The sequence below is a fragment of the Lithobates pipiens genome, unplaced genomic scaffold (genome assembly GCF_037356315.1).
Source record: "Lithobates pipiens isolate NorthernLeopardFrog02 unplaced genomic scaffold, aLitPip1_a1.2 Scaffold_3, whole genome shotgun sequence".
Lineage (NCBI taxonomy): Eukaryota > Metazoa > Chordata > Amphibia > Anura > Ranidae > Lithobates > Lithobates pipiens.
In genome coordinates this window covers 172,297,443-172,441,621 of record NW_027507790.1, presented here as the reverse complement: position 1 = coordinate 172,441,621, position 144,179 = coordinate 172,297,443, and the positions used below count along the sequence as shown (strand labels likewise).

At 44.3% G+C, this 144,179-nt stretch overlaps 1 protein-coding gene across 3 annotated transcripts; it reads right to left on the bottom strand.

Moving 5' to 3' along the window:
* Positions 1–52,560: 52,560 nt before the first annotated feature.
* Positions 52,561–102,712, bottom strand: TMEM171 (transmembrane protein 171). 3 transcript variants are annotated; one of them, XM_077462504.1, is made up of 4 exons: positions 102,549–102,712; positions 91,575–92,251; positions 69,277–69,409; positions 52,561–52,881 (listed from the first exon to the last, which is right to left on the bottom strand). In XM_077462504.1, exons 2-4 carry the CDS (start codon positions 92,200–92,202, stop codon positions 52,650–52,652), a joined length of 993 nt encoding a protein of 330 aa, XP_077318630.1. In that variant the 5' UTR covers positions 92,203–92,251; positions 102,549–102,712; the 3' UTR covers positions 52,561–52,649. The 3 variants fall into 3 exon arrangements, with proteins under 3 accessions (XP_077318630.1, XP_077318632.1, XP_077318631.1); XM_077462506.1 differs by having other exon boundaries at positions 102,630–102,690; XM_077462505.1 differs by lacking the exon at positions 102,549–102,712 and adding an exon at positions 102,438–102,547.
* Between the last annotated feature and the right edge of the window lie 41,467 nt (positions 102,713–144,179).

Below are 144,179 nucleotides of genomic sequence, written 5' to 3'. Positions count from 1 at the left end.
TGGTGCGTCTACCATCTGACCCATAAAATTGTCCTGCAAGACATTTAGGAACTGGCGAGCCTTAGATGAATGCACAGTTCCCTCCGCCCAGTCTATGTCTGGATAATTAAAATCCCCCATTATGATAACACTTCCCATCCTTGCTATTAATCCAAATTGTGATAGGAGAACTGTCTCCCCTTTCTCCCTCAGGTTAGGGGGCCTATAGCATACTCCCAGTATTATTTTGCCCTTAGTTTCATCCCTTTGGAGCTCTACCCATAAGTATTCCACCTCCTCCCTAGCTCCCTTAGTGATGTCATCTCTCACATTCACTTGTACATTCTTCTTGATATATAGGCATACCCCTCCCCCTTTTTTACCCTCTATATCCTTGCAATAAAGGGTATACCCTTGAATGTTTGCCAGCCAATCATGAGAGCTGTTGAACCAGGTCTCTGAACTTCCCAAAAAATCCAAATCTTCCTCGTACAATAGTATCGCTAGTTCACCCATCTTGTCCGCTAGGCTCCGGGCATTGGTTAACATGCCACGTAGTTTAGACCGGTCGCATATTAGCCTCTTATTGGGTGTTTCGAGATTGCAACTAGGACTTGCTACTATACTTACCTTGGGTTTCTATGCTTTGGTCAACCTACCACTAATGCTCTCAATACTACCCTCTGGAATATGTTCCGCGCTGACTATCTCTACCTCTGGACCCTCCCTCCCATCGCCTAGTTTAAAAACCCATCTAACTTTTCAGCCATCTTCATTCCCAGCTGATCTGCATCCTCCTCATTTAGGTGCAGTCTGTCCCTTATATAGTAACGATTATCGACTGAGAAGTTGTCCCAGTCCTCCAGGAACCCAAACCCCTCCTTACTACACCAGCTTTTCAGCCACTTGTTTACTTCCCTAATCTCAATCTGCCTTTCTGGTTTGGCTCGATGTACCAATAGTATTCCTGAGAATACTACCTTGGAGGTCCTTTTTCTCAATTTAGCTCCTAAGTCCCTAAAATTGTTCTTTAGGACACTCCATCTGCCTCTGACTTTGTCATTGGTGCCAACATGCACCATGACAGCTGGGTCTTCCCCAGCCCCTCCCAGTAATCTGTCCACCAGATCCGTGATGTACCGAACCCAAGAGCCCTGTAGACAACATACTGTTCGGTGCTTCAGGTCTTTGTTACAGATTGGCCTCTCTGTCCTTCTAACAATTGCGTACCCTACCACCAGGATCTGTCTTTCCTTTCCATTCGCTTCCCCCCCCCCCACTCTCACTGGAGGAGTTCTTCCCCCAGAAGCTAGGAGAGTCACTCAGCTCCAGCAGTGCTGGTCCCTGACTGGTTTCACCAATGTCACTCAATGGAGCATACTTATTCAGCCCTGGATCGGCCTCCCTGGCACTTCCCCCTCTACCCTTCCTGACTGTCACCCATCTACTCTTTGCTAGTGCCTGCACCTCTTTGTCTCCACCTGCTTCTGTGCTGGACCCTGCTGGCACCTGCAGTGTACGTTCCTGGCTCTTTAGTATGGAGGGACGTCTCAATGCTGACAGTTGCTTCCCTAGATTCAGAACCTGGGCTTCCAGGGAAACAATGTGCTTACATTTTGCACAGCAGTATTCACCCTCAATCGGATGGTCAAGGAACGCATACATGCTGCAAGATGTACAACAAGTTGCCTCTCCACACCCGCCGGGCATCGTACCTATTAAATTGAATGAGGATTGGGGATTATACCCTGTCCACATTACCTAACAACTAGCTTCCTGACACTAATACTCAAGACAATACACAGGTACTCAACACAATACACAGGTACACAGGTACTGACAATCTACAGGCTTTTAAATCAGCAGCGATAATGCTAGTAGCCACACCCCCCTGCAACATTGTCTCAATCCACAACAAGCAGACACAGGAGAATGGCAAATTTTATTTAGGGAGATTAAACGTGGATGGGCAAAGGGTGATTATAGAATGCCCACTTGATGAGCAAAGAAATCTTCAGGGACACAAACTATATACATCCAGTATATACACACTTCTCCACATCTACCTCCAGCACAATATTGCTTGTAGAACTACAACTCCCAGGACCAGCTAGCACTGACAGTTTGATCCAACACAGTCTCAATCAGATCCAAGCAAATGCCCTTTGCAGGCAGGGACCGCGGGCCCCTTTGGTAGTGTAGCAAAAAGAGAGGTCTTTGATGCTAGCTGTCCTATTCCTGTGGCTACTGCTCCCTGTACCACCTCTCCATGGACTGCTAGCCCACCTGGCTACTTCCCCACAGTCCTCCCAGACTAACTCTGCATCCATCCCAGACTGCTTGCCCACAGTCCCTTTAGGCGAGCCTCTCTGTCCTCTGACTGTAACACTCACCAGCCCTCTTGTCCTGGGAGTGTCCTCTCATTGCTCCCGTGCTTCTTGGTCAGGATCCCTCTGTGTGTCGTGAGAAGGGGTCCCTACCGCACCCGAGCTCAGGCCTGTGTTCACCCCCACAGACTGGGGGGCTACTCTCGAAGGCCTCCAACAACCTAACACTCATCTCCATCTTCCACCTGAACTCCACTGCCCCACTGTTTGGGATTGGTCAGAGCCCTCAGAACACTCCAGACAGCCCCTCCTAGGCTCCTCCCAGCTGCCAGGCAAGCCTAAATTTACCTACACTGACAACAAAAATCCTATGATTAGCACTCTAGCCACGCTAGGGGGTGCTACACATCTAATGCAGCTGACACACGATCACAGGCAGCTGCATTAGGTGGGCTTTACTGGCAGGATCCACAGCTATATGCAGGGTGGCTAAGATAAATCTGTAAGTGTCTTGCACTTATAAGTGCTTCAGCACATAATTATTTAAAGCGGAAGTCACTTTTTTTTTTTAAAGTCAGCAGCTACAAATACTGCAGCTGCTGACTTTTAAAATAAGGACACTTACCTATCCAGGGCGCCCACAATGTCGGCACCCGAGGCCGAACCATCCCACGGTCCTCGATGCTGCCGGCGACATCTTCGGTAAGGGAATCAGGAAATGAAGCCTTGCGGCTTCACTCCACGGTTCCCTACTGCGCATGCATGTGTGTGCCAGCAGACAGCGCGGTGGGACGGGAAGAGGCGTAGACTCTTGTGGTAGTCTATGCCTGGAAGTGGGTGCAGATACCTGTCTTAGCCCTTGTACACACGGTCGGACATTCCGACGGAAAATGTCCAATCGGACCGTGTTGTCATGTAATCCGACCGTGTGTGGGCTCCATCGGACTGTTTCCGTCGGAATATCCGACCGACAAAGTTTTAGAGTTGGGCTATAAAATTTTCCGACAACATGATCCGATCAGACTTTGTCCGATCGTTAGTAGAGAATTCCGATCGGACAAAGTGCCACGCATGCTCAGATCAAATTACAAGACCAAAGCTATTGGCTACTAGCCTGAACGTAGTCCCATCGTAAGGAAATAATGTCATCACATTCTGAACGATCTGATTTTCCGACAACTTTGTCCGACCGTGTGTATGCAACACCGGTTTCAGACAAAATCCGTTTTGTTGTCGGAATGTCAGACCGTGTGTACAAGGGCTTAGACAAGTATCTGCACCCCCCTCCCCCTGAAAGGTGCCAAATGTGACACCGGAGTGGGGGAGGGTTCCGAAAAGCGGAGGTTCAATTTTTGTGTGAACTTCCGCTTTAATGGAAGGTCATAGTCCCTCCATTCTAAGGTAAGTTTTTCTTTTTTCTCTACGTAGTCTCAACTCCACTTTCTGATACTGCTTAACTGTGCCTAAACTCTAAAGTGCCTAATCATATATCCTTCACTGGTAGTGTATGAAATATCTAACTGTTTAAACAGTGTAAGCCTGTAAGGCATACCCACTGTAAGCTGATTTTTCAGGGATGATTAATATGTAACAAAGCATTACGCATACTTCTACAAAGTGTGCTTCAACGAGCTTTACATCACGTGTTATGGGATGCACACGCAGGAATGGGTTCTCAAGGATACCCGAAATTATAAGAAGCAAAGAGGCTGTCCAACCTCTCCTAAAAATGCCAGTTGCTTGGCTATTAATGCTTATACTGTAGCTTTTAAATACTGGCTGAGTCAAGTACATAGATAAAGATTCCTAACTTACACTATATTGTCAAAAGTACAGGCATGCTTTACACGCACATGAACTTTAATGGCATCCCAGTCTTAGTCTGCAGGGTTCAATATTGAGTTGGTCCACCCTTTCCAGCTCTTTTGGAAAGGCTGTCCACAAGGTTTAGGAGTGTATCTATGGGAATATTTGACCATTCTTCCAGAAGCACATTTGAGAGGTCAGGTACTGATGTTGGACAAGAAGGCCTGGCTCACATTTTTCACTGTGATTCATCCCGAAGGTATTCTGTTGCGTTGAGGTCAGGCCACACTATTTCTCTCTCTTAGCCCCTCTCTCATGCTTTCTCTCTCCCCTCCCTCTCTTACCCCCCTCTCCCTCCTATTTCTATATCTCCTCCCTCTCCCCTTCTGTCTACAAAAAGAAGCTGGGAACTATTATTCAGGCTATACTGCAGTAAATATTTAAATGCCCCCTCTATGCAGCTGAGCTGTAATATGTAGGTGGGGCTTCCTCTTGGCTGTTATTACAAGCAGCGGGAGGGGATGTCCCACCCTTCCCACCTCCTTCCGCTGCTCCGCCCGGGTCTTCCGTCTCACCGGGAGACCCGAGCCACCAGCCGGCACGTCCACTGGCTGGCCGGAGAACTTAAATAAGCCAAAATCATCTTTGATCTGATCTCCAATGTAGTAACCTGGAAGCGATGTGACTTCAAAAGTGCCGTTCTTGGCGTTTTGAATACTTTCAAAACTTTTAAAACCCCAGATCCCTCCATAAAGAAGACCTGTCACTGCCTATTACTGTCACAAGGGATGGTTACATTCCTTGTGATGGCAACAAAAGGGATCAGATTTTTTTTTTTTAAAGGGACAGTGTAAAACATTTTTTTTTCTTTTAAAGTGCCCCATTGCTGTGTGCTTGCATGCCAAAGCAAACGCATACGTAAGTCACACCCGCAAATGTAAACAGTGTTCAAACCCCACATGTGAGGTATCACTGCGATCGTTAGAGCGAGAGCAATAATTCTAGTGCAATTCTAAACAAGTAACTATTACAAAATGTTAAAACTACGCCTATTCAGGTTTATAAGTACCGTAGGCTGTCGCTATTCCCCTAATGTGCGCAATTTTAACCACTTAAAGACCAGCCACCGCAGGTGTGCTGCAGCAGGTTAGCTCTATTACACGAATCACTATCATTATAAGTCACTTTGTGTAATAGATATAGCAGGTGCGCACGCACCACCGGAGCCTGTGCATGTGGTCAGTGGGTGTGATGTCTGTCAGCCACCCGCGATTGCTCCCCACAGAGGCAGAACGGGGATCTGCCTGTGTGAACAGGGGAGCTGAGAGCGATCGTCTGTTCCTAGTGATTAGTAACAGCGATCTCTCTCCTCCTCCAGTTAGCCCAGCCCCTATAGAGTTAGAAACACCTCCCAGGGAACACATTTAACCCTCTGATCGCTCCCTAGTTTTAACCCCTTCCCTGCCAGTGACATTTATACAGTAATCAGTGCATTTTATAGCACTGTTCGCTGTATAAATGTCACTGGTCCCAAAAAAGTGTCAAAAGTGTCCAATCAGTCCGCCGCAATGCTAAAAATCACAGATCGCCACCATTAATAGTAAAATAAAATAAAAAAAATAAATTGCCATAAATGTAACCCCTATTTTGTAGACACTAACTTTTGCGCAAGCCAATCAATAATATTTATTCTAGAAAAAAGCAAAAAATATTGTTTTTTTTTTCAAAATTGGTTATAGTGCAAAAAATAAAAACCGCACAGGTAATCAAATACCACCAAAAGAAAGCTCTATTTGTGGGGAAAAAAGGATGTCAGTTTTTGGGTACAGCGTCGCACGAACACACAATTGTCAGTTAAAGCGATGCAGTGATGTATCGCAAAAATGGCCTGGTTGTTAAGGGGGTAAATCCTTCTCGTCCTTAAGTGGTTAAAGTATGGCATGTTAGGTATCTATTAACTCGGCATAACATCATCTTTCACATTATACAAACAAATTTGGCTAACTTTACTGTTTCGTCTTTTATTAAATTAATTGGGGTGTACTTTTTCCCCCAAAAATTGTGCAAATACAATGTGACTTAAAATATTGCAATAAGCACCATTTTATTCTCTAGGGTCTCTGCTAAAAATCTAGATATAATGTTTGGGCATTCTAAGTGATTCTTTTAACAAAAAATACTGATTTTAACTTGTAAGCAACAAATCTCAGAAATAGGCCTGGTCTTGAAGTGGTTAAGCTTTGACAATAAAATTCTGAAGCTGACTGGTTGCTATACACAGCTGCACCAGATTTTGCACTCTCCTGCTGTAGTAACTCAACCCCAATGTGTTTCTGGGATTATATTCTATGCTGCAGTGCTAGACATGTGGGGTTCGTTTCGTACGAATTAAAAATTCCTACGTTTGGAAGCATCCGAAATACAAATTTCTATGCTTCCCAATTGTATACGAAATACGAAATTTCGTTGATGAATTTTGGATCCAAATTCCGTTACAACGAAAACGTGACTGGTGTTTTGTTGACCAATCAGGTTTTCTTCTGTTGCTGCGTGAGGGTTGGGAAAATTACCTTTTTTAATATGGGAGTGGGAGACTGGTACTGGTGGTCGATGGGAAATTCAGTTATAAATTCAGTTAAAATAAGAATGTTCGTCAATATCGTTTTATTATTGTCATAATAATTACAATTATTCGTTATGATGAAGTTAAAAACTCAGGAAGTCAGCACAGTACAGGGATGGTGGGAGCCCCTCATAATGAGCACAGCAGGGCTACAGCCCCAGGAGGAAGTCAGCACAGTGCAAGGATGGTGGGAGCCCCTCATAATGAGCACAGCAGGGGTACAAACCCAGGAAGTCAGCACAGGGATGGTGGGAGACCCTCATAATGAGCACAGCGGGGGTACAAACCCAGGAAGTCAGCACAGCACAGGGATGGTGGGAGCCCCTCATAATGAGCATAATGAGTCGATGACTGCCATATTGAGAAAGGTATTTTTTGCTTTTTTAAATTCATCATAACAAACGTTCATTCATCATAATAAATGTGTCTATGCTGCACACGATGCATCTATAATCCTGATGTGGTGTGTGCAGTGTGATTCAGTGTAGCACATTTGTAACAAAAAAGACATCAATGATGCGGCACTATAAACATGTTAAAAGCACCTTGCTAATCATCCCATTTGTGGTTCAGCGAAGAGCTTTAAGGCCTGGTTCACACCTATGCATTTTTTTGTGCATTTTCAGTTTTGCAGAAACACACTACAGTCCATTTAACATGGTTTTCTATGGATGTAGTTCATATCTGTACATTTTATGGAGGGGGTTGGGGACTTTTTTCTGGTTTTTGGTCCCATAGGCTTCAATGGATCAAAAGCGTGTATTGAAAAATGAAAAAAATGCACCTGCAATATGCAAACTGCAACCTGCATAGGTGTGAATCAGGCCTTATTAAACAAATAGTGGGTGGACAATGATGACGGGAGTGGAGAAACTCTACTGTAGCACATATACAGACTGAATATTATTCATAATTCAGTTTACAAGGATCATCATACACTTCAAAGGATAATGGATTTTATAGAAGACGTCAATGTCTGCCTGCAGAACAAACATCTGTCATACATGAAAGGCTGCTACAATCTACAAACATAATTGATTTCTGATTCTGATTGATAAATTGTAGTGTACAGCTGCAATTAACTGGGTACATTACACAATTCTGAAACCAAACACATTATATAAAGGTTACCTTGGCAAGCACCCTGTAGGTTGCCCTGTAAGTTGCATTATTTTAGCTTCAGCAAAAGTACAACAGGATACTGTACACATAAGAATGCTTGGACTAGTAAAATGGACCTAACATCTGTTATATTTATTAATGTTAAGTGCATTTACGCTAAGTGATTTGTAAGTATAACATTTACAGGCCTGTACAATGTTTGACTTCTACCACAGATTACAGTACTACCCCTCATCTGCTGTTCTCTCTTGAAGGTAAAGAATATGTGCATCCTCACAGGGTGGCACTGTGGGTGCAAGTATAATTAGCAAAGCGGCACGTCCTAAAATTTTTGGCAAAATTTGTTAGTGACCCCTTATGGACTTTAAAGGCACCAAAGTACACAATTGTATTAAAAGAGTATATACAGTTGTCATGTTTCACATGCCTTGTGATATGCCTTTAAATGTTATATGTATTATTCTGTCCCTGGTCCCTCCCTCTCCCGTATATCTCAGTTTATTCTGTATAGTTAGCCCCATCCTTTGTCCATTCTCCCAGTAATGCATTTCAGCACACATGTGGACTGGATCACATTATGATTTTTTCACCTATCCGATGTTCATTGTTGTAAGATCCTCACAGTTTATGGATTAAACTTCACAAGATCAACAAGGTGTCGTCTGGATCGAGTCACTGTCTGTTTAAGATTGGGGTTATCGACATCTCAACACAACTAACTGTAAGTTACAGAGATCACACTTTCAATGCTTAGATTGGAGAGACAGAACAACAGTATTTTATTACAAAACTTCTAAAACATAATAATATGAGTTCAAATTCTCACGGTAACATACTACCCAAACTAGAGCACGAACATCAACAAAACCACCAAAAAGGCCCCATCGTAATCCATAATCAGTGCACCAATAGATTGAGGCTGTCAATGTCTGGGCAGGCTTGGAGTAAGTTGCTGTAGCACATTCAAGCTCTACATCGTGCAATCACTTTGTGCCATTGTGCTTCTTCAGGAGCTTAGGGTAAGTATTCTAAGTGCATGAAAATATATATACACATAATAGCATTACACAATCAACAATGCTTCATACAATATAAGTCAGTATTTCCCCGGCTGGTGCAGGAACCCAGGGCCATCAGAATATAGGGGTATGTTACAGTGAGAATTTTAACTTGTATTATTATGTTTTAAAGGCAAAATATATACGGTACTCTTTTAATACAATTGTGTTCTTTGGTGCCTATAAAGTCCACAAGAGTTCACTAACAAATTTCTCTCTTGAAGGTAGGTACCATCTGGGCCGTTTTTAACGCAGGGCAAAAGGGACAGCTGCCCTGGGCCCTGTCATTGCTGTGGGGCCCAAAGCAGCTGCCTCTTAAGCCCCGCTCTGCCCTGGAGGAGCGGATGCAGCCGATTTCTACCCCTCCCCCGCTCTCCCACGCGGCAGGCACATTAATTATACAGGCGAGTGGGACAGCTGCGGGTTTCATGTGTTTGAGTCCGCTCCTCCCGCTTCTTCCTCTGTCAGGAGCTGTGGACCAGAGTTAATGACAGAGCGAGAGCAGCACTCCGTGTTCCTCCTGCCCCCATCCCCGCCTGACAGACCTGTCTAGCTCATAGCCGAGTGAAGTTTTCTGGCTGTGTGCTGGGTCTGATAGGCGGAGACTGTGTTACACTGTGATCAGGTAAGAAAGAACAACGTGGGGAGAAGGGGATTCAAAAGCAGTCAGGTGAGGGTCGGCTGGTCTCTAGAGATGAACACATGGAGACAGGTAAGCAGACAAACTCTATTGCATAACCATGATAGTACCCCCCCTCTTACCAGGCCTCCCCCTTCCCCACCTGGGACCAGGTTTAGAGGGGAACTTCAAATGAAACTTCCTCAACAGACGAGGTGCAAAGACCTTGGAAGCCGAAATCCACGACCTCTCCTCAGGACCAAACCCTTTCCAGTGCACGAGGTACTGGAGAATGCCTCTAAGAGTCAGGAATCCAAAATTTGGCTAACCTCATACTCCTGATAATCCTCAGAGACCGGTGCTACGGTAGAGAGAGGACGAGAGAACTTTGTGAGGACTAAAGGCTTCAGAAGGGCAACATGGATTTTGAGGCTTTTGGGAATCTGGAGCTTGAAACAAACCGGATTCAGTTTAGAAGTTATGGTGTACGGACCAATGAATCTTGGGGCAAATTTGAGAGAAGGAACCCGGAGTTTGATGTTCCTGGTGGAGACTTTGTCTCCTGGCTGAAGAGAAGTCGGCTTACGCCTGCGACGGTCAGCAAAACTCTTGAATTTGTTGGCAGCTTTCTGGAGGGAATCATGAACGTCAGCCCACATGGAATTGAATGATTTCTGAACAGTAGCCAAAGCTGGAATTTCAGAAGAACAAGCCATAGGAAGATGGAGTTGAGGGTGTCTTCCATAAACAGTGACAAAGGGTGTTTTCTGAGAACTGACTCCAACTCCTGATTAACCCTCTCAGTCTGGCCACTGGATTGGGGATGGAAGAACAGGTAAAATCCAAGGTAATGTCGAGGGATTAGCAAAAGGCTCTCCAAAAATGAGAAGTGAACTGCACACCCCATGTCCGAAATGACATGGGAAGGAACACCATGAGGGAGGAAAATCTCTCATGCAAAAATGGGAACCAAGGCAGGTGCAGAAGGGACACCAAGAAGGGGAACAAAATGAGCCATCTTGGAGAACCGATCGATTACCACCCAAATGGCCGTATTATTCTCCGACAGTGGAAGATCAGTGATAAAATCCATGGCGATATGAGACCAGGGCTCCTTAGGAATGGGCAAGGGCATGAGAAGACCAGCAGACGTGACAAGCCTTAACGTAGTCTTTAACATCTGAGCGGAGATTACCCAGCATGACCTGCCACCTTGGAATCATGTCCCCAACGAAGGATCTTAGCTCTTAGCTCCGTGGGAACAAAGGTCTTGCCAGGAATAATTTTTAATTCCAGGGTGGTAGAATGGGCAACAATGCATGAGGTAGGAATGATCGGCTCAGGATCAGGGGTGGACTCCTCGTCCAAAGTGTCAAATGACCTAGAGAGTTCATCAGCTCGACCATTGCAGGAACCAGGTTTGTACGTAATCGTGAATTTAAAACGGGAAAAGAAGAGACTCCACCTGGCCTGTCTGGGGTTCAGGCGTTTAGCATTCTGTAGGTAGTATAGATTCTTGTGATCAGTAAAGATCGTTATGGAGTAAGGGGAACCTTCCAAGATATGATGCCACTCCTCCAATGCCAATTTAATTTGCGAGAAGTTCCCGATCACCAATAGCATACTTTCTCTCTGCCTGAGAATTTTTTTTGAAGAAGAACGCACATGGTTGACGTTTCTTCTCAAAGAACTGAAGAAGTACAGCTCCCACCCCCATCGAAGAAGTGTCTACTTCAATAAAAAATGGATCCCCAGGATTTGGTCTCCTCAAGAGAGGTCCAGAGACAAAGGCCTGTTTCAGATGGTGAAACGCAGAGACAGCCTCGGGAGGCCAGCCTTTGGCATTCGCACCCTTCTTGGTCAAAGCGATAATAGGCGCGGCAATGGAAGAGTAATTCCTTATGAACTGCCTATAATAATTTGTGAAGCCAAGAAAGCGATGTGTGGCCTTGAGGCTAGCGGGAAGGGGCCAGTTGGTAATGGCTGAGACCTTTCCGGGATCCATGCGAAGACCCGAACTAGAAACAAAACATCCCTTAAACAGGACCTCAGAACATTCAAAGGAACATTTCTCCAACTTGGCATAGAGATTGTTCTTTCTAAGGCGCTGAAGTACGGTGCGGACATGGTTTCTGTGAGCAGGCAGATTTTCGGAAAAGATGAGAATATCATCCAGATAGATGACAACAAACTGGTACAGTAGATCCATGAATATTTCATTGACAAAGTTCTGGAACACAGCTGGAGCATTACACAAACCAAAAGGCATAACCAGGTATTTGTAATGCCCGTCCCTAGTGTTAAACGCAGTCTTCCATTCGTCACCTTCCCGTATTCAAATGAGATTGTATGCACCTCTGAGATCCAACTTAGTGAAAATGGAAGCCCCCTTAAACCTGTTGAATAGCTCAGATATTAGAGGTAAGGGGTATCGGGTTTTAATAGTCACTGCTTTAAATCCCTATAGTCAATGCAGGGTCTGTGGGTACCATCCTTTTTGGCAACGAAAAAGAACCCTGCTCCTGTAGGCGATGAGGATTTCTGAATGAAACCTCTCTCCAGATTCTCGGCGACATACTCAGACATGGCCTGGGTCTCTGGAATGGACAGAGGCTAGGTACGACCCCTGGGCAGGGTTGCTCCAGGGACAAGGTCAATAGCACAGTCAAAAGATCTGTGGGGAGGAAGCACCTCAGCAGACTTCTTACAGAACACATCCCGGTAATCGCTGTATGCCGCGGGAAGATCAGACGATACGGATGTGGTAGCAATGGGAAGGTTCACCTTGAGAAGACAGGACGAGAAACACGAAGGACCCCAAGCCAGGATCTGCCCACAGATCCAGTCCACATGTGGAGAGTGGAGCTGTAGCCAAGGAAGGCCCAATACAATGAGGGTAGAGGCCTTGGGTAGGATGAGGAAGGAGATCCACTCCTGGTGGAGTATCCCTACCGACATCCTAATAGGTAGCATCTGGAAACGGATAGGGCCCCCTGGGAGCACAGTGCCATCAATTGCCGAGACTACCAGTGGTGTAGCGAGGGGAGAAAGGGTAAGCTTCATAGAAGAAGCAGTTCTCCAGTCCATAAAATTGCCAGCAGCCCCGGAGTCCAGATATGCTAGGACCAATTGGGGAGAAGTGCCTACATAGAGAAACACCGGAAGAAGAAGACGAGAAGGTGATGTTTCTGGCTCCAATACTCCACCTTCCAAATGTATTAGACCCGAGCGTTTCCTGGACGAAGCGAGCAGGGCGACGGGGAAAGAGTTCAGGCTGACTAGGACCTAGGGGGTGCTGGTGTCTTTTTTCTAAGGACCTTTCCTGGAAACGAATGACAATCTGATTACATAAGGAAATTACATCGTCCAGACCGGCGGGGATAGCTCTTCCTGCTAATTCGTCCTTCACTCGGTCAGAGAGGCCATGTAAAAAGGTTGCAACCAGGGCCTCATTGTTCCAGCTCAATTCAGCTGTGAGGATACAGAACTGAAGTGCATATTGTCCCACTGAACAAGATTCCTAGCGAAGGCGTAAAAGGTCACGAGCCGCAGAAGAAACCCGAGCTGGCTCCTCGAAGATATTACGAAAGAGCTTCAAGAAGTCGGACATGCTGGAAACCACCGGATAATTTTTCTCCCACAAGGGAGCAGCCCAGGCTAAAGCTTCACCGGAGAGGAGGGAAAAGATATAGGTTACCTTTGCCTGATCAGACAGAAAGTTTTGAGGCTGGAGCTCAAAATGAATGGTGCATTGGCTGAGGAAGCCCCTGTAGGCCTTGGAGTCCCCAGAGAAACGAGACAGAGCTGGCAGTGATAATGAATGCTTGAGGCTGCAGGTTCGGGATTCCCAAGGAAGCCTGTAGCTGCTCGAAGCAGGAAGCCAGATCTTGAAGGAATTGCATCACCTGAGTCTGATTAGATTCCTGGGTCTCGAGTCTCCGAACTATGCCCTGCAAAGGATCGATTCCATAGCTGATCAAACTGTCAGGTCACCTTGAGGCCAGGTGACAGATGCACACCGTAGGGATCAGGAGTGCACCGCAAGGTTGTGGACCCTACGGCTGACTGCTGCGGATGGGAGTCAAGGTGATAAGGAAGGGAGGGCCACCGGAACACCAAGACGGATCCCACCAGGGACACGATTCCCTGGGGCGCGGAGTCTAAGGCCGCGTACACACGCGGGGACTGTTCGCTGAAACTGTCCGCTGAAACCAAGTTTCAGCGGACAGTCCGCTCGTGTGTGGGCTTTCAGCGGACAGTTTCAGCGAACAGTCCGCTGAACAAGGTTTTTCGGAAATTCCGAAAAACTGTCCGCTGAAACCTTGTTTCAGCGGAAAGTCCCCGCGTGTGTAGGCTTGTTCGTCAAACAAAGTTGCGCGCATGCTCAGAAAGGATTTTCACGCCGAAAGTTATAATGCAGTGTATAGGACGTCGTATTTTTCGTCCCGTCGTACGTGCCGTTCACGTCATCGCGCACGGTTTCAGCAAACTGTTCGTCCGTCGTGTGTGGCCATGTCCGTCCATGCTAATTTTGAGCGGACTGTTTGCCGAAACTGTTTGACGGACAAAGTTGGGCGAACAGTCCCCGTGTGTGTACGCGGCCTTAGAGCCAGCAGGTGTTCACCAGAGCCTCTAGTGGTGAGGATGGACTGGGATGCAACTGGCTCCAGGTCGCAACTTTCAGGGTCCCCCAGCTCACACCCACAGTAGGCAACAGGAGGATAGGGATAGTGAGGGATAAAGCCAAGGTCAGGGCCACAAGCAGGCAGGGATAGTCAGGGACATGCCAAAAGGTCAGGATCACAGGCAAACAGCACGAGCACACGGCAGGTAACAGGAAGGCAAACACACAAAGGTTGATCAGCAGGGTTGGCCTGCAGTGCACAGGTTAATATAGAGTTCTCTGATAGGAGCTAGGGTGGAGCCATGCCAGAGGATGGATTACAAAAGCAGTCAGGTGAGGGTCGGCTGGTCTCTAGAGATGAACACATGGAGACAGGTAAGCAGACAAGCTCTATTGCATAACCTTGACAATGCCCCTCTCAATTCAAGCTTCGTGAAAACCGGTGTTCCCTTGAGGCGGTCAAATAACTCTGTAATCAATAGAATCGGGTAGGCATTCTTAATCGTGACACGATTGAGACCCCTATAATCTATACAAGGTCTCAGTTCACCGCTCTTCTTTTTCACAAAGAAGAAACCAGCACCAGCAGGAGACGAGGATTTGCGGATGAAACCTCGTGATAGTGCGTCAGCAACATACTCCTCCATGGCCTTATCCTCCAAGACCGACAAAGGGTAAACCCGGCCTCGAGGAGGTATGGCACCAGGTTGAAGGTCAATTGCGCAATCATAAGACTGGTGTGGAGGCATACTACCGGCTTGAACTTTATCAAAGACATCGCTAAAATGACGGTACTCCTCCGGCAGGGAGGGGAGTGAAGAGGTGCACAGGACCTTGGATACCTTCAGGAAGCATGTCTCACTGCATTGTGGTGTCCAGGAGAGAACCTCAGCACGGAGCCAATCAAAAGAGGGGTTGTGCCTCTGTAATCAAGGATAACCAATAACCAGCGGAAACCTGGGTGAGGAAATAACTTGGAATTGGATTATCTCATGGTGAAGAGCCCCTATGGCCATGGACAATGGAACCGTCTCATGAATCACATGGGCAGGCTGTAACGGTCTCCCGTCAAGAGCCTCAATGGCAAATGGAGTGGCACGCAGCTGCAGCGGAATCGAGTGCTGCAAAACAAATGCAGCATCAATGAACAGGCCTGCAGCCCCAGAGTCGATTAGAGCCTGTATCTCGATGGACGACTCAGCCCAAGAAAGGGTGACCAAAACCAGGGGCTTATCCTTCTGGATAACTGGGGACGAAACAACGCCACCTAAGGTCTGTCCATGACAGAACCTCAAGGTTTGGACGTTCCCTGGACGGGTAGGACAAGACTTCAAAAAGTGATCTGCCTGGCCACAATAAAGGTACAATCTCTCCCTCCTCCTGAAGGCTCTCTCATCCGCAGAGAGATGCGTGAAGCCCAGGTGCATGGGTTCATCTTCACTGACCAACTTGGTACCAGGAGGCATGGGAGGTGAGGGAGGCATGGGTGGGACTACAAAGCTCGGAGGCAAACGTACAGGAGGCTTTCACAAGCGCTCCTTAAGAGAAAGCCTTTCTCTGAGTCTGGAGTCAATGAGGATGGCAAAAGAGATCAAGCTCTCCAGCTCAGTGGGTATATCTCGGGCTGCTATCTCACCCTTGATAGAATCCGAGAGACCATGAGAAAAAGCAGCCACGAGGGTCTAATTGTTCCAAGCAACCTCTGCTGCCAGGGTATGGAATTCAATGGCGTAGTCGGCAACAGTTCTCGTACTCTGTTTGATGGACATGAGGCACTTGGCAGTAGAATCGGAGCGTGTGGGAACGTCAAATACCCTTTTAAAGGAGGCCACAAACTGAGGGTAACTCAAGACAACAGGTTTTTGCGTCTCCCATAGAGGGTTAGCCCAGGCCAAGGCTCTCTCAGAAAGCAAAGATATCACAAAACCTACTTTGCTTCTGTCCGTGGGAAACGCCTGGGGCAGCATCTCGAAGTATATCTCAACCTGATTGAGAAACCCTTTGCATGGAACTGGATTGCCCCCAAATCGCTGGGGAAGCAGAGCAGAACCAGACATACCTCTTATCGAGGTAATACTTGAGGTGGGTGCCTGCATAGAGACTGGCGCAGCAGCAGGGACGGCCTGTGAATCAGGTTGTCCCGGAGCAGCCACCGTGGGGGATTCCAGGTGAGCTGTGCGATTCAGGAGCGTTTGTAACGCTATGGCAAACTGATCTATGCGGTGATCTTGCTCATCCAATCTGGAAAAAATATTACCAACAAGTGGATTGACTGTATCTTCAGAATTCATGGCCTTCGCCTACTGTCAGAAACCATGAATCAGACCGAGACAGAAGTACAATTAAATCACACTTGTTTATTAATAAAAATAAAAAGGTAAATAGAAAAAGCGTAGTCAAGCATAGCCAGAGTCCAATAACCAGATCGGGTAGTCAGCCAGGCCAGAAGTCAGGGATCCAAGTAGAGCAACAGCAAGCAGGATAAGGAGCCAGAAGGGATGTCAGCAAGCCAGTCTTTAAACAAACAGCAGGAGATGGTTTCTAGTGATGTGACCAAGGCGAAGGCAGAGCTGAAGTGAGCTGGAAGGCTTTAAGTAGCCAGGTCAGACGAGCATCATCAGGAACAGCTGGTAATTGTGGAGAGAGAAGAGAGCTGGCAATTAGCCAACAGTTGAGCGGCCAGCCCAGAGAAGGAAGGGCTAAGCCAACCCTGACAGTTACAGGAGCATCTCCGTGGTCTTCGTTCCACTTGGGTACAAGTCCAGGAGGCTTTGCGTCTTGCTAATGATAGGTACAGACTCCATGCTGACTGCAGACGCCTGCCTGCCCCTTCCTACCAGGTTGGGGACAGGGTCTGGCTTTCATCTCGCAACCTCCGGCTTAGTTTTCCCTCACTGAAGTTTGCACCTCGGTTTATTGGGCCTTTCCGTATCCTTCGCAGGATTAACCCAGTAGCTTACGTGTTGGACCTTCCTCCTAGTATGCACATCTCAAATGTGTTTCATGTCTCCTTATTGAAACAGTTGGTCTGTAACCGATTTACCACCCCGTGCCACGTCCTCACCCTATTCTGGTTGAGAACCATGAGGAGTATGAGGTACAATCCATTGTTGACCCCCATAGGTTCCGTGGGCACATACAGTACCTGGGGCATTGGAAGGGGTACGGTCCGGAGGAACGCTCCTGGGTTTTGTCCTCGGACGTACATGCCCCTGTCCTCCTCCGCGAGTTCCATAGACGTTTTCCCCTCAAGCCCGGTGGTCCTCTGAGGAAGAGGGGTCATTGAGGAGGGGGTACTGTCAGGGCTGGCTTAGCCCTTCCTTCTCTGGGCTGGCTGCTCAGCTGTCGGCTAATTGCCAACTCTCATCTCGCTGTTCCTTATCCAGCTCATCTGACCTGCCTACTTAAATCTGTCCAGCTCACTTCATATCTGCCTTCGCCTTGGTCACATCACAAGAAACCATCTCCTGCGGTTCTGTGAAAGACTGACAGGCTGTTAATCCTTTCTGGCTCCTTATCCTGCTTGCTGTTGCTTCACTTGGATCCCTGACTTCTGGCCTGGCTGATTACCCGATCTGGTTATTGAACTCTGGACTGGCTGACTACTCCATACGGTTGCTGGACTCTGGCTTTGCTTGAATACGCTTACTCTATTTATTTACCAGTTTATTTTTATTAATAGACAAGTGTGATTTAATTGTACTTTTGTCTCGGTAGGATTCATGGTTTCTGACAGGAATGTAGATTGTCTAGAGGTGGTTTTCTAACCCTCGATGTCTGTTAAAGTGTGATTTCCAATCCCCACAGGCCTGTGAGATTAGCCCATTGAGACAAGGACACAAAACAACAAAGTCTCTCCAAGCAAATCTAATCTTTATTCTTTGGTGTGAATATTTAAAGGGGGCTTTCAGAAAGTACCGCCCTTTGAATGTGTCATACAGATTATCCAATCATATACAAGTACAGCCTATGACAAAAGTGAAACTGGTGATTTCTCAAAATCATGTGCTTTCCAAGAAACGAAACAACTAGAAGAAGAAGAAGATAACAGTAACATGAGAAACGAAACTAGATTAGCAAAATTTGAGCATATCTATTCGTGAAGTGGAGGTTAGAGAGACACAAAATGGAAACCGATTTTCTTAAAGATTGAAAGCGGTTAAGCTAAATATTCCTTCAGTCTGTAACCCAAATTTGGTCGCCAAGTACTGTTCCATCATTTTGTTCTTGTTCAAGATTGGGTGTGGTAGTTGAAGGATAGAACTCTTCAGCAGAAACTCTTAATGGGGTTTTCTGTACGTTTTGAGAGTTTTGTTGAGATACAACACGATCATGACTTTCTGTAGTCTCTGGTATATAAGGATAATACAATCTTTCTTCATCTGAACATTCCTCCTCCTGGTCCAGATCCATTCTGGTCTCATTTCTGTTATTTGATTGTCTTTGTTTCATTGGTACTCTTGGAATGTGTCCTTCAATTGGTAGGTCATTTACTGGTAGAAAGAGATTTCTGTGCAGTACTCGAATAGTCTCTTTACCACTTTCAGGCTGAATTTTGTACATGGGCCCATCTTTGATTCTTTCCACCACTTTGTGTACTGAATCTTCCCAGTATGAATGAAGTTTACCAGGTTCTCCTCTTTCAGAGAGATTTCGTACTAAGACCCGATCACCCGGTTGAAGAAGTGCTCCTTTTATTTTCTTGTCATAGTACTTCTTCCCTGTAGCAGATGATTTTTGTCTATTCTCGGATGCAATTTATTAAGCTTCTTGCATTCTGGATGCCCATTTCTGAGTAAATGTTGGTTGACTTTCTGATTCCTTTCCCAAATTTAGGTTGAGCATTAGGTCAATTGGCAAATGAGATCTCCTGTACAATAGAAAGAATGGCGAGTATCCAGTGGCTTCATGCCTGGTGCAATTGTATGCATGAACCATATGCGGAAGATGTTCTTTCCAATCTGACTTTTTCTCTTCCTCTAAGGTGCAAAGCATCTGTAACAAAGTACGGTTCAGTCTCTCCACTGGATTACCCTGTGGATGGTATGGAGTAGTTCTTGAATGAGAAATCCCTGCCAATCATTACAATGTCTGAAACAAGTCATTTTCAAATTCTCTTCCTTAGGCGGAGAGGAGGTTGGTGCCATTGTCGCAAACCACCATTTTAGTGGCTTAAGCTGGGGTGGCGTCAACCACCTCTCGGCCTGCCCCTGCAGAGCTGACAAAATATCTGCCCCAGTGTGGCTCCTGTCCCCCAAACAAACCAGTGCAAGCATGGCATGGCATCTTTTTGCCTGCGTACTTGTGTAGCCCCTTGAATGCCTATGGAGCACCGCTGGTTCCGAGGACAGAGCACTGGAAGAGGCCATGGAGGAAGAAGAAGAGGAGGGGGTAGAGGAGAGAGGTGTGTCACAACCAGTAGTAGCATTTTGGAGGCGTGGTGGCGGAACAACCTCCAATACTACTGCACCTTGTCCTGCATCCTTCCCAGCTGCCAGAAGAGAGATTAGATGCTAGTACCCTGAGCCTGGGTGAGAGAGGATGAGGAGGATGAAGAGGGCTTGGTCATCCCCTCTACCAAGTCCAAGTCTTCGGCATGATGCGACTCAACATGTCCAGCTGCCGAAAATAAGGACAAGCGTGTCCCATGTCCACGTGCTGATGACGACGCACCACGTCCATGACCAGCACTGTTGTCTCTAGTCACAGAGCCTGCTTGCCCTCTTTTATTGGCTCGTGACTGTCTGCCTCTCCTTGTTGGCCTTCCAGACATAGTAATGGCCTGCAGGGAGATGGGAAAACCAGCAATTGGGTAGTGTATATTGTGCTGGAGGCACACAACACCCACTAACTCCTGCAGATGCCTGTATGAGAGAACAACAGCAATAAAGGGCAGATACAGGTGTATACTGTGCTGTGCTGGAGGCACACAACACCCACTAACTATTGCAGCTGCCTGTATGAGAGAACACCAGCAATAAAGGGTAGATACAGGTGTATACTATGCTGTGCTGTAGGCACACAACACCCACTAACTACTGCAGATGCCTGTATGAGAGAACACCAGCAATAAAGGGTATATACAGGTGTATACTGTGCTGTGCTGGAGGCACACAACACCCACTAACTACTGCAGATGCCTGTATGAGAGAACACCAGCAATAAAGGGTAGATACAGGTGTATACTGAGCTGGAGGCACACAACACCCACTAACTCCTGCAGATGCCTGAGAAAAGAATACACTGTCCCTGCCTATCTAGCTCTTTCCCTGCATGCCGGAACACACTACACAAGGCCACCTCGTTGGCGGCCTTATATAGTGTGGGGCATGTACTAAACCCCCCTGAGCTATAATTGGCCATAGGCATCTTGCCTGTGGCCAATTATTGTTCTCTTTGCTGCCAGCACTGTGATTGGCCAAGCATGTGGGGTCACAGTACATGCTTGGCCAATCATGAGCCAGCAAGGCACTGCGATGGCGCAGTGCATTGTGGGCCGTGAGCGCCACACGAATTTGGCTCGAACGGCCCATAATGTTCGTTATTCGCCGAATGTGCGAACAGCCAATGTTCGAGTCGAACATAAGTTTGACTCAAACACAAAGCTCATCCCTAGTTAGCATGTCCATCAGCCTGGAATACTACAGCTTGATATTTGGGTGTCCATTGTATCAGTGTTTTAGATGGCACTTGTGCTTTGTACCTGTTTTTCTTTGTAGGTTCCCCTCAATTCTTTTTGGTGATAGATGTAGCAGATTCTTTCTCAGTGTTCTGCAAAAGTCCATATAATGGTTTAGCAAGTTGAGAGAAATCTTGAATGAAGGACCTGTAGTAGCATAGGAATCCTAACAAAGATCTGACTCCTCTCACTGTTTTTGGTTCTTTCCTTTTCAAACGTAATACTGCTTTAAGATCTTTTATGTCAATTTTTATCCCTTCTTGTGACACCATTCGTCAAAGAGTTCACACTTCTTCGGTCTAAGTTTGATACCACGCATTTGACTAAGCACTTGCCTAATATCATTGACATGCTCCTGAAAAGTTTTGGAGTAGCAAAGTACGTCATCCAGGTATGGAGTACAACATTTGTTTCTGATGCCCTCTAGTACATTCTCCATGCACCTCTAAAAAGCTGCTGGGGCATTAGTTAATCCGAATGGAATACGATTCCACTCCAAGAGTCCCCTGGGGGTGCTGAAAGCCATCAGATGTCTGGAGTCTTCATACACAAAGCCTTGATGATATGCACTACCCCTGGTGTCAGGATTGAGAACCATGTAAATCCTCCTAAGCTATCCAGCAGATCTTGTATTCTAGGTAGTAGGCGTCTATCTGGGATAGTCTTTCGGTTTAACTCCCTAAAGTCAACATATAGTCGTAGGCTACTGTCCTTCTTTTGAACACAGACAACTAGTGATCAGTATGCGGAAGAAGATTTCATTACCCAACCTCAGTCAAGAAGGTTTTGGATATACTCTTTCACTTCCTTGTATAGGGGTATCGAATTGTAGAGTTTCTGGACAGGAGTTTCATCTTTCAGATTTATCCTCAGTTTCAGGTTAGGAATGTATCCTATGTCTCCCTCATCTCGAGCAAAGACATCTGATTCGTCATATAACATTTGTCTCACTATCTCCTGTTCTTCTTCTGAGAGATCTTCCAAATTCACAGGTGGGTGCCACTTAACAGATTTGTTAGTGGGTAGCTGATTTCCAATGTCTACTTGATTCAACTGGTTTACATGAAATACCCTTTTCTTCTGGTCAATTCCCTTTCCATCGTCTTTGTTTGGAGAAAACAGTAGAATCTCAGCTGCTGGACAAATGGTACCCAATAATGTTCGTTCTGGGCGGAAGGTAGATATCATGTTGAGCACGGTTCAGTATAGGTATTTTCACCAGTTTAGAGAACCCGTTTGGCACATCTACCACTGAAGGAAATAGTTATAGTCCTTCTTCAACTGGATATTCTGGAAGTGGTTCAAATTGCATGATTCCTCCTTTTGGCCACACTCTAACTCTGTATTTGACTTCACAGATCTTGCCTCCTTTAATCTGGAGTCCCTTCTTCCCCACTTTGACCACACGACTATCGGATATTTCTCCTGGATCAGTTGCTTGACTGACAACATTGACAATGTTATTCGCTACACTCTGTCTTACTTTCATAGCTTCACTCAGCAAGATAGTCAGGTTTTGGGTGCTGTTTGGTCGTCACGGTTTTCTCTGAGCAATTCTTCGATAACATTAAACCCAAGAATTGGATTGTCATTACAGCAGTCACTCACCAGCATTGGCACATAGATGGCTGAGTTTCCATGTCCACTACTTTTGAATTCCAGGTGGACTTCAATCCATCCAATGAATGGAATGATATAACCATTTGCAGCTGTAATGGAGAAGTTGTCGCCACAAAGTAAACCTTGTATGTGCCTAATGGAGACACTGGGTAGAAACTTTTCTAACCATGCCTTCCCGACAATGCTGACCTGAGCTCCTATGTCCATCAACATGTCAAACCGGAACACCATTCATCCGACATGACAGTAGGCATTTTCCTCCAATTAATTGTGCTATGAGTTGTTTGAAGAATCCATTCTCTTTTAGGAGTGTTCTAGTTGACCGGTGGGTGAATACCCTGTTTATCTTTGCATGGGACAGATCATTTGAGGTGGTCACTGGTTGTCCCTTTCCCAGTGACCGTCTGTCGTTTTCCGACTGCCTTCTTTTCTTCAAGAATGTGTCCTGTCTAACCACAGTAGAAACAATGGTTGTAGTTCTGACTCTCTGTGCAGTGAGCTGTATCTCGAACTTGAACATTGGTTAGTGGCTTAGTCATGTGGTTTCCCACAACAGGAGTTTGCTTCATCATCTTTTCCAGGTTCTTTGTGAGAGCAGAAACCTGTGGTGTTAGTTCCGTTAATGCAGTGTGATTTGCTCTAGCATCTCCCTCAACTCTCTTTTGCCATGTGTCTTTTTTCACTATTCCCTGGTGTCTGTGATGAATGAACAGTAATAGATTTATGTTTAGGTGCACTGTTTAAGCATCTCAGCCTTTGTGTTTCCTCATCAACTGATCTGGTTACCTGCTCTATGATAAAGTCTTCCATTACTGTCGAATCAGACACGTAAGGCTTGATATCTCATCTAACTTTACAATTTTTCTTGTTTAGATCCTGATACAGTGTATGAAGGAATACGCCTTGCACCAGTTTTTTGTCATATTTAAGCTCTCACCTATCATGTTGTGATGTAGACAGAACTTTTTGTTTTAACCCCACTAGCCTGTAAACAAATTGTTGTGCTGTTTCTCTTTCTTGCTGGGTAGCATTGCTAAGGTCTTGAAATAACTCATTACCACTTTGTTCTCTCATATGTAACTTCAAAAACCTTTTAAATTCAGCAACAGTAAGATCATCTTTGTCAGTCAACATATCTTTAAAATGACAAGGTTTGATTATTCTCAACACTGTGCGTATAAATTCAGATTCAGGGCAGTTTTCTGTTAGACCCTCGTCAATTTGTCTGCACGCGCTACTGTAACTCATGTCCAAACCATGATCTGAAATTACATCACAATGCATTTTGAATTCTCTACATGGCAATAAAGCAACAACATCAGTTAATCTCACCACCACCAATACCTGTTCAGTCCCCTGCAGTCCCACTACTTATTTTTTTAGCAGTAGTTGTAATGTCCACAGTTGGTGTACTTTCCTTGTTAAGTTTTAGTTCATTGGTCTTGTCTTGGATGATGAGTAGGTAAGACATACCTTGATCTTCTAACTTTTCCCACTGATCACTTCTCAAGTAAGAAAAAAAAAAAAGAAGGTGCGCCAAACTAAGTGCAGTAACTAAAATCACTATTAAATGAGAATTTTTTTTTTTTAAAAGCCAAATGGCTACTCACAAACGCAGAGTGAATACAGGCGTGTAGAGCATAATTCAAGTGGCAGGTACTTCAGCGTTCCGGGTTGCTATCCAGTGCTGAGAACTGGTTAGATGTAGTACACCAGGTTCTCCTGTAGGATGGCTGGTGGTGTGGCTGTGGAACCTCTGAGTTAATCCGGAATGCCCGGTGGTACAACATACGAGCACCCTGCACGTCATATGGAAACTGGAAACCGGAACCAGAAGTGCATTCCAGCCTGGGACACAAACATCGAGGACTGGAAGTCAGGTGATACGGGTAGTCAATAGGATGACACGTTTCACAACTCCGCTGTTTCTTCAGATCTGAAGAATGGATTATTCAGATTTGAAGATTGGATTTATTTGATATATTTTTTTATGCATTTTTTTTATCCCTCTTGTGCCTTTTTTAATTCACATTGGACACTCAGTGGATTTTTGTGCCATCATCCCCTCCTTTACTTGCATTCCCTTCTCAAGTAGTCTTCAATAAATTCAACGAGTTCCATTTCGTTGGTACCAGTCACTGACGGAACGTCCACGTCTCTTTCATCTTCCAGCTTAATAGCGAGGCTATGCAGCTATTCTTTACTAAGCAGATGAATTTGTTTCCGGATATCCTACATCAGCGCACAACGAGGAGACGCCATATCTGTTGCACTCTGAAGACTTGCACTCACAAGGCAGATGACACTCACGACTCTCCTTGTAGCTCTGCAGTAGGCTCACGCTTGTCTCTCTCACCGGTAACATGAATCCCGCCAAACGAGCCCCCAAAATGTTACCGGCCTCAAAATATAAATTAAGAGAGCCGATGATTGTATACGTAATGAGGTAATGGGATCAGCTCGGCGAGACTGCAAAGAATTATACAAACAGTATCAAATATGACCACTCATCTTTATGACTTGAAGTAGTTTCATTTTTACATAACAATACATATATTACATTTTTATAGTCACATGTTCATAACCGTTACATAATATAGTACAGATTTTGACTGAAATACTTTAAAACATAGTTACAACAATGAACATTATTATATTTTAATAAACATAGATTTTCCTTTTATTCAGTATTATAGATAATTATCTTTATCTCTCTGCTACACTTTAGCTGTGCAATAATAATACTTACATTGTATTGCTTTAATACAGATGTTATTCTTTCAGTAGTTCTCTTTTTTGACCACTAGATGGTACACATTGCATGTCTGTGTGAAGAAATGCATAAGCTTTCCAGTACAATAGGTTTTTTACCCATTTAATATTGTTTTTCAACATGTGCTTACCAGGTTTAAATATACCGATGTTTAACAGTTTAGTGCTTACAATAAACATTTGTTCTGACTAATACAGTATTTTTATGCTTTTGTGCCCTTTTCACTGTTCCTCACACATGCTGTTCTGAACTTCTAATTACAGCAAAACTATTGCATAAAATCTGCTGAAACTTTTCCTGCATCTGCTCAAGATGTTTAGGAATCTTTCTATCACTGTTTAACACAGATTAGAAATGATTTAATGTACATACCTGCAAAAAATTACACAAACAGTATCAAATATGACCAGTCACCTTTATGGCTTGAAGTAGTTTCACTTCAGTCACATGGTGTGTGGTCTTATATAGACTCTGCTTGTGTACCTTCTCTGCCTACCAATGGTTGTTATTAGAATAGCAGGATGGTATTTCTTTGCTTAGAAATAAATAAAAAAAAGAATTATGTACTTTGCGGTGTCTGTTTTGTCTTTTATGTGACCATATAAACCCCAGTCTGTCACATCTGCAGAAGAATTTTGGGGTGCGACAATCCAAGGATCAACTGAGGAAACGTTGATTAGACCTGAAACTGAGGGAGCACGATCAGTACAGAAAGATCAAGCGAGTTCTTTTAAAAAGTAAGTAGTTGTCGTGTGTTCATATTATTATTATTGCTTGCATACTGCTCCATGTGCTTTTCTTTAGTGTTGTACAGTTTTAAATGGGCACGTTCATGTTGATGAGTTCAATCGTTCGTAGTAATCATCGTTCGTTCGCCCACTTCAAATACAATGTTTTGGAAAGTTGCAGTTAACTACATTTGTTCATGCCTATTTCTAGTCAAAGGAAGTTTGTTGTGTAGATGTGTTTGTAACCAGAATGAAATGCAAACTTGCTTCAGTGTAAAGGAGAGGACACTTAGCAGTTGTTTACACATCTGGACTCATGAGCACTAGTGTGGGACACCAGAACACCCTTTTTATTAGGGTGTCCCATACATGTTCTCCAGTGGATACTATAGGGATGTCTTCATCTGTGAAACTTGCACAAATCAGGTAAGTATTCCAGCTTTAGAAAGTCTCAAAAATAATGTTTTCAGCTTTGAACTCTGCAAAAAAGACAATTGTATGACACTTCCAAGCAATGTTTCATATTCCTATTTCTGCCCTCAAATATCTGTGTGCTAAGTATTCCTTTTTTACATTCTCATAGGGGAGAGAAGACTTGGACGTCTGAGGACACAGGGGACCCCACACCTCCCAAAGAAGGGATAAACCAGAAGCCGAGGAGGAGGAGGGAGATGTTGTTGAAATTGGCAAAATTGTCACCACAACAGCTGAGTGTCTGAGACCACACCTTCAGGTAATAGATGTATGCCTGCATTTTTATAACACATGGTGTGGCTTTTGGTTTATTTTTAGGTGATGTGGATGTGTGGTAGAAGAATCGCATTTTACCAGTGAAAGTGCCAAGATCCTCATTGGGGAGATAATGGGGTGCAATCGCGATTTAGATAATCTCAAGAAAAACATCAATGAGGTTCAACAAAAAATGAAGAACATCACTGATGTTTTAGGAAGATTCTGAAAGACACAAAATTAGCTATCATCGATTTTATCTTTTATATTTTGACAAAAGCCAAATTTGGATGATGCACACAGTGCATCAATATATGCTATCTTCCATCATGGGGGATCAATGTACGTGTTTTGTGGGTGCAACCCCTTCCTCACTACTAAAGTGGCTGAGATGAAATATAAAAAATACGTACAACTTTTTGTAAAAAAAAAAATTGTCATTATTCAATCACTTGGGACAAAAAAATTAAATATTCAATGGACTCAACATGCCTCTCAGCAATTTCCTTAGGATGTCTACTTTCCAAAATGGGGTCATGGGGGGGGGGGGGGGGTTGTACTGCCCTGCCATTTTATCGCTTCAAGAAATGAGATAGGCAGTCATAAACTAAAAGCTGTGTAAATTCCCGAAAATGTACCCTAGTTTGTAGACGCTATAACTTTTGCGCAAACCAATAAATATACGCTTATTGACATTTTTTTACCAAAGACATGTGGCTGAATACATTTTGGTGTAAATGTATGACTAAAATTTAGTTTATTGGATTTTTTAATAACAAAAAGTAGAAAATATATTTTTTTCAAAATTTTCGGTCTTTTTCCATTTATATCACAAAAAATAAAAATCACAGAGGCAATCAAATACCATCAAAAGAAAGCTTTATTTGTGGGGAAAAAAAGGACACAATTTTTGTTAGGGTACAGCATTGCATGACCACGCAATTAGCAGTTAAAGTAACACACTGCCAAATTGTAAAAAGTGCTCTGGTCAGGAAGGGGGTAAAACCTTCTGGGGCTGAAGTGGTTAGAAAAAAAAAAGAAGGAAAATGCAGCGGCCGCTCAGTGGCTTTTGTAACCCTCCCCACCATGCTCACTCTGGGTTCAAGGGTACCTGTAGTCCACCGCTCGCGTGGGAAAATCCGTCTTTTTGAAAACAGGGGTGGAGCCATAGGTGACACAGGGGGGCAGGGCTAACGGTGTTGGCATTCTCCGATGCCAGGTGCATGTTGAGGCAAGCTTTTAAAAGCACACTGTTTGCTGCTGATATCTGTGGAGGGACAGAAGAGCAAAGGTGCCATTTTTCAGGTTTGGTGACAGGTATTTTCCCTTTTGACACATTGTTACTGCTTCAGGCTGGGCATTAATAGCAATTTTTTGCTCGACTATAGCCCTAGCAGTGTATGCATTGCTTCTGGTAGTGCCTCTGCTTTGTGCATCAGGCTATGAGTGGAAGGGGGATAAGGTACTCTTCAAAGGGTTCTAAGAGATCCATTGTTTTACAACAACCTAAATCCATGTCCAAGAAAATGTCATCCTCCTCTGAGAGTGATGCGACTGGTCAGAGTGAGCCGCTAGGGGGGACTGGTGTTGTAGCAGCACTGGACACTTCAGCCCCTATATATATATATATATATATATCAACCAAAAGGTTTTTTCTTCTACCATTTCAAGTTTGGAACAGAAGATCTTCCTAAATATCAGGAAGACGCTGATATCTCCTCTTCCGAGGATCCTGATATAGAGGGTGTAGTCTTACAAGAAAGTTTGTTGGTACACTCCCTTACTAAGTTGCGCTCAACTTTTTTGCTGCCTGTAGCACAATCTATTGATGAGCCCACCTATGGTTTGGGATCACTAAAGCCTCCCCCATCTGGGGATGCCTTTCCTATTCATTCATGGCTAAAAAACCTGATGTATTCTGAATGGGAACACCCGGATAATTTTTTTCTTCCAAAAAAGTTTTTTACACTTTATCCTATTGAGGAGGAATTATATAAGAAATGGGGGGTTCCAGTAATCAATGCTGCAATCTCCTCTGTAAATAAAAATCTCACTTGTCTCGTAGACAATGCACAAATTTTGAAGGATTCCAAGTTGGAATTTCTTTTTAAGAACAACATTTCTCTGGCAAGTTCAGTGGTTCAGCCGACTCTTACGACAATTGGAATGTCTCAGTCCATAAAAGACCAGTTTGTAGAGATACTTAAGATTGTTCCTGATCAGCAGGCCCAGCAATGGGCTGGCGTATCAGAAACACTATATTTTACGGTGGATGCTAGGAAGGATTCTATTAGTCAAGCCTCACGGCTTACGCTAGGACTGGTAAATACATGCAGAGTCCTATGGTTTAAAAATTGGTCAGCCGAAGTGCCGTGTAAGAAGCTCTTGGCCAGTTTCCCATTTCATGGTGACCAGTTATTTGGAGACGATTAAGATAAATATATCCAAAGGATTTCTAATGGGAAAAGTTCTCTTTTACCAGTAAAGAATAAGTTTAAGCATAAGTCCCAGGGCCAAAAGAGGACTTGGGGCAGAAAGCCTGCAAAGCAAAATACTAAAGCCCCCTTATGAAGGCGCGCCCCCGCTCGCTCGGGTGGGGGGAAGGCTTGTGCAATTTTCAAAGATCTAGCAGGAACAATGTCAAGACAGATGGGTGGCTTCCTCAATTTCTCTAGGTTACAAACTAGAATTCCAAGAATTCCTGTCTCCTCATTTTCTAAGATCAAACGTTCCCAGAGATCCAAGAAAAAGGAAGTCTCTCTTTCTAGCTCTGGATCATCTCTTATCCCAGAAGGTGATATCAGAGGTTCCCACAGAGGAGCAGGGTTCAGGGTTTTAGTCAAACCTTTTCACGGTTCCAAATTTTTTTGGCATCAATCGATATCAAGGATGCAAATCTCCATGTGCCGATATTTCCCGCTCATCAGAAGTTTCTACACTTCGAGGTAGAAAACTGTCATTTTCAGTTTGTGGCTCTGCCGTTTGGTCTAGCCACCACACCACATGTTTTCACAAAGGGTATAACTATCCTAGGCTATCTAGACAATCTGCTTTTAGTAGATCAGTCACCGGTCTAAACCAAAGTTTAATCTCAGCTGTAAGCTACCTGGAATTCCTAGGCTTGATTCTCAATCTAGAATTGTCCTCCTTAAAACCATCAAGGAGATAACAGTACTTGGGGCTGATCATAGATACAGTTCAAAAGAAGGTATTCTTACCAGGCAAGAGTCAGCTACATAAAGGAACTGATTCAACTCGTCAAAACAAAGAGAAATCCTTCCATTCGGCTGTGCATGAAATTGTTAGGAAAGATGGTGGCCTCTTACGAGGCCGTTCCTTATGCGCAGTTTTATTCAAGACTGCTACAAAACATCATTCTGTTGGCCTGGAACAAGGAGGTCCAGGCTTTGGACTTTCCAATGCACTTATCCCCCAAGGTGCGTCAGAGCCTCAATTGGTGGTTGATCCCAGCAACCTCCAATAGGGGAAATCCTTTTTACCAGTATCCTGGAAAGTGGTAAAAAAGGATGCCAGCATTCTAGGCTGGGGAGGAGTCCTGGAAGAAGCATCTGTCGAGGAAGTGGTCCAAGTCAGAAAGGACCTTGCCCATCAATATTCTAGAAATTTGGGCAGTACGCCTGGCCCTAGAGGCCTGGACGCTCAGACTACAGAATTGTCCTGTCGGGATTCAATCCGACAATGCCACGGTTGTGGCCTACATCAATCACCAAGGGGGCATGAGAAGTCGTGCAGCCCAAAAAGAAGTGAATCATGTTCTAGCTTGGGCAGAAAGCAACATTACTTGCCTATCTGCAATTTTCATTCCAGGGATAGAAAATTGGCAGGCGGACTACTTGAGTCGCCAACAATTGTTTCCGGGAGAATTGTCCCTTCACCCCAACATTTTTCTGTCTGTGTCAAAAATGGGGTGTTCCGGACATGCATGTGTTTGCGTCCAGATTCAACAACAAAGTCGACAACTTTGTGTCAAGAACGAGGGATCCACTAGCGTGCGGAACAGATGCCTTGGTCTTTCCATGGGATCAGTTTTCACTGATCTATGTGTTTTCCTCCGGTTCTGCTGCTTCTGCGCCTTCTCCGCAGGGTCAAGCAGGAATGGAAAGAGGTGACTCTGGTGGCCTCGGCGTGGCCCAGAAGATCTTGGTTGGCCAAGATCATAAAGATGGCGGTAGGGGACCCTTGGACCCTGCCGCTGTGGCCAGACCTTCTCGCAAAAGTCTGGTAATCCATCCTACCTTACAAACGCTAAATTTAACGCTTTGGCTTTGGCTATTGGCTATTGAAACCCATGGGTTATCTCCTTCAGTAGTGTCTACTTTGGTTAATGATGGCAAGCCAGCCTCCAGAGTCATTTAATATAGAGTCTGGAAGGCATATGTCTCCTGGTGTGGATCCAGGGGTTGGCACCCCAGGAAGTATGTCATAGGTAGGATCCTTGAATTCCTGCAAATGAGACTGGAAATAAAGCTGGCCTTGAGTGCTATCAAGGGCCAGGTCTCAGCCTCATCAGTATTCTTTCAACGGCCTCTTGCTTCTCACTCTCTGGTACGTAGTTTTATTCAGGGGGTAACGTGGATCAATCAATTTGAATTCAGTCTTGTCGGCTTTACAGAAACAGCCTTTTGAGTCTATACGGGAAATTCCCTTGGTTCTTTTGAGGAGAAAAATAATCTTTTTGGTTTACATATCCTCTGCCAGAAGGGTATCGGAATTGGTGGCTCTGTATTGTAAAGAGCCATATTTGATTATGCATAAGGATAAGGTGGTATTGCGGCCTCATCCTGAATTCCTACCGCCCTCAATAAATTTGTTTTGTTTTATTTTGTTCCGTTTCATATTAGCCGTTAACTTAGCCGTTAACTTTTCGTAACAGTTATGAACGTTCATTATGATGAATTTAAAAAGCAAAAAATACCTTTCTCAATATGGCAGTCATCGACTCATTATGCTCATTATGTGGGGCTCCCACCATCCCTGTGCTGTGCTAACTTCCTCCTGGGGCTGTACCCCTGCTGTGCTCATTATAAGGAGCTCCCACCATCCCTGTGCTGTGCTGACTTCCTGTGTTTGTTTCTCTGCTGTGCTCTTATGAGGGGCTCCCACCATCCCTGTGCTGTGCTGACTTCCTGGGTTTGTACCCCTGCTGTGCTCATTGTGAGGGGCTCCCACAATCCCTGTGCTGTGCTGACTTCCTCCTGGGGCTGTACCCCTGCTGTGCTCATTATGAGGGGCTCCTACCATCCCTTTACTGTGCTCATTATGAGGGGCTCCCACCATCTTTGTGCTGTGCTGACTTCCTCCTGGGGCTGTACCCCTGCTGTGCTCATTATGAGGGACTCCCACTATCCCTGTGCTGTGCTGACTTCCTGGGTGTTTTAACTTCATCATACTGAATAATCGTAATTATTATGACAATAATAAAACAATATTAACGCACATTCTTATTTTGTCCGATTCTGAATCTCCCATCGACTACCAGTACCAGTCTCCCACTCCCATATTAAAAAATTAAATTTTTCACAACCCTCACTCAGCAGCAGAAGAAAACCTCGGGTTAACAAGACACCAGTCACATTTCCGTTGTAACGGAATTTGGATCCGAAATACGTCAACGAAATTTCGTATACAATTCGGAAGCATAGAAATTCATATTTTGGATGTTTCCGAATGTCCGAATTTTCAGAAATTCGTACAAATTTTCAACTCATACGAAACGCTCATGTCTAGTCACTACATTCCCTTGATGTAGTGAGAGCGGTCAAGGTCTATTTAAAAGAGACCGCTCAGATTCGCAAAACAAATGTTTTGTTTGTACTGCCAGAAGGTCTTAAAAGAGGACAGGGAGCATCAAAATCTATTTCCAAATGGCTTCATCAAGTGATTGTTCAAAGCTTATGGTCTAAAATAGAAAATTCCTCCTTTTCATGTTAAAACACACTCCACCAAGGCTGTTAGTGCCTCTTGAGTGGTGTATCACCAAGCCTCTATGGCTCAGATCTGCAAGGCCGCAACTTGGTCTTCAGTCCATACATTTACCAGATTCTATCAGATGTTAAAGATCATGAGGATATCGCCTTTGGGCGTAGTGTACTGCAGGCTACAGTATAAGTCCTCTAGCCTCTTATTGACCTACCTTTTTTGTTGTGCCTCCCTCCCTTCAGTTGCCATTGCTATGAGACCTCCCACATAGTAACTACTATAGTAACTACTATGGCTCTGTGTCCCGTAATGTATGAAAAGAAAACAGGATTTTTAAAACAGCTTACCTGTAAAATTCTGTTCTTTGAAGTACATCAGGGGACACAAAGGTCTCCCTTCTTTGGTATACATGTATATTGCTTGGCTACAAAACTGGGCTTCCAGTGGTGTGAAGGGTTATATAGGGAGTGGACTTCTGGTCTTAGGGTGTGCCAGTGTCCATTACCTGAAGATGGCCTATAACCCACATAGTAACTACTATGGCTCTGTGTCCTGTGATGTACTTCAAAGAAAAGGATTTTACAAGTAAGCTGTTTTAAAAATCCTGTTTTTATCCCCCCAAAAAATTCTATGTATTTTAACCACTTTAGCCCATGACCATTTGGCTGGCCAAAGACCAGAGCACTTTTTGCGATTCAGCACTGCGTCGATTTAACTGACAATTGCGCGGTCGTGCAACGTGGCTCCCAAACAAAATTGATGTCCTATTTTCCCCACAAATAGAGCTTTTTTTTGGTGGTAATTGATTACATCTGGGTTTTTATTTTTTGCACTATAAACAAAAAAGAGCTTCAATTTTGAAAAAAAGCTCAATATTTTTTCCTTTTTGCTATAATATCCGCCAAAAAATATATAAAAAAACATTTTTTCTCCCTCAGTTTAGGCCGATATGTATTCTTCTACATATTTTTGGTACATTTTTTTTGTCCACAGAGGTGCACACAGGTGGATGGGGGTACAAAGGTGGACATGGAGATGTACAGAGGTGGACGGGGTGTACAAAGGTTGATGGAAGGATATAGAGGTGAACGTGGATGGGGGGTATAGAGGTGGATACAGAAGTGAGCTGTGGATGGGTGGGGTACAGAGGTGGACATTGGGGGGAAAGAGGTGGACGAGGGGAACAGAGGTGGAGGGAGGGTACACAGGTGCACATAGGGTGTACAGAGGTGAACATGGGGGGATATAGAGGTGGAAGGGGGTTACAGAGATGAACACAGAGGTGGATGGGGGTACAAAGGTGGACATGGGGATGTACAGAGGGGGATGGGGGGGTACAGAGGTGGACGTAAGGATATAGAGATGAACGTGGATGGGGGGGGTACAGAGGTGGATGGGGGATACAGAAGTGAGCCGTGGATGGGGAGATGCAGAGGTGAACATGGATAGGGGGTACAAAGGTAGACATGGGGGGGTACAGAGGTGGACGGAAAGATATAGAGGTGAACGTGGATGAGGGGTACAGAGGTGGAGATGGGGGTACAGAGGTGAACACAGAGGTGGATGGGGGGTACAAAGGTGGACGGAAAAATATAGAGGTAGACATGGTGGGGTGGGTACAGAGGTGGATGAAGGATACAGAAGTGAGCTGTGGATAGGGGTGGGGGGGCAGAGGTAGACAGGGAATACAGAAGTGAGCTGTGGATGGGGGGGGGAGGTAGACAGGGAATACAGAGGTGAGCTGTGGATGAGGGAGCAGAGGTAAGCAAAGTGATGTGCAGAGGTGACCAATAGACATGTGCACACTGGAATATTTTGTTTCGGAATTTCGTTTTCGTCCGAAAAATACATTTATTTAGTTACTCCCGAAATTAGTTTTTATTTATTTTGTCTTTCGTTAAAAATTGCATTCGTCCAAAAATCCAAATTTATTAAGGTTGAATCTGTCATTGAAGGCTTATGGTGTCTGTCGAATGTTCAATTCGATTCAATTCAATTCTAGCAGCAATCTTTTCTCTCTGTCGAATCTTTTCTCTCTATGTAGAATAATCTTGGACTAATAGAATTAAGGTTAGGCACATTCAACCACAGGTTCGATAGACACAGATTGTTATTGTCGGCGTCATGTGAAATCTCAGATCTATATCGAACTGTTGTCACAACGAAAATGAAAATAAAGCATTTGTTTATGTCGGATCTTTCGTTTTTTAGATTCTGGACTTTCGTTATCGTTTGCTAAAACGATAACAAAAATACTTGAAATTTGGATGAAAATGCATTCGGACGAAAACTAATGCACATGTCTAGTGACCAATAGATGGTTACTTTGGGGAGGGGGGAGGATATGCAAGTACTGTCCCTTGTGCTGATTTTTTTCTGTGCCCTGTATGACACAAACACCTGAAAGTACACACCCCCAATCCCTGTTTGTCATCCTGAACTCCTATCTCCCCCCTTCCCCCCATCATCTTGAACTCCCCATCTCCCCCCCAATCATCCTGGACTCCCCTATCCCCCCATCATCGAGGACTCCGCTATCTCCCCCCCCCCCCCACACCCCCACCCATCATCCTGGACTTCTCTATCTCTTCCCCCCATCATATAGCGCCAACAGTTTGTGCAGTGTTTTACAACATGAAGACAGACAGTACAGTTACAATACAATGCAATACATAAGTTTACGTGTGTGTTTTGTTTTGACCTGGCTACTAGGTGATATAAGGATCTATTGTTGAGGGGGGACCTATTATTGCTGGGTAGATCTATTGTTGCTGATGGGATATCAATGGTTGATTGGGGGTCAATTATTGTTGGGAAATATCTACTGTTGAGGGAGGGGGTCTAGTGTTTCTGGCTACTGGAGTCTATTGATACTGGCTGCTGGGAGATTTATTGTTGCAGGTGGGGGTCTACTGTTGCTGGGGAGGTCTATCGTTGCTGACGGGGGGATCTGCTATTGCTGAGCGGTCAGTTGTGGCTGGGAGGGATCTACTCTTGAGGAATGGGTCATTTGTTGCAGGCTACTTGGGAGTCTGTCGATGTTGGCTGCTGGGAGATCTATTGTTGCTCATGGGATCTTTATTGCTGGGGGTATTTTTTTACAGGGGATCCTTTGTGACTAGGGGTCTGTTGTTGCTGGCTGAGGAGGATCTATTGTACTGCTTTCCTTGTTATCAACAAATTTCATACAAATGATTTAGCTTACTTGGTTCTGTATGCCTTAAAAGGGGCAGTACTGAAAGGTGGGTAGAAGGAACCAAGGAATGGTGTTTGGAGGTGGGCAGGGGACAGAGGCAAGGGGTGACTTGGAAGGGGGGAAGACCTGCACCTATTCTTTGAGAATAAAAGCCCTGGGTACCATCTTAATTCAGGCATCATCCAGGGCCATCATACACTTACAGGACTAAGATTCTGGCTCAGGGATAACACAATCATGTAAATCCTGGTGCCTGTTTAGTTAGTTATTGTCTGTGTTCATTCATGTCTGACACAGATCGGCCCCTGCTGCATTGTCAAATCACCCCCTGAGGAAGATACAAATTAAACCCTTGTATCGACACGCGTTGGGGAAGGGGACAGGACGGAACGCTAGTTAGTACATCCACTAAGGACGATAAACATACCACCCCGATATCAGCCGCTACAGCTCGGTTTTATGCTATTTTAGAGTGGTGTCCTGTAGCGCCATGCAAATGCGAGTACCCTGTAAGGGATCTTTACTGTGTTCATAATAAAAGTTTTAATATACTACACTATAAAGTCCTCCTTTTTCTATTGATATCACTGAGGCACAAAAGGGGACTCCATTACCATATTGAAGCACAGAGAGAGGCTACCACAGGAATCCGGATTTACCACTGATCCATTTACAGGTTCCAATGCGTGCATTGACCAAACCTAATCAGCAAGCTCACACGCTCTAAGGTGAGCGGCCATTACCTGGGGGGAACACCTGAGTGCACACCTTAATATTGGATTGATATCACAGCAACCACTGAATCGCATTGGATTACATTGGAGCACTTTTGAACTTTTTTTGATTGCACAGTACATTGAAGCACATTTTCTCACATATATATATATATATATATATATATTAAACAAAAATCTGCGAGGTGAATGGATAAATCAATTCACCCGTAGAAAAAACAGCGCGTAATACTCAATAGAAAAAAAGAAATTATATGTGATTTGTGCTAGTGCGAACTATTGTTCTATGGAAAAAACATGTAAATCTTCCCAAATGTAGTCATACAAACTAGGTATTGTCCATGAACACTGTCCATATATCCAAATTATACTGAGTAATTAGGATAGTTTCAGGAAAAAAAGTTGAAACGGGATATCTATTTCAGTCCATCAACAGAAAACAAAATTAAAAGGCAAAACTGAAACAAAGTGTCCTGGTGCAAATCATAAGGAGTGTACGATGCAATCCTTCCTTAACATGATTAGACTTCCAACAGTAAAATACAGTGATCCCGAATTTGCTGGGGTGCAATCTCAAGAATGAGGTGACCCCCCTTAGTAATATTCTTACCAGATGTGCCTGGTTACATAGGCTCTCAGATATTACTCCTCATCGGCTCGATCTCATCCGCTTCATAAACGCCAGGTAATACACGATCGGATGTGCTTGGTTACACGGGCTCGTGTAACCAAGCACATCCGATCGTGTATTACCTGGCGTTTATGAAGCGGATGAGATCGAGCCGATGAGGAGTAATATCTGAGAGCCTATGTAACCAGGCACATCTGGTAAGAATATTACTAAGGGGGGTCACCTCATTCTTGAGATTGCACCCCAGAAAATTCGGGATCACTGTATTTTACTGTTGGAAGTCTAATCATGTTAAGGAAGGATTGCATCGTACACTCCTTATGATTTGCACCAGGACACTTTGTTTCAGTTTTGCCTTTTAATTTTGTTTTCTGTTGATGGACTGAAATAGATATCCCGTTTCAACTTTTTTTCCTGAAACTATCCTAATTACTCAGTATAATTTGGATATATGGACAGTGTTCATGGACAATACCTAGTTTGTATGACTACATTTGGGAAGATTTACATGTTTTTTCCATAGAACAATAGTTCGCACTAGCACAAATCACATATAATTTCTTTTTTTCTATTGAGTATTACGCGCTGTTTTTTCTACGGGTGAATTGATTTATCCATTCACCTCGCAGATTTTTGTTTAATGTTTTCTAGTGGTTTTATTGATTTAATACCTTTTAGAACAGCTGCTTAAATTCCACAGCTCCCAGGTAGAAAGCATACTCTTTGATGCTGAGCGCCTTTTATTTGCGGGGTTAACGGGCGGAGGTTATCCTAAGCAAAGGTGCACATATATATATATATATATATATATATATATATATATATATATTGTGGTAGTGTGGTACCCCACCAGTGTATGGACCCAGTATTTTCAACCAGGCGGGTTGAGGGGCTCCAGGGAGCTTGCAACTTTGGGAGGAAACTGACTTTTCAGTTTCCTCATTATTTACTAAATTCTGTTTTGGGATCTGGAGCCCAGGGATTTCGTAGTGATCGGGTGGGATGAAATCCCCAGTCCTGGGTCCAGATTTTGGGATTCACCAGCACACTGACTGGGCTATTTCTAGACACCTGACCATGGTTCTGGGCTCCACCCTCCCGAGGAGTCCAGGCAAGCAAGGGAGAAGCATGCATGTCTGCATGGTGTAGTCAGAGGGCCCAAAGCTGTGGGATGAGCAGTGAGGAAGAGTAAAAGAGGTACAGTCCGTGATCTCTGTTATATGGCCAAGAGGGCTGAAGGGTAAAGTCCAAACGGCAGTACTGCTGACCATAAAGCCAGGTGGCTTGGTATTTTTTGTTTATGACTGCTGTGAAATTGAAACCCCTGTGTGGAAATTATTGATGGACATTTTTCTTTTCCTTTTTTTAATAAAAGTGGGTCAAAAAGCCCTGAAATTAAGTTTCTGGTGTGGATTGGTCTCGCTAGCGGGTGCTACACTTGAGTTAACCCTCAATATATATAAATATATATATATATATATATATATATGACATGTACATATTATTATAATGAGGAATTTTTAGTTTGGTTCACCATCATATTGTTTTTATGATTTTTTTTTTCTCACCATATGGACGTTTTATCATATCCTGCAGGAAAGAACTTTATTTGGAATATTGATTGTAACTTAGCACGTTATCATTTTATTGCTGTTGACATATAGCACATCTTTACATTTTTTCATTTCACTATTTGAATTTTATGTTTGAAAGTGCAGCGTACTTTAGAATATTCAGATACTGCATGTATTTAATAATAATGGCCTGATACTAATTTGGGACAAAATTCTTCATAAACTCCTTGAATACTTACATGTTTCTAAACATAGCACACATTTGATCTTTAAGCCCGATACTCCAATTTCGTGGGGAAGAGATTTGCAAACAAAACACCATAATATAGCATATACAATTGCTATACAAGTCATATTGGTATTGAATGTTATTAAAAAAATACTTTTGCTATTTAGTCTGCAGCTGCTGCCATTGTCTATAAGATTCAATACAATGTGGAAACCTGGAGGAGTTCTGTACACAGTTGGTTTACAGAACTTCTCCAGAAATGTAATTTCCTGCTTGTATGATTGGCTCACTGATATTCTAAGATACAGATCAAAGTTTACACATCTTCTGCAACACAAATGTCATATTGTGTGGGATGCACCCAAAGGGTTTATCATTTATAAGGGGATGCTGACACTGCAATTTTTCTCATTAGAACCATGCAAGTGCAGCAGTTGATTGATAACAAAAAAATAACTCCCATTCAGATTCACTTTGTACATGGACACAGAAAAACAGAGTTATCTACTTGGAATAACAAAAAGTAGAAATCTGCAAAAAAAGTTTGTAAAAATCCTTGCAATGTATATTGATCAAGAAAAAGAAAAAGTGGCCGCACACTGCACCAAGATGCAGTTCCAAAATGATCACTTTATTCCAATAGTCAGCATACATACAGCACCAAATAGAAGAGAAGCTGACACATTTCAGACAGCAGAGTGCTTAAACAATTGAGCTCTTTGGATGTACATAGTGCATCCAAAGTGTGAACCCTTAATCACAAGCTCATGGCAGCAACAGCTGGCCTGTGTGTGTTTTGTTCAGCCGCCTAACGGCTTCAAACTGACAGCGATGGAGCTGGTGACCACTTTCTTACAGCCAGGTGCACTGTGCCTCCCCCAACCCCCCCCCCTCCCATGGCGGATCCCCTCCTCCCATGGTTCCCAGGCTGTCCTGCACTCACCGGAGCCCAGGAACACATCAGTACAGCCAGGGGACACATCTAACCAAGCCAATCTGTGCTTGGTTAGATAGAGTGAAGGACAGGGAAGACATTGGGGTCAATTAGACCACTAATGTCTCCATAAAGAGTACATGTCACCTGTCTAATGCCATCTCATATGGGTCTATTAACCCCTTGTGAAAGGAATCAAGTAAAAAAAAAAGTATAATTAAAAAAAAAAAAAAAAAAAAAAAAGTAAAAACCCCCTTGGCCAGCGCACCCAGGGTGTGCACGTAAACCGCGGTTGCACCACACATGTGACATATTGTTGCGAACATCAGAGTGAGTACAATATTTCTAGCACAAGAGCTACTAGCTAACTCTAAACTTATCGCTGTAAAGGCTTTTAAAGCATCACCTATGGGGATTTTTGGGCACCATCGTTTTTGGTGATATTGTGGGCACACGCAATTTTAAGACATGGAATGTTTGTTCTCTATTTACTCGATGCAACCTCATCTTTTATATTTTAACCAAAAATGGGTATTATATGGTGTAGGTCTGCACTAAAATTCATTTTATTATATTTTTTCCTGAAAATTTGCATTTAATAAACAGTTGCGCAAATATCATGTGAAACACAAATTGGCAACGATCAACTTTTTATTCTACAGGGACTCTGCTTTCAGAAAATATATAATGTTCTGGAGGTTAATTAATTTTATTGCCAAAAATTAAGATTTTTAAATGTATGTATGTACGAACTGATTAATCATAAAATTTACATTGATCAACCTAATGGAATTGTTTATTTCTCAACAAGTTAAAGAAGTGGTCCACCTAAAAAAAAAAAAAATATTAAAAGCCAGCAGCTACAAATACTGCAGCTGCTAACATTTAATAAATGGACACTTACCTGTCCCAGGGCCAGTGTTGGTCATCTCACTTTAAAAAAGTAATTAGTTAAGTTACAAATTACTTCCCAAAAAGTAATTACGTTAGTAACTCAATTACTACATTGGAAAAGTTATTAGTTACTCAGCAAAGTAACTGTGACTTTTTTTAAATATTCTATAATGCAATTACGTTCTATAACATCTTTAATATCAAATATGTTTATATTAATTGATTGAAGAATAAAAACACTATATACAGCATTTTAGAACATTTGGTATTTATTTGAACCCAAATGTTGAGGGGGTGGCAGCGGTGGTACTTGAGGGGTGGCAGCAGTGGTACTTGGGGGTGGCAGCGGTAGTACTTGGGGGGGGGGGGGTGGCAGTGGTGGTGTACCTGGGGGGGGTGACAGCGGTGGTGGTGCCATCCTCTCTCATCACCTCTGCCTCTTACTGATCTCATCCCTACCCTATCCCCCCCCCCCCCCATCACCTCTATTGTAGAAGTGATGGTGGGTGGGTAGGGATGGGATCAGTAAGAAGCAGAGGTGGTGGAGGACTTGGGATGGATCGATTGCACTGCAATTCGAATCGCCAGTCACTTACTTGAATGCCTCCAGGGATGCCTTTCCTCATGGGGAGAGAGACCCTCCCCTTCACTCGATTGGTGTCAGCTGGTCAGCAGATTTAATTTTTCAGTGTCCGCCCCGCCTCCCTACATCCTCTCTCTGGATAGGCGGGGCGGGATGGGGCAGTCCAGACAGTCTCTCTGAGTCCCAGCCTCTTCTCAACTCAGCGGGCAAAAGCCCCCCCCTGCCCGCGGCAGAACGAACGGCCAGGCAGCGCGGCCACGGCGGGGCATCCCGAGCGGTAGATGTAATTGAGGTAATGCCACCCAAGTAATGGGAACTGAGTTACCATGAGGGGAAGCGTAATTAGATTACTCGTTACCCTCTAAAGTAACTGCATTACGTAACTCTGTTTATTTTAACTCAGTTACTTACATCACTGCCCAGGGTCCAGCGATGTTGGCAGCCAAAGCCGATCAATTGCTTGGCTCTCTGCAGCTGCCGCCGCCATCCTCGATGAGGGAATCAGGAAGTGAAGCCTTGTGGCTTCACTTCCCTACTGTGCATGCGCGAGTGGGCGTAAATATGTGTCTTAGACAGGTATCTGCAACCCCCCCTCACCCCTGAAAGGTGCCATATGTGATGCCGGAGGGGGGGGGTTCCAAAAAGCGGAGGTTCAATTTTTGTGTGAGCCTCCGCTTTAAAGAGTAATTACACCTTTGATGAGAAAAGGGTATTCCCCTCTGTGTGATCTATGTACATATAAACAACAATTGAAGCGCTAAATACAAAAATAATATAACATGTGAAATTAAATAAAGTGACATTAGTCAGTCCACAGGATTTCCATATAGGTCCATTTTTATGTGAGAACCTTTTTATCCATAACATAAAAATATCCATTACATAAACCTCCATGAGAAAGAGTGATTAACCAGCACCAGCAGCCGTGGTGTTACCCTTCTCTACCTCCAGTGGATGGATCCTTTATGATGTGTGATTCCATGGGTGATTAGACTCCTATATTGTGGAGTCTAGCTATCTGCTAAGGGCACATCTTGTATCTATATGGTGGAAGGCGCACTTGAGTGTACGATTGCTCACTATCATTTTGACACGTGTTGCAACAATCTATCGCTTTATTTCTGTATGGACCTATATTGAAATCCTATGGACTGACTACTGTCACTTTATTTCATTTCACGTTATATTGTTGTTGTTGTTTATATGTATTTTGACACAATTTGTTCTGTTGTGTAATTGCCGGTGTCCTGTCAAATACTGTCACCCGTCGGATAGTGTCCACTGTGTACTGCACATGCGCAGTACACATGACAAGCAGATTCCGAAAATATCCAAAGATGAACGGCGCCTGCGCCGTCAGTCCGGGTTCAAGCCCCACCATCCAAGTGGACATAGAGTTAGAATAAAAAGGAGCCGAGCGAAGTGGGGCCATGCCTGAAGCGTGGAGAGCAAAGCGAGGCCATGCCCAAGGCGTGGCGAGCAGCCCTCAAACTATGTGCAGCCATATGTCCACTTGGATGGTGGGGCTTGCACCTGGACTCACGCCACAGGCGCCGTTCATCTTTGGAGATTTTCCAAATCTCCCTGTGCTTCGTACTGCGCAAGCGCTGCGCCAGCTCAGTACAGGGCAGACACTATTCGATAGGTGGACATTTTTGGACAGAACACCGGCAGCTTACTTCGTCATGCTTTTTTTTTTTGTTTTTCATTTTTTCACTTTCACCTGCACAATCACAACCCCTCCCCGTTTCTTACTATAATGATCTATGTACAATACAAGGATTTTAACAAACTTTGTTGCAGATTCCTACCTTTTGTTATACTGAAGAAGTCCCTATGTGTTTGTCTATCTCCGTGAGTCTAATGGGAGTTGTTTCATAATTATCAACCAGTTATCTCATCCAAGGATAAGGTTGTTCAGACTGAATTTCTTTATCACTTATTATACTCCCTGTCTTTTCTTCAGTTTTGGCAACTTGCTATTTGATCTAAGTGCTTCTCAGGGGGGGGTGGCATGTTTTATCACATGGTCTGGGCATGTCCACCTATTCGGGCCTTTTGGTCTTAAGTGCCCGCATTCCTTAGCTCACTTATTCAACTGGCTATTATTTGTAATCTACTACGTTACTAATTTGGTTATATAGATGATGAAAGTCTTACCCGATACACAAAACTTTTTCTATTATTGGTTTTGTTTTATTCTAAAAAATCCACAGCTATGCCCTTGAAATCACAGGCTCCTACATTGAACTCTTGGCTTGCTTTGGTCAATCAAGCCATACTGTTATACAAACTGACCTACGAGGTTAGGGATTGCCCTAAAAAAATTGACACAGTCTGGACTCTGAGTAGAATCCACTATCACTATTCCACCTGTTAATTGAGATGTACATTTGGAACAGGGTAATTTTGGTATTTAAAGACTGTGGCAGTTGTAGGTAGAGACTGTAGCCTGAGAATGTTTCTGTAATCTTTATTTGTATTAATTTATTTTACTCCTTGGAATACATATAAACAAAGTTTCCATGCACCTGTATTTTGCATTTGTTATCCTGATATATGCTGATGGTAACTTGAATGTTTGCTCTCATTTGCATATTTTTCTTCTAAAACAAATGAAGCTACCTTTAAAAAAGAAATTTAAAAAAGTGGTATGTTCCTACCTTGACGACTGCCTGTGATGAAGTATTGTTTTTTTAAATATTGTAGAAAAACAATACATGATTCTAATTTGTCAAATATGCAGTATTGTGCAAACGTTTTAGGAAGGTGTGAGGAAATTCTGTAAAGTGAGAATCATTTCAAAAATATATATTTTGTTTATTTTTTTTATCAATTTACAAAATGCAAAGTGAATCAACAGAAGAAAAATATAAACCAAATAGATTCTTCTAGATACACTTGCACGCAGTTTTTGAAAAAACTCGGCAGGTAAGTTGTTCCAAACATCTTGGATAAGTAACCACAGAACTTCTGTAGATGTAGGCAGCCTCAAATCCTTTTGTCTCTGCATGCAGTCCCAGACTGATGTCGAGATCAGGGCCCACTGGGGACCAAACCATCACTTCCAGGACTCCTTGTTCTTCTTTACACCGAAGATTGTTAATGTCATTGGCTGTATGTTTGTGATCGTTCTTCTGCTGCAGAATAAATTTGGGGGCCAATCACATGCCTCTTGATGGTATGGTATGATGGATAAGTCCCACATCTATCCATTCCATGCATGTGCTTCCACTGTGGAGACACTTATAAATTTGTAGTGTTAGGACTACAAGCAACACAGGGTGACGTGATGAGGCCTTGCAGCTTTCACATGCATTTGCAAATGTGTGCTAACTAAACCCCTGCTTTTAACAGACGGTTAGACAGGTTAATTTGGTTGGTCAGCAGACAGGTTGGTGAGTTGAGCTATGGAATTGTTTTTTTCTTGCATGTATACGCCATCCATGTGTTCCTTACTGTGAAGGCCAGTGGCCAGTTTTTTGTTACTGTTTGTATATATGGTCCAGGGACACGCTGGGCACCTTCAATGCCATTGTGCTCTTGCTGGGTGTCCAGCGTGCTCCTGTTATTTTAATGGGGCTTGGGAAGCCTCCAGGCTCATCTATCCCATATCTATCCATTCCATGCATGTGATCCACTGTGGAGACACCTAAAAAATTTGTAGTGTTAGGACTGCAAGCAACACAGGGTGCCATGACGAGGTCTTGCAGCTTTCACATGCGTTTGCAAATGTGTGCTAACTAAACCCCTACTTTTAATAGACAGGTTAATTTGGTTGGTCAGCAGACTGGTTGGTGAGTTGAGCTATGGAATTTTTTGTCTTATATGATGGATAAGTATCTGCCTTTCATCTAGGGCTGCAACTAACAATTATTTTCATAATCGATTAGTTGTCCGATTTATTGTTTCGATTAATCAGTTAATAACCTTAAAAAAAAAAAAATGTGGTGTATAATTTAGTTAATATGTAAAGTTTTAAAAAAGCAATTCATTCCTAAATATCTCTATAAGCAAGGGGTAAATATAAATAACCAACTATATGGTTAGGGACTAAAATCTTTAATCCACTGTAATAATATATACAGTATATCTCTTCTGTCTGTTATTGTCAGAGGTTGAATCTGGTAAATATAATCAGACTCCGATCAAATTTTTTATTTAAAAAAAAAAAAAAGTTAAAGACTGTTTTGCAGATTTTCAAACAGAACTGTAATATTATATGCTGGCCATACAAAAACAATGTCTTCCTTGAAAAAAAAAGTCGTTTTAAGAACTGTTTGATTTTCTAATTGTTAGTGTGGTCAAATCAATGTTTAGATTCAACCACAGTGATGGGAAAATTTAGAAATAGAAAACTTCTTGGTTAAAGATTTTCAGACAGTGTATGTGGTTTTCGTTCAGAAATTACATTAATTTTAAAACAGAATGTTAAAAGCGAGTGAAATTGTCAAACATTCTTTGCCTTTCATTCTTTGATTTTTTTTTTTTTGCATGAATATTCTCGTCTGAAAATTGATCCGTGTGGCCAGCATAAGGCTCGGTACACACCTATGCAGTTTGTTTTTGATCAGTTTATGCAGCGCACGTTGATTTTTGCACACATGATTTTCCTGTGATTTGTGTTTTTGCTTTTTTTTTTTTAGCCAATTTGTTGTTGGGCAGATTAAAAAACACAAATTGCGGCAAAAACTGACTAAATGCTTTTCTGCAGCTTCTCCATTGAAGTATATTGAACCAAAAAAGCACCGTTTTGCATTGAAAAAGTTTCTTGACCCTTTCCAAATACGCAGCAGCTGAAAAAAAACATAGATGTGAACATTAAATTAACTGTAGTGCATTTCTGCAAAAAGCCCCAAAAACCACATGGGTGGGAACCAGGCCTAAAACATTTAGTAACATAATGAAGTTTAAAAGAATAAAAAACATTAGCCCTTCATGGTACAAAAAGAGCACATAATCGCTACTGTAAGGGGTTCGTTTTTTTACTGTGCAATAGTGAAAGTAATATTTACAGTAGAAATTATTTGCTCTTTTTATACTACCGTGTTTCCCCGAAAGTATGACAGTGTCTTACTTTCTTTTTATCCCCAAAAGCCCCACTATGTCTTACTTTCGGGGTATGTCTTATATTGGAAAAAAATCCCAGCATGCAGAGCTGCACTGCGCTACAGAAGAGGACTACAAGTCCCAGCAAGCAAGGCTGCACTGCATTACAGAGGACTACAAGTCCCAGCATGCAAGGCTGCACTGTACTACAGAGGACGCCTACAAGTCCCAGCATGCAAGGCTGCACTATGGAGGACTACAAGTCCAAGCATACAAAGCTGCTATGCTCAGCAGAGGAGAACTGTAAGCCCACACAGCCCGGTATGTTGGGACTTGTAGTCCTCCTCAGCTGCATCTTGCGGTTACATAATAAGAGCTGCAGAGAATCTCTTCACACCCCCCCTCCCCCTCCCCCTCCTTGGTCTCTCTCTGTATGACCAGCACTGACCTGTACCGGGAGGACACAGAGCCAGTGACACCTGTCGGCAGTGATCCGGGACCTGGCGCAATAATCCCCTTCTCTGGGGTTGCGTCGCACCGTTCTGATCAGTCTCGGGCAGCGGCTGTCACTCACAGCCGAGCAGAGTGAAGCCACCTCCCCCTCCTCTTGTATGGCTACACAGTGCTGTGTATGGAGGAGGAGAAGGAGGGGGAGGCGGCTTCAGTGAAGCTGCCTCCCCCTCCTTCTCCTTCATGGACAGCACTGTGTAGCCATACAAGAGGAGGGGGAGGCGGCTTCACTCTGCTCGGCTGTGAGTGACAGCCGCTGCCCGAGACTGATCAGAACGGCGCTGTCTCTTCAGTCGGAGGGGGAGGGCGCTGGCCTGGCACCCCCCCCCAGGGTGTGGCACTCGGTGCGGCCCGCACCCCCGCCCCACTCTTAGTATGCCACTGGAGGCAATACCCCCGTGTTTCCCCGAAAGTAAGACATATGTCTTACTTTCGGGGTACGGCTTATATTAGCCGACCCCTCTGAAACTCCCGATACGTCTTACAATCGGGGGTGTCTTACTATCGGGGAAACACGGTATAAAGGTCTACCGTATATACTCGAGTATAAGCCGAGATTTTCAGCCCCTTTTTTTAGGCTGAAAGTGCCCCCCTCGGCTTATACTCGAGTCACCGCCGTCTGCCTACCCGATCAGCGTGTCGTGCAGACAGACGGCGGCCATTCCATTATTCAAAAGCCGCGCCTCCCTGTCTGTGATAGGCGGAACACTCAATTTCCCAGCAGTCAGTGGTCCGCCTATCACGGACATCTGCTCATCCTCATACTACGGACGAGGATGAGAGGATGTCCGTGATAGACGGAACACTGACTGCTGGGAAATTGAGTGTTCCGCCTATCACAGATGGAGGCGCAGCTTTTGAACAGTGGAATGGCCGCCGTCTGTCACAGACGAGGAGAAGAGGTGCGGCGATCCTGGCATGGCCGCCGTATGTTTTTACATGCAGATCGCTGCAGAAGGACACAGGCTGCAGAAGGACAAAGAGGCACAGGACACAGGTAGGCTGGACACAGGGATGGACAGGCATGTCTCACCCTCTGCTTATACATGAGTCAATAAGTTTTCCCATTTTTTTTGTGGTAAATTAGGGGCCTCTGCTTATATTCGGATCGACCTATACTCGAGTATATACGGTAATTTAATTTTTTTTAATCCCAGTATGTTACTGGCCAATTAATTAATTATGAAAATAGTAATCTATTAATTTCATAATTGATTAGTTGTCGATTAATTGTTTTAGCCTTACTTACATCCTGTTTGGTTTTGTGACAGGAAGTGAAGGGAAATCTCCCCAATGGGACACGGCAAAAAACTTACAGGAGGTTATAACCCTCCTTTACTATATCCAAATGAAAAACAAAGTTTTATCTGTAGTTACACTTTAAGTATATTGAGGCAGACTTTAAAGAGGAAGTAAAGGCAATATAAAAAAAAAACACACCCTGTAAGGCAAAGGCATAGTGAGCTAGTATGCTATGCATACTAGCTCATTATGAATAACTTACCTGAGAACGAAGCCCCCAAAGCGGTCCTCTGTCTTCCTCTTCGCTGCTGCCATGTATCCCGGAGCGACTTCCGGGTCTCGGTGCTCCGGCGCTGTGATTCGCCGGAGCCGTGATGACCTCACTCCCGTGCATGTATATCGCTGCGATCTGCGGCCTGCTGTCTACGGCACATGCGCCGTAGACATCGGTGGCTGTCTTTTTGTAAATAACTCCTAAACCGTATAGGTTTAGGAGATATTTCTTGGACCTACAGGTAAGCCTTAATCTAGGCTTACCTGTAGGTCAAAGTGGTTTGTAAGGGTTTACAACCACTTTAAGTGTGTTAGTAATCTCAAAGTGGTTGTAAAGGCTGAAGGTAAAAAAGCTTCTGTGTGCTGCTCACCTTTAGAACCCTCCCTAATTCTCACCTGAGTCCCCTCCCAATCCAGTGATGTGCAGGAGAGCCTCGGCTGTACTAGGACTCCCTCTCCTCATTAGCTGAGACAACAGTGGGAGCCATTTGCTTTCAATCGCAGTCACTGCGCCAACGAGGAGAGAGTGGCGGCAGGGCCCAGCCAAAGAAGAAGTGCAGGGCTGCTCTGTTTAAAACCACTGCACAGAGCAGGTATGTATGACATTTTTGTTTGTTTTTAAAAAAAAAAAAAAAAGCTGAAACTAATACCACTAAGTAAAATTCCAGAAAAATCTTTTGCTTTCATTTTTTTTTTAATGGCTTACGTATTTATTTTTGATTGTAGAGCTATGACTCTCATGATATTGTTAATATCCTAGGCCTCAAAGAGTGATTTTCCCCAACAGTAGCCACTCAAAAACAGATTCCAGATACTGGACATACAGCTGTGTAAAATCAAAATTAGGCATTAGTGTTATTCCATTGCAAACTGAACCACTCTGGGCACTGTATTGTATAATAGAAGTGTGAGAAAAAGGAAATAAAGCAGCAGGAAATGCAGTCTGGTTCAGAGAGGCCAAATCTGCAAGGCCCTATTACTGCAACCATTGCCTGCAAGTTTGTGTTTTCCTGCTTTATGTACCAACTAATGTTTCAGCACAGAGACATTATAGTTCTGCCATTTCTCCATGTTTAAGGATCGGATCATAAAATAATTGAATTTGCAAAAACCTGTGAAAATTCCACCACCGTCATTTGATGGAGCGATCACATTGTAAACGGCCACCGCTCCGGACCTAAGCCGCAACCGCAGCCTTTCTTAAGGTCGAGGCTGTGGCACGGATCGCGGCATGTGCCGAACCGAACAGGGTGACCCCTTCGGATCACAGATCGGTGATGATTCATTGCACCCCTAGTCAATGACCATTGAAGAGCCTGGAACAATCCTTGCATCCTTTTTAAAAAGAGGATATTTTTCTGCATTCTACATTTCCTGCAATGGCAGAAAACAAGTAAACTTGCCTTACCACATAACCTCTGAATAGTGTAATCAATGAAGGGTTTGGACAAAACCTAGCAGCAGGGTCAAGCGTAGAATGGCCTTGATAACCAGACCTTTAAAAAAAAAAAAAAAAAAAAAAAAAACAACTAGTGAAAGAATCAGCAGTCCAGACTTTACTCAGATATTGGCACTGGGCAGCAAAGTGAACTCGGATGGCTGTACTACATTATACTGCTGTAGACATTCTAAGACTAGAAATAAAAGCCTTTTAATATCTAGTAGGTAACCATCTAGTAGAATTAATTTGATACTTTTGTGATATCTATCAAGTCTGAGCCTCATAAGATAAGATTTTGTTGCAATTTTGGCTTAATTACTTTTTTATTCCAAAGTTTGTACAGATTATGTAGACATCGTGGAAAATTTACAAACATAGGTTGTTGCCATGAAGGTTTGTCAACAGTTTTTGTCAAGTGTCCATGGGGATTCTGTGGGATACTTTGGATCCTTAAATAACAGCTTTCATCTAAAAATATGATAAACATTTTCATTATCCCATTTGTGTGATCAAGTACAAACCTTTATTTAATTTGCCATGTCGGTGCAACTAGTGGTGAAAGCCATAAAAAGGCAGATAACCCCCCCCAAAAAAAAAAAAAAAAAAAAAGGAGAGTGAGACATACATTCCTATCCTCCAAAGTCCGGCCTGATGCAATCCTTGCTGAATAGTTGACAGCAGCACAACTACAATACCATTGAATATTTTACATTTAGACTAAAAAAGATTGGATTCACTGCCAGGTAGATTTTAAAACAAGCTGGCTGTTCTCCACCGTACATAACAAGAACCTCCAGCTGCATGGGAAATTCAATACTGCCCACATACCCCAATACTCAACTCTGGAGCACCAACTTGCCTCAAGACATTAAGGCCCATTTCACACGGGCAGGATCCAGTTTTACTCAGGGGGGTTCTGTCCACTAATCTCCTGCTGAGCGGAGCAGCTGGATGACAGATCTGTCCAACAGGACACAGCTTGCTCTGCTCTAGGGGCAGCCAGATGTAAAAAGACCAGCTCTCCATGTACAGCTGTCTGGCCTTCGATCTGATCAGCCACAGGGGAGCAGATCGCCTTCCGTTTTTTATTTTTCATTTTTTTTTTTTTTTTATTGGATCAGGCCTGGAAGTAGCCAGGTGTAAACAGACACATCCATTTACATCCAGCACTCAGAGGAGAATGGAGGGTCCAATTTAAGCCTCGTACACACGATCAGATTTTTGGATGACTGTTCTTCTGTTTTTTTGTTGCATGCTAGTCTCAAGTCGAAAGTGAAAAGACTACTCACCCTACGGAAATTCTTGTACGACAGAATACAACATCAGAAGTGACGTAATGTGTTGCATATAGTTTTGTATGTATTCTTTCATTTCTGAGCATGCATAGTCTTGCTCTTATGATTTATTTTTATTTTTTTCCAGGCGAAAACTGCACTAATTAAACCAAAATCAGATGTTGAATTCAGGTACGACAAAAATGATCTAGCCTACACAACAGGATTTGAGTTAGAACGTCAGAATCGACTGTCGAAAGGACCACACTAACCGTAAGATTGTCGTACGAAAACTACCGTACAAATTTTGGATCGTGTGTACGGGGCTTTAGTCTGCCTGAAAACCAGACCTCTTGTGTGAAAAGGCACTTATGAGTAACCTTCAAGGACACCTGTACTGGAAATTCTACTTGCTTGATTGTGACATTTTCTTTTTCCTGCAACAATCATGAAGCATTCACTTGCTTCATGCTTTTATTAGAGGTGCACAGGCTCAGAACACACTGAATCAATACTGTCTGGGAACTGGAATTGTCATAATATGGCAAGCAACGGCAGCCTCTAGGGCTAGGCTTCCATAAAATGTAAAAGGACAATTGAGCACATATTGTTTGGCTGTCAGTTTGTGCAGCTCTCACGAGCTACATTGAAGCATTTCTTTTGTATTAATGCAAGGACTGTACACATGCACAGCTCACACAAAAGATTTGGAAAATATATATATATATATAAAACACGCACAGCTTACAGAATCATCATGAGAACGCTAAAAGACAGGTAAACAGAATATGAAAATGAAGAATGCACATTTGAAATAACTACAGCAGGTAATAAATACTATTTACAACACTGGCGTTTTTATCATTCTGAAATACTGAATGTTTCACAAGTAGATGAGCTGCAAGCCACACTGCAGTACTGAACATTTTTGGCTGACTCCATTCAGTGAGTGCTCCAATGTGAAAAAGGAAAACAGTTTGACAGGACATACATAGTATAAAGTGAAAAAGGAAAACAGTTTGACAGGACATACATAGTATAAATCTCTATTTCACATAATGTACTGCATAATTTTAAGAGTTAGAACACAATGGTTGACAACCAGAAGTGTTCTTAGAACAGATTTTGTGTAAAAAGCATTTTTTTTTGTGAACATATTGGCTTTAAAGGGGAGAGCTGGAAACACAGGAGCATATATCTTACTTCCAATCTCCACATCATACTAGAAACTGGCGAGTGCCTAAACAAATTTGATAGGTCCTATTATAGAGGTTCATAATCAATATGTGGCACACATGTCTGATTTCATCCTTAGGATTCCACTTTCTGTTACAACAAAAGCATCCAAGAAAGAAGTCGGGATAACACCTCAATTTTAAAGAATATATTCAGATTGTCTTTACTATAAAAATATACTATGCATTTAAAAACAAAACGTGGCCATGTCTTTTTTGAATGTCAAGGATGTGGGGGAGGAGGATTAGGGGAAGACTCAGCAGAGTCATTTAAGGCTGATAATGGTGATGATGTGGTTTCTGGATCAGGTACAGCAGGATCCTTCTCTTCGTATTTTGGTGGAGGGTCCAATGAAAAGTAAGGGTTAGTATAAGCCTCAGGGGGTTCACTTGGCAGTGAAATGGTGTATATACTTTCTTGGTCTCTAATGCTTCCTTGATCAATATTACGAGACCTACAAGAAAAAGGAGAGAGAGAACAAAAAAAAGTAGAAGAAAACCTCTATGGAATAGGAGACTAAATTTCAGGTGATATTAAATGCATCTCTTGTATTAAAAAAATTAAAGCACAGGCTGAACTTATAATAGATCTGGATTTTGAAACTTTGGTGCAAACTCAGTCAGCACGAAATGGTCAGGACCATCTTCTCCAGGTTATCATCAAAGGTTCATCAAATCATTATGTTATGGATTTATAAATGAATAAATAAAAGAAGTATGAAGCTGCAGGGCCATTACATGACATACTATTTTTTTCAAGCCTAAAAAGGTTTCAAAGGCAGTGACCAGCTGAATCAGGGCAAGGCATACCACTGAATGTACATGGTACATAAAGATACACTACAGCCACTCATTAATTTATGCTGCATCATCCCCAAATGTTTATAGCAGTCTTTAAAATGTGACTGATCATCTGCCATGAGTCCTGTGGATGGAAAAGGAAGAAATTTGTGATAATATACCATCATTGCTCCAGTCTACTCACTTGAAGATGGTCAGAACAAGGCCAACTGCAGGTCAGATGCATTGGTCAATGACTTCTAAAGATCCCAGAAATGTCTCAATGGCAAAATGATGCCACTGACACAAGTGCAAAGCCCACTGACAAAGGCCCTAATGCATCTGTGCATAAATATGATGGTATGCCATACTGCTGATAAACTGATACTGAATCCTAAGAACAAGTACATATTCCAGATACCTACTTCCAAATTTTGTGTCATTTCTGGAGGTTGATTCTTACAGGATTTGTGTCACCCGTGATGCATGTTAAAAGGACATGTTTGTGTCCCATGGCCACGCCTCTGATAGTTACATAGCATGTGAGGTTGAAAAAAAAAAAGACAAGTCCAACCTGTGTGTGATTAGATGTCAGTATTACATTGTATATCCCCTGTATGTTGCAGTCGTTCCAGATGTTTATCTAAATAGTTTCTTGAAACTATCAATGCCCCCCACTGAGACCACCACCTGTGGAAGGGAATTCCGCATTCTTGCCACTCTTACAGTAAAGAATCCTCTACGTAGGTTTAAGGTTAAACCTCTTTTCTTCTTCTAATTGAGTGGCCATGAGTCTTGTTAAACTCCCTTTTGCGAAAAAGTTTTATCCCTATTGTGGGGTCACCAGTATGGTATTTTATATTGAAATCATATCCCCTCTCAAGCGTCTTTTCTCCAGATAGAATAAGTTCAGTACTCGCAACCTTTCCTCATAACTAATATCCTCCAGACCGTTTATTAACTTTGTTGCCCTTCTTTGCACTCGCTCCATTTCCAGTATATCCTTCCTGATGACTGGTGCACAGAACTAGACAGCATACTCCAGGTGCGGCTGGACCAGAGTCTTGTAGAGTGGGAGAATTATAGTTTTATCTCTGGAGTTGATCCCCTTTTTAATGCATGCCAATATTGTTTGCTTTGTTGGCAAGCCATTACTGAGCCTATCATCTACTAGGACCCCCAGGTCCTTTTCCATCCTAGATTCCCCCAGAGGTTCTCTCCCTAGTGTATAGATTGGATTCATGTTTTTGCCACCCAAATGCATTATTTTACATTTTTCTACATTGAACCTCATTTGCCATGTAGTTGTCCACCCCATTTATTTGTTCATATCTTTTTTGCAATGTTTAAACATCCTGTGGCGAAGTTATTGCCCTGCTTAGTTTAGTATCGTCCGCAAATACAGAAATTTAACCGTTTACCCCATCCTCCAGGACATTTATGAACAAATTAAATAAGATCGGTCCCAGCACAGAACCCTGGGGGACCCCACTACCCACCCCTGAGCATTCTGAGTACTCCCCAATTATCACCACCCTCTGAACTGAATATATGCTGAGTTCTGGTAAGCAGGTTGGATTCTCACGTCGTGTGGTGTGCTTCATCTAAAAATTGGTGAAGGGACCAAAGCTTTACTTCAACAATTTAAAGACTGTTGCTTTATATTAGCGCCACATGTGGACTTTTTATATTTTTTATTTTGTTATCAACAAATCGTGCTGGCTGCTTTTTTTTAAATTTGTACTAATAATATTTAACAGTAGCACAGATACCAACCTATTCAAACTCAGTGTTCAAAATTCGAATAAGCAACTCAATAGTTGGTGTCGCCAACCAGAAAAAATATAATTTTTATAACAGCTTATCTGTAAAATCCTTTTCTTGGAGTACATCATAGGACAGGCTACCTTCAGGTGTTGACACCGACACACCATATACAGGAAGTTGACTCCTCTATATAACCTCTCCCCCTTCCATTAGTACCTCAGTTTTTGTAGCCAAGCAATATACTTACACCCCATAAAATAGAGGGGCGGGAGCTCTGTGTCCTATGATGTACTCCAAGAAAAGGATTTTACAGGTAAGCTGTTATAAAAATCCTATTTTCTTTATCATACATCATAGGACACAGAGCCTCAAGTAGTTAGTGGGATGTCCCATAGCAATGCTACTTGAGGGGAGGGAGACACAACCTGTAGGGCACCGCCAAACCTTGACTTGTACTGCTGCCTGTAGCACACTGCGCCCGAAGGCGATATCCTCATTCCTTCTTAAAATTTTGTGAATGTATGGACCGAAGACCAAGTTGCAGCCTTGCAGATCTGAGCAAAGGAGGCCTGGTGAAGCACTGCCCAAGAAGCACTAACCGCTCTGGTAGAGTGCGCTTTAACTTGAAAAGGGGGAATCTTATCCCTTAAATTATAACTTGCCAAATCCACTTAGCAACAGTGGATTTCGACACAGCCTGTCCTTTCTTAGGACCCTCTGGCAGAATAAATAAGACATCAGTCTTAAGAATCTGAGCAGTTTTCTTTAAATAGATTTTTCACTGTTCTCAATACATCAAGACAATGTAATGACTTTTCTTCCCCTGGAACATGGTTTTGGGAAAAATGATGGCAGGACAATATCTTCATTCAGACGAAAGCCTGAAACCACTTTTGGCAAAAAGCCTGGACGAGGGCATAACAACACTCTGTCCTCATGAATAATCAAATATGACTCTTTACAAGAAAGAGCAGCCAATTCTGAAACCCTCCTTGCTGAGGATATAGCAACCAAAAATATCAGCTTCCTAGTCAGAAGAACTAAGGGAATATGCTGTAATGTTTCAAATGATTGTTTTTGTAACACTGACAAAACTAAATTCAAGTCCCAAGGGGTTAAAGGTGATTTAAGAATGTGCAAGCGGTTTTTGAAATAAAACCATTAAATTTAGCATTTGTAAAGTAGGATGGAATATCGCCCCATGCGAGAGCAGGTCTCTAGCCTTAGTAAGAGAGGCCAAGGACCCTCCACTGCCATCTTTACAATTTCTGCGTACCATGACCTTCTGGGCCATGCTGGTGCTACCAGAATTAACGGCTTTCTTTCCAGCTTGATCCTGCAAGGAAGTCGAGGCAGCAACTGAATCCGGGGAAAATCATAGATCAGTGAAAACGGATCCTACGGGGTTACCAGCACATCTGTTCCATATGCGAGTGAATCCCTTGTTCTGGACACAAAGTTGACTAACTTCATGTTGAATCTGGACGCTAGAAGATCTATGTCCGGTGAAGAGACCATAACCCCGGGAATAACTGTTGGCGACTTTGATAGTCCACCCGCCAATTTTATACTCCCAGAATAAAAACTGCCGACAGGCATGGGACATTCCTTTCTACCCAAGTTAGGATACGGTTCACCTCTCTCTGAGCTTACAGACTCTTGGTGCCCCCTTGATGATTGATATATGCCACAGCCGTGGCATTGTCGGATTGGACCATGACAGGACACTCTTGGGGACAGCCACATTGGCAAGTCCAAAGCTTGGATTGTCTTGTTTCAAGCTGAGAGGATACCGTTTTGCAACAGTCATGAATGGAACTGGGCATAGGGAACTGCTTCGAATGCAGCGACCATTCTTTTTTCCCCCAACAACCTCATGCAAAGGCAAATTAAAGGATTTGCTTTTGACCTGACCATCTGTACCAGCTCTTGTATGGAGTGGGTCTTGCCTTTAGCAAAGAATACCCTTTTCTGAGTTGTATAGATGATCAGGCCTAAATAATCCAGCCTTCTTACTGGTTTTAAGGAAGACTTCTCTAGGTTGAGGATCCAACCAAGACTTTCCAGGTACCTAGTTGTAATGTGTACACTTTGCTTTAAGCGAGTCACCGACTGCTCAATTAATAGATCGTCTAGGTATGCCAAAAATGTTATGCCCTGTGCCCTTAACCCGGCTAGAGGTGGGGTCAGTATTTTTGTGAATACCCGTGGTGCTGTGGCTAGCCCGAAGGGTAAGGCCGCAAACTGAAAATGCTGCTTTTCTATTTCGAATCGCAGAAACCTTTGGTGAGCGGGAAATATAGGGACATGCAGATATGCATCCCTGATGTTGATGGATGCCAGAAGTTCTCCCCCTTGTAGGATGGAGACCACTGACCTGATCAAACCTGTTTACGGTACCAAAACCGAATGGAGATGTTAGACCCATTCTGGAGCTAAAAAAATCTAAATCGGTTCCTGAAAATCCACTCATTTTACATGGAGTCGAATAGAATCCCAAACCTTGTTCTTATGTGGGGATCTGTACGATTACCCCTTGAGTCAATAATTGGTCTAATGCTTGAAACAGGGATGGTCTTTTCCCTGGAACCTTGAGAACGTTTGATCTCAGAAAATGAGATGGTGGAAACTCCTGAAACTCTAGTTTGTATTCTAGAGTCACTGTGGAGAGAGCCCATCTGTCCTGAGTTTCCCTTTGCCAGACTTCTGCAGATTGCAGAAGTCTTCCTCCCCACCTTGTTGAGGGGAGACGCCTCTTGATGAAGAGGCCTTAGCATTCTGCTTTGCAGTTTTTTGCGGCTCCGGGTCTCCTTGTGAGCCTGGACCTGACCCTGCTATTTTCCTCTGGAATCTGACTGTGGAAGCCATCGCCACTGCCTAGAGGTGGATGCACTTGGCACAGGAGAGAAAGTCAGTTTAAATGAAGGACATTTATAATTTCTTTTGACTGGCAAAATAGTACTCTTTCCACTGGAAATTGTCTGGATGTATTTATCCAAATCACCACCAAATAGTCGCTCCCCATGAAATGGGAAACTAGACAGAAGCTGTTTGCAGGGTGCTTCAGCAGACCATGTGTACTAGCACAAGCGCACCACGTCTGGTGAATAGAATCCTTCATAACATTTATGGCAAAACATAATACTTTTGGCAACTCGGCCAACTCGCGGGCCTGTTGTACAGGGAGCTTGGTATGGGCCTCTGTGAACTGGTCCTTTAAAGGACTGACAGATGCCTATAGCTGCAAGTGCAGGTTGAACAATAGTACCTGCTAAAGAAAAAGAGGATTTTAACAGGAATTCCAACTTTTTATCTGTTGGATCCTTTAGCATTTGTGCATTGTCCACTGGACAAGTCAAACTTTTATTCAAACTGGAAATCGCAGCATCTACTGCTGGAACTTTCAATTTTTTGGTGACTTTTTCCTCCATGGGATAGAGAGCTAAGAATCTTTTTGGAGGGAGAAAATGTTTATCCGGATGATTCCATTCGGTATAAATAAGTTTCTCTAGTAATACGTGGATAAGAAACACATGCACTGGTTGTGAAGGTTTTAAAGAACCCAAAGAAGAAACTAGACTGTTAGCTGACTGTTAGGGGTAGCATGAAAATGGAGCGAACCATCTATGTAAGGATTTGTACCTCAGATTGTGAAGTTGACACATCAACTGTTTCCCCCGCAGAGGAATAATCGGTTTGTTTTTCCTGACCATTTGAGGGCAATACCTCATCCTGTCCCCCCTGCAAAGGGTTTGGAGTGGGAGAGGGGGATCTAGCATGCTTCCTATCCCCTTCAACGGAGGATGCAATTAAAGCGGCTGATTTTCCTTCTAAGCCTTGCAGGGCAGAGGAAAATACATTTTCTGTCTCGTATACAGGGCTGAAGTGTGAAAAGCAGTTGCAACACCAGTCGGTTCCAATGACTCACCCTGGCTTGCCATGTCAGGTACCTCCTGAGAGAATGACAATGTGGAGGCATGACTGGAGTTCCCAGTGCCTGGGGGTGGTTTTGGTGCAGAGGCACTCTAAGAAGTGATCTATTTACTTGAACAATAGTAGGAAAAACAATGGCAGCATAGACTAATCTAATGCCAAAGTCTTTTCCTGTACTGCAATACCTGTATAAACCCCTCACATGCACCAGCGCTCCTGTGTCCTGTGGCAGCCTTGCTTCAGCTGCTCTGACAGACACTGTGTTTCCAGAGTATCAGCTTTTATCAGGTGTAAGCCTGATTGCCTGTGCACCGTGTGTTCATAAGGATGCTGAGTCCGCACACGACGCCGACTGCTTAAGTCACGCCCCTTCCTCCAACATCAGCCTCGTGCGCGCGCGCGCCATGTCCTGAGACGCAAACCAGAGGAGGATGCAGCCATACTGTGGAGGGTCGCCTTCACTTTACAGCTTATGGTAAGTAAATGTCTTTTTGTGCTGTTTAGCAAGAAGCCACCCCACACCTCTTAAGGGGGAGGGGGGTTATACAGCAGATTTATCAATTGTTAGGTTTGTAACATGTAACCCCCAGCCGCTCAATTTCCCCAATTGGGGGGGAGAGGAGAACCCCCTCCAGCTGCTGAGACACACGCTATATAGCACACATTTAAACAAGTTTATGCTGTGTACACACGGTTGGACATTCCGACCACAAAATCCATCAGATTTTTTCCGACAAATTTTGGCCCAAACTTGTGTTGCGCATAAACGGTCAGACAAAGTTGTTGGAATATCCGATCGTTTGGTCTCATAATTTAATCAGAGCATGTGTGGCACTTTGTCCGTCGGAATTCTCTACAAACGATCGGAAAAAGTTTGATCGGATTTTGTTTTGAAAATTTTAGATCCAGCTCTCAAACTTTTTCCGTCTGAATTTGACAGAAAAAGTCCGATAGAGCCAACACACGTTAGGATTTTCTGACAATATAATCCGATCAGACCTTTTCCGTCTGAATTTCCGACCGTGTGTACAGGGCATTACTCCCTTTTATAAAGGCATTGCAATATAATAGAAAGAAAAGAGTCATAGGTGGACTTTCCAGTTCCTATGCTTTCCTCTCAACTTGTTCTCGCTGCAGGATACTGCTCTAAACCCACAGATCAAAACTTCACCCATAACGGCGGGCAGCATGGTTAAAACCTTCACAAACTGGGGCCCTTTAATAGGGGTTCCACTGCTTTGGACCTTGTATAGCACCCCTCAGGACAACTTTAGGTAATGTAGCAAGACCAAAAACAGTTTGACCTAGGGTCCAGCCCTCAAAAGGAGCATCACAGGCAAAACCTCGGTCTTCTATGTGAGGCCCGGGTACCATCCTGGAGCCGCAGTGGCGGGATAGATCCGGTTGTGGAGGCTTTTTAAATCCAGCATGGATCCCTCCTGGAGCTCCGTAGAGCACATCTTCACTTGTGCCAAAACCTTTAGACACTGGCGAAAAAACTGAGGTACTTGTGGAAGGAGGAGGGGTTAAATAGGGGACTCCATTTCCTATACTGGGTGTGCCAGTGTCAACACCTGAAGGTAGCTATAACCCACTAATTAAATACTTAAGGCTCTGTGTCCTATGATGTACAATAAAGAAATGTACAATGACATGTTTAGGCGGAGCAGGATAAGAGGGCAGACAGAGCAGCTGTATAAGACTCATAGCTTCTCGTGAGGAGACCAGAAGGTCCAGTGTCAGAGGTATAGCAATAGCTATGCTCCTGGTGCTCAGTAAATATATATAAAAAAACTATTTGGGTGTTTATCCTCCACAGGCCCTGACCTCGGTAGGAGCCGTGTCATTACTATCGTTAGGCCTATTATGCTTAGTTAACTAGACCTAGGTTTAGGTCTAAACTCTAAAGCTTGCCCTGCACGGAAGGCAATAAGCTGGTATGCCAGGAAAGAAGCGCTGCCATTAGAGGGGTCCTGGAAAGCTGTGTGAATCTGGAGCCTTGCAGGATGAGTGGTACCACATCTGCGAGATAGAATAAAGCCATCTGCTCATCTGAAAAGGTCCTGCAAAATACAGAATGCTGGCCATAGCTAAAGGTTTCTGTTCTGTACTGATGCGGGAAGAGTCTTCAGTCTGTACAGTTCTTAAAGTGGAGGTCCACCCTAAAGTGGACCTTCCGCTCATTCTCCCCCCCTCCGGCGCCACAATTGGCACCTTTCAGGGGGGAGGGGGGTGCAGGTACCTGTACAGTACAGGTATCTGCACCCACTTCCGGCATAGATTCTTCAGAAAGGAACGCCCCTTTCTGCAGAATCCAGGCCCCTTTCCGAAAGTCCCCCGCTGCCTGCTGGGAAACACACGGATCCCAGAGACAGCGGGGACCATCCTTATTGCGCATGCGCGAGTCAACCGGGAAATGAAGCCGAAAGGCTCCACTTCCTGATTCCCATACCCAAGATGGCGGCGCCAGCACCCGAGAGACGATCGAGAGATCGGCTTCGGGTGCCGACATCGCGGGCACGCTGGGCGGGTAAGTGTCACTATTTTAAAAGTCAGCAGCTGCAGTATTTGTAGCTGCTGGCTTTTAAAAAAAAAAAAAAAAAAAAAAAAAACAGCGGAACTCCCGGCGGACTCCCGATTTAAGGTATCTGGAGCCCTATCAATTTCTTTTAATAAGATGCAGAATAAACACCACGATTATAGTGACTGATACCAAGTGTTTCATACTCCCAGCACACACCAAGAACACAGCCTTCAGGTGAAATGCTTGCCTATTGTGTCACTTGGGAGACTTCCACCACGGTCTAATGGCAATAACATGGTCACATACAATACTATTAAGAAAAGTTGCTGCTAGTAAGCAGGCAAAGCTATAAAAGAAATTAACTGTCTTTTACTGCAATCTTAAGTCAGTGATGCGTTTCCTAGGAGTACTATTTTAAAGTAAATTTTAAAGTTACATTTGGAAGAAATGATATCCAAAGGGTGGACTGAGTAGCAGACTGAGCTAGTTGCTGAACACTTCTGAATATTTATAATTTATATAACTATCAACACTTAACTTGAATGTGTTTTTATGCATTCTAGTTGACCAAATGAGCTTTGCAAATATAAAAAATGTCTAGGTGATTAGGAGAGCACAGGTAATGGTGGATTGCAATGAACCCCCCCCCCCCCACCAATACACAAAGCGTTTGTTACCCAAAAAAAAAAAGGGGGAGGAACCCTGTTACTTTTAAAGCATGTTATACAGAACAGTGCTTGTACTGTGTAATTTGGCTGTCTAACACCTGAAATACCTGGCTGATCCTGCCTGGTTCTGCCTCCCCCCCCCCCCTTTGAAACGGACCACAGTTTATCATGGCTGCTGAGCCCTGACCCTGTGGTGAGTTTACATACCTCTGACATCCGCAGATCACCTGTCCTCCTCTATCCTCTCTCTCCCTCTGCTCTGTGTCAAGTGCCCGCCCCTTCCTCTCCTGTTGCTGAAATAGCATTTAAAATCTTATACAAGTCTGCGTTTGCTAATGATATGTGCTCCTAACTCTGAAATCGGGTATAGACTGCATAAAAAAATAAATAAAAAAAGGCAGAGTGCCGCTCACGTGACTGGCCAGCTCTCTCCCCCTCTCGTCCCAACTGACGTCGGCGGGGGAATCTCACCCGCACTAGCTGTCAGACGGGGAGAGGAGAGAGCCGGCCAGTCACGCGAGCACTCTGAAATCATAGTATCACAGTATAGCTGGCATTTTTTTTTCTAAAACAGACAGGAGCACCTATCATTAGCAAAGACCGATTATATGAAGTTAAATAAGTGAGTTAACAACCACTTTAACCACTTCAGCCCCGGACCAATTGTCAGCCTAAGGACAAGAGGTCTTTTTACAATTTCGCACTGCACTGCTTTAACTGGTAATTGCGCGGTCATGCAATGTTGTACCCAAACGAAATTTGCGTCCCGTTCTTCCCACAAATAGAGCTTTCTTTTTATGGTATTTGATTGCCTCTGCGATATTTATTTTTTACGATATAAAAAGGAAAAAGACTGAAAAAAAAAAAGATATTTTCTACTTTTTGTTAAAAGAAAAATCGAATGAACTAAATTTTAGTCATACATTTAGGCCAAAATGTATTCAGCCACATGTCTTTAGTAAAAAAAATGTCAATAAGTGTATATTTATTGGTTTGCGCAAAAGTTATAGCGTCTACAAACTAGAGTACATTTCCTGGAATTTACACAGCTTTTAATTTATGACTGCCTATCTCATTTCATGAGGTGCTAAAATGGCAGGGCAGTACAAACCCCCCCCCCCCAAATGACCCCATTTTGGAAAGTAGACACCCCAAGGAAATTGCTGAGGGGCATATTGAGCCCATTGAATATTTTTTTTTGTCACAAGTGATTGAATAATGACAAAAAAAGTTTACAAAAAGTTGTCACTAAATGATATATTGCTCACACATACAACAAATTCTCCTGCGCTCTGGTTTCTTGGTCTTTAAAATGTGATATATACAGTTTGAAGTGGTGTTGTCACTAAGTCTTGCAGCCCTCCTTTAGAACATTGGGTGTTCAAATACTAGAGAGAAACAATACAAAAAGGGAGAAGGCGCACTGACCTAGTGCATTACCAAAAAACAGCTTTATTTAAATTGATTTTGCCTTTGACCAACACTCGTTTGTGAGTAGCCATTTTGCTATTTGTTTTATTTAAATAAAGCTGTTTTTTGGTAATGCACTAGGTCAGTGCTCCTTCTCACTTTTTGTAATATTGCTCACACATGCCATAGTTATATGTGGAATTGCACCCCAAAATATATTCTGCTGCTTCTCCAGAGTATGGGGATACCACATATGTGGGACTTTTTGGGAGTCTAGCCACGTACGGCACCCTGAAAAACAAATCACTGCCTTCAGGATTTCTAAGGGTGCAAATTTTTGATTTCTCTCCTCACTACCTATCACAGTTTCGAAGGCCATAAAATGCCAAAATAACACAAACCACCCCCCCCCCCCCATGACCCCATTTTTGAAAGTAGACACCCCAAGCTATTTACCGAGAGGCATGTTGAGTCCATGAAATATTTTATTTTTTGCCACAAGTTGCTGGAATATTACAATTTTTTTTTTTGTACAAAGTTGTCACTAAATGATATATTGCTCACACATGCTATGGGCATAAGTGAAATTACACCCCAAAATAAATTCTGCCGCTTCTTCCGAGTACGGGGATACCACATATGGGGGACTTTTTGGGAGCCTAGCCGCGTACGGGACCCCGAAAACCAAGCACCGCCTTCAGGATTTAAGTATAAAACGCTACCAAAAAAAACTGTTAGCGATCGCAGGGATCAGGCCTCAATCTGCGAACGCTGCAGTTATGTGTTTAGTGTTTTGTAAGCGACAGTGATCGATCGATACTGCACTTGGGTGGGCTGGGCGGAGGGGCAAAACGCAGGTGCTAGCAGGTATCTGGGCTGATCCCGCTAACAATGCGTTTTTTTGGAACCCTAAACTGCTGGGGACGCTAGTATAGATCTGATCAGATCAGATATTGATCTGTTCAGATACTATACCGCTACAGGAGGTGTATGCTTTTCGCGTGGGTGTTAGCGGTACTGGCACTAACCTAACACTGCCTGGGGCGACGCAGACCCTGACCCTAAAACCTAATTGATATCACCCGCCGGGTGATCAGGGGGTTAAACCTTTATTGGGTAATAAATGGTGGGTGCCCTGATGCTATAAAAAGCAAACTAACCAGAGTCACATCACTGGTGAAAGGGTTAACTAGGGGCTATCAGGGGGTTAAAATCTTTATTAGGTAGTATATGGGGGTCCCTGACGCTATATAAAAACCTGACGGGGAACCTAAATAACTAGCTGGCTAACCAGCATCATCAGTGGGACTTATACGGTGATCGCTGGTGAAAGGGTTAACTCTAGGGGCAATCAGGGGGTTAAAATCTTTATTAGGTAGTATATGGGGGTACCTAACGCTATAAAAACCTGGCGGTGAACATTAAAAAAAATAACTAGCTACCTAGGGGCACCAGTGACACTAATGCAGCGATCAGAAAAACGATCACTTAGGGACACTGGCAAAACGAGGTGAAAGGGTTAACTAGGGGCAATCAGGGGGTTAAAACCTTTATTGGGTAGTATATGGGGGTACCTAGCGCTATAAAAGCCTGGCGGTGAACCTAAAAAAATAACTAGCTACCTAGCGGCACCAGTGACACTAATGCAGCGATCAGAAAAATGATTGCTTAGTGACACTGGCAAAAGGGGGTGAAAGGGTTAACTCTAGGGGCAATCAGGGGGTTAAACCTTTATTGGGGGGGTAGGGGGCTACCCTGGACCTAACACTAACTGCCCTGACAGTTTTTACTGTCACAACTGACACTAAATGCAGTGATCAGTAAATAAATTATCACTGCAATCAGTGACACTGTGACTGGGGGGGGGGGGGGGATTTGTGTGCCTATGTGTACCTACGTGTCAGTGTAGTGTTGGTGCACTTACTATTGTGTTCTCCTCGCAGTGCGGTCAAAAAGACCGCCCCAAGGAGAATGACATCACTTCCTCCCTGCCTGCATTTACACTACACAGGCGGGGGAAGCTTCTCATTCGCCAGGAGCGATCGAGAGGGGATGGCCAGAAACCAACGGCCATCCCCTCATCCCGGATCGCTCCTGAAGCGAAAACGGACCGCAGCAGCCAACGGGAGGGGGTCCGGACCCCCCACCCGCTGGAAGGCAAGCACGTACATGTACGTGCTTGTGCCTGTCGGTGCCAATCTGCCGACGTACATTGCCATGCGGCGGTCCTTAACCACTTTCAGACCGGACCATTTTGCTGGTAAATGACCAGAGGTCTTTTTACACTTTGGCACTGCGCTGCTTTAACTGGTAATTGCGCGGTCATGCAATGTTGTACCCAAACAAAATTTGCGTCCTTTTCTTCCCACAAATAGAGCTTTCTTTTGATGGTATTTGATTGCCTCTGCGATTTTTATTTTTTGCGATATAAACGTAAAAAGACCGCAAATTTTGAAAAAAAATGATATTTTCTACTTTTTGTTATTAGAAAAATCCAATAAACTCAATTTTAGTCATACATTTAGGCCAAAATGTATTCAGCCACATGTCTTTGGTAAAAAAAAAGTCAATAATTGTATATTTATTGGTTTGCGCAAAAGTTGTCACATCTACAAACTAAGGTACGTTTTCTGGAATTTACGCAGCTTTTAGTTTACGACTGCCTATCTCATTTCTTGAGGTGCTAAAATGGCAGGGCAGTACAAAACCCCCCCAAATGACCCCATTTTGGAAAGTAGACCCCCTAAGGAAATTGATAAGAGGCATGTTGAGCCCATTGAATATTTTATTTTTTTGCCTCAAGCGATTGAATAAATGACAAAAAAAATTTTTTTTATTTTTTTTACACAAAGTTGTCACTAAATGATATATTGCTCACACATGCTATGGGCATATGTGAAATGACACCCCAAAATAAATTCTGCTGCTTCTCCTGAGTACGGGGATACCACATATGTGGGACTTTTTGGGAGCCTAGCCGCGTACGGGGCCCCGAAATCCAAGCACCGCCTTCAGGCTTTCTAAGGGCGTAAATTTTTGAGTTCACTTCTCGCTACCTATTACAGTTTTGAAGGCCATAAAATGCCAAGATGGCACAAAACCCCCACAAATGACCCCATTTTAGAAAGTAGACACCCCAAGCTATTTGCTGAGAGGCATGTTGAGTTCATGGAATATTTTATATTTTGCCACAAGTTGCGGGAAAATTACAAACTTTTTTTTTATTTTTTTTTTTTTTCACAAAGTTGTCACTAAATGATATATTGTTTATGCATGCCATGGGCATATGTGAAATGACACCCCAAAATAAATTCTGCTGCTTCTCCTGAGTACGGGGATACCACATATGTGGGACTTTTTGGGAGCCTAGCCGCGTACGGGGCCCCGAAAACCAAGCACCGCCTTCAGGCTTTCTAAGGGCGTTACAGTTTTGAAGGCCATAAAATGCCAAGATGGCACAAACCCCCCCCAAATGACCCCATTTTGGAAAGTAGACACCCCTAAATTTAGGGGTACACTAGTGAGACTAGGTAATAAATGGCGGGTGCCCTGAAACTATAAAAAAAATAACTAATCAACCAGCGTCACCTGTAACAGTTATATGGTGATCACTGGTGAAAGGGTTAACTAGGGGGCAATCAGGGGGCTTTATGCGGTAGTATATGGGGGTCCCTGGCGCTATAAAAAGCTGCGGCGAACCTAAATACCTACCTGCCTAACTAGCGTCACCTGTGACACTAATACAGTGATCAGAAAAACGATCGCTTATTAGGCTGGGTTCACACTGGAGCGATGTGGGAACGCCACGAATGCGCGGCGGGTTCCCGCATCACATGCCTCCCGGCGGCAGTTCACACTGCCCTATGCGAACTGCTGGGAGTGTCAGTGAAATGTTAATGACACCCCCAGATCAGTTCGCATATCGCAGTGCGATCTGCAAACTCGGATCGCATGGTGTGAACACCCATGCGATCCGATTCTGCTGCGGACCAAAAAAAGGGTCCCGTGCGAGTTTGCGGCGGGTGCGACACGAATTCAGCCATACTATCTGTATGGCTGAACTCGAATCGCACAGAGATCGGATGTGATTTGCACTGCAGTGCGGTGCGAATCACATCCGTTCTCATAAACCGCTGCAATGTGAACCCAGCCTTAGTGACACTGGCGACGGGGGGTGATCACGGGGTTAAACCTTTATTGGGGGGGTTAGGGGGGTACCTTAGAACTAAAGGGGGCTAACCCTAACTGCCCTAACAGTTATTACAGTCACAAATGACACCCGCCGGGTGATCAGGGGGTTAAACCTTTATTAGGTAATAAATGGCGGGTGCCCTGAAACTATAAAAAAATAACTAACCAACCAGCGTCACCTGTAACAGTTATATGGTGATCACTGGTGAAAGGGTTAACTAGGGGGCAATCAGGGGGCTTTATGCGGTAGTATATGGGGGTCCCTGGCGCTATAAAAAGTTGCGGCGAACCTAAATACCTACCTGCCTAACTAGCGTCACCTGTGACACTAATACAGCGATCAGAAAAATGATCGCTTATTAGGCTGGGTTCACACTGGAGCGATGCGGGAACGCCACGAATCCGCGGCGGGTTCCCGCATCGCATGCCTCCCGGCGGCAGTTCACACTGCCCTATGCGAACTGCTGGGAGTGTCAGTGAAATGTTAATGACACCCCCAGATCAGTTCGCATATCGCAGTGCGATCTGCAAACTCGGATCGCATGGTGTGAACACCCATGCGATCCGATTCTGCTGCGGACCAAAAAAAGGGTCCCGTGCGAGTTTGCGGCGGGTGCGGCGGGTGCGACACGAATTCAGCCATACTATCTGTATGGCTGAACTCGAATCGCACAGAGATCGGATGTGATTTGCACTGCAGTGCGGTGCGAATCACATCCGTTCTCAAACCGCTGCAATGTGAACCCAGCCTTAGTGACACTGGCGACGGGGGGTGATCACGGGGTTAAACCTTTATTGGGGGGGGTTAGGGGGGTACCTTAGAACTAAAGGGGGCTAACCCTAACTGCCCTAACAGTTATTACAGTCACAAATGACACCAATGCAAAAAAAAAAAAAAAAAAGCAATTGGTGTCACTGTGACTGGGGGGGGCAGGGGTAATTGGGGGGGTGATCGGGGGGTTTAGGGGGGGTGTGAGTGTGCCTGGCATGTTCTACTGTATGTGTGGTGTGTTGGTGCAACTCACCGATGCTCTCTCCTCGGTGCCGGAACGAAAAATACCGACACGGAGGAGAGAATACATCACTTCCTCTCCTGTGTTTACATTACAGGAGAGGAAGTGATGTCACGGAGGATTTCCATTCGTCGAGAGCGATCGCGAGGGGGTGGCCATGAATGAATGGCCGCCCCCTCATCCCGGATCGCTCTCGAAGGAATGCCGACCGCCGCAGGCACCGGGGGGGGGGGGGCCCGATCGGGCCCCCCACCCGCGGGCAGGCAGGGACTTATATATACGCCCATATGCCTGCCCGTGCCATTCTGCCGACGTATATCGTCGTGCGGCGGTCGGCAAGTGGTTAAGTGGCTAAGAGTGACAATATATAGAACACAATCCAAAACGTTGTTCGGATTCAAAAGCAAAGGAAGTCTCTTTCTCAGGAGGCAGAATACGAACTACACTCTGGAAACACAAAGGGTGGGCCTGCTATACATAACCTACTGTAGAGCAATACTTTTTACCTCCATATGAGTTTAAAAATACCATCCCTTTATTCAACAGCAGTATGCTCATCCTTACCTGATGTTAAAAATACTGTTGTAAGAAGGAGGATTATCACTCCTTGGTAAAGGAGTTCCTTGGCCAGTCCCTGATGATGAAGGATCAGCAAAATAGGGAGGTGGGGGTGGTGGGAAAATTATAATAGCATCACCTGAAAAGTAAGGAGGTACAAGAAAAAAAAAATTACAAAGCCTGTGAGACATCTCCACTTTGAGGCAAAAGAAAAGAAAAAAAAAATTTTTTACAAATTGTCAATACCAAGAACAAAATGAAAGATTAAAACTATGCTTATACAAATGGCAATGGTTTTGAGCTTACATCGTGCTGAACAACATATGATAGACGAGTAGTGCTCATCATTTCTATTGAAATTCTTACCTTTCCCAAAAAAAAAAAAAAAAAAAAAACCACACACACACACACACACACACACACTGCTCTAGGCAGAATGCATTAAGATAAAAAAAAAAAAAAAAAAAAACACCTTCTGATTTTAAAATCACTTTAAATGCATATTCTCTAGAAAATGCTGCTCCAGGCTTTCATAGCTGACCACGTCTGCAATATGGACATGTAATCTCTGGTGAATGGGATGATCAGCCAATCTGATCTGATTTAGAACTTCTTTGGAGATAACCTAGGCCTTCAGACATGGCTGACTGCATGGCAGGACATACTTTGGTGGCCCGGGATGTATCTAAACCCATTGATCTGTTTGTTTGCTTGTGGTTTGATGTTATTACTACTACCACCAAGATTTTTTTCAAATCTCCTGATCCTTTATATTTTGCTTATGGCTTTATTTTGAATCGTCAGACCTCTCTTTTTGCTCTATACAATCAGATGTGCAATGCCTTGAAAAAGTATTCATACCCCTTGAAATTTTCCATATTTTGTCATATTACCACCAAAAACATAAATGTATTTTATTGGGATTTTATGTGATAGACCAAACAAACAAAGTGGCATATAATTGTGAAGTGGAAGGAAAATGATAAATGGTTTTCAAAATATTTTACAAATACAGTGGTGTTCATAAGTTTACATACCCTGGCAACATTTATTATTTCTTGGCCATTTTTCAGAGAATATGAATAACAAAAAAACTTTTTTCACTCATGGATAGAGTTTGGCTGAAGCCATTTATTATCAACTGTGTTCACTCTTTTTAAAATCATAATCACAACAGAAACTACCCAAACGACACTAATAAAGTGTTTACATACCCCAGTTCTTAATACCATGTAGTGCCCCCTTTAACGTCAATGACAGCTTGAAGTCTTTTGTGGTATTTGTGGATGAGGCTCTTTATCTTCTCAGACGGTAAAGCTGCCCATTCCTTTTGGCAAAAATCCTTCAGTTCCTGTAAATTCTTGGGCTGTCTTGCATGAACTGCACGTATGAGATCTCCCCAGAGTGGCTCAACGATATTGAGGTCAGTAGACTGAGATGGACACTCCAGAACCTTCACTTTATTCTGCTGTAGCCAATGACAGGTCAACTTGGCCTTGCGTTTTGAATCATTGTTATGTTGGAATGTCAAAGTACATCCCATGTGCAGCTTCCTGGCTGATGAATGCAAATGTTCCTCCAGTATTTTTTGATAACATACTGCATTCATCTTACCATCAATTCTGACCAAATATCCTGTGCTTTTGTAGCTCACACATCCCAAAAACATCAGCGATCCACCCTTGTGTTTCACAGTAGAAATGGTGTATCTTTTAGCATAGGCCTTGTTGACTCCTCTCCAAATGTAGTTAGTGTTTATGGTTGTGGCCAAAAAGCTAAATTTTGGTCTCATCACTCCAAATGAGCCAGGTGGTTTGAGGCTCGTCTCTGTGCTGTTTTGCGTATTATAAGCGGGATACTTTGTGGCATTTGCGCAGTAATGGCTTTCTTCTGGTGACTTGACCATGCAGCCCATCTTTCTTAAAGTGCCTCTTTATTGTGCTTCTTGAAACACCTCATTTTCAGAGTCCTGTATTTCACCTGAAGTTATATGTGGGGATTTCTTTGCATATCAAACAATTTTCCTGGCGGTTGTGGCTGGAATTTTAGTTGGTCTACCCGACCGTGGTTTAGTTTCAATAGAACCCCTCATTTTCCACTTCTTGATTAGAGTTTGAACAATGCTGATTGGCATTGTCAATTCGGATATCTTTTTATATCCCTTTCCTGTTTTATACAGTTCAACTACTTTTCCCATAGATTCTTTGACAATTCTTTTGCTTTCCCCATGACTCAGAATCTAGAAACGTCAGTGCAGCACTGGATGAAAGATGCAACGGTCTGTCAGGAATCCAGAAACCCATTGACCTTTTATACACACATACCAATTACAAGCAAACAGATCACGGGTGAAGATGTTTACCTGTAATAGCCAAACCCCTTTGTGTCAACTTGTGTGCATGTTATCAGGCCAAAATCACCAGGGTATGTAAACTTTTGATCGGGGTCCTTTGGGTAGTTTCTGTTGCCATTATGACTTAAAAATTGTAAAACACAGTTAATTGAGAATAAATGGCTTCAGCCAAACACTAACCATGAGTGAAATAAATGTTAGTGTTATTCATATTCTCTTAAAAATGGCCAAGAAATCATAAATTCTGCCAGGGTATGTAAACTTATTAGCACAACTGTAAATATCTGAAAAGTGTGGCATGCCTTAGTATTCAGCACTACTGAGTTAATACTTTGTAGAATCACCTGTCACTGCAATTGCAGCTGCAAGTCTTTCTGGTGATGTCTGTACCAGCTTTGCACATCTAGAGACACATTTTTGCCCATTGTTTGCAAAATAGCTCAAGTTCTGCCAGATTGGATGGAGAGTGTCTGTGAACAGCAATTTTTAAGTCTTTCCACAGATTTTCAATTTGATTTAGGTATGGACTTTGACTGGGCCATTCTAACACATGAATATGCTTTGATCTCAACCATGCCATTGTAGCTCTGCCTGTATGTTTAGGGCCGTTGTCCTGCTGGAAGGTGAACCTCCGCCCCAGTCTCAAGTCTTTTGCAGACTAACAGGTCTTCTTCTAAAATTGCCCTGTATTTGGAGCCATCCATCTTCCCATCAACTCTGACCAGCTTCCCTGTCCCTGCTGAAGAAAAGCATCACCACAACATGATGCTGCCACCACCATGTTTCATGGTGGGGATGGTGTGTTCGGGGTAAAGTAAAATGCAGTCTTAGGTTTCCGCCACACATAGTGTTTTTCCGTTAGGCCAAAAAGTTCAATTTTGGTCTCATCTGACCAGGGCACCTTTTTCCACATTTGCTGTGTCCCCTACATCAGGGCTCGACAAAATCTGGGTGCCAGGTCGCATTTGCGACTAGAATTAGCGATCAGGCGCCTGGGGCAGCACAGCTGGGGGTATGCTGTCTGCGCGGACCCCCCCCCCCGGCGTGATCGCGTCGGGCCGCACCGCCGGTGGCCGATAATTGAGCCCCCGGCTTTGAGGCCTTCTACGATCCTATGGTTCCTTCTGGAATCTGGCGCCCTCTTGTGGTAGCCGTTGGAATTACAACCAGCAATGCTAATGGATGCAATGCTAATTCCCCTGCCTGCCAGCCTATCTTCCTTCTCTTTACTCAGAACCCCTAAAAATTATATATATATTTTATTCTAACACCCTAGAGAATAAAATGGTGGTCGTTGCAATACTGTCTGTCACACCGTGTTTGCACAGCGGACTTACAAGCGCACTTTTTTGGGGAAAATTTATTTAATAAAAAAAAAAAAAAAAATAAGACAACAGTAAAGTTAGCCCAATTTTGTTTTTATATTGTGAAAGATAATGTTACGTCGAGTAAATTGATACCCAACATGTCATGCTTCAAAATTGCACCCCCTCATGGAATGGCGACAAACTTTTACCCTTTAAAATCTCCATAGGCGACGTTTAAAAAATTCTACAGGTTGCACTTTTTAAGTTACAGAGGAGCTCTGGGGCTAGAATTATTGCTCTCACTCTACCGATCGCAGCGATACCTCACGTGTGGTTTGAACACCGCTTTCATATATGTGTTCGCTTCTGCACGCAAGCTTGGCGGGACAGGGCGCGTTTAAAATATTTTTTTTTTAAATTATTTTAACTTTTATTTTTTTCACTGTTCTTTTAAAAAAATAAAAATAATAATTGTGTCACTTTTATTCCTATTACAAGGAATGTAAAAATCCCTTGTAATAGAAAAAAAGCATGACAGGTCCTCTTGTATATGAGATCTGGGGTCAGAGAGACCTCACATCTCATATTTACACTAAAATGCAATTTTAAAAAAATTTGTCATTTGAAAAAATAAAAATAAAAAATAAAAAAAATGTCCCTCTAAGAGCTATGGGCAATGACTTGGAGACAGGGGAGGGGCTTGTGGCTATCTTCCCTCACTCGTCTCCATGTCAGGCCAGGGACAGGTCCAGATCGCCGTCACGGACCCGGCTCCTAACATTTTTAGCTGGCTCCTAGATTCCAAACAAATTTGTCAACCCCTGCCCTACATGGCTTCTCGCAAACTGGAAATTGAACTTATGGCTTTCATATTGCCACTCTTCCATAAAAGCCAAATTTATAAAGTGCACAACAAATACTTGTTCTGTGGACAGATTCTCCCACCTGAGCTGTAGCTCTCTGCAGCTCCTCCAGAGTTACCATGGGCCTCTTGTCTGCTTCTCCTTGCCTGGCCTGTCAGCTTAGGTGGGCGGCCATGTCTTAGTAGGTTTGCAGTGGTGCCATACTCTTTCCATTTTCAGATGATGGATTGAACAGTGCTCTGACGTGTTCAAAGCTTTGGATATTTTTTTTTTATAACCTAACCCTGCTTTAAACTTCTCCACAACTTTATGCCTGGGCTGTTCCTTGGCCTTCATGATGCGGTTTGCTCACTAAGGTTCTCCAACAAACCTCTGAGGGCTTCACAGAACAGCTGTATTTCTACTGAGATTAAAATTACACACAGGTTGAATTTACCAATTAGGCGACTTCTGAAGGCAATTAGTTCCACTAGATCTTAGTTAGGGGTATCAGAGTAAAGGTGGCTGAATACAAATGCACGCCACACTTTTCACATATTTGTAAACAATTTTGAAAATCATTGGTCATTTTCCTTCGCCTTCACAATTGTCATAAGTGCCACTTTGTGTTGGTCCATCACATAAAATCCTAATAAAATACATTTACGTTTTTGGTTGCAACATCACAAAATGTAGAAAATTTCAAGGGGTATGAATACTTTAAGGCACTGTACATAAAGACCCTAGGGTTTATGTATCCTTTTACCTGTTGTAGAAGAACCTACTGCACACATACTGTACACCTTTCAATTATATGTTGGATCCTGGGGTTGCCCTTTGCTTGCAGTGTGTCCGCATGCCTTCCTCGCATTACCTTGTAGCTCCATCGGACTCTATGTCCAGTAAGGGGTTTAGCCGCCGCAACAGAAAACTTTGTTTTACATATATTAGCTCCACAAGAAGCGCATCTACAGGCGTGATATTAGTTGAGCATGTTAGATTTACTGTTGATAAGCAGAGCTGGCATCTCCTGAGCTGGCTACTCTACCCATTTTTGACCACTTTAGGATTTGTCCTTCAAGGTTACCTTATTTGTTATTGTTTTGGGTTGACTATCGCACTCGGGTTTATTCAGGCCGACCAGTCGCATCTATTGGGCCCTGTTGGACGGACAGCGGACTGTTGAAGTTTTTAATAAACAAAAAATTTAAAAATGGCCGAACATTTAAAAAAAAATCAAATAAAATAAAAAAAAAAAGTTTTCTATTTTCTTATAAAATTCTGTAAACAGGTAATTTTTCTCCTTCATTGATGTACGCTGATGAGGTGTCACCGATGGGCTTTGATAGGTGGCAGCGATGGGTGGCACTGGACAAACACTGGCAGGTGGCACTGGTGGGCACATAGGATGTGGCTGTGACTCTTCCTCTTTGGGACCGATGTCCTTTTCACAGAAGCCGGTGATGGGCTTTTTTTTTTCTCCTCACGCTGTCAGCGTGAGGAGAAAAAAAAGAAACCGATTTTGTTTACATCACTTGATCAGCTGTCATTGGCTGACAGCTGATCACATGGTAAGGGGCCAGGATCAGCCCCTCACTCTGATCAGCAGAGTCTCATTGACTCGGTGATCAGAGCGTGGCACATGGGGAGTGTGCAAAGGGGAGGACATTATATAGTGGCCTCCCGGCAAAGTAGGTCCACACTGTAGCTGTCATTTGGCTATAGCAGACGCGAAGGAGTTAGCTATGCCTATAAAGTCCATTCTTTCCAAACGCATTGTCTTATTATCCTTCAGACTTTAGAGGGGCCAGACTGTGGTCAGTAGGAGCAGAAAATGTCCTGGTGTTGATAGCAATGCCCCATCATTGGTGTCAGTGGGAGCAATTATGCCCCATTATTAATGTCAGTGGGAGGAATAGTGCTCCAAGGGCCGGATAAAAGCAAGAATAAAAAGGGCCACTGATTGGAGACCACTGTTCTATAGCTTTAATAACTCGAACTCTCAATATGCAGGATCCTGTAGACACACAAGTCAAATACCACAGAGTCCTCAGGAAGACTGCTAAGCAGTACAGTGTCTCAGTACTTCATTGCCTAGATAGGAACCCTTTCACTAACTCTATTTAACCTCTTGGCTGACCTCAGTGGCAATCTGTCCCAACCCAGGCCAAGGAGAGGCTGAATGTCATGCAGTGCAACAGCTGTCCATTATCACTGGTCACAGCCAAAGTCGTATCCAAGTTGCACCCATCCAAAGTTGCGTCAAAGTTGCACTCCAAAGTTGGCGCAACACTGGAGTCATACAAGTGTGAATGGATCATTATGCCCCTTTTACACGATAAGCCTGCTTGGATCCACCTGTCCATTTTTCAGGTTGATCCGAGCGGGCCACCTATTAACTCCTATGGGCAGGCAGATGTTAGCGGAGATGTGTCCGCTGACACCCGCCTGCCATCCAGCTGGCGGATCGAATGAGATCTGATGAAAACTGACTGAGCTGGCAGACTCCACCCCGTGTGAAAAGGGTAAGGCCCCTTTTCACACGGGGCAGCGTCCGCCAGCTCAGTCAGTTTTCATCAGATCTCATCCGATGAAAAAACAAAAAAAACAAAAAAGGAAAGACAAAAAAAAGGGTCCTTTTTCTGCTGTCACTTTTCTATGCTTCTATTGTGGTTTTAGTTTTCAAATTTATAAACACATAACATAGTTGAAAATCGGTGACGTTTGAACAGGGATATCAGTCTAGTATGCTTAGGGTATGGTGTGCATTAAATGCCAGTTTCTTCATGTCAGAATCAGTTAAACTTACAACCCTTGTTTGACAAACAATATGAGAGAGAAGTAACACTTTCCAGGATATGCCCAGAGCAAACAGGTATGAACAGGCTAAAAGGCTTTAGTGGATTTAAAGTAAAGCTGCCCTTCCACAAACACTGTACAACCAAAAAAATAATTTTATAAACAGATACATAGACACACCTATATACAACTTCTTGTGTTATATTTGAAAAAGGGAGATCACATTATTTCACAGCACAAAGCTGATTTTAGACCTTCCAAGCTAAAAAAAGGCAGCCTGTCACAAAAATAAATGATATATAATATTTTTTTGAAATTTTGCAACGAGTGTCGTCCTCATCTCTCTATTTGATGAACAAATACATAGGTTGAAATTCTTCTCTGGCTTCACACAATGATGCAGATGACCCCCCAGAATCCATTCATTGTGAAAAACAAAATTTGCAAGTGCCAGCTTTAAGGCCTGGTTCACACCTATGCATTTTTTGTGCTTTTTGCATTTTGCACTACAGAACGTGATCTATAGGAAACCATTTTAAATGGACTGTAGTGCGTGTCCACAAGATGCAAAAAGCATTAAAAAATGCATAGGTGTGAACCAGGTCTAAGATTATATCCTGACAGGTTTCTACAATCACCACATCAACTGACATGTGAAGCCTGAAAAAGGACTAGTAGATGGAGGCTACACCGATGCCCCAGAAAACAAGGTTATAGAGCACGTTTGGACTACAGAGTGGTCCTGACAAACCTGGACAGAATTATGTTAAGTTGTAAGAGGATAACATTTTGAAGATTTTTATGTAATCAGAAGGTTAGGTCAGTTTTTAAAAAGGATCTGCACTGAGTTTATGGATTTCCTCTAGGTATACGTTTCCTCCCACAATCAAAAAAAAAAAACCCTAAAAATGAACTGGTTTCTCTATAGTGTAAATGTGTGACAAGGAAATGGAAAGTTACCCTTCTCTGTGCCCATGTATGTAGATGTTTACAGACAACACAGTGTATTCAGAAAGGGTAAAACGATAATGATTATAAGAGTACCCGTTTTAGTATAAAAAAAAAAAGGCATCTGCAATATACCTGGATACAACGGGCAACACCTGCAATCTCCTATCCTCCAGTATTTGTAGGCAAAGTCCCCTGTGACTCTTGACCATTTGAGTAAAATCACTAATCTGTGTGTGTAAAAAGCAAAGTACGGTACTTATCTTCTATATATCCCAGACTACTGACTAGTATTAGTTCTGAATACAAAAAACAGTTGGTTACATAACAACAATCATTGGGTGTGTTATGCAGCAATTATGTTACGCATGCAAATCGCTGGTTAGCATTAAAAAGACAACCACCAAATGTACACAGCCACAGAGTGAAAAAAAGAATTAAAAAAAATGTAGAATTTGCTTTTATCATGTGGGGTTTGCCATAGCATTGAGTAGGCATATAATTGCAAAAGGTTTAGGGCTGGATTTACAACTGTTTGCTCTGGAGTGGAGCATTGCATTAAAGAGTAACTCCACTTTTGTTGAGAACAAACCATTCAACTCTGGGAGATGTATGAACATAGCAGGGATTTTACCAAACTTTGCATGCAGATTCCTACCGTTTGTTATTCTGAAGAAAGCTGTAGCGGTTTGTCTGTGTCCATGGGTAAAGTGAATATGTATGGGAATCGTTTTCTAAATATCAGCTACTGCACCTGCAGGGCTCTAATGAGGAAAGTTTCAGGATCTGCATCCCTTTAGATGCGATTATAATTGGAGAGCATCTTACCAAAAATTATATTTTTGTTGCAGGGGGATGCTTAAAATCTGATTGGTCTCTGTGCAGAATTCTGGGAAAATCAGTAAGCCAATCGCACAAGCAGAAAAATAGGATTTTTTGTACTCACCGTAAAATCCTTTTCTCTGTAATTCACAGACTGACACAGCTCCTCTCTTAGCCATTGGGATGTTACGCCACCTTTAGGAGAAGACTAGGCATAACATTTTATGAAAAGCACAACTTTCAGTTCCGCCCAAGGGGCGGTCACTTAGGTAACAACCCCCCAGCCTGCCATGCAGCCTCAGTACGTCAACAAGCAGTATAACGTAAAGAAAAATAGGAGGGGTGGGTGCTGTGTCAGTCGGTGAATTACAGAGAAAGGGATTTTATGGTGCGTACAACAAATCCTATTTTCTCTTATATTCACTGACTGACACAGCTCCTCTCTTAGCCATTGGGGCATCCCCAAGCAGTGCCAAAACGAGGGGTGGGAAAACAGCATAATAACTTCATCCACCATGGCATGTGGGAACTAGTATAAACTTTACCCACAAAAAAACGACAGTATGTGGAATAACCACCACAAAAAACAGGGTGCTCCTCAGAGACTCTACCCTCAAACCGCACCAAAACTGCGGTAACAAATGCAACAGTGCATTAACTTAAAAGGTACTGCGTTAAAAAAAAAAAAAAAAAACACACACACACACGTAAAAACTTTATGTGCAATTGCAATTATACAGCCAAAACAGGCATCAGTCGATGCACTGACATCTACCTTGTAGAATTTTGTAAAGGTGTGAACAGACGACTAGGTCACCGCTTTACACCTTGAGCGACAGACACTTGATGTCGGAAGACCCAAGACGTTCCGGTTGCCCTTGTGGAGCGGGCCGTGACCGGAAAGGGGGGCACCTGCCCCTTCAAGGCGTAGGCTTGTATTACAATCTGTCTGATCCACCTGGAAATGGTGGCCGACGAGACCGCCATGCCTTTCTTCGGACCAGCCACCGAAACAAAAACAGGGAGTCTGACTTCCGGAAGGGAGCCGTGGCAGACAAATACACCCTCAGAGCCTGAACTATGTCCAGGTAATGAAGGGCCTTAGTATTTGTTGGCTTAGGACACAGAGATGGTAACAAAATGTCTTCATTGATGTGAAACGCAGAAACCACCTTTGGCAAAAAAAAAAAAAAGGTTACGGACGCAACACCGCCTTATCCTTGTGGATAACCAGGTAGGGCAACTTGCAGGACAAGGCCGCCAGTTCCAAAACTCTCCTGGCTGATGTAATGGCCACTAGAAAGACCGCTTTCTGGGAAAGAGTCAACAGAGGGATCTCTCTGATATTTTCAAATGGTGTTTTTTGCAGCACCGATAACACCAGGTTCAGATCCCATGGGGGGTAACGGTGGACGCACCGGAGGAACTGCATGCCACACCCCTTGAACAAAAGCACTCACTAGAGAGTGAGATGCCTGATGAATGCGGCAGCTAGGGCTGAGGAGAGATACATATCAGTACCCTCATTGGAATCAGAATGGAGCTGGCAGGAGGCACAGGCCACTATATCATCTGCGGAGAACAAGCGTTTTTTCCTACAGCAAAAATATTTTAATGAAGGGGAAAACGCAGGTCATTTACTAGCCATGTTAGCTAAAAAGCAGCAGGGCTCAACCCATATAGAGGCTATTCAGAACACAGACGGGGAGACGGTTACGGACCTAACTAGCATTTCTGAGGTGTTCTCGCATTTCTTTAAAGACCTATATACATCCAAGATACACCCCACACAAGAGGAATTGGCCCAATTTCTGGACCAATGCTCTCTTCCCTGTGTGACACAACAGGGGCTTTCTGCACTTAATGCACCGCTGACATTGAAAGAATTGACAACAGCGGTAACACAGATGACCAACAAATCCCAGAGGGAGGACGGTCTACCTACTGAGACATATGACAAGTATGGTGATACTCTGTTACCCACCCTTTTAAAAACACTGAATAGTGCCTTAGAGGATGACAATTTACCAACCTCTATGAATGAGGAGATTGTCATTGTGCTTCTGAAGCCGGGCAAGGACCTACTGCAGCCAGACTCCTATAGACCTATATCTCTGCTTAACGCGGACGCCAAACTACTAGCTAGAGTACTGGCCACCAGACTCTCAGGGGTAGTGACTGGGCTGGTCCATCCTGACCAGTCTGGCTTCATTCCGGCCAGATCCACGGCACTGAATATTAGGAGACTGTTTCTCAATACCCAGATACTGGTGGACAACCCGGGCAATAGGGCCATCTTTTCCCTCTACGCTGCCAAAGCTTTTGACAGGGTCGAGTGGAAATATCTGAGGGAGGTCCTGCGGCGATTTGGTCTGGGGGATAGGTTTATCTCCTGGGTGCGGTTGCTGTATGCTGCTCCGGTGACTAGAGTGAGGATAAATGACTCCCTATCAGAACCCTTTCCTTTGTTTCGAGGCACACGGCAGGGGTGTCCGTTGTCACCCCTGCTGTTCGCCCTTGCATTGGAGCCGTTGGCGGTTATAGTAAGGGCCTCATCAGAAATTATAGGCTTCCGGAAAGGATTGAGGGAGGAAAAGATTTCCTTGTATGCGGATGACACGCTGTTATACTTGGGAGACACTGACCGCTCTCTGAGAGCAGTAATGACACTGATAGAACAGTTTGGACAGCTGTCGGGATTTGCTATTAACTGGCATAAATCGGCCCTGTTGCCGCTTGATCCATTGCCAGTGTCTTTGTCGGGGGATGTGCCCCAGATACAGGTGGTTTCGTCCTTTAAGTACTTAGGTATAACAGTTAATGGGGAAACACAGGACTACATTGCCCTGAACCTCAAACCTTTATTGCAAAAATTCCAGCAGAAACAAGCGAGTTGGAGTAAACTGCCACTGTCGGTGACCGGCCGTATTAATCTTATAAAGATGATCTGGGCGCCGCAGCTGCTGTATATTTTACACAATGCTCCTCTCTGGATACCACAATACTGGTTCCAGCGCAATTCAGGGCCCTTATATGGAGAGGTGGAGTGGCGAGAATCAAACTGGACACTCTACAGCTCCCTAACGACCAGGGGGGTATGGCGGTTCCACACCCCCATATGTACTATTTGTCTGCACAGTTACAGCACTTCACGGGCTGGGATCTCGGGACGGTGCTAGATCCTTCTAAAGGTCTCCTCTTAGGCAATGATGTGCATTACACTGCGTTATCCAATATGGAGATGGGTTTCCATGGTGTTCCTCTTACTTGCCCTACAGTTCAGTCCCTAATGAAAATTTGGAGGAGGGTCAAGTCCATACTGGGGGTGATGGGCTATCTCTGTCAGACTCCTATATGGCGGAACCGATATTATACAGAGCTAAACAGAGTGCCCGATCCATCGGTATGGGAAAGAGCAGGGGTTAGATTTCTTGTCCAAATATTGGAAGGCTCTGTTCTAAAGCCTTTCACTTAGTTGTTGAATGAATTTCCTGCACTAGAAGGACATCACTTTCAGTATCTACAATTACAACATGCTATTAGGTATCAGAGCAGACACTCTAACTTGCAAATTGAACACTCTACATTTCTTGAATCTATATACTCTGATCCAGAGAAAAAAGGGAATCATTTTTAGAATTTATATCCATCTTCTGTCACACATACAGGCTCCGGACTTGCTACCGCGTAGAGAGAGGGGTGGGAGAGGGATGTAGGTCCCATTGATGGTGAGCAGTGGAATCAAATCCTGGGGGTGGGTCCAGTGGTGTCGGTGAGACTCTGTCAACTGTTTATACTACACAGAGTATACCATACACCAGGGATATGCAATTAGCGGACCTCCAGCTGTTGCAGAACTTCAAGTCCCATGAGGCATAGCAAGACTCTGACGGCAATAAGCATGACACCCAGAGGCAGAGGCTGGAGGTTCGCTAATTGCAGATCCCCGCCGTACACCAACTCAATTACATAGATGGGGTAGACGTGACTCTCCCATGTGTCCCAAATGTCAGGCTAACCCAGGCAATCTCATTCATATGCTTTGGAGGTGCCCCAAATTGGTGAGGTATTGGAGCGATGTCATTGCTAGAATAAATATAATGTTTTTCAGGTCCAGCTTGGGCTGGAGCCACTGGTGTGCTTGCTGGGCAGCCTAGATAAGAACATGTACCCTCCACCAATATACATTGCTCTTACGCGACTTCTATACTTGGCCAGGAAACGTATTGCCCGTTTATGGCTGTCGGCACGTATACCAAAAGGAGGCACAGTGGATACAAATGGGAAAAGTACACCTACCAGCATAGAAAGTCACCAAACAAATTCTCTAATATATGGCAGAACTGGCTGGGTTTTTCGGCAGTAGCTCCACCCCAGATGGTCCTAGATAGGTTACTGGTAGGATAGATGGAGGAAGGTATATGGGAGTGAAGGTGTATGTTATACGCTACCGTCCCACAGGGAGAGCTATATGTAGTTGCTGAGTCTGAGCCATGGTGAAACATCAATGGTTGGTTTATTAATTCTGTATGAGTAATTATTAATACTTAATTATCTAATGTTTTATTTTTATTTTGTTAGTTCTTTTCTTGGTTTTGGGTCTTACTACAACTCTATAAGAGAGAGTGAGCGCTCGGTTGCGACACTGTCTTACATATAAAGGAGTATGATAACGGTATTGACTGTACAAGTAAAATATAGAGCGAAAAATTAAGATTGATGGTACTCTAGATACCTGTATTTCAAGTGACATATATTTGTCGTGTATAAGTTGTAATGTTTGGCGCTCTCATCAATAAACACCTTTTTTCTTTTTTTTCTTCTTTTTTTTTTTTAATCAACAAAGAGTGAGATGCCAGTCACTGAAAAAAAAAAAAAGACAGCCAAAGCTGATATTTGTCCTTTGATGGTGCTCAAAGCCAACTTCTGGTCTACTCCTTGCTGAAGAAACAGGATATAGACCCTGGATATAGAAAAGGAGCGCAGATGCCATCCTTTCTCCTCAGAAAATGGAGATGTAGGCCTTCCAGGGACGATGATATATCTTCCCGAGAAGATTTCGGTGCCCTCAGCATAGTTGGGATCACAGAGTCCGAAAGACCCCGGTTCCTCAACACCTGGCTCTCAATAGCCATGCCGTTAAAACCAGCGATGGTAAAGCAGGATGGAGCATCGGACCTTGAGACAGAAGGTCTTCTCGTAACGACAGTCGCCAAGGAACGTCTGCCACCAGGCGCACTAGGTCTGCGTACCAGGAACGCTGGGGCTAATCTAGGGCAATCAGAATTACTGGGATCCCCTCTGCGAAGCAGACGTGGTAACAGTTTCAGTAGAGGAAAGGCATAGGTCAGCTGGTACTGATCCCACGGAGCCACCAGCGTGTCTGCCCGCGGATCTCTTGTCCTGGACACAAATCTCTGCACTTTCCAATTGAGACGGGAGGCCAGAAGATCCACGTCTGGTGTGCCCCACCACAGGCACCATACCTCCGGATGCAACGCCCATTCTCCTGGGTCCAGCATCTGGCAACTTAGATAGTCCGCTTGCCAGTTCTCCACTCCTGGGATGTAAATGGCCGACAGGACCGGTACATGTCGCCCTGCCTCCCGTGCAGCGGCCAAGCTTCTTGTTCCTCCTTGGTGATTGACGTATGCCCCAGCCGTGGCGTTGTCTGACTGGATCCTGATCGGACGCCCTCGAAGTCTTATCGACCATGTGGAGAGGCATAGCCTGATCGCTCTCAGTTCGAGCAGATTGATCGGCAACTTGGATTCCTCCATTGAGCAGAGGCCCTGGGTCAACTGAACTCCCATTACTCCACCCCAGCCTGATAGGCTGGCATCCGTTGTGCTCACCATCCATTTCAGAGGTAGGAACGACTTCCCGGACAGAAGTGCCAGGGACCTCAGCCACCAGAGCAGGGAATCCCTGACTAATTGGCTCACCTGAACCTGCCGATCCATGGACAAAGGAGATTTGTCCCATTTTGTCAAAATCTCCTTCTGCAGGACCCTGGTATGGAACTGGGCATATGGTACTGCCTCGAAGGAAGCCACCATGAGTCCCAGGACTCGCATGCAGAAGAGTAGCGACGACCACTTGCGGTTCATCAGCAGTTTCACCGCAGCTCTGAGAGTCTGCAGCTTGTCTGAAGGGAGAAACACTCTCGCTTCAATGGAGTTCAGCAGTAAGCCTAGGTACTCCAAATGCTGAGGCGGTACGATCACCGACTTCTTTAGGTTCAACAGCCACCCAAATTCCTGCAGGGTCGGCATGGTGATCGCCATATCCTCCTCTAACTGAGGCGGAAGAGGCTCTCAGGAGGATATCGTCTAGGTATCCCACGATTGCGATCCCACGTTGCCGTAGCAACGACTCGGGGGGCTGATGCCAAACCAAAAGGGAGAGCCAAACTGGTAGTCGGCTTCCCCAACTGCGAATCTCAGAAACTTCTGATGCCGGAGGCATATGGGTATGTGCAGGTACGCATCCTGGATGTCTAAGGACGCCAGGGAGTCCCGATGGAGTGCAGCGACTACTGAGCGAACTGTATCCATTCTGAACCTCTGGACTTTCACAAAGTAAATTGAGGCTTTTAGATCCAAGATTGTAGTTCCCAAGAAGGAAGGGGTACGTCAGGTTTGAGTAGAACCCCTGGAAACGTTCGAGTCCAGAACAGGTATCACCCCACGACTCAGCAGGTCCCTTACCGCCCCAAAAGGGCCTCCCGGCAAGCCGGGAGTAGGGGCATGCTGGAGGGGGGAAGAATCTGTTTTGCGGCCAAGAGAGGAACTCTATCTTGTAGTCAGAGGAAATCAGATCGCAGACCCATTGGTCGGACAGCTGAGAGGTCCACTGGGCTGCAAACTCCTGAAGGCGGTCGCCAAGGAAGGGAAGATCCGTCAGGGCTTTTTTGGATGCCTGGTCAGCAGACCAGCATTTTAAACAAATAAGGCGCCTCAGCACCACTGTTGACACTGACGCCATGGATAACAGAGGGAGAGTATCCAGGGCCGCGTCACAAACGTACTTCAGGCCTTGCACTAGTTGGTCTGCTAGTTCCACGCAGACAGGAGAAGCCTGTTCTCCCAATTCGCGGTGCAACAGTTTTGCCCACTCAGTTAGTGCAGATGCCAGTACTGGTCGCATGGTTGACCTCATAACTGTAAAACAAAGAACGAGTCACTGCCTCAGCCTTCCTGTCCGGGGGGTCCTTAAATGCAGGAGTCCCCTCTACCGGGATCATGGTTACTTTGTTTAACCTGGATACTGGTGGGTCCACGACCGGAGGAGCTGACCATTTTTTGAGAAGGCTCTCCTCAAAGGGGTAGCACACCGCCATATATTTGGGGACCGAAAAAGGTCCGTTGCGGTCGACCCCATTCCTTGTAAATTAACTTATCAAAATAAGTCAGATACGGGAACACCTTAGGTGAATGGGCTGCTACATCAGCAGAAGGATCTGCTGGCTCCTGAATCTTCAGGAATCACTTTTTCGCGCACGGACCCGGACGGGGACTCATCCTCACTGTCCGAATGGTCCTGGTCAGCGTCATCTGAAACGACAGAACAGGGGTCACCAGCCTCAGCAGGACCAGAGTCTGCGTCAGAGCTCTCCCCGGAGGACAGGGGCAGGGGCCGCTTTTTAGCACCTTTGCGCCCGTGCGCTGCCTCCATCTTGGCAAGGAACGAATTGAAGACCGCCAACAAAGCGTCCAGAGGCACTGCAGGTGAACCGGTTGCAATTGTCTGGATTTCGGGGGAAGAAACACCAGTTTCTGAAGCCATGCTGACCCTACCCTGTCTGCCACCTGATGGGGACTTAGGACAGTGATGGTCCCACCCTCCTAACTGCTGCTGGCTGAGGGGCTCTTTCCCACAGGACTCACCACCCTGACTGGTTCTGCGCTGTCCAGCTAGTAATGCCTGTATCCCTTGTCTGCTCCCAGGTGCATAGGTGATCACATTGTGTCATCCAGAGCTGCTGCTTATGGTGCTGAAACCGATCCACACCATGTTCAGGCTCCAAGAAAATGGCCACCGAGCGTCCAGTATAAAGGACATAAACACAGGTAAAATGGCCGCCGAGCTACAGGAAAGCATGCTGCTCCTTGAGACTGACCAAAAAAATTGCTCAGGCTACAAGAAAAATGTCTGCCGAGCGTCCAGTATAAAGAAAAAACACACAGGGAAAATGGCCGCCAAGCTACAGGAGAGCATGCTGCTCCTTGCCCTCCCCTAAGATGGCCACTGAACACTGAATACTATGAGGGACAGTAACAGAGAAAGGAAGAGAAAAACACATCAGGGCACAGCCAGCGCAGTCCCCCCCAGGTGAGAGCCCCCCAGAGAGCCCCAGCACATGACACACACACCGCTCAGCAGCCACATGCAGCATCCCCCACAGGGAGAGAAGAGAAGGAGGTGAAGGACCCCCGAATCGACCTCCCAGGGAATGCCCAGCTGCTCAGCCCCACCGAGGCAGGGAGAGCTGTACTTACCAGTCCTGCAGAGCTGGGAGACATTCCATCACAGACCCACTCTCCAATCAGTACGGGCTGGCTGTTGGCCCAGCAAACTGTGATGCCGACATCAGTAGCCTGGTCATATGTGTGCCCTGGAGCATTAACACTCACCGGCCACCTCTGGAGCAGAGGTATGTCGTGGCTGACCCAGTGCGTAGCTCTGGTCTGCACAGGCTCGCTGGCCAGGCTGGGGAGACTACAAGGATAACAGTATCCAGCCTGTCACCCAGCCAGCTGTTGATAGCAGATCACAGGATCTTTAGTCTTGCGCAAAAAGCAAAGCTTCTGCAGAAAAAACATGGACCGATGGGCCCGCAGGGTTCCTAGGTCCTTCTCCCTCACTAGGCAAAATAAAACTGAGGCTGCATGGCAGGCTGGGGGGTTTTTACCTAAGGGACCGCCCCTTGGGCGGAACTGAAAGTTCTGTGTTTTTCATAACATGTTATGCCTAGTCCTCTCCTAAAGGTGGCGTAACAACCCAATGGCTAAGAGAGGAGCTGTGTCAGTCGATGAATACAAGATAAATTAAATTTCTTAGGACGTGCTGTGCACCATCTATGTACAGAACACCCCCAGGTAGTCATATTGCATTTTACAGAAAAGGAAAGGTAATTTTTAATAACATTCAATTACAGTAAGACTCGTGTTGCAATTGTATATGCTATATTTATTTTTTAGCTGCAAATTTCCCCCCCCACCCCCCCCGTGACTCTTGACCATTTGAGTAAAAGCACTAATCTGTGGTGTAAAAAGCTACGCATGTGTCTTCCCTATATACCTGGAGAACTGACTTCTAGTATTCGTTCTAAATACAAAACAGTTGGTTACATAAGAACAATCATTGGGTGTGTCATGCATGCCATCGCTGGTTTGAAGTCAAAAGACACAACCACCAAATGCACAGAGAAAAAAAAAATGGTGGAGGGTGTTTTAAGAAGAATAAGCATTTATAATTTGGGGTTTGCCAGAGCATATAATTCTAAAAAAGGTTTAGGGCTGGATTCACACCTGTTTGCTGTGGAGCATTGTGTTAATGTGCTTTTTTTTATCATCAAATCAATGGGCTGGCAACACACTAGGACAGAAGAAAACAAAACAAAAAAAGGGACATTCACTAATGCAATGCATGCATTCATGCATGCTTGGTAGCACGTTACTATGCATTATGGTGTACTGCAATGAATGTGCATGGGAGGTTCACTGGTGTGCCATTTAACAGAAACCGCACCATTACACACCAGCTAAGCAACATGCGGTAATGAGCATTTTCCCTTAAGGCACTGTAATGGAGAAGTGTGAATCCACCCTTGAACCTAAAAAAAAAAAAATTGTCATTAAACCCACTGTCAACAAGACTGTCCCTGTTAATTAATTTCTTTGCTTCTAAGAACACTTTGTGAATAGGTGTCCCATCAATTAGCATCATTTTTTACATCAATTTGTTCTGGGTGTCTAAGAGCATCTGCTTTTTTTCCCCATCCCGTCAACCCCCCCCCCCCCTTGTTTCGTGTCTACGCGTCTCCTATTTCACTGATCTGTTATCAAAGTAATCCCATCCTCCCCATCATAAAAGTGTGCTCACAGAAATAACTAGATAAATTAAGCCAGTGGAGGAAGTAAAAGACAACATAGAGAAAATGCAAATACAATAATATTACTTGTAAAAACAGTTTCCTCGTACACAACATCCGTTAAATGACATAAGTGGTATGCAGGTAGAGAGCCATAACCCGAAAGGAAAAAGCTAGTCTGCAGTGTGGACGCTTCAAGAGATTTTAAGTCTAGAAATATTCTGATTTCCAATGGCATGTCCTGCTGTACACAAACCTGCAATGTAGTGTGGGGGTTATAATTTTGTGTTCTTATAGCTTTTGGGAAGGGGAGGGGGAAGAGATATCCATCTTATGGTATTGCATTGAAATAAAAATTAAAAAAAATAGAATACTGTTCACAAATGGCCAAGGCTCCAGCCTCCTGTCAGCATGAATGTTCATTCACAAAAACACAAGCTAACAATAGCACATACCAGCTACCACACTTGTCCAAGACAGACTAGTGTAGTAGCCAATGTTTGTTATTGTCAGCTTGTGCTTTCGTGAATGAAAGCGCTCTTTTCCAGCCACAATCATTCACAACATAACCTCTGCGAGCACTAAACAGAGAGAAGAGGAGACAGCTCTGTAAACTAGAGAGAGGGAAGTGCTCAATACCAGCTATCCCATCCCCAATAGGAAGGCCCATATTTTTAGGCTTAGGGGATGGAGCTACATATTAATATCCATCGTTCAGATTTTAAGCTACAAGTCCTTTTTCCCCTTCTGGTAATACTACCTCTTTAAGGCTCCACTCACACTTGTGTGACTTGTCATGTGACTTGACACAAAGACGCATGACAAGTCACAGCCACTTTGAAAAGCTGCCTGCACCATTTTGATGCAACTTTTGATGCGACAGTGCTAGAGAGTATAACGTCAGATCAAAGTCGCACCAAAATCTTCCAACTTGGGAGTCACTCAAGTGTGAATGTTGCTAGCCTTCCAAGTTTCTTACTGATAGCCAGCTATAGGTGTGAGAGGGTGGCGTCTTTTTGTGTCACTGTCATGTTTTTTGGTCAGGCATCTCACTAACACCCGTGTTGCCATTGTGCTCCTGTACCTTTTAAGAAGGGGTGGCTCCCCTTCAGTCCACCTGCTCTCACCTATCCATCAGAATTCACGTGCCTCCACTGACGGGACATTTACAAGTTAGTGTTAGGTACCACAGATATTGGGGTGCCTCGACGGGGCTCTGTGGCTTACGCATGCATTTGCAAATGTGTGCAGACTAAACCCCTGTTTTTAACGCGTACCGTTAGACAGGTTACTTGGTTGTCTGTGGGCTGGTAGTAAGTAAAGCTTGGTTTTTTCCTCGGTTTATCCTTGGGTTTGTTTGTATAAGTGAATGAAGCCTAAGAATATAAAATACTTTGTCAATAGCTTTACCAATGGTTCATTTTAAAGTGCAGGTTAACAGATCTGGCACTTTGTCAGGATAAGGACAAATGTGAATGGACACCGGACAGAAACTAGTTTTTAGGAACGGATGATTTTTTATTTTTTTTGCAAAAAGGAAGGAGGAGGTTTTCTGGAAACTCCAGCAGGAAGATCTTGCTACTGGATCCCCAACAGTACTAACTACTTGTACATACCTCCCAACATTTTAAGATGGGAACAAGGGCACACGCCCTGCCACGTGCCCTTAAAGGAGAATTATAAACATTATTAGTGTAGCGGATGACATTTTGGACAAAGTATCATACAGGTGTAAATTTAGTTTTTGCCTCAGAAGAGTAGGGGTTCTGAGGGTTAATAATTATACAGGTTTACCTTGACATCAGTTTGGCTGGGCTATGTTAGAAGTTCTGCTTGGTCATGTGTGTGGTGAGGTACACATGACAAGCCAGAATCAGGCCTGGTTGGACATTTGGGTATCAGCCTTCTCGGAACCAATCAGTGGGTGTGCCGAGCCTCGCTGAGGAGTCTGGGAAGGGGTACTTAATATATTGGGGTTCACATGTTGAGAGAGGAGTTTGTGAGGGCTGTGTGGTCTGTCCTGGTTCCAGGACCGGGGTAGCACCACGAGGGGTCCCGGTCATGGGGCGTTCGACATCCCTCAACATGTTCCTGTTAGTTACCCCCAATAGACCTGTCTGGTCTGGGGTAGGGATCCATCTGTTCCCGAGTCTCGGAACCGGCTGGTCCGAGGCGCAGTAACTGAGGGAGGATTCCAGGTGTTGGGGTGTGCTCTCGTCTAGGAAGAGCACCAAAGCTCGTGAAAGTGACCGGGGGAGGACTCTTCGGAGGAGGGCCGACAAGTGGCATTCTGAGAAGTGCCTGGTTACTGAGTTGGGAAGGACATTGACTAAGCCACATTTTTCCAGTACTGTTAAGGAGACAGATCGTTCTGGGTACTGAGGAAAAAGGTTCCCTTTTCACTCTTGGTTGCGAATTGTGTACGTTCATAGGACTGTTTCAAGTTTTGAATCAATGTGCTGACTGCTATGATCTCTGGCTAGAGATCTGTTCAGTCTTGAAGTGCCCAGCTGCGAGTGGCTACTCTCTGGGTGGAATTAGAGACTTTGTTATATCTGCAGCTCAAGGTGCCCGAGTTCTTCACCCGCGCCCTCTGTTCCTATAAGAGACTCTGTTATTGGATGTTACAACTGCAAAATAAAACCCTTCAAAAGGACTTTATTGGTGTCAGTGTTCAAGTGTCGGGTATCAACCCTGGGAACCCCTAGACGTGGAAGAACAAGCCAAGCAGAGGTAACTGGTAAGCCCATTAAGTCAAGGCCGTCCTACAATGGGTTATGGCCGCAACATTAGTTAAACCCACAAAAAAAAAAAATGTTACCACTGATATTCCTTTATATTGATGTAGCAATTTAGAATATGGATAAAAGGTTTAGCACTGGGAAACACATTTTTAAAGATAAAAAGTGCATTTTATATACAAATGTATAAAATCAGACCAAAATGAGGGACAAATGAGGAGGAAAGAGGGACAGAGGGACTTTGTTCCAAATCAGGGACAGTGCCTCAAAATCAGGGACAGTTGGGAGCTATGCTTATATTGGTTTAACCATGTAACACTGTATTACAAATGCTTCATAAAAGATTAAAAAAAACAGTCAAGTTGCATGCTGACAACTACATTTTTGAGTACTCACCTACAGTTATTTGAAAGGGTTCATCTATTGGCGACTGTGGTTCCTCATCTATAATTGATTCATTATTATCAGAAAAACTGCGCTTCTTCTTTATATGGGCCACCACAAAGAAACACAATCCAATCAAAACAATTAAAGGTCCCATTATTTGCAGAGAAAGAAGTCCACAGTTTCTATAAGATGTTCCTGTCCCGGTAACATTTTGGCTTGGGGAAACAGAACCACACCCAGGTATCCAAACACCCAGAACACTAACCAGTATTCCACAGGCAACAAACAAAAATCCAAATATTAAAAATTGTATAAACTGACGGCTTTCACCACAGAAAAAGAAGCTGTCCGGATCAGTCTGATCGCCTTCAGATTGTCTTCTTCTGGCCTCAAGCCTGGCTTTAGATCTTGCCATCACAACAGAACCCAGTCCTATCACTGCAAGGGCAGGCCCCAGTACTTTAAAAGTCAAACTGCAATTGTTGAAATTATCCAACTGGCAGGTCTGAAATCCAAAGATGGACAGGAGGAAGCCAGCACAGAAGAGCATCACTCCAAATACAAGCATGAAGAATATTAACCTGGAGCTCCGGGCAGCTCTGTTGGACCCAAATGGGAAAGTGAAAAAAGGATGCATTTTTAGGGAAAAACTTTGTCCAGTCTGCTCAATAAAAGTGAAGTATTACCTGTTGGAAAAAAATGAAATGCAAATTATTGACTTTATTAGACAGAAGAGAAAGATACCTTTTCACATGCATAATATGAACTACTTTGCCCTGGGGTAGGTATTCGGAGCTCACAATTAAAAGTATTTTTTTTTTCCCCAAGCATATCGATGAACTGCATGCAAAAACTTAAACGTCACCGTGATCAGATTTACATGGCCAGCTTTGCATATCCTTAGAGCATTGCTCATTTCAAAAATGACCATTATACGAAGGACGTTCAGGTTAAGCCAGGACTTGAGTTTATATAATAAAAGAACAAATTTCAAGGAGGGGAACCTGCATTTATTTTTGCACATACTCCCCTGTTACATTTATACACTTATCCCAGAGTTTAATGCCTGGAAAGCTTCAGCATAGAAGCTTCACTAACATTGTTGTCTGTCTTCTTGATTAACGGTCTCTGGACTGGCCTACAACATGTGTGCCGTCTATCAGTAATAGGACATACTTGCCACTGCATGTAGTACCGCATATATTACCCCTTGTAACATCCTACTTGTAGCTGCAATTTGTAGCATCATTAAAAGAAACATTTTATGAAGGAAACAAAGGCTGCCCTTCTTGTACTCTCCATCTGAGAAAGTTGGATGTTATCCATTGGATTGCTCTCAAGCTTCAAGTCTCGCACAGTGTGTGCTGTGCTCTCTGCCACCCCCTACAGTGCAGAATTTTTTATTAGTGTGTGTTTACATGCGTGTGTATGTATGCATGCATATTACTTTTAATCCAGACCCCCTATTTCTGTACAAATCAGAATTGTATTTTATTTTTTATGGCTTGATCATAATACTAGCAATAATTTACTGTTGCATTTGATAGGCAGTGAAGAGGCAATATGGTGTCACCTCATTTCCCGTTTTAACCCCCTAAAATGCATCATCACTATGCTGAAACTGCATACATTGCACACGGTTCAGGGTGGTTGCAGCACAGCCCCATTGACCTGGGGGTATATTTCCAGCCACAGCAACACCATGTATACCCCCAGCTGCTTCCTTTGCAGCTAAAGAGGGAGCCATTGGGGTTGGTAAACACAGCTAAAGCGTGTGGTTTTACCACCCTTCAATCTCACATGTGAACAAGCCCTTGGTTCACATCTGTGCAGCTGCGTATAAGGAAGCAAATTAATTTCAGTGGGCTGTCCCACAGAAAGACTGCGGGGAAAAAAAAATCTTAAATTATATTTTTTTTTAATTGGGCTGCACTGAAAATGCACCACGTTTTCCAATGCATAGGGGTACAATTAAGAATTAATGACATCCCTACTGGTCTGTTAACGAGGAGTGGGATTGTCTAAGTGTGAGGAATGCACGCAATTTTGCACGCATTCCATGACACACAGTTATGTGAATCAAGCCTTAGACTTGGGTGCCTCGAGCATGAAAAATACTTTTCAAGGGGGCCCTGAATGGAAAAATATTGAGAAACACCGCTTTAGACAACATACACAGGGCTAGAATTATGCACAAAATATGCCTTGTGTAAAAAAAAAAATATATAAAAAAAAAAAAAAAAAAACACACAGGATCAAGAAAGTGTGAGGAAAAGTTGATTCCTAAAGTGACTTAGGCCTCGTGCACACAGCTGTTTTTTGGGCATAAAATATTTCTAGCTCCAAAAAAACAAACAAACACGATTTCCCACAGCTGGGGAGTTACAGGGGGGGCGTACAACCAGCCATAGATGCTAGTAGCTGTATACCCCTGTACTGATGTTAACATCATTGATTCTTTGCATCAGCGTTTACCTATGCCTGCCTGCACAACATATTTTACAGAACACGCAAGTGTTGCATTTCATAAATGATATCATGCACAGGTAAACACTGATGCATAGGATGTAGGACGTACAGCCATTCACCTCCATGGCCAGTTGTACATCTCTACCTGCAACTCCACAGCCATGGGAAATCTTGTTTTTTATGCTAGGCATATTTTAAGCCCAAGAACAGCCAAGCCGCTTTAGGAACCAACTTTCCTCTGACTTTCTTGATCTGTATACTTGTTCCAGGCCAGTGAATTTTCATAACTTTTTTTTTTTAGCCAAAAAAAACCTGTTCCACTAAGGGAACCTCTGATATCACTGACTGGGATAACAGCTGATCCAGAGGCCTGAAAGACTTTTTCTCTGGATCCTTAGGAACATTCTCCAAGGAGAAGGAAACTGTTACATAAAGACTGCCCCATCAGCAGCCTAAGGACCCCACAGGCAGCACTCAAACAGGGACTCGAACCCCAGACCCTTGGATCAAAAGCCGACTGAGCCATCCGTGTTCTCGGAACTCTAGTCGTAACCTAGAGAAAAAAACTGCAGAAATCCCTCTGCTCTTGACATTGTTCCTGCCAGATCTTGAGAATCGCAGGACCTTTATCCTGGTGCTGCCCTTTGGAACTTTCCCTTGAATCTGAGAACTGAGACCATCAAGACTTCCTAGAGGCAGATGCCCCAGGCATAGGAGAGGCAGCATGATAAAAGGAGAAATGTTTGAACCTCCTTTTACTGGTAAATAGAGCTTTACTCTTTTGGATGTACTTTTCCACTCAAAATAGCCATACCCCAGGAAGGGAAAGAAACTGGCCAAGAGTTTTCACATGGTGCTTCGGCTGATCAATATGTCAGCCCGGAACTCTGCGAGAATGCACTAGTCCAAGTATAAGCTATAAGGCTTAAACGATAGAGTCTTTCATAGCATCTACTGTGAGACCTAGTGCGTTAGATACACCAGCCCATTGCCGGGCCTGCTAATTAGGCAGAATTTCAGGTATCTCCACAAACTGTTCCTTAACCCTTAGAAGTCCACATTTTTCAATGAATTAGCATGACTCAAAATGTGCTCCACAAAAATGGTGGAGCAGATGTTAAAGGGTTAATAGACGGACCACAAGTGGAGTACGGTCCCTCTCTTCCTTTTTGAAAGGAGAGCGTTTTCCCACATGAGCAGCGTCTGCAGCATGGCAGGGGGTAAAGCCTCCGCTTTTTCAAGTGGCCGCGGTCTGCCCTCTTTTAAAAAAAAAAAAATGTAATTTTTTTTCAAAACAACAAGGCAGATGCTCTGGCATGTCCCCTGAAGAGAAATAACGCCAATCTGGGGATGCAGGAAGAGACCAGACCCCCCCCCCATTTTCTTACCAGAGGGTCTGTGCAGGCTGAAGGAGGAGAGTGAAGGCTTCTGCTGTTTCCAGCGTCAGGAAGGTAAGTGCTCGATACAGCCCCCAGTGGTGACACATAGACATGACAACACTATACATAGAAGGAGAAATTCCTGAGAAAATCTCCCTTACCTTATCTTCGCAGCAGGGTTTTATCAGAGATAAAAACCCAATCTTCACCCTTCACGGTAGGCTCAAGACCTTAAAGGAAACCTTCAGGAACCGGGGAACTCTCAGGTTATCCCACAATCCTGGACCTGGGACAGCACCCTGCCAGTAAAACTTCATGGCCTTACTACCAAAAAGTACTAGATCCCAGGGCCCAGCTCTCAAAGAGAAACATTCGCAAGCAAAACCTAGATTCTTCTAATCACGAGGCCTGGGTACCATTCATTTAGCCAATGAAAAAGACATCAGAATTGACCCGGTCAGCATGGCTGGCTCTCAACAAGGATTACTTCTCGTGGAGCTCAGCACAGCACATCTTTACTCGTGACAAACACCTTAGACACTGGCAAAAAAAAAAAAAAAACGGAGGACTCCCAGTAATGGGAGGGGTTATATGGGGGAAGTACACGCCTTAGGGGCGTGCCAGTGTCCAGCACCTGTCATTCCGATATATAACCCACATAGTAATTACTATGGCTCTGTGTCCCCCTGATGTAAGAAAATAAAAAATGATTTTAACTTGAAACCAAAATGTCAGAAAAAGGTTTAGTGTTTAAGTGGTTAAACTTTTTTCACTTACACAGTGTCTTGTAACACAATTGTTACAATTTTTACACTTAGTTCAATGGATAAAGAATGTTTCGATTCTTGGCAGACTGCCCAGTTTTTCTCTTCCTTTCTCTTGAAGGCTGTGGCTTCAGAAGAGCAGAGAGAAATCTTTGAATAGAAAGAATCGTGAAAACAATTCTTGTCAATTGTGAAGCTCTACTGGACAAGTAAAATAAATTATATTTATATTCCATCGGTCATACAATCCTGAATACATAGAAAGGTGATGTTGGTGAGGGCTGCAGGAACCATAGGACAATGAACAAATGAGAGTGATGGAAAAGAAAAGTGGAAGGAATTGCAACAGGAATCATATTTTCCTTTTTCAACCTAGACCAAGTTGCTACAGGCATCGAGGGCTAAAAAATAAAATCACTCAAAAGCAGCAATTGGCAACAATGTTTCTTTTTAGGGCCTGTTCACACCAAAGTTGATCTACTGAAACTGGAGAGTGTAAAATCTGGTGCAGCTCTGCCTAGAAACCAATCAGCTTCCAGGTTTTATTGTCAAAGCTTAAATTTAACATGCTGATCTTAGAAGCCGATTGGCTAGCATGCACAGCTGCACCAGATATCGCATCTCGCCAGTTTTAGTAACAACCCAACCATCTATTTGGAGCAGTACATGTTAAAGCAGAGCTCCACCCAAAAAGGAACCTCCGCTTTAAGAACTTGTTCTCCACTCTTCTTGAACAATTGCCATTTTTAAGGAGCCGGAAGGGGAGCAGGTAGCCAATTTTGACAAGTACTAGCTTCCCACTTCCGTTCTGACTGCCGTATTGGTCGGAAACTGAAGTTCTCCCTCATGCAGTCTTCTGGGGACACTGACAGGTCCCAGTAGACGGCACCCACCATTCACGATACATGTGCTCATTGGGAGCCTGGCTGTGAAGCCGCAAGCTGTCACAGCTGGGTACCCATAGTGAAGATGCCAGGGACCGAAGATAGCGGGTGAGACCGACTAGGATGGATCAGAGGACAGGCGTGGTTGTATCTTAAAAGTCTTTTTGTAGCTGCTGACATTTTTTTCCACAGGTGATTGGAACTCCGTTTTAAGTGCATTGATGCAATACTGACAGATGTGCATTTCAGCAGAGTCAGTTCAACACATGTCACTGCACTAATGTAAGTTGTAGTGAGCTGCCAAAAAATACTGCATGCATTGTTTTTGACAGTGCAATGCACATTTGTGCCTTATTGCCCTGTGCTACAATGCATCTGGGATTGTTGGCAATTCAGATTCAAAATAACACTGCATCAGAATAATTCCAGGCATTGACATATTAAACATTGTTACATTGTTCAAGCTTGGACCAATGAAACTATGCATGTACCATACCCAGTCAATGTCCCTGGAAGCCTGAAATCACTAGACACAGCTACTTTAGTGATCACCACTTCCTTCCGGGTCCCATGCTTAGAGGCTGCGCTCTTGCATTGTGAACACAGGAGTCACTGTCCCACCTCTGCACAACATTGCCCTGTCTCTTCACCCCGTCCAATCAGAGAATGCTTGGCATTCATTCAGAAAAAGCAAAGCATTCTCTAAATGGTAAGAAAATTTGAAAAGCTGCGCCAATGGTCCTATTCGATATTACAAAACCACACAGAGAAATATAAATAGGGAATTGATAGCCCACACAGAAGATTAATATGTATTACCTAACAAATATATGTTACCTAAAAAATATTTTACATTAACATTACACAAATATAGCTGCAGGAAATTGTGAAAGATGTAAAAATAACATATAGCAACTTGCAAAGAGCTGGGACTGGAAAATAAAGTCCAGGTTATCCGTGCTTATCAAGTCACCGTGGTGAATCCAAACACAACTGTAAACGAGTGCCCATCACCAGAATATTGATGCGCTTACCAGATGTAGGTTAAATAATAGCCTCAGTATAATTTAGCCAAGATAGATTATGATCTCATCACGATTCCACTATCGCCGGTGTATGGCAGCATCACAGCACTAAAAAACTCTGACAGTCAGCAATCAGGTGTATCTCCAGCGTCAACCCCAGAAAGAAAAAAATGCCTCCATAGCGTAAAACCATTCACATAATTTATTAAAGATTTAAATATCGCACTTACATACGAACTTCTTAAAACAGCATCAAATCATAACAGCCGGCCGGCATTCAAAAAAGCGTCCCGTCCTCCCCTCGTAGAAATTCTCTGAATGGTGGCCGATGACCTGTGTTCAGTAAACAGAAGTGCAGCCACCCAGCAGAGGACCCGCAAGCTAGTGGAGACCACTCGAATAGCGGCATCTACGTCAGTGATTTCCAACTTCTATCGGCATCAGCCAGGTATGGTAATTACATTGCTCCAAGCGGGACCAATGTAATTATGTAGAAATATCCATATCTGGAAAAATATCCAATTATATTAAATATCCATTCCCGGAACTATTCTTTAACAATTGTTACTGCACATTTTGGTAAGGTGTGTTACTGAAAATAGATGTTGAGAACAAGCCAAGTAACTTCTGGGGAGAATCTCTCATGTAGTTGAAGAGAAGCACCAGTCTCCCCCCAAAAAATTTAAAAAAATCAGCAGCTATAAATACTGTAGCTGCTGACTTTTAATATGAGGACATTTACTTGTCCAGGGAGCCCACAATGCCCTCACCCAAGCAGATAGGCTCCGTGTGCAGGCATCGGCATCTCAAGTAAGGGAAACAGGCAGTGAAGCCTTGGGATGTTCCTGGAGTCTTCTGGGACCTGTGATGTGACCAAAAAGACTGCAAGGAAGGAAGGGGTGAACTTCCAGGTCAGATCCCTGTTGCAAATCTGTATATCTGTATCGGTACCTGTCAAAACCATACACCCCCCACCCTACAAAAAAAAGCCAAAAAAAAAGTGGAGGGGAGGGGGTGGGAAGATGCAAAAAAGCAGAACAATCCCCTTTTGGGTGAACTTTCACTCTAAGCCTCATACACACAATTAGAATAGTGTCCATTTTTTTATTTGCATGCTAGTCTCCTAGCGGAAACCAATAGGTTTCTAAAGTTACAAAAATTCTCGTACAACTAAATACAACTTCGGATGTAATAAATTGTATTGTAATGTATTCCTTAATTTCTCAGCATTCGTCATCTTGGTTACACCATTTTTTGTACAAATACTATACCAATACATGAAAATCGTTCGTTCTGTTATCGTACAAGAAAACTTTTTGTGTTTGACCCTTTGGATATTTTCACATGAACTGTCGTGATCAGTACTCGAAAGCTGGATACTAACAATCAGATTTACGAATGATCACTCATGGTCAAAAGTGGTATTTTTTGTCCAATATTCTCATCATGTGCACTAGGCTTTAGAAAAGACATTATCCATACAGAGTAAAAATAAAATAAAATCACAATGTGACACTTTTAAGAGCTATATAAAACATAACAGCAGACACTACAGGACTATAAAAATCAGAGTAAACAATACAGAGCATCATAAGTAAATAAACCAGTTTAAGGACTAAAAGAACAAGATCAACTTGAAAATGTTAGTCGCCTGGCAGTATATAGATTCATTGCATTCCCTGAACCCATACATTAATGCACTCAGACATCATTCAGCATTAAATCCATTAGGTCAGAAAAACAGCAATGCAACTAGCATTTTTGAGAAAGAAGAGTCAATAGTGGCTTACATAGCAGGTTCCCTTTAAAGAAGTTGTACATAAGATAACATTCTGGAGGATTTCACTTAAAGTGTATATAAGCCCTACCCCAGGACTCCTCTTACTGCCCCTTTTAGTCTGGTATTTACACAGTTGAAAGTGCTTTGTTAGAATTGCTCATTCTGTTAAAAAAAAAAATGCGGTTTCACCTAGACGCGGACTGTGGAAGGTCGGCACCCTTCCAACCCGCAAACTCCTGGGACATATGACCTATTACAGGAGGCTGCAGTACCTGTATGAAACCGCAGCATGTCTTGATTATGCGCAGTAAGGAGCTGGCTGTGAAACATCAGGAAGTCACAGCTGGCATTCCTATAGTCAAGTTGGAGGTTATGGGGATCCGAAGACCGGCGAAGAGCTGGCTTGGGTGAGGACATCGATGGACTCATGGACTGGTAAGTATCTGTTTATTAAAAGTCAGCAGCTACAGTAATTGTAGATGCTGACTTTAATTTTTCTAACAAAGACTGCAGTCCCTCAAATAAATAAATATACTCAACTTGTAGTAATAGTAACCCCTGTGTCCTTGCCAGGACTTGAAATCCCAGTCTGCAAGCTGCAGCTCTCAACCACCAGTGGCTCCTGCTCGAATCACAAGTACCAACTGCCACAACCAAGAGCATTACGATTTATTAATGCCAATGCTAATTCTAAGTAGTGGGTTAAACTGCATTGTGATGTGCTGCAGTGCATGTCCGTTAGCAAGGTGTGTCAGGGTGCCATAAAAGGGTGAAGGTACTGTAACAACACGCACACCAACTGCTTTCGCAGGGTTTGGTGAACGTTACCAAAGGGTAAGAGTGTGAACTGAGCCTAAAGCCACACCAGTTGTAAGCTGAGCAAAGACAGATTGTAAAGAAAGCCTTAAGCCTCATACACACGGTACAATTGTTGGACAACCGAGCATCTGATTTTTGTCAAAAGGGCGTGTGCCAGGATCTTGTCTTGCATACCAACGGTACACAAATTGTCATGCCACAAACACAGTGACGCACTACAAGGAAATTCTGCTAATTTTGTGAGCATTCATTCCGAGCATGCATGTTTGTACTTTCGACTTTTGTGTAACGGATTTGTGTACTGACCATCAGAAAATCTAACGTGGAGCTGTCGTTTGACAAAATCTAGTACTGCATGCATTGCTGTGGTGTCAACTGACACAATTGGAAACAAGAAATTTTGCCCTGCCTATAAATTGGGCAAAATAGCTGCCAGCATAGCATGGTAGTTTAGTGGAAAGTCACTCACATGCTGGACCCAACTATTGTGAGGGACAGTGATCCAGCTCCGTTCATTGGTGGCCATCACGAAGAATGCCCCTTACAGCAGTGACCATCAAGAAGAATGCCCCTTACAGTAGTGGCCATCAAGAAGAATGCCCCTTACAGTAGTGGCCATCAAGAAGAATGCCCCTTACAGCAGTGACCATCAAGAAGAATGCCCCTTACAGCAGTGACCATCAAGAAGAATGCCCCTTACAGTAGTGGCCATCAAGAAGAATGCCCCTTACAGCAGTGACCATCAAGAAGAATGCCCCTTACAGCAGTGACCATCAAGAAGAATGCCCCTTACAGCAGTGACCATCAAGAAGAATGCCCCTTACAGTAGTGGCCATCGCGAAGAATGCCCCTTACAGCAGTGACCATCAAGAAGAATGCCCCTTACAGTAGTGGCCATCAAGAAGAATGCCCCTTGTTTAAATGTTTCTATTTTTCGTTATTTTATTCTGTGTGACAGTGTGTCTCTATGTTATTCTGTACTTGTAAAGCAAAAAATCTCTAAATAAAAAAAAAAGAAAAGAAAAGAATGCCCCTGCATTAGTAGCCTTCAAGAAGAATGTTCTTTATATTAGTGGCCATCAAGAAGAATGCCCATTGTATTGGTGGTCAGTGGAAAAATGATTCTTTCATTGGCTGTCAATGGAAAGAATACCCATCACCTAATCTTATGGAGGTATGCTACTATATCTTCTGTGAGTAATATGGATATAACCGGATCCTATGGAAGTATACTGTCAGAACTTATCTAAGCAATATGGACATGACTGATCCTATAGAAGTATACTATCACATATTCTGCAAGTAATATGAACATGACTTGTTCTATAGAAGTATACTATCAGATCTTCTCCAAGTAATATGCACAGGACCTGATCCTATAGAAGCATACTATCTGATCTTCTCTAAGTAATATGGACATGACTGGTCCTATGGAAGTATACTATCAGATATTCAGAAAATAATATAGACATGGCTGATCCTATAGAAGTATACTATCAGATCTTCTCAGAGTAATATGAACATGTCTGGTCCTATAGAAGTATATTAGTGGATCTTCTCTAAGTAATATGGACATGACTGGTTCTATGGAAGTATACTGTCAGATCTTCTCCAAGTAATATGGAAATTGCTGATCCTATAGAAGTATACTATCAGATCTTCTCTGAGTAATATGGACGTGACTGGTCCTATAGAAGTATACTAACAGATCTGGAAGTATCCTGTCTGTATATGAGGAATGGGCATGTATACCCTGTCTGTATATGAGGTATGGGCAGGGAAAGTGTCCCCAGTGGTGAGGGAAGGTGACATGGGTTTTCTCTGGCTCTGTCCGGGCTCTCCCGCCCTCTCCAGTCCTCTCACCCGGTCCCAGCACAGTGAGGGGGGTCCTTGCAGTAGGAAGTGTCCGGACTCCATGGACTGTCCCCCCGGTGAGCTCCGCACCTTCTCCACACAACACCTGATCCCAACCGCCGAGCCGTCCAGGGTGTGTGTCGCCTAATCACCCCTCCCCCTCCCTAATGACACAGCCAGGTGTGTGTGTGACCGCACTGGGCGGGGCCGCCACGAGCACAGGTAGACCAGGTGTGACAGAGGGGACAGGGCGGCTGTGGGAAAGCTGGAGGTGTCTGTCATGTTACTTGTGAGAAGAATTGTACACCAGAGACACGTCGTCATACACGGCGCCCCGCACACACATCGGAGGCACAACTCCTTCACAGGTGGAGGGGAGGCCGCTCATACAAATGTATCTCTCCTGGCGGAAGAGAGATCACGTGACCGGCTCCCGCCTTGACCTTGAGCCTGGCCGGGTTGTCGGTCACAGGTGGGTGCGGGGTCACTGAGATATCTTTTCACTATTCATCAGATTACAGAGGGATTAGAACGGCTGTCAGGTTTGTGTTGCTATTTGTGTGAGAGGGGGATTCACTCTATTTGTCCCTTTACCATTATTACAGAGAGTAATATAGTAGTGTCCTGTCCATAAGGCCCCCCCCCCCTCAGTTTGCATACAGGGCACTGGACTCATGAGTTTTTTTTTTTCATTTTAACCACTTCAGCCCCAGGAGAATTTACCCCCTTCCTGACCAGGCCATTTTTTGCGATATGTCACTGCGTCGTTTTAGATGACAGGTGCGTGGTCGGGCGACATTGTACCGAAACAAATTTTTCTCCACAAATAGAGCTTTTTTTGGTGGTATTTGATCACCTCTGCGTTTTTAATTTTTTGCGCTTTAAACAAAAGAAGAGCGACAATTTTGAAAAAAAAACACAATATCTTTTACTTTTTGCTATAATAAATATCCCACATTAAAAAAAAAAAACATTTTCCTCAGTTTAGGTCAGTTTGTATTCTTCTACATGCTTTTGGTAAAAAAAAATCGCCATAAGCATATATTGATTGGTTTGCACAAAAGTTATAGCGTCTACAATACATTTATGGCATTTTTGTTATTATTTTTATTTTTTTACTAGTAATGGGGTGATTAGCGATTTTTTTTTTTTTTTTTTTTTTTTTTTTTTTTATCGGGATTGCAATATTGCTGGCGGACAAATATGACACTTTTGACACATTTTTGGGACCATTGACAATCATACATCGACCAGTGCTGTAAAAATGTAGTGATTACTGTATAAATGTCACTGGCAGGAAAGGGATTAACACTAGGGGGCGATCAAGGGGTTAAATGTGTTCCCTAGGTGTGTTCTAACTGTGGGGGGGATGGGATTGACTAGAGGGGGAGAGAGATCGTTGTTCCTACTCTCCTCTCCCCTAACAGAATGGAGATTTGTGTTTTTACACACACATGTCCCGGTTATTGCTCTGTCACGAGCGATTGCGGATGCCCGGTGGTCATCGCGCCTGACAGGCACTTGTATGATCTCCGGGACACGCTTCGGGAGGCGTCTTAAATAGCCAATGTACAGCTACGATGGCAGGGGAGCCAACCTGCCGCAGTATAACTGCGGTGGCTCCTCCAGTCTTCTACCTCCTGTGCTGTCTTCTCTTCCAGTACTGTCTTTGCCTGTGCTATCTTCTCCGCTGCCAACCTGGTCCTCCTCCAACGCTGGCTGCCTCCGCTGTGCGGCTCTTGCTGTTTGCCATTTCTTATATAGCCATGGGGCGTGTCCATCTAGTGACATCACAAGGGGCAGAGTCTCATGGTGACGTTACCAGGTGGCCACGCTCAATCGTTATATAAGAATAGGCAGACAGCAGGAGCTGACACAACGGAGGCAGCCAGCATTGGAGGAGGACCAGGTCAGCAACAGAGAAGATAGCACCAGAAGAGAACACAGCACCGGAGGGAGAAGACCAGAGGAAGAACACTGCATCAGAGGGAGAAGACTGGAGCAAGAAAACATGTTGGAGCTACGACAGGGTACATTCTTCACTTGACCCTCTACTCATTCACGTGGGGGGGGGGGGGGGGCATGATCTGGAGGCCCCCTACCTGAAGACCCCCACAACCGCTGCCCACGGATGTTGGTAAGAGGCCCTTCTCCCCTTTCCAAATCCCCCTCCCCCTCATGTTGAGGGCATGTGGCCTGGTATGGTCCAGGAGGGGGAAAGGGCACTCGCTTGTCCCCCCCCCCCCCCTTTTCTGACCTGCTGGGCTGAATGCAAGGATAAGGGCCTGGACTTACGGGCCCAAAAAATAAAACTCCGCCTCCATGGGAGGGCTCCCGCCGACTGCTGTCTTTTCTCTTTGACAGCTCTTATATAGACAAGGGCGGGACCACCTGCAGACGTAACCAGTTGACCCCACCATATCTGACGTCACATGACTTCAGAAGGGGCGGTTCACTCAGTTACATCATATAACAGCTGTTACAGCCAAGAGACAGCAGTCACTGGGAGACCTCCCATCGAGATGGACCTTTTTCTTTTTTTTTTCTATTTTTCAGGTCCGTTGGGTGGCGTGATTGAAGATGGATGGACATTGCAGGACACTTTTTTTTTTCTTTTTTAATAAATAAATTGTCAAAAACTCTGTTGTGGTTTTTACTTTTTGACACTTTTTTTGGTGAATAGGTAGGGGTACGATATACCCTATACCAGGGCTCGACAAAACCCGGGCGCCAGGTCGCATTTGCGACTAGAATTAGCGACCTGGCGCCTGGGGCATCACAGCTGGGGGTATCCTGTCACCGCGGACCCCCCCAGCGTGATCGCGTCGGGCCGCGCCGCCGGTGGCTGGTAATTGAGCCCCCGGCTTTGAGGCCTTCTAAGATCCTATGGTTCCTTCTGGAATCTGGTGCCCTCTTGTGGTGGCCGTTGGAATTACCAGCAATGCTAATAGGCTGGCAGGCAGGGGAAGCTCCATCTCCTTCCCTTTACTCAGAACCCCTAAACATTATATATATATATTTTATTCGAACACCCTAGAGAATAAAATGGTGGTTGTTGCAATACTGTCTGTCACACCGTATTTGCACAGCGGACTTACAAGCGCACTTTTTTGGGGAAAATGTATTTAATAACAAAAAAAACGAGACAGCAGTAAAGTAAGCCCAATTTTTTTTTATATTGTGAAAGATAATGTTACGTCGAGTAAATCGATACCCAACATGACATACTTCAAAATTGCGCCCGCTCATGGAATGGCAACAAACTTTTACCCTTAAAAATCTCCATAGGCGACGTTTAAAAAATTCTACAGGTTGCACGTTTTAAGTTACAGAGGAGGTCTGGGGCTAGAATTATTGCTCTCACTCTACCAATTGCAGCGATACCTCACATGTGTGGTTTGAACACCGCTTTCATATATGCGTTCGCTTCTGCACGCAAGCTTGGCGGGACAGGGTGCGTTTAAAATAGTTTTTTTTTTCTTATTTTAACTTTTATTTTTTTCACTGTTCTTTAAAAAAAAAAAAAAAAAGTGTGTCACTTTTATTCCTATTACAAGGAATGTAAAAATCCCTTGTAATAGAAAAAAGCATGACAGGTCCTCTTGTATATGAGATCTGGGGTCAGAGAGACCTCACATCTCATATTTACACTAAAATGCAATTTAAAAAAAAATTGTCATTTGAAAAAAATAAAATGTCCCTCTAAGAGCTACGGGCAATGATTTGGAGACAGGTGGGGGGGCGGCTATCTTCCCCTCACTCGTCTCCATGTCAGGCCAGGGACAGGTACAGATCGCCGTCACAGACCTGGCTCCTAACTTTTTTAGCTGGCTCCTAGATTCCAAGCAAATTTGTCAACCCCTGCCCTATACCCATTCACATGGGGGGGTGCTGAGATCTGGGGGCCCCCTCGTTAAAGGGGGCTTCCAGATTCCGAGAAGCCCCCAACCCGCAGACCCCGGCAACCTATGGCCAAGGTTGTTGAGAAAAGGCTCCTGTCCCCATCAACATGGCACCCCAAAGCACCCTCCCCATGTTGAGTGCAAGCAGCCTGGTAAGGTTCAGGAGGGGGGGTGCTCACCCATCCCCCCTTTCCTGGCCTGCCAGGCTGCTTGCTTGGACAAGGGTCTGGTATGGATTTTGGGGGGACCCCACGGCAATTTATTTTTACATTTTGGCGTGGAGCTCCCCTTAAAATCTATGCCAGATCCAAAGGGCCTGGTATGGATTTTGGGGGGACACCACGCTGTTTTTTTTAAATAAAATTTGGCGTAGAGTTCTCCTTAAAATCTATACCAGACTCAAAGGGCCTGGTAGGGTTTTTTGGGGGGGACACAATGCCGTTTCTTTTATTAATTCTGTCATAGGGTTCTCCTTAACCCTTCAATACACTGTATTATATACTGTACACTGACTGCACTATATATATATATATATATATATAATTTATACTACACTGCCTGCACTGTGTGTATATATATATATATATATATATATATATATATATATATATATATATATATATATATATATATATATATATATATATATATATATATATATATATATAAATACATACACACACACACACACACACACTAGACTGCCTGCACTGTATCTATAGTCTACACTGCCTGCACTGTAGTATATATATATATATATATATATATATATACATACACACACACTAAACTGCCTGCCTGCTACTAACTAATCTGCCTAATTTATTTAAATTCTCTCAATCTCCACGTTTCACAATACATAGGGCCACCGTGTAAGCAGCCTTGTATAGTTTGGGGCGTGGACTTAGCCCCCTAAGCTGTGATCAGCCAAAGGTACCCTGCCTTTGGCCAATTATGGCTCTCACAGCAGATCCTGCTATGATTGGTCAAAGCATGCATGTCAGGTACATGCTTTGACCAATCAGCAGCCGGCACTGCGATCTACCAGTGCATTATGGGGCACTCCGCGGCGCTCTAATTTGCAGCGAACGCCCCATATGTTTATTTGTTCGCAGAATAAACGAACAGCGGATGTTCGATTTGAACTTGCGTTCAACTCGAACATCCAGAAAATGCCTAATGATGATTGTGATTTCCATTCGAATCAATGGGCTGAAATTGTGTCCAAGTTGGACCAAGGTAGGGCAGGAAGCATTTTCAAAGTCAGACCGAAGCAAGTTGAACCAGTTAAAACGGCTCTCATAGGGAACCACAGATTTTGAGATGTCATGTGACTTGTGCTCTGGAAGTCGGAGCACATGTCGGATCAGTGTGAACTGGCCCTAAGAGCCCTTTCACACTGCCAGCGCTAGTTTTAGCAGAACTTTACCGTCATTTTAGAGGAGCTTTTTGGCCACTAGTGGGGTAACATTTAACCCCTGTTTGCAGCCAAAAAAGGGGTTAGATTGCCTGCAAAGATTGCCTGCTGAGGCACTTTGCAAGCATTTTGGTGGCGCTGCCCATTGATTTCAATTGGCAGGGCCGCTTTAAGAGCCCTCAAAGCGCCTCAAAGAATCTGCTTGCAGGATTTTTTTTGCCGTCCTGCCAGCGCAGCACCCCAGAGTGAAAGCCATCGGTATTTCACACTGGGATTGCAGATGGGGCATTTTTCAGGTACTATTTTTAGCGCTAAAGCGCCTGAAAACCGCCTACAGTGTGAAAGGGGTCTAAGGCTGGATTCGCACCTATGCAGTTTTAGTGCTTTTTGCATTTTGCAGATTTGCACTACAGTCCATTTAACATGATTTCCTATGGAACATGTTCTGTAGTGCAAATCTGCAAAATGCAAAAAGCACTAAAAATGCATAGGCATGAATCAGGCCTAAGGCAGGGTTATAACCAGTATCCAATAGGGTTACACTCTTAATATGGATTTAACATGAAATATTCTGTGATAGGCAGACTTTTCTATTAAATACTGGTCACTTTCACCCTCTTCCTGCCCAGGCCAATTTTCAGCTTTCAGCGCTCTCACATTTTGAATGAAAATTGCACAGTCATGCAACACTGCATCCAAAATACATTTTTGTGGATGTCCCTGACACAAAGAGCTTTCTTTTGGTGGTATTTAATCACCGCTAGGTTTTTTATTTTTTGCTAAAAAAAAAACAATTGACCGAAAATCTAAAAAAAAAACATTTTTTCTCCTTGATGTGCGCTGATGAGGCTGCACTGATAGGCTGCACTATTGGGGACTGAAATGTGGCACTGATAGGTGGCACTGAAAGGCAACACTGACTGGCACTGATTGGTATTACTGATGGGCACTGATTGGTGTCATTGATGGGCACTGATGGGGCTACATTGATAATCAGGGCATTGATGATCAGTGCCCTGATTATCTGTACAGTCTCTGCTGCGAGGAGATGCCACTGATCGGCTCTCCTCGCCTCACACTCTGTCAGTGTGAGGTGAGGAGAGCCAAAAAACAGCACTTCCCTGCCTATCAATCACAGCCAATCACATGGTTAAAGAGTTGTGTCATCGGCTCTTTACCCAGATCCGGGTGACCCCATGTCCTAGGAACGCAGCACAACCGCGATCACAATGCTGCGCGCCCCCGTGGGTGCGTAGGAGATGTGACACTGGGGCAACGTCATACGACAGTGCCCCAGAACGAGAGAGGATTCTGCTTACCGTCATTTTACAATACGGTGGGCGGGAGGTAGTCAATATGGCGAGCGGGAGGTAGTTAAAGCTCCTTTATTGCAGTTTTACATACAGGTGCTTTGCAATGCTGGCCATACATATATACAATCGTTTTACAAAAACGGTTGGAACAAAAAAAATCTGTCCAACGTGCATGTGATAACTCCATCATTGTATCAATTATTAACATATTGATCGATAACATAAAAGGTCAATTTTTCATAAAACGATTACACGATCAGGGTTACATTTTTACACGCGCATGCGCTGTAGATTTGTTCGAACTGTTTTTGATTGATTCCACTACTACTGTTTTAAAAATTTGTTTGTTTTGGTGCAAAAAATCCAACATGGTTTGTTTTTTTGGCATAAAAATGATCATTTTGAGAATCAAAATTAGCCGGATTTCTAATCAGGGTTTACCATCAGACCCATTAATTATTCCTTCAAAATCTGAAATGCTGTTGTCATTTTTATGTTTTATGTAAACTTTGCAAGATCAGTTCAAAGTTTACAAAACTTAATAAAGTGGAAACAACGTAGGTCATGTAACTTGTGTTGTCATGCGCTTGCATATATACTGTACATAACTTTGTTCATCTGTAATGTCGCATATTCCTTTACAGCATTTACTTAATTTATCTTTTGGCCTCTAATGCCTCTAATGCTGAGAACAGCAGCCAACACCACCAGGATTTATTTTATTGTGATTTGTACTGGAAATACCGGGCATACTTCAAAGGTCATTGAGGAACTAGAATTTGTTAGCTCCAAAGAGAAACCATTCAAGATTGCAGGATAATGCATGGGAAATCCTCTATGTTTGAAAACAATTATGCTGCGTACACACGACCGGACTTTCCGGCAGAAAAGGTCAGACGGACTTCCGACCGTCCGGACTTGCCCACACGCAAACAAACCAAACTCCATTCGTTTTGAACGTGATGACGTACGACGGGACTAGAAAATGAAGTTCAATAGCCAATAGCTGCTCTTGCCTCGTATTTGGTCCGTCGGAGCAGCATACAGACGAATGGTTTTCCAGATAGAAATTGATTCAGTCGGACAGATTTGAAACATGTTCTATTTCTAGGTCCATTGGAATTTTTGAAGAAAAAAGTCAGATGAAACCCACACACAATCGTAATATCCGCCGAAACCATTCTGTCTGACCTTTTGTCCTGGAAAGTCAGTTCGTGTGTACGTGGCATTATAAGACTTAGGCCGGGTTCGCATGATAAGCGAGTGTTTCCAGCTCTCAATGGAGCCAGTTCACACAGGTCTGGGGTGGCCGCTGAGTGAATTAAAAAGTAGGGATGGGCAAACGGTTTGGCCCAAGCATAAGTTCGGGCCAAACTTTCACTGTTCAGACGTTCAGCAAACAGCCAAACAAACGGGTCATTCGTCCGTTAGTTGCCCCCCCCCCCCGTACGGACCACAATGCATTGCGGTGCTGAACAGTGCATTGCAAGCCCTGATTGGCTGAAGCAGTGAAAGCTTCAGCCAATCAGGGCACAGAGTACTGTCAGAGTCATGATTGAACACTGTCATCATGATTTTATCCAATCAAGGCTTATTCCCGCCCCAGTATAAAAGTATTCTTTCAATGGCAGCCATTTTCAGTGTAATTTCGGCATGGAGAGAGATAGAACAGGGTTCTGTTCAGTGCTATCAGTTAGTTAGTGTGCTATTCTGTGCTATTTTGCTTCATTTGTCAGTGTTGAATATTAGTTTAGTGTCAGTCTAGGGATAGTGTGAGTGTAGTGAGGAGGACTATCATTCAGCTTTGCATAGTGTGCAGCTAGACTGTAGTGTAGTGAGACCGTGTCATTCATACATACATTAGTGTAGAGTGGGGACAGCGCCTATAGTTTCAGTGTAGTGTAGTGAGACTGTGTCAGTAATCTTTACATTGATGTATAGCTAGAGCAGGGACAGTTCAGATAGCGTCAGTGTAGTGACAGTTGAACACCATCTATTTGATTGCATTACTGCCAGTTTAACGCCATTTACTTCTGTGTGCGTTACTGCCAGTTTAACTCCTTATAGTTTTGCGTGAATTACTGCCAGTTTAACCCCATATAGTTCTGTGTGCTTTACTGCCAGTTTAATGCCATATAGTTCTATGTGCACTACTGCCAGTTTAACGCCATATAGTTTTGTGTGTGTTACTGACAGTTTAATGTCATTTACTTCTGTGTGCGTTACTGCCAGTTTAACGCCATACCGTTTTGTGTGCGTTACTGCCAGTTTACCGCTATATAGTTTTGTGTGTGTTACTGCCAGTTTAATGTCATTTACTTCTGTGTGCGTTACTGCCAGTTTCACGCCATATCGTTTTGTGTGCATTACTGCCAGTTTAACCCCATATAGTTTTGTGTGCATTACTGCCAGTTTAACGCATATAGTTTCGTGTGCGTTACTTCCAGTTTAACGCCATTTCGTTTTGTGTGTTACTGCCAGTCTAATGTACACAAGGTCGGAAATTCTGATGGATAAGGTCCGATCGGATTATGTTGTCGGAAAATCCGATCGTCACTGTACGTTTGGCGCATATCGCAGTATATTATGGTGTATCCGTGAAGTGTGTCTGTGTAGTCTTAGTACTCAAATTAAAGTGCATCAAACACCTCCTTGCATTGATTAAAGTGTATCTATGTACAGATTTCAACTTCTTCTTTACATTTGCTTATAAGCACCACCCCCTCCCTCCCAATAATGTCTAGGAGGACAACAAGGAGAGGCAGATGTTCCCTTGGCACTATAAGGGGGCCCGCGACAAATGTGTCTACGGGCAAAGGTGGGTGTGGTGGTCAGTCCTTAGGCAGGGCATAATTTCCCCTGTTTGGTGAGTTTGCCCATGCTATCCCTCCACAGAATGCAGAGGCGGTGGTGGACTGGCTTACTAAACCTTCCTCATCCTCTGTCACACAAGCAGAGACAAGTATGCAGTCCCCTGAAGTTGCCAGAGTGGATAAACCTGCTTCTTTGTCCACATCTATTCCTGCCATAGCCCCAACATCAGCCATTGGGGAGTCAGCTGGGTTATTTGACCACAGCGTCAGCTACTTGCTTCTTGATGCTCAGCCATTACTGGATTCAGATGTTGGTTCTGAGGTTGAGGATGACAGGAACATGAGCCTAAAGAGAGGGAGGAACACTGGTAGACAAATTGGCATTCATGTTCTCTAAGCCCCAGCGTATTGCCAAGTTGTTGTCAGGTCACCTTGAGGCCAGGTGACAGATGCACCCCGTAGGGATCAGGAGTGCACCGCAAGGTTGTGGACCCTACGGCTGACTGCTGCGGACGGGGGTCAAGGTAATAGCAAGGCAGGGCCACCAGAACACCAAGATGGATCCCACCGGGGTTAGAGCGTAAGATTCCATGGGGCACGGAGTCTAAGAGCCAGCAGGTGTTCACCAGAGCCTCTAGTGGTGAGGATGGACTTGGCTGCAACTGGCTCCAGGTCGCGACCCCCAGGGTCCCCCAGCTCACACCCACAGTAGGCAACAGGAGGATAGGGATGGTGAGGGACAAGCCAAGGTCGGGGCCACAAGCAGACAGGAATAGTCAGGGACACGCCAAAAGGTCAGGATCACAGGCAAATAGGGATAGTCAAGGACACACCAAAGTCGGTAACGGAACAACAGAAGCACACACGGCAGGTAACAGGAAGCTAAACACACAAAGGAATGCACAATGGTTGATCAGCAGGGTTGGCCTGCAGTGCACAGGTTAATATAGAGTTCTCTGATAGGAGCTAGGGTGGAGTCATGCCAGAGGATGGATTACAAAAGCCGTCAGGTGAAGGTCGGCTGGTCTCTAGAGATGAACACATGGAAACAGGTAAGCAGACCAACTCTATTGCATAACCATGACAGTTGTCTCCAATGGTAATGGAGGAGATGATGATGGTGAGGTCACTGATGCGACTTGGGTGCCAGATAGAGCACAGGAGGAAACTGAAGGTGAGGCGGCACAACCCCAAGGAGGCCGACATCAAGAAAAAGTAGAGAGAAGCCACCCTATTCCATAACATCAGCAGCTGTTATCTCCCGGCCCATTCCCCAAAGCTCAGCTGTCTGGGCCTTTTTCAGCACATCTGTAGCAGATCGCACTTTCGCTATCTGCAAACTGTGTCTCAGGCACATCAAACGTGGCAAAAACACCAACCATTTGGTTACCACATTCTTAACAAGGCATTTAACGTCCAACCACTCAGCCCATTGGCAAGAGCACCTAAAAGCCACACAAAAGGGGCACAAATCTGTCCCTCCTCCTCCTCCTTACCCACTTCAGTCTGCCCCTGTGATACCGAGTCATTACCTCTCAGCAGCCTCCATTGACAGGGATGATGGGTATAGCACAGGGTGTCCCAGGTCCTAGGAGCACATCTGCTAGCAGCACACCACCAGCTGCAGATTGTAGCCAGCAAATTTCTCTGCCCCATCTGCTGCACATACCACGCAGCGTCTGAATGGAAGCTTGTTAAATGCTGTTGGCTCTCCAACTTCTGCCTTTCAGCCTGGTGGATTCTGCCCCCTTTTGTGAATTCGCACAGTGTGCTGTACCACAATGGCAGGTTCCCAGTCGCTACTACTTTTCACGTAAGGCCGTTCCATCTCTCTGCCATCACGTGGAAGGGAATGTTCTGGCATCGTTGGGCAAGGCAGTCAGCCATAAAATATACCTTACTGCTGACACAATGTCCAGCAAGCATGGGCAGAAACAATATATATTTTGTTCATAGCATACTGGGTAATGCTGCTTGCAATTTGAAAGGATGCAGGACAGGGCTTGGTACTGCCGCTTGTTGGGCCCCCACGTCTCCATACAGCTGGTGGTGATGATGCCAGAGCTATGAGCTCTACCCCCTCCTCTGCCACCTCCATGCCCTCCTCTGCAGAATTTTCCTATGAACATCAGGTACCCCAAACGTTCAAATGGCTATTCCTAGAGTCAGGTTAAAAGGTGCCATGCAGTGCTTCATCTAGTGTTTAGGGGACAGGAACCACACTGGAGCAGAGATTCTTGCAGCTCTGCAGGGACAGGCCTAGAGGTGGTTCACACCATGCCAGCTGGAGCCAGGAATGGTGGTGTCCGATAATGGCTCAAACCTCCTGTCCACCCTTAGACAGGGAAAGTTGACATATGTGCCATGCCTGGTACATGTCCTCAGTTTGGTGGTGCAGCATTTTCTAAGTACGTACCCAGGGTTGTAAGATGTACTAAAACAGGCCAGAAGAGTCTGTAGCTATTTCAGGTGTTCATATACAGTCAGTGCTCGGTTCAATACTGTATCCTGGTCAAGGCCCAGGCCTAGGGTAACACTTTGCAGGGGGCAGCACAGAAAGAGTCCCCGCCAGCTTGCGGTACACTGTTAATGTAGTACCAATCTTATGGGGCAGACTGGGCTGAGAGCAAAATTAGTCTAGAACCCCCATAAAGCAGCCACACTGCTTCCGGTATGCGGGCGGGTGGCAATGAATGAATGACTTGTATAGCACTACAAATGTGAACTGAATCGTTTCAAGGTGCTTGATCCATCCTGTGTTGTCCTACTTCTTAGAAGAGGTGGGTCTTGAGTTTTTTTCTGAAAGCCTGATGTTTTCTTCCATGCGGATGTTAGTGGGTAGAGCGTTCCATAGCCGTGGTCCTTGGACTGCGAATCTTCGTTCTCCCTTTGATTTCTAGCGGGACTTGGGGATGAGGAGGAGGTTTTGGTTAGTTGATCAGAGACTGCAATTGGGTGTTTAGTGTTTTATTTTCTCGCATAGGTATTGAGGAGCGTTTCCTTGTGTGCATTTGTGGATGAGGCAGAGGGTCTTGAATGTGATCCGATCCTTTACGGTTAACCAATCCTCAGGGATGGGAGATGGATTCCCGTTTTTTTTTTCCTTTACCAGTCTTGCTGCCATTTTTTTGGACGACTTGTAGGCATGCAATCTGGTATTTAGGTAGTCCTATTTAGAGGGAGTTTGCGTAGTCGAGTCAGGAATTGATGATTGTTCCAACTACTGCTGCTTTCTCCTCTTCTGGAATGAAAGGGATGAGTCTATGTAGCAGGAGGAGAAGATGGCGAGGTCCGCTGACTACTGATCCTATTTGTGCATCCAACGACATCTTTGAATCAAAGATGACTCCGAGACTTTTGGCTTTGGTGCTTGGGGAGATCTGTGCAAGGATGGTGGGTGGTGTCCATGGGGTTTTTGTATTTCGGTTTGCTTGGAGGAGAAGAATCTCTGTTTTGGATCCATGGAGTTTGAGAGAGCTCGTGGTCATCCAGTCATCTATCAATGTGAGGCATTTTTCTAATCCCTGATATTGGTCTTTTTGTCCGGTGATGCAAAAGTAAAGTGTCATCAGAGTATGAGTGGAAGCATAGGTCCGATTTGTGGATGATTTTGAGCAGTGGACGGATGTGGATGTTGAAGAGCACAGGTGACAAGGGTGATCCTTGAGGGACGCCATAAGAAATTGCACGAGTTTCAGGGTGAAGGCTCCTAGTTTCACTGTCTGTGAACGATTTTCTAAAGCCGCGTACACACGTAGCCGTCTGTCCAACGTACTTAGTCTGGCGGACTTCCCGCCAGACTGTCCGTCGGACTTTCCGAACGGGCTACTTGCCCACACATGGCACTTTTTCAGCGGACTAATACGGCGTACTAAGTCCGCCGTACTATCCGCCCTACTATTGAAATGAATGGACTCGCCCACACACGCGGAGGAAAGTCCGCTCATTTCAAGCGCGTCTCCAGGTAGGCGGGGCCCGCAAAGGATACGTCGCTGGCCCCGCCGCCTGGTATGGACTTAAAGGGGAACCCCAACGCCGAAAAAAATCGGTGTGGGGTCCCCCCCAAGTCCACAACAGACCCTTGTCCGAGTACGCTACCCGGCCGGCCAGGAAAGGAGGGGCGAGCGAGTGTCACATGGGTTGGTGTCACATGGGTTGATGTCACATGGCGACAGTCCCAGCATCCTCCGGGACTGTGACATCATAAGGGGGCGGGGTCACCATGTGACACCAACCCATGTGACATCAACCTATGTGACACCGCCCCTTGTCCCTATATAAGTCGCAGCGCAGCGCGTCCCTGGCATTGCGGCCGGAGAGAACGTCGAGTCCACATCTCCAGGAGAAGAAGAAGAAGAAGAACGGAAAGCGGCGGCGACAGAAGACCCAGCAGAAGAACCGAAGAGGGGGACAAGACCCCCAAAGTCGGAAGAAGAGGCTGTGGCGATGAAGAAGAATGCCGGGCTCCTCCGCTAGTAAAAGAGCTACAAGAAGATAGCGGAGGAGTCCGGCGAGAAGACCCCCGGAGCTGTGCAATAAATTATTTTATCTTGTGTGTTGTGTTTTTTTTGTACTTTATTTTACAGGTGAATGGGTAGGGGTACATTGTACCCCATACTCATTCACATAGGGTGGGGGGCCGGTATCCGGGGGCCCCCTTATTAAAGGGGGCTCCCGGATTCTGATAAGCCCCCCGCCCGCAGACCCCGACAACCAAAGGCCAGGGTTGTCGGGAAGAGGCCCTTGTCCTCATCAACATAGGGACAAGGTGCTTTGGGGTGGGGGGGCCGCGCGCCCCCCCTTCCCCAAGGCACCCCCCATGTTGAGGGCTGGTACGGCTCAGGAGGGGGGGTGCTCGCTCGCCCCTCCTTTCCTGGCCGGCCGGGTAGCGTGCTCGGACAAGGGTCTGTTGTGGACATAGGGGGGACCCCCACGCCGATTTTTTTCGGCGTTGGGGTTCCCCTTTAAGTCCATACCAGGTGACCCGCTCAAAATGAGCGGACTTTTCTCCGGGCGGGAAAAGTCCACTCATTTCAAAAGTACGGCGGACTGGCATACACACGGCCGGATTGTCCGCCGAAATGCGAGTCCGGCGGGAAGATTGGAGTGTAAAACTACATTCTAAGTCCGCCGTACTTTCGGGTCAAAAAAGTATGCCGGAGGCTACACACGGGGGGATTGTCCGGCGGACTTGAGTTTGCCGGACTTTTCCACCCGCTTGTTTGATCGTGTGTACGCGGCACAAGAGGGATGCGAACCATGGTAGATCTGAATCTGTGACTCCTGCTACTTCTGTGAGGCAGATGAGTAGAATATTGTGGTCCACTGTGTATCAGGAGACATGATTCTCTGTCATCTGCTGCTTCGAGGGCGTTGTCCCATATTTTGCGAAGTGCCGTTTCTGTGCCACGGCCTTGGCGGAAGCCTAATTGAAGTGGGTCCAAGAGTTTGTGTGTGTCCAGATGGAGTTGTAGCTGTTGTACTACTGCTTTCTCCATAATCTTGGAAATGGTGTTCAGGCTTGTTACCGGTCTGCGGTAGTTAGGGTCTTTGGGGTCGAGGTTGGGTTCCTTAAGGAGGGGTTTGACTATGCATTACTTGAGGGCGATCCCTTTGAACGACTTATTTTCAAGATGTGTTATAGTAGGAGCCAAGTTGTCAGAACATTCTTTCAGGAGTTTTGTGAGAATTATGTCATTTGGTGATGTGCTGTCTCGGAGGCTTCTGATGATGTTTTTGGTGGTGTCTGTGGTGATCGGGATCAGCGATAAAATTTGGTGATTGTGAGATGTTCGAATTGATTATCTCTTTTTGCTTAAGTTGAATAAGGTTTTTTCTGTTTAATTATTTTCCCAATGTTGCCAATTTTGTCAATAACTCATTGCAGAATTCTTGGGTTTTGTTTGCTGGGGACTCTAGGCAGGTAGGGTTCATAGTCTGAGAAACTAGTTTGAAAAGTTCACAAGGTAGGTTTAAGGCTTTTGAGATGGTGTTTGAGAATAGTTCTTTTTTTACTTTGAAGATTGCTTTGTGATATTTCTTAATGAGTGCTTTGTAGTTTGTGTGGTTTTCCTTTGTAGGATTTCTTCTCCAGGCTCCCTCAGCTCTTCTACGTTCCTGCTTCAGTAAAGTAAGAGTGCCATTAAACCATCCAGAATTCTGCAACTGTGGGGAGGGGGGGGGCCCTTCTAATTTTGACTGTTCTCTCGTCCGGGACCACAAACCTTCCTCACTGTGCTATGTTTTCTGCTGCACCATTGGCATGGTTATATCTTCTTAGTCCTCTCCATAAAATTATCAGAAATTTGTGCTTAAAGTAGAAACTTTTTATTTTTATTTTGGATAGAGTAAGAGAGGATTAAAACCACTGTCAGTTTATTTTTTACCATCCCTGTCCCATTGCAGAGATTTGCCTTCACTTCCTGCCCCATAGCCAAACAGGAAGTGAGTGGAAATCTATGCAAATTAAGGGAATCCATTGCCTCCCCCCAGGCCCTCAGAACTAGTGTCCCCACTCAAAAATTTCAGGGCGGGTCTTAAAGAGCAAAGGGTGTGGCCTTGACAGCAAGGGGTGGGTCATATTTAAATTAGGGGGTGCACAAGTTTAGTCAGGCCTAGGGCAGCACAAAACCTAAATACACTACTGGCTCGGTTGGCTGAAATTCAGCATAAATTCCACCTGCCCGATTTGTGACAAGTTTGGGAATGCTGTAGCGGCTATACATGCAGCAGAGGGTCGTCAATAGGTACCAGTGCGGCATGGCGACAGGCTCAGGCCGCCTCGGCTTTTTTTCTCCACGCCAATGGCTGAGCATTAAGGATGCATGCAATGTATTGTCACCATTTGAGGAGGCCGTAAGGATGGTGAGCAGTGACAGTGCATGCATCAGTGACACAATCCCTGTTGTCTTCCTGCTGGAGCAGACTCTGCGTGGCATTAGGGACAGGGCACTGGAAGCAGAGCAGCAGGAGGAAGAAGAGGACTTCCTTTCCTCTCAAGGCCCACTTTATCCAGACACCATCATTCCTATGGCACAGAACACACAGGAGGAGAGAGGGGAGGAGGATGAGGAGGAGGATTTTGCCATTTTCATAGGCTTTGAAGAAGAGGAAGGCATGCGTCAATCTGTAAGCGATGGCTTTCCAACCCCAGGATCCTTGGGAGTAGTACGTGGCTGGGAGGAGGAAGTTCCAAAAGGACTCAAGAATACATGGCATAAAGGAGAAGGATGATTACTGGTTGGCAACCCTTTCTGACCACCGTTATTAGGGAAAGTTCTCAGAACTCATCTCGTCCCCACAGAGAGTGCAGAAGATAAAATCTCTTGGGGACACGTTAAAGAGTATTTTATTAAATGTATTTTTTTTTTAGTTCAGTAGGTTACAGTGTTGTGGAAAACACAGTTTTGAGTCTTCTGTTGGTCAAGAGAGGAGTGTCAGAGTAGGCGTCTGCCTAAGTGAGGCATTTCAGAATTTTTTTAGTCCTCGCTGCCCAGGGCTGTCAGCTTCCACATCCCATTGGCAGCGTCTGCATCTTATGCTGGACGATTACCTCGGGCCAAAACAGAGATGAGAGCTTTCCAGCTGACAATCCACTGACTTACTGGGTCATGAGAATAGACCACTGGCCAGAACTTGTGAGGAGGGAAGTGTTAGGGTAAACGGCGCCAATGTGAATACCAAATATTTCTAATGCTGCACCTAAAATTAGTAACCACTAATAACTCATGAAAAATATAAATAAAGGGCACAATAGACAAATTATAATACACAATGTTAACCAAATAATAAAGTGCATAAAATCTTAATAAATCTGAAATGTCCATAACAAACATTCGTGATAAAATCTTCTTGTAAGAATGATCTTACTGTACCTATACTGGACTATGTAAGTGCTATATTTAAGCACTATTACACTATTTCTGCCTCTTTGTGGCAGAGCTAATTCCACAGAATCACTTGATGCAAGTTGGATAAATGAAGTAGAGCAGTGGTCATTAACCCTGTCCTCGGGGCCCACTAACAGGCCAGTTTTGCAAGGTAACTGAAATACATCACAGGTGATATAATTTGCTGCTCAATGATTGCACTATTCTAACCTGCATCTCCCCAAGGTAATACATAAAACCTGGCCTGTTAGTGGGCCCTGAGGATAGGGCTGATGACCACTGAAGTAGAGGATACATAAGGTGAAGAATTTTACATTTAAAAATTGCATATTGGATTGGGATCAGGTCTCTCCTGCACATGATTGATTGATTGGAATGAGATTCCTGAAGGGGCTATATCATTGAATCAAGGATTTCCCTATACACTCATGCTTTATGGTCAGTTTGCGGCCTAGGCCATCTGGTGAGCGCATTTCATTATTACTTCGGGTGAAGCACCTTTTAAGTGAGATTTTTGAAGCACACTGCACTTTAGAATTCACGGTGTTGGAGCATATACAAGAAGATTTGATCACGAATGTTTGTTATGGACATTTCAGATTTATTAATATTTTATGCACTTTATTAATTGGTTAACATTGTGTATTTATTATAATTTGTCTTTTTGCGCCCTTTATATTTTTCACTGGCCAGAACTTGCCCAGTATGCTATTGAGTTATTGGGCTGCTCTGCATTAAGTGTGCTTTCAGAATGGGCATTCAGTGCTGCAGGAGGTTTTGTTACTGATCATAGAACGCTTCTGTCTACATACTCTATGGACCATTTGACTTTTATAAAAATGAATTAGTCCTGGATTTCCAGCTATGAAGCCCCTGATGCCAATCACTGTTTAAGTCTTTTTGGGATGTGGAATCTCTGTGGGACTTTGAAGCTGTTCAATCATTTAATCTGGAGGAATGTTTTTGGTAAAGGTTTCATGGGCCCAATTAACACCCAAAGACCAATTTTCCTTCCCCCGTTTTGACAGGTGCATATTATTGCAATTTTTTACAGCAAGGCCAATTCTTGCTTTCATCAAGAATACCTCTATAGGGTTACAGTGGGAAGGTACCACCGACACCCAAAAAAGAATTTTTCTGCACCTGTTTGACAGGTGCATATCGTTGCAATTTTTTACAGCAAGGCCAATTCTTGTTTTCATCAAGAGTACCTCTATAGGATTATGGTGGGAAGGTGCCCCCGACACCCAAAGAGTCATTTTTCTGCATCTGTTTGACAGGTACATAGCAATCTCCCTGCATACACCTAAAAGGTTTAAAAAAAGAAGTGTAATGCCCCTTTTACACATGCGGACATTATGTCCGTATTTCATCCATCCGTTTGCGGATGAATTACAGACATACATGTATCCCTATGGGATAGCGGGTGTCTGCGGATGAACATCCGCAGACACCCGCTATTGTCCGCCTTCGCAATTGTCTGATTCTGCAGACGGAGGAAAATCAGATTTTTCTATCCGTCTGCAGAGTGGATCGGATGAACACGGACAGACGGTCCGTGCTCATCCGATCCCCCATAGGGGAGAGCGAAGAGCTGACAGGGCGGTCCCTGCACAGTGTGCCGGGACCGCCCTGTCCGCCGCCGGCTCAGCGGGGACAACGGAGCGATCCCCGCTGAGCGAGCGGATCATCACGGGGTGGATCATTACTGATCCGTCCCGTGTGAAAGGGGCCTTAAGCATCAAAGAGTGCTAATTAGATGAGCACCTGGCGCAGGGACAAAATAAGTCAGTCTCAGTCGGAATCAGCCTCAGTTGGAACAATATGACATTATAATAATAATACATAATATCACACATGTAACATAACACTAATATAGTATATGTCAAATATTAAAAACCAGACATGACAATGTTAGGCATCACCAAGGTTCAATGTGAAAAAATAATGTGAAAAAGGTGGGGAACTCAAACCACCCCCAGCATGCCTCATACACAATCACAGGCAACCAATTGGCCCATACGTCAATTGAATGAGAAAAGACAAAATTGCATGAAAATTGCATAAAAGCCTCTCTAAAAAAATGCCCTAAAAATAAATATGTAAATGAATAAATCATGTGAACTCAATCAACATACCATATTAAACCCAAGCAGGTAATGCTGAGGCCATTAACAAAACTAAACTAGGCAGCAACAATACCGATGTGGTCTGAATGTGTATGAGACACACAAACCTGTAACATCGGAAAACTAAACAATAAACATAGAAAGTGTGTGGTACCCGTAGAGAAATGTTCACACATAAGGGATCAAAGTACTATCATTAAAAAGTGACTCTTAAAAAAAAAAAAAAAATAATAAAAAATGACACAGGACGCCTACAAAAAAAACAAACTCCATATCATTGTAAGACAATTAATATATCAAAATCAAGGTGACACATTGATCCCCATTCGATGAAGCCTCTAAAACTGTGTGAAAAGACTGCCTGGAAATTATTAAGCATAAAATAGTATGTGTAAAAAGTTAATAAGCAGATATATAGAGAGGAATAAATGTTATGCTAAACAATTACATCAATGCACATGAATCAGATGTCACTAGCTGAATGTCTGGACTACAAATATGTAGTGATGACAATTAAATCCCGACGTTTATGACTCAATAATACCAAATGTAAAATGTGTACATAAATGATGAAGATGGAGATGCGCAGCAAGGATGTGACTACAAGAATATGTGTATTATGAAGTATGTGTGGTTGTAACAAGTTCACATCGTCTGACACAAAGAGCCCTCATAACAAGAAATATATAAATATATGTGTAAACATCATACATAGGTGCCGTTGCCCACTGATGAGCTGGCAAACAATGTCCCTTAACACAGATATTTTAAGCCAGACCAAACCCAACAAGCAAACAAAAGTGCACCCTCAAACATTTGTTTTAACATGAACAAAACAAAACAATTATGACTTACATCAGATAAAAACTACAACATAAAAACAAATTTGCATGAAACATAAGAAGAATATATGCAAGGAAGTCTGCCAGATATTGATGCCATCCGGTCTCCAACAAGGGGACACTGTTTGATAAAAAAATTAATATATAATATTAATTAATTAATTTATAATATATAAATATAATATAAATATAAGTAAATCTAGGAGCAAAACACAATATGATCCTTAACCACCTCGCGCCCGCCCTATAGCCGAATGACGGCTGCTTTCGTCCAGGTGGCCATCCCTGGACGTCCTAATGTTTACTTCCGCAATGCGCGCCGCCGCGGGCGTGCATCGCGGAAGTTCTGTGTTCGCCGTGTCCCCCGGGGACAGGCAAACACAGATCGCTGAAAACGGCCAATCACAGTGGCCGTTTACAGCGCGATCGGCATGTCCAATGGGAGATGATCTCATATGTAAACATATGAGATCATCTCTCAGCGCCGCTCTCCCTCCTCACACAGACAGAGTGTGAGAGGGGAGAGATGAACGGCTGCAGCGGCAGCCGTTCTGCTTTGCTTCGATTAAAAAAAGAAAAAAAAAAGTGCCATCCTCCCCCAGCAGTGCCATCCTCCCCCAGCAGTGCCATCCTCCCCAGTGCCATCCTGCCCCAGTGCCACCTGCCCCCAGTGCCATCCATCCCAGTGCTACCTGCCCCCAGTGCCATCAACCCCAGTGCTACCTGTCCCCAGTGCCACCTGCCCCCAGTGCCACCTGTTGTCAGTGCCATTTGTCCCCAGTGCCATCTGTCATCAGTGCCACGTATAAGTGCCATCTGTCATCAGTGCCACATAGTGCCATCTGTCATCAGTGCCACGTATTAGTGCCATCTGTCATCAGTGCCACGTATTAGTGCCATTTGTCATCAGTGCCACCTGTCAGTGTCACGTGCCATCTGTTGTCAGTGTCACGTGTCATCAATGCCACTTATCAGTGCCATCTGTCATCAGTGTCACGCGTCATCGGTGCCATGTATTAGTGCCATCTGTCATTGGTGCCACGTATTAGTGCCACGTATTAGTGCCACGTGTCATCAGTGCCACGTATACGTGCCACGTGTCATCAGTGCCACATATTAGTGCCATCTGTCATCAGTGCCACATATTAGTGCCATCTGTCATCAGTGCCGCGTGTCATCAGTGCCACGTATAAATGTCATCATTGCCACGTATCAGTGCCATCTGTCATCAGTGTCACGGGTCATTGTCCTGGTGCTTCAAAAGTGTAATAAATAGTCAACAAGTTAGATGTGTAATTTATGTTCCTAGAACACATGATGGCGCTACCTGCATGTTGGGCCTCTCTATGTGGCCAGGCTGTGAAAAAGTCCCACACATGTATTATTGTAATACTCAGGAGGAGTAGCAGAATTTTTTGGGGGGGTGTCATTTGTGGTATACACATGCCATGTGAGAAAAATAACCTATTACAATGACAATTTTGTGGAGAAAAAAAAATGAAAAATCGTAATTTTGCAAAGAATTGTGGGAAAAAAATGACAACATCAAAAAGCTCATCATGCCTCTTACTAAATACCTTGGAATGTCTACTTTCCAAAAAGGGGTCATTTGGGGGGTATTTGTACTTTTCTGACTTGTTCGGGTCACAAGAAGCGAGATAGGCCACCAGTACATCAGATGTGATCAATTTTGTGCGATTCGCACCACAGCTTGTAGACTCTCTAACTTTCACAAAGACCAAATAATATCCACTAATTTGGGTTATTTTTACCAAAGATATATAGCAGTATAAATTGTGGCCAAAATTTATGAAGAAAAATTAATAATTTGCATAATTCTGTCACAGAAACAAAGAAATATGCGTTTTTTTTTCAAAATTTTCGGTCTTTTTTCATTTATAGCGCAAAAAATAAAAACCCCAGAGGTGATCAAATACCACCAAAAGAAAGCTCTATTTGTGGGAAAAAAAGGACAAAAAATTCATTTGGGTACAGTGTTGCATGACTGAGTAATTGTCATTCAAAATGTGAGAGCACCGAAAGCTGAAAATTGGTCTGGGCAGAAGGGTGTTTAAGTGCCCAGTAAGCAAGTGGTTAAATAAGCATGTAGAATTGTGTTAATATATCAATAGAACGGCATAAATAACTAACAATAAAGACCCGAAGTTAGAGATATAAGAGAACAAGATTAATAATCATATATATTAGTCTCACTCTAACCGGGCAAAAAATAAGTACACAATAGAACCCATAAACTACTCTAATCCAGAAGAACCCCCAATAGGAAGGTGAATCACTTTGCAGTACTAAAATACCTATATATAGAAAAAGGGGGAGGGGGGTCCCTAGAGAGAAGATATTATAATATATCATAACTGGATGGCCAGTAGTATATTATTCATACAAATTGGAAACATCCCATTCAAAGTTGAGCCCCAACGGAATTCTAGTGTTAAGGGAAAAAAATAAAAAAAAACTTGTGCCTGCAAAGTATTTGGAATCTATCCCCTCCTCTTTTGGGGGTGATGACCCTCTCAATGCCCTGGATGGACAGACTGGGGACGTCCTTATTATGAGTGAAGATCCAATGTTTAGCAACATTGGTGGTCCTGTCTTTTTCTATATCATAAAGATGGTCATGCAGCCTGTCTTTTAACCGGGCGTGTGGTACGTCCCACATACTGTATCTGACATGCATCACACGTGATAACATATATAAAAAAACAGGTGTTACAGTTGATAAAACAGGGTATGTTGAAGGTGTTGCCACTAACGCATGATTTAATCTGTTTCCCTCTTTTGACATGCTTGCAGTAGTTACATCCCCTTATTCCACAACCAAAGTTCCCCTTAAAGTGCAAATTTGGCTTATTCAAAATAAAAAGGCTGGGTGATAGAAAGCTGTCCAAAGTTGGTGCGCTACGGGACACTAATTTGATGCCGCTAGAGAGGATGTTACTGTAGATAGGATCATTATACAAAATAGGGAGGTATTTCGTAATGATCCCTTTCACTTTTGTATACTCCAGGCTGTAAGAAGTAGAAAAAAATTGAATATTGTTATCAAAGACGGAATGCTTATTCCTGCGTCCTTGAGATCTAATCCTGTTCTCTTTCAAAAGGGAACTCCTAGGGACCGCCGCAGCTGCTGTATATGCATGGCGAATAGCCTTTTCAGAATACCCCCTATCCCCAAAACACTGAGACATGTCTGCTGCTTCTGCATGGAAATTTTCAGGAGAACTACAGATGCGCTTCAACCTGAGAAACTGTCCATAAGGGACACCTTTTAGGGTATGTCCCGGGTGGGCAGAATCGGCTCTTAACAGGGCATTGCCAACAATAGACTTTCTGAACAGTGTGCATGCAATTTTGTCTTTTCTTATTCAATTGACGTATGGGCCAGTTGGTTGACTGTGATTGTGTATGAGGCATGCTGGGGGCGGTTTCAGCTCCCCACTTTTTTCACATTATTTTTTCACATTGAACCTTGGTGATGCCTAACATTGTCAAGTCTGGTTTTTACTATTTGACATATACTATATTAGTGTTATGTTACATAGTGATATTATGTATTATTATTATTATAATGTCATATTGTTCCAACTGAGGCTGATTCCGACTGAGACTGACTTATTTTGTCCCTGTGCCAGGTGCTCATCTAATTAGCACTCTTTGCTGCTTTAGACTTCCTTTTTAACCTTTTAGGTGTATGCAGGGAGATTGCTATGTGTATGGTCTTCACCAGACCTTAATTGTATGCCCCTTTTTCTTGATTGGTTTGTGTGGGATCCCAGCATTGTCATTTTTATAAGCTTGTTATGGGGTCATATATAGCCACATTACAACGCACAGCTCAGCGGTCCACATACCGCACATCACTATATTTGTACATGGGCTGCGGTGGGCGTTCAGATGCGCTTAGATACTTATATATTTTCACATGCGACGCTGTTTCTGCGCATATACATGGGCTGTGGCCAGGGCCGTCTTTAATATTGATTGGACCCTGGGCAAAAAAAATTCCCCCCCCCCCCCCCCCCTCCATGCAGTTTCGCTCTCCACCTGCTTTGAGACATATAATAAAAAGCAGCAAGACTCAAAATCAGTTTACTGAATCAGATCAGACAGACAGCAATTGCGTTTGGTTGCCAGAGGTTACAGTGTATCATTACCACTCACTGACTGATTGCTAGAGGTTACAGAACATAATTTCTGCTTGTCGATTGGTTGCTAGAGATTACTGTACATCAATACTGCTCATTGATTGGTTGCTATAGGTTACTGCACATCATTACTGCTTACTGATTGGTTGCTAGAGGTTACAGCACATCATCTCCTCACTGCCTGCACACCATGGACTGGGGAGATGAGGGGGCCCATTAATAGACATTCAACTCCTAGGGATCCTAGGACTCCTGGGCTCAGTGGCAGTGCAGTGCAGACTTTCAAGCATGCCCCTCCCCAGTGGACAGCATTCAGTATAGGTGATGGTGGATATGACCTCAGGGGGGCATGATATACATATGAATACCGCCTCTATTTACATATGAATCCTGCCAGTCTGCCTCTGTTTACATATGAATGCCATCACTATTCACATATCAATGTCGGTATTTACATATAAACACAGGGTCTGCAGGTGAGTCATCTGTACACAACAATAGGGCACACTGGGCAGCATTAGTAACAGAACTTCACACTGAGATATCAGGACACAGGATGGCACTAAAACCTCAAGGAACAAGGGAATTTAAACCAGGATAGTTGCCAAGTAGGAGGCAGCTGCTTTGGGCCCCACAACAATGACCTTTTGCCCTGCCTTAAAAAAGGCCCTGGCTGCGTCAGGCGTTTGTATGCGTTCTGATGCTTTTGCATGCACCGCTGTGTGCATATTAATGCTTTTGATTCTTTCGATTGTACACACGTTTATCGACTTTATGTTCACACCTTTCAATCATTCTTGTTTTATCTTTTTAATAACTTTATCATGGTGTATACTTGCATGGTTACCATCTTTATTGCAGTGATGGATTGCACTTAAATAGAAGAGGTGCGGCTTTTTTGGGAAGGAAGATGATCAAAATGTTGGAAGAAATTTTAAACTAGGAGATGATGAGGAAAAGGGACCAGAGAATGATTCTCTAGTGAACATGAGGGAGAAGATCTTCAAGTCGAGCCATGATCACCAGAGTCCAGATGTCATCACTCTCTTGAAAGATTCTCATCAGCACCTATCTTCAAGAGAGCAATACCTTCAGCTATCTTCACCCAACAGGAGTGCCATATTATCTTTTCTACATAGTCCAAGTTTTGTGTGTGGGGATAGAATGTTATAAGACTCAATGGAAAGTCTGAGGAACTCTGCCATGGACCAGGTACATATGTACCAACACAGGCTCCTACACTGATGGCGGCTGCCACTCCAGTAACTGGAGGGTCTTCCCATCAGCCCTCTATTTCTCTTTCTGCAGCTTCTGGATCACCAACTATCAATGTAGTTAGACAAACAAGACAACTGGCTTTTCCTACAAGAAATTCAACAAAAATTTGGAGGAACGCTTCCAGGGACCAGGTATGGCTGTACCAACACAGGTTCTTACACTGGTGGCGGCTGCCACTCCAGTAACCGGAGGGTCTTCCCATCAGCCCTCTATTTCCCTTTCTGCAGCTTCTGAATCACATAGTATCAATGTAGTTGGACAAACAAGACAATTGGCTGTTTCAAGAAGAAGACTCAACAAAAAGTCTGAGGAACCTTCCAAGGGGCCGGGTACAGCTGTACCAATACAGGTTCCTACACTGGTGGCGGCTGCCACCCCAGTAACTGGAGGGTCTTCCCATTAGCCCTCTATTTCTCTTTCTGCAGCTTCTGAATCACCAACTATCAATGAGGTTGGACAAACAAGGCAATTGGCTATTCCTAGAAGAAGGCTCAACAAAAAGTTTGAAGGCTGGTATGCTTGTGAGGGGTGTTTTGGAGTGGCTATGAGAGAAGGTTGGAGGCCGGTATGTTTTTGAGGCGTGTGTTGGACGACTATGAGGGGAGGTTGGAGGCCGGTATGTTTTTGAGCCGTGTGTTGCACCGGCTTTGAGGAGAGGTTGGAAATCTGGTTGTCTTCAGAGGTGGGAGGAGTCTTTCCAGCTTTATTTAGGCTTTTTCTGCTGGAGAAATTAGAACTCTTCTCACTAATAAGGTCCTTTATGGAGAAGTCCAAGGCCTCACTCACACGGGGTGTATGAATCTGTACCCTGTGTGGGGGCTGTATTTACCCCAAAAAGGACATCCATGCGGTGCAGTTGTGCGGACGCACCCTGGGTGCATTAAGGGGCCGTGCACCAGCACCCACACAGATGTCACATTGGGTACAGCTGCTGCACTCCAGTTGACAGCAATGGGACTGCCTACACGGGATGCTGGGAACACCTGTGCATCCCCATTCTGGTAAACACGGCCCTCCCATGGGGTACGGCTTCATACCCTCCATGTGAATAAGACGGAAGTATGAATGGAATCATTGGCTCCTTTGTGTTGCTAATTTGGGAACCACTGAACTCTTTATTGTTATTTGGGTGCGTTTTATTATAGGAGTGTTATATATTGTAGATTAGGATGAGTTTGTACATGTTGTGGAGGTGTGTGTTATTCTTTGAGTGTGTTTTGGAGTGTTATACATATATATATAGATTGTAGTTTAGGTTAAGTTTGGATTTCTTCTGGAGGCGCTTTGAGTGGACATAACTGATGTACTCTTCAGTGGGGGTGGGCCTTAGAGAACAGAGGCCGCATATGGGCAGCACAGAGGCTTAGGGGTTAGCATTGCAGCACTGGGGTCCATGGTTAAAATCCTGACCAGGACACTATCTGCATGGAGTTTGCATGTTCTCCCTGTGCTTGCGTAGGTTTCCTCCGGGTACTCCCGTTTCCCCCTGACTACAAAGACATGCTACCTTGCGTTGGTGGTGCAGGGGTGAGCATAGCTGCCTTTTAAGCAGCTGACCCGGGTTCGATTCCCGGCCAACGCCATCTCCAATGAATGGAGACCTCAGAGAGAAAAGCGCTATACAAGTTCAAAGCTGAGTATTTATTAGCGGGGGAATAAAGAATGAAGCGAATGTGTGGTATGTTTGAGGAATCTATAGAAGGTGAACGCACCAACTGATAGAAGACACTTAGGCTGCGTTCACACCTAAGTATTCCAGATTGCGGGCAGAATTACTGTGATTCCCAAAACGCAGGACACGCTTGTGATCCCGTTACTTTTAACATGTGAGGTATCGCCGTGATTCTATCACCAGATCTACTCTATAACTTTAAACTGGCAACCTGTACAAATCTTGAAAAGTGTTACCTATGGAAATTGTGTGTGCAATATTAAAGTGTGAAATGTTAGGTATCTATTTACTCGGCTTAAACTTCATATTTTACATTTTATAAAAAAAATTGGGGTAACTTTTGTGTTCCAAAAAAAATTTTGTTTGAAAGACTGCTGCGCAAATATCGTGTGACATAAAATATTGCAATGACTGCCATTTTATTCCCTAGGGTTTCTCCTAAAAAATAAATCAGGGATCAGGGTGACGCATCTGGGGTTCTTGGGATCAGGGTGACGGGTCTGGGATTCTCGGGATCAGGGTGATGGGTTTGGGCTGCTCGGCATCAGGGTGACAGGTCTGGACTGACCGTGATCGGGGTGATGGGTCTGGGCTGATCATGATCAGGGTGACGGGTCTGGTCGGATCGTGATCGGGGTGACGGGTCTGGGCTGATCGGGATCAGGGTGATGGGTCTGGGCTGCTCAGGATCAGGGTGATGTGTCTGGGCTGCCCATGATCAGGGTGTCTGGGCTGCTTGGGATTGGGGTGACGAGTCTGGGGTGCTCGGGATCAGGGTGACAGCTCTGGGGTGCTCGGGATCAGGATAATGGGTCTCGGCTGCTCGGCATCAAGGTGACGAGTCTGGGCTTCTTGGGATCAAGGTGACAGGTCTGGGCTGCTTGGGATCAGGGTGATGGGTCTGGGCTGCTTGGGATCGGGGTGACAGGTCTGGGCCGCTCAGGATCAGGGTGACAGGTCTGGGCCGCTCAGGATCAGGGTGACAGGTCTGGGCTGCTAGGGATTGGGGTGACGGGTCTGAGCTGCTCGGCATCAGGGTGACAGGTCTGGGGTGCTCGGGATCAGACAGGTCTGGGGTGCTCGAGATCAGGGTGATGGGTCTGGGCTGCTCGGCATCAGCCGGTCTGGAGTGCTCGGGATCGGGGTGATGGGTTTGGGGTAATGGGATCAGGGTAACGTTTGGCTTGTGGTTGCGCTTTATTCACTGGAATTAGTTATATTTGGTGGTCGTACTGCTTGGCGGCCTTTTCCATAAATTTTTCCGTACCCATTCCACGGGGCTGGTGACCAATATGGCTGTTGGATGGTGAGGGCATGGTATACCTGCAGCTCAACCTCCTATTTTAACCCCCCATGTAAATATATGATATTAAGTGCTCTTTGTGAGGTGAACCTTATTAGATTGAGAGGTCATCCAGCACAGGCATGGGTGCTAGCTGTCAGAATTGCTGGCAGGGGAGAATCCTCCATATGCTGTTTAGTGTAGATGAGAGAATAGTTTTTTCTCATTCAGTACAATGTATGGTTAGCTTTAGAATCTATTACACAATTTTTGAAGGTAATTTTGATTCCTTTTTGACATATTATCTGTTCAAAAAGCAGACGGAAAAGGAGAAATGGGTCCCACTGGTTGTCACCTATAACATATGCCTGGACTTTCCAAGAAAATCACAAAAATACAGCTTCTCCTGCTAAAGCAGTGGTCATCAACCCTGTCCCCAGGGCCCACTAGCATGCCAGGTTTTATGTATTACCTTGGGGAGATGCAGACTAGAATACTGCAATCACTGAGCAGCAAATGATATCACCTGTGATGTATTTCTTGCAAACCTGGCCTGTTAGTGGACCCTGAGGACAGGGTCGATGACCACTGTGCTAAAGGCCTTAAAATTTAGAGAAAAATTCCAGAAGTTGCGTCTCCTGGAATATCAACAAACACCTTGATGTTAGAAGAAAACATCCCATCGGTCGCAGATTCTTCAAGAGCTTGTTTCGGGACATCCTATTCCCTTGAGCCATGGTATCATCGGGATTGGTGAGCGGGCAGAAGCCCACCCTGTGTATACCCCACAAAAACACTGCATGCAGACACCTTTATCCCATCTCTTTACATTAAAGCCTCGAAAAGGAAACACTATGCACATATTATTTTCTGTTGCTGGTCGCCATTGCACAGCAATCTTTCTGGGCCATTGTTGTGCTAGCTGAAGACTAATGCCGCGTACACACGATCGTAATTTCAGCCAGCAAAAGACAGATTTGAGCTTTTCATCGGAAAATGCGACCGTGTGTATGCTCCATCGGAATTTAGCTGGCCGAATTCCTGCCAGCAAAAATTTGAGAGCATAATCTCAATTTTTCCAACGGAAAAACTTTCTATCGGAAATTCCAATCGTGTGTATGCAGTTCCTACGTGCAAAGACTCACACATGCTCAGATTCAACTATGAGATGGATGCTATTGGCTACTGGGTATTGAACTTCCTTTTTCTAGTCCCGTCGTACATGTTGTACGTCACTGCATTCTTGACGGTCGGAATTTGGTGTGACCGTGTGTATACAAGACAGCTTGAGCGAAATCCGATCAGAACTCCGTCAGGAAAACCATCAGAGCTTTTTCCGACCAAAATTCCGATCATGTGTACGCTGCAAAAGAAACATCTATATCACAAGGACTTCTCCACTCCCCCCCCCCCCCCCCACCCCACCCCACTTAAGGAACACTGTGCACAATATCTGTAGACATTAAGGGGAACTCTACTCAGAGATTCATTATTGCATTTCTTGTTGTAACTTGTTTTATAATTCTGCCACATACTTGTTGGGCCTGTGACAACAGGATTTGAATGGAGCAGTCTGATATAAAAGGTCATTCTCTTCCGCTTTATACCTGGGGTCATAGGCTCTTTCAGAACCTACTGTTACTACTGTTTGACTGATTGTGATTTTCTTTGCATTGCATACCCTTTGCATGTGTCGCACTGACCCCCAAAGGAGCTGCTGGTTTGATTTGGGCTTACCGTTACCTTCTCCTCCTCGATCTGTGTCTAGGGGTTCACGTGGTAGGGCACGGTAAACTCAGAGACTGACGACAGATCCGCATAAAGGGATTTTTATTTGCAAAACATAGACAACGAACAGTCTCTCAAAATAGGATCAGAGGGTTGTGAAGGAAGTTGACTCAAGTTGGATAGTCCTTCTCTCACAAGGCCTAGCAGCCAACAAGGTGCTTTACTTGGGAACAAGTCTCTGCCACAGACGTTGTTGTAGAACATACAGGAATACGTCTCTGCCACAGACGGTGTTGTAGACTTCAGGAAACTAACACTTATAGAAAACTCGTGTGATACCTGGATCTTTAAGCCAGCTTGGCGATACCCACGAGACAGGATTCACTTGGTTATTCAGCTTTTCCAGGCTCTTGCTAAGAAGCCAAACCGTACATGGCCTTCTTCTGAAGAGTCTTCCCCTGGATAGCTTGAAGCTACTGGTCCTCTCCAACTACCGTAGATGGCGACGGACCACATTGGAATCCCTCTTCAGTTTCCTTGCCTCAGGCTAGCCAGCCCCGAGACAATAAGTCGGGTGGATCCACACCCCAAGCCATAGCCTTCCTGGGGGCTGGTCAGGAGGACCAGGACCATGAAGTCAGAACATCCTTCTGGACCGGAACTCGGAACCACGTGACATTCGCATCTTAAGTACCCTCTCCCAGAAAGCACCGCAAGAGTGACACTCCCACTGGGCGGGCTCCGAAAGAGAGTAAACTTAAAGCACCCAACTAGACTGTGATTCCATGCCTGCCAGAAGAGACGGTGCCCCCTTGTGGCCACAAACAAGAGAGAGAGACAGCGCCCTCTAAGTGCAGAGATGGATAAACATAAATTTATTAAAATAGATTAAAAACACTCACATTAAAACAGTGGTGTACAGGCACATCACAACTAAAGGGTTCTTCCGTATATCCCTGTGGGCCACAGATCATGGGGGCTGTGGTACAAAGATCTCAGCGTCCGTCCTCTAGCCAGTAATCGGTAACATGGTGTGTTCCATGGCGATTCAGGGTGGTCGGAGTGCGGCCGATCAGTGTAGTACCCTTGCTTGGTGGTATACAGATGCTGTGCCTTCTGGGAATGGGCTGGAATGACCGGCGCTTCGGAGCATGCATGCTCCTTCCTCAGGCTCTGGCAATGGCCATATTAGTTGTGGTATGATTTAAATAGTGGGAAGGGAGGGGTGGGATGGGCGGGCCATATGCGGAGGTCATGGAGACTTGTCATGCGCAGTATAGGACTGTGCCAGAGTAGGTGATGGTAGCCTTAGAGACTAGTCATGCGTAGTGGCATACTGCATAAGGAAACTTCGGAAGAGAGAAAGTAACTATGGGGACCGATCATGCACAATGGCTTGGTATAGGACGGCGTCGGAGGAAGAGGCGGTGGTCATAGGGATGTGTGCAACACGATCGGATGGTATGGAGCTGAGTCGCAGAGATGAGCTAATGTGTGTGAGAAATAAACATTAAGAATTAAATTAAATAAGAATAAAAATAAATATGAAAATGAAAAATAAAAAATGGTAAATAGAAAAAAAAATATAAAAAAAAAAAATATATATATATATATATATATATATATATATATATATATATATTGTAATGGACGCCGTGGCTGGGTCCTGGAAGGACGCTATATTTCCCCTCTGTTTGGGTTGTGCTCTCTTTAGGGAATGAAAATTGATTAACCCACCTGTTAGAGGAAGTGTCTTTAAAAGGCAAGACAGGAAGTTGTAGAGGGGTGTGGAGGAGTGGAGAACACATGGTGGATGGTGTTTGGCGTTTGTTTTGGGTTGCAGCAAATGAAGTGGACAGCAGTGTCCTGTTTGTAAGGCTCCTGGCAGGGGAAGCTACCTGCCATCAAGACCAAGCTCTGTTTCTGATAAGGACAGCTGTTCTGGACTTTGCAAGTCGGTGAGACTACAAATCTTTTTCCTTTTGTTTTTGGCTGCTGTAAAGCTATTTAAGTTAATAAACCGTTTGTTGTATGAAAAGCCTGTGTCCTGCGGTCTACCTGGTCCCCCGAACATTACAAGTGGTGGAGAATGCGGGCAGGACAAAGTAACAGGCATTTTTTCTTGCTATTTTTTTTTTTTTTGTGGATTTGAACTGACATTTAAAGGGACAGTACAGTGAATTTATGTCCTGGGTTAAAGCTGCACAACTGCGGAAAGCTGAAACCATGGAGGAGCTAATTAAACAGCTGTCCTTGGCGAATATACAAGCGCAGACCCGCCATGAGGAAGCTAATCAGCGCTTAGCAACGCAGCACAACGAGGCACTGGCTTTGCAGCAAGAAAATACTCGCCTGTTGGTGGCCCAGTTAGCAGCCCAGCAAGCGACCCAACAAGGGGTTATGCAGGATCAGATGGCGGCCTTAAAAGAAGCAGTGCAGCAGCTTTCTCAGGGCCGTGAACAAGTGGCCGTTGCCCCTGGCAACCAGGTGACCATAAGGGCAAGCCATTTCTTGCAGAAGTTGTCCCCGAGTGATGACGTAGAGGCGTTTCTGGCAACATTTGAGAGGACGGCAGAGAGAGAAGGGTGGCCCCAGGACCAGTGGGCCGGCTTAATTGCTCCTTTCCTCACCGGAGATCCTCAAAAAGCCTATTTTGACCTACCACCAGAAGATGCTAAAAATTATCAAAAACTAAAGGCAGAAATACTGGCTCGGTTGGGGGTGACTACGGCCGTTCGGGCCCAACGAGTGCACCAATGGAAGTATCGTTCAAACCGGCCACCGCGATCTCAAATGCATGACCTGGTGCAACTAGTAAAAAAATGGCTGCAGCCCGAAGTGTTGTCTGGCCCCCAAATTGTGGAGCGGATCGTGCTGGACCGGTACTTAAGGTCACTGCCAGATGACCTTCAACGGTGGGTCAGTCATGGCGACCCCAAAACCGCGAACGGCCTTGTTGAGATGGTGGAACGATATACGGTGGTGGAGGATCTGCTTGGCCCCACCAAGCGTCAAGGGCCCAGTCTGCCACGGCCCTTCCGATCAACTGCCGCCCTTCGAACGGATGTCCCCAGGAACCCTGGAACCAACACCCCGGAAGGCCAAGAGTCACACCCGTTACCCCCTCAGCGACCTGTTCCTGATCGGAGAGGAGGGGATGTACAATGTTGGCGATGTCATGCCTGGGGCCATACCCGGGCCCACTGCCCATTGCAGGAAGAACCCATGGAATGCGGGGTTCTTCGGAGGGGGTCTTTTTATGCCCATAAATCGTGTACAACACATCTTGACCTTGGAGAGAGGAATTTTGAGTGTGAAGTCCAAGTGAACCACCACCCTGCATGGGCCTTGCTGGACTCTGGAAGCATGGTAACCCTGGTTCACCCTAGAGTAATTGGGAAGATCGGTCCGGTAAGCAAAATTTTGCGGGTTGTGTGCATTCATGGGGACACTAGAGAGTACCCTCTCATCTCGGTGTCCATCTCCACAGCATGTGGCACTGGTACTCAAGAGGTGGGGGTGGTAAAGAACTTGGTACATGACGTTATCATAGGACGAGACTGTCCATTATTTGCAAAACTTTGGAGACAAGGAGAACTATCTGAAAGGTCCAGAGACTGGGAAGAAACTAGTCCCTCTGTTCCTGTTGTAGAGGGTAATAACCCTGAGATGCCACATGTTCATAATATGGACTCAGTTGATAAAAACGCCAAGACTTTGGTTAATAATGATGAAAATAGTGCTGATTCTGTTAAAGATGTCAATATGTGGGGTTCTCAGACCTACCTGAACACTGAGGGGGGGGAACCTTCCCCGCTTCAGGTAATGCTGGGGGAAGAGGATGAGGAAATGGCCTCTACCCCTGACTTGCCAGATTTGGGTGTTCCCCAGGGGGCATTTGGTACTGCCCAGATGCAGGACCCCACTTTGGCCAGGGCACGGGAACAGGTTGTAGTAATAAATGGGGAGCCCCAAGAGCCAGGTGCTAATGAGCGGTGGCCACATTTTTCAATACGTAATGAATTGCTTTATCCGGTTACTAAAGTGAGAGAAAATATGGTAGAACAATTATTGGTACCCCAACAATATAGACGCAATGTCCTGGACCTGGCCCATGATGATGTGTTAGGGGGACACCTGGGAGTTGAAAAGACGGAGGCAAGGATCGCCGACCGGTTTTACTGGCCAGGCTTGAAAGCAGAGGTAAGGAGATACTGTACCTCTTGTCCCACCTGTCAGTTGACCGCTCCGGCGACCCATTTCCGGAGCCCGTTGGTCCCTCTACCCATAATTGAGGTCCCATTCGAGAGGATAGCCATGGATATAGTGGGTCCCTTGGTAAAGTCGGCTCGAGGTCATTCTTACATACTAGTGATCCTTGACTATGCCACTCGATATCCTGAGGCGCTACCCCTGCGGAATACCTCCTCTAAGGCTATTGCACGAGAGTTATTCCAGTTGTTTACACGGACAGGTTTTCCCAAGGAAATACTCACAGACCAGGGCACCCCGTTTATGTCGAAGGTTATGGCTGATGTATGCAAACTGTTCCGGATTAAACAGCTGCGCACATCGGTCTACCATCCCCAAACAGATGGATTGGTAGAACGTTTTAATAAGACCCTTAAGTCTATGCTCAAGAGAGTGGTACAAAGGGATGGGAAAGACTGGGACTGCCTGTTACCAGCTCTCCTGTTCGCTATCCGAGAAGTGCCCCAGGCCTCCACTGGGTTTTCGCCCTTTGAATTGGTATATGGGCGGAGACCTCGCGGACTACTGGACTTTGTTAAAGAAGAATGGGAAAGTGAACCAATCCAGCATAAAAGTGTTCTTGAATATGTCTCTCAAATGCAGGAGAGGATCCGAACTGTGATGCCGCTAGTTAAGGAACACTTACAAAAAGCCCAGGAGGCTCAACGACAGGTCTATAATAGGGCAGCCAAAATTAGGAACTTTCAAGTGGGGGATCGAGTAGCAGTGTTGATTCCCACTGTGGAAAGTAAATTCTTGGCCAGATGGCAAGGCCCTTTCGAGGTTGTAGAAAAAATGGGAGAGGTAAATTATAGAGTCCACCAACCAGGCAAGAGGAAACCCTTCCAGATATATCATGTAAACTTGTTAAAGCCCTGGACAGACAGGGAACCAGCGACCTCCCTGGCTAGTACAAAACTTGAGCCTCGGGTTGGGGTGGAGAGTGTCCAAATAGCAAATACCCTGTCTAAAACCCAAAGTCAGCAGGCAAAGGAGTTCTTGCAGAGAAATAAAGAAAAATTTTCAGACTTGCCCGGGCTCACTAGTGTCGTAGAGCATGATATTGTCACAGAACCAGGAGTCAAAGTTTTTGTCCGGCCCTACCGCATTCCAGAGGCTCAAAGGAAGGCCGTTTCAGAGGAAGTAAAAAAGATGTTAGACCTAGGGATTATTGAGGAATCGCAGAGTGAGTGGTCGAGCCCGATTGTGTTGGTACCGAAGCCCAACGGGACTCTGCGATTCTGCAATGATTTCCGGAAACTTAATGAAGTTTCCCGGTTTGATGCCTACCCTATGCCCCGGGTAGATGAGCTTATCGAGAGACTAGGTCCAGCCAGGTATATCACTACGTTAGACCTTACCAAGGGGTATTGGCAAATACCGTTGACTAAGGCTGCTAGAGAGAAAACTGCTTTTTCTACCCCAGAGGGGAGTTTTCAGTACAAAAGGATGCCTTTTGGATTGCAAACTGCTCCAGCCACTTTCCAGAGAGCAATGGATAGGATTTTACGACCTCACCGGAAGTATGCCTCAGTATACTTGGACGATATAGTCATTTTTAGCAAAGACTGGGAATCACATTTGCCCAAAGTGCAGGCAGTGCTGGACTCTCTTTGGAAGGAGGGGTTTACAATAAACCCTGAAAAATGTGCTTTGGGAATGGAGGAGGTGAAATACCTGGGTTATATCGTGGGTAGAGGGGTAGTGAAACCTCAGGTCAACAAGATAGAGGCTATACAGAATTGGCCCCGCCCCCTCACAAAAAAGCAGGTACGTGCATTCCTGGGCATGGTGGGATACTACAGGAGGTTTGTACCCAACTTTGCCACGTTGGCGGCTCCGTTGACCGATCTGACTAAGGGTCGGAAATCGGTCATGGTGGAGTGGAATGCAGACGCTGAGAAGGCTTTTTTGGAGCTCAAGTCGGCACTGTGCCAACACCCTGTCCTTGTAGCACCCAATTTTTCAAAAGAATTTATTGTCCAGACTGATGCTTCCGATGTAGGATTGGGAGCGGTGTTGTCACAGGTTATTCATGGCGAGGAACACCCGATAGTCTTCCTCAGCAGGAAGTTAACACCAGCGGAGAAAAACTATGCCATAATTGAACGAGAGTGTCTGGCCATTAAGTGGGCTCTGGAATCCCTCAGATATTACCTTTTGGGGAGGAAGTTTAGGTTGATTTCTGACCATGCCCCTTTAACATGGCTGAGACAGGGAAAAGGGACTAATGCCAGGGTTACCCGGTGGTTCCTGGCACTCCAGGAATTTAAGTTTGTAGTGGAGCATAGGCCCGGGAGACTGCATCAAAACGCAGATGCCCTCTCCCGAGTCCATTGTTTGAGCTCCACTGTTGCCTCCACCTCCTTGGCGTTGGGGCACAGGGGGGGGATATGTAATGGACGCCGTGGCTGGGTCCTGGAAGGACGCTATATTTCCCCTCTGTTTGGGTTGTGCTCTCTTTAGGGAATGAAAATTGATTAACCCACCTGTTAGAGGAAGTGTCTTTAAAAGGCAAGACAGGAAGTTGTAGAGGGGTGTGGAGGAGTGGAGAACACATGGTGGATGGTGTTTGGCGTTTGTTTTGGGTTGCAGCAAATGAAGTGGACAGCAGTGTCCTGTTTGTAAGGCTCCTGGCAGGGGAAGCTACCTGCCATCAAGACCAAGCTCTGTTTCTGATAAGGACAGCTGTTCTGGACTTTGCAAGTCGGTGAGACTACAAATCTTTTTCCTTTTGTTTTTGGCTGCTGTAAAGCTATTTAAGTTAATAAACCGTTTGTTGTATGAAAAGCCTGTGTCCTGCGGTCTACCTGGTCCCCCGAACATTACAATATATATATATATATATATATATATATATATATATATATATATATATAAAAATAATAAATACAAAATAAAAAAACAATAATAATAATAATAAATAAAAAATAATAATGAGGATAAACATCTAGCGGAAAGGAGTGATATATTAGGTTTATGGAGGCGTATAAATATAGAAACATTGGAAAGGAAAACGAGGGCTGGTAGTTGCGAATTCAGATGTTAATTGTGGAAGGGGTAGGGAACAGGCTAAACAGGGTAAAGAGGCAACCCAGATCCGGAACCACTGACACTGCAAGCTGAAAAAATGAATGAATGAAAAAATGAATGAATGAAAAATGCAGCAGCCGCAGCCTATAGGGGGGGTGATATGGAATATGTAGATTATACCAGGGGTTATATGGCCAGGCTGAACATCCTATAGTCCAGTCAGACTGATGCTGAACTGCAGTTCAGGTGTAACCTTAACTTTCAAAAAGCATAGCGCGTGCTCTTCAGGAGCCGGTGTTCTGCCTAATAGAGTCCGGCCATCCATATGTGTCCGTTCCGTACTGCGCATGCGCAGTACGGAGCAGACGAAGCTTCGGAAAATCTCCGAAGCTGAACGGCGCCTGCGCCGTGAGTGGAGGAGGTAGCCCCACTATCCAAGCGGACATAGGATTTAGAATTTTAGAGGGCCCCTCGCGGGCGAGCTTCGCTCGCCACGCTTTGGGCTCGGCTCTTTTTTATTCTAACTCTATGTCCACTTGGATAGTGGGGATAGAACCTGGACTCACGGCGCAGGCGCCGTTCGTCCTCGCCAATTTTCGGAATCTGTGCTCCTGTGTACTGCGCATGCGCAGTACGCAGGGGACAGCATCTGATGGAGGACCCTATTTCACAAGACACCGGCTCTACACATGTTTACCAAAAGTAAGAGTTTAACACTAAAAGATATCTGCCTAAGTCATTCTTGTCCTTTTCTGCTTTAAGAACTTTAAGTAAAATACTTGTTTACTTTGCTACAGTCTGGTGTCTGTGTAATTGCATAATCACTTTGAAATATGTCCAAACACAGGGTGTCAGAGGTGTCAGGAGGCATGCAAGGTCAGGGCAACCTTTGAGGTCAGCCATCTTCTAGCAGCCCTTATGGGGGTGGCACAACAATTGTGTGCAAAATGCCCCATAGAGTTCTATTCATTGGCTAATGCTGTACCGATAAATGACTATACACAGGATGCACCAGAAACATTAGCTTTGTTGTTTTTAATTGTGCATCTATTTCTGCATCGGAGCCTACACCATACACTATATTGTCAAAAGTATTGTGACACCTGCCTTTACACGCACATAAACTTTAATGGCATCCCAGTCTTAGTCCGTAGGGTGAGTTGGTCCACCCTTTGCAGCTATAACAGCTTCAACTCTTCTGGGAAGGCTGTCCACAAGGTTTAGGAGTGTGTCTATGGGAATATTCGACCATTCTTCCAGAAGCACATTTGTGAGGTCAGGCACTGATGTTAGACAAGAGGGCCTGGCTTGCAGCCTCCGTTGAGGTCAGGACTGAGCATACAGGGAGCTGGATGCATGGATTCCAATCAGGGTTTTTTTTTTAACCACTTCCCATCCTGTGTATAGTAATATGACGGCTGCAATGTGGCTCTGACATCCCGGACGGGCATCATATAATGTCTTCGGCTTCCTGGCGATCTAGGGGGCGTGCATGCCCACGCTCGCTGTGTCACTTGGGAGCTGGTGCGTGTGCCTGGCAGCCGCGATGTCCCCCGGGCACCTGCGATTACTGGTCACAGAGTAGGAACATGGATCTGTGTGTGTAAACACACAGATCATGTGTTTATAGTTTATAGGAACATTGATCGGTCACCTCCCCCAGGCAGTCCCCCCCCCCCCCACAGTTAGAATCACTCCCTAGGTAACACATTTAACCCCCCTGATCGGCCCCTAGTGTTAACCCATTCCCTGCCAGTGATTTATAAAGTAATCAGTGCATATTTATAGCATTGATCGCTGTATAATTGTCAATGGCCCCAAAATAGTGTCAAAAGTGTCTGATTTGTCCGCCGCAATGTCGCAGACATGATAAAAATCACTGCTCACTGCCATTACTAGTAAAAAAAAACAAAAAACAATAATAAAAATGCCATAAATCAATAACCTAGTTTGTAGGCGCAAACCAATAAATATACGCTTATTGCAATTTTTTTTACCAAAAATATGTAGATCGGCCTAAAATGAGGAAGAAATTTGTCTTTTTTTTTAAAATTTGGGATATTTATTATAGCAAAAAGGAAAAATATTGTGTTTTTTTTTTTCAAAAAGAAGGTTCTATTTGTGGGGGAAAAAATTATCAAAATGTCATATGGATACAGTGTTGCATCACCGCGCAATTGTCATTCAAAATGTTACAGCGATGAAATCTGAAAATTCGCCTGGGCAGGAAGGGGGTGAAAATGCCCTGTCTTGAAGTGGTTAAGCACGTGATTAGAGGCTTTAAATCACTTGAGTCTAGTCACTTCATTTCGTATATGTAAATTACTGTGTTTGATTCATCTGCAGTGAATGTTTGGTGAATTTCGAATTCACTGCTTTATAAATATTCCTTACAAAATTTTAGAATTGTATATATTAATGATATACATGATATATCTTTCAGCTCCACCATATAAACTGAGTATTTTACATGAAATGGTGCAATCAAAATACATAGTATTGTGAAAAAATCCTGAGCTTCTCAGAAACAATATTGTAACAAGTGTTACAATATTATGAAAGTCCTGTGTTCCAAATGAAACGTCAAGTGTTTCAATTGTGATATAAATCCTGTGTGTGCTTCACAAAATAATGCACATAAATACACCAGAAGTCCTGTATTCCAAATTAAGCACCCAAGTGTTACAATCCAAATATAAATATGAATCCCACGTGTGCTTCACAAAGTAATAGGTGACTATTGTAACTCTCTCCTCATTGGCCTACCTCTCCATAGACTTTCCCCTCTTCAGTCTATCATGAATGTTGCTGTCAGACTCATCTACCTTACCAACTGCTCAGTGACCACCATCCCTCTCCGCCAATCCCTACACTGGCTTCCGATCGCCCAGCAAAGTAAATTCAAAATACTAACTACAACATACAAAGCCATTCATAACTCTGCCTTGAGCCACATCACCAGTCTTGTCTCCAAATATCACCCAAACCTGCTCCCAAGACCTCCTGCTCTCAAGCTCCCTAGTCTCCTCCTTCCATACTCGTCTCTTCAGCACTTCTCCATAACCTCTCCCATTCTCTGGAACTCTCTACCTCAATCTGTCTGGCTGCCTTTAGGCGATCCCTGAAAACTCATCTCTTCAGGCAAGCCTATCACACCTCCTACTAATCTTTTATCACTTCCATCAGCTCATTCCCCACAGTTACAACCTTTTGTACCACTTGCCCCACCCCATTAGATTGTAAGCACTTTTGAGCGGGTCCCTCTTAACCCTTTATTGTATGGTAACATATTGTCTCCCTTTTATATTGTAAAGCTCTGTGTAAACTGTTGGCACTATATAATAATAATACAAAATCAAATATACAAAGTAAATTTGCCGCTGTCTAGCTCCAAAGACAGCAGCCTATGTCAGTCAGTGCAACAAGCTCTGCCCATAAGCTAGACAGCGACATACATACACGGGAGTGAAAATATACCGGCTTTTATTATGCTTTTACTTTGTATATTTGAGAAATAAATGCTGCATTAAGAGGCTGCACGCCCATCCCCCCCCCCCCCCCCCCCCATCCCTTTCTTTTATGTCTATGTGATGGAGCATTATGCATTGGGGCATGGAGAGAAAAAACAACTAACTTCCTTTAGTGACTAAAGGCTACTAAATGGCTTCTAAAAAGCTCTGTTTCTCCAGCAGCAGTTAGGAATTTGCCACAAAAGCAGCTCACCAGTCCCAGCAATATTACAGCTCACCTTCTGGGCAAACACAGTGATTAGTCCATTCTCTACCCTGCACTCAGGTGCCTCTGGCTGTCACCCCCAACTCAGCACTCTGGAGCCTGCTCAGGCCACCAATATGCAGCAGTGATGGTGCACACTGGACAGCGATGTACATTCTCTGGTCTCCCTTATAGCAAAAGGAAGCTGTGT

What these genes read in the sequence shown, in the direction of transcription:
- TMEM171 (XM_077462504.1), bottom strand. Translation starts at nt 92,202, where the DNA reads ATGCATCCTTTTTTCACTTTCCCATTTGGGTCCAACAGAGCTGCCCGG. An exon ending in ACCCTTTCAAATAACTGTAG is followed by an intron (nt 69,410 to 91,574) that starts GTGAGTACTCAA and finishes CTTACTTTTCAG; the next exon opens with GTGATGCTATTATAATTTTC. An exon ending in AACAGTATTTTTAACATCAG is followed by an intron (nt 52,882 to 69,276) that starts GTAAGGATGAGC and finishes TTTTTCTTGTAG; the next exon opens with GTCTCGTAATATTGATCAAG.